A 112,554-nucleotide genomic window follows, 5' to 3' on the forward strand; every position below is an offset into this window, starting at 1 on the left:
ATGCATAATACTCCGCGCTCCTTTCGAAAACTGATCGATAGCATCGTAAAATGACGTCGGGGAGCTATTTTGATGCCTGGAAATTCGAGATTTAGTAAATTCGGATTGCGAAGTAGCCTCGGTTGGGTTGTTTGGCGTCCGAGAAGCCCAAGGAAGGGTTTCCCGCGTAGGGGGCCGGGAGGACGCTGGAGTCTGTAATTTCACATCCAGCTTCTCAATAACAATATCTGGGCTTAAAGGCACAAGCCCAGCCCCTTGAAAGCCTGCACGAATATTACTTTCGGTCAGGCTCTTCTTGAACGCGTCGCAAAATGCCGGAAGAAAGTCCTCCTTTGTGATATGCGAGTCGCGTAGCAGTCAGTTTGCCATATCTTCAACAGCACTTAGCCGGGGAGGAAATTCTTGCGAATCTAGCTCAATTACCCTTTGAATAATCGTATTTTCTTCTAGTTTTGTTAAATTCCGACCGTTGGCTTCGATATTGCGACGTGATTGACGTTTTTGAAGACGCGCCTGGAGAGTAGTATTCGAGACTTTGTAGATTGTTGCAGCACGTCGGATACTAAGTGTTGAGTCATTTCTGATAGCCTGAGTTGCAAGGAGTAATTGAGATTCTTTTTGAGCAGAATCCATCGAGAATTAGTTGCGTGGTAAAGTTAGGAAGTTTAGTTCTATTTTTTGCTATGGGCGTGACCCGTTCGGTTGGGTGACCCGTTCGCTTGTGGACTATGTGATGGCCGGTGTCACGATGCCACGAAACCCACTAGCTGTGGACCCGTAGGAGCACTGGGCCATCTGAAGGCGGGATTGAAGATCCTCAGATGTGAGCCAGCCTGTTTTAGTTTCTCTTTCTTTCCTTGTCGAGAATCGTTAAGTCAATACAGTGCATTAGAGTGTTTTGACTCTTCAATTGTGCTCACCGTGACAACCTTCTCCCCCAATTATACTTCCCTACTTCACCTTCGTGTGTAGCCGGAATGCTGGTACCAATGCGACCCCACAAGAATTAGATAAAGGATTATGTTAAGGATTATATAGATAATTATAACCTTATGAAGAAGCCTTATTTTAGTTAACTAAGGGTGTAGGTGAAAGAAGCCTAGTATACTTTACTAAATAACTATTTATACGAGTTACCAGCCTTAATACTAGAGCGCTATAAGGCAGTGATTAAGGCTAGCGGGATGCGCATAAATTAATAGATGAATAAAGGAAAATCCGGAAAATGATGCAGTCTTATATCAGCTACCAATGCTAAGAAGCCTACATATGGGCCGATACGTCAGGGTGGCGAAAAACTTACCACCACAGTATAAGTCTCTGCGATTGCCATTATACTCTGTAAAATGACGGTATAACCAAGTTTAGCACGGTCACTAGACTACCATCGGTAATGTGGAGATAATTCCGACCGACTTTGATAGCTTCGCGCACAGAGGTACCTCTGCATAGCACTGCGTATTGGAGTATCGCTTGCCTCGTCGGTGCTGATTCACCAAGGGTACTAGGGTGCACTGGAAATAGCGCTACAAGGATATGCTGGTAGTTGTAGAGGTACCGTGAAGGTCTGCGAAGTACTACAATCTTGCAGGTACTGGGGAATACCCCCTATATTCTGACAATAGCATAGTGGCCGTGCTAGTATCAGAGTTGACCGTTCCAAATTTGGTGACTTCATAAATGTGAGCAGGGCCGGTGCCATCAAGATACATTTCCTAAAGGGGGAACTAGTAGAGGATAGCCTGTGGGTCTCCTTAGATCTAGCTAACAATTTGAATTATGTGAACTGTTTGGTGGTCAACTGAAACGAGTAAATATGACCAGCCCCTTTGTGTTGCATTACTAAAGAAGTCTCCATGTAGGCATGCAAGATCTCGGAAGGCTTTGTTTATGACGAAAAGAAATGGGCGAATCCTGGTGGCATGGAAAATCATCCGTGATGCATTTGACTATAGTGCATTCGCGAACCAGATGTAACACTCGCATTAAGCGTCCTTCAACGTTATGTAATATGTTCATCTATGTCGATGTCCTCGTGCCAATGCTACCCCTTCTGGGGTAAGACCATCTATCTATTATCGCTCCCAGCCCAAATTTAGAATACACAGCTTCTGTACCCATCAGCTTGATTAAAATAGTCGTACGGCAGACGGGAGGGTCTCCATGCACCTTGTTAGAGTAGTCCAGGCCGGCTAGTGCTCGGTGTCCCTCGTATTCTCGTCACATTCCACTCATGTGCTTCTTCTGCTGCGAATGCCATCTTCCTAAGATGTTGACTTGCGAGCACGTGGCTCGCTCTTGCGCTTCTTCGCAGCCCGACTAGCTCCGCCCTTTGGACGATACCCGCCATCGTCGTCTCTCTTCCTCTTGCCTCTGACAGTCCCCGTAGCAGACACGTCAAAAGCCGCTTCCTCATCCCACTCCATGGGCTCAGCAGCCGCTGCCACCGCCGCCGCCGCCGCCACTTCCTTACGGGTTGCAGCGGATTGTCGCTTGGTGCCGCGCGTACCGGCCATCTTCCGTCTCCCGCCGCCTTCGCCCTTCTCGCCGTGATCGTTGTCCTTCTCTTTATCCTTCTCCATATCCTGGAGGAACGTCTTAGGTGCATGTTTGCGAAGCCAGTTGTAGACACTAGTAGGGTTGTGCAGAGCAAAGTTGGCGGCCGACGTATTGGGGGTGGTCTGTTCTGGTTTTGCAATCGTGGGTTTGGTCTTGAGACCGATTCGCATGTCAATATCGGCGAGATAATTGTCGACATCTTCGGCAGTAAGGAATGATGTAGGGTACAGCTCGGGGTCCTTCGGTTGGATCTGCTCCAGGATTTCAGGCAAGTGCTCAGCCGTGGCTTCAAAGTCTCTGTGACGGACTTCTTCAATCAGATGTCGCAGCGACTTGGTGGGTTGCTGTGCAGGGTCCTTCGCCTCCACATCCTCATCCTCTTCATCGTCGAGGCTCAAATCGATGCGACGCTCGAGGGGGATCTGGGGCGACTCGTTGATGTCCAAGAGCAAGTCCATCAAGCGACTAAGTCCCCATTAGCATGATGCTGGCCGACAGCGCGACGGGTCAAAGGCATTTGCTCACTCATTTTCGACAGCTAGACGCTTCATGGTACGCATGGCCTTTTGTTCTAGGCGATGAAGTTCCTCGCTCTGTTGCATTCGCATGTCGAAGTGAAGGCGCATCTTTCGATACTTCTTCTTCCATGACTTGTACGAAGGCTTCGTATTGGTCATGGAGACATCCTCGCGGACGCCAGGCTCTGCCTTGATTGTCCGGTCATCCATGGCTGCTTGACAATCGGCGATGGTCGGCGCTTCCCAAAGTCGCGATATTGGAGGACTCTTCAGTTAGAATGGAAAATAAAATCAAAATCAATGATGCATGATGTCAAAGTTTGGAAAAGATGCATCAATTGCTCTGCCGTCTTCGACAAGCGTCTGTGGAGAGTGGGCAAACTTGATTGCGGATGAAAGGTAGGAACAAGGGATGACACGATGGTATTTGGGTGGCCCCCAAATCCAGGAAGCGTATCATTCCATTGTTCACACCACTGGGCTCTGACCTGTGCCAAAGCATCGTCCTTTTTGGCGTCCAGGTTGTCGCGTTTCCGTCTCCAAAAACACGCCCCCTTGCTCGGTGTGGTGATATCTAGATTTGAGCAGCTGCAGGCAAATGTTATCTGCACGCCAGCCTTGCTTCAGATGCCCTTTTCTCACCCCCTTAGCTGGGGGCAGCTTGAACTTCGAAGTTTGGAAAGCCCCAAATCCCCCGCTGCACTGATCCACTAGACTGCCGGGTAACACCACTCAGAGCAAGCAAATTCACAATCACCAGAACAGATTCCAGATCCCCCATACCACAATTGACCAGACAAATCGAATCAATCTAAAACACATTCGCATAAACTACATCCCATTGCATGTCCCTGATCGCAAAAATGGCCGAAAGCGCAGCAAAACGCCTCAAGACAACGGGCGTCACCATTGGCACCCACAACGGCCACTTCCATGCCGATGAGGCCCTAGCCGTCTACATGCTGCGCCTGCTTCCCACGTATGCCGGCTCCTCTCTTGTTCGCACACGCGACCCAGCGCTCTTGCAAACCTGCCACACCGTCGTCGATGTAGGCGGAGAGTACGACGCCTCGGCCAACCGGTACGACCACCATCAACGCACATTCAGCACCACGTTTCCCGGCCGGCCGACCAAGCTGAGCAGCGCGGGGCTCGTTTACATGCACTTCGGCAAGGCCATCATTGCGCAGCAGCTAAGCAAGCCCGAGGACAGCGAGGATGTGGGACTGCTGTGGAACAAGATCTACGAGAGCTTTGTCGAGGCGCTCGACGCGCACGATAATGGCATCTCGGCGTATGACCCGAAGGGCATCGCGGCCGCGTCGCTGGAGAAGCGGTTCAGCGAGGGAGGGTTCAATTTAGGTGCCATGGTTGGCCGGTTGAACCCCAACTGGAACGACCCTGTTCCCAGCGACCCTAAAGAGGCGCAGGCCGCGGAGGACGAGAAGTTTTTGACTGCGAGTCAGCGTATCGGTGAGGAGTTCAGCAGGGATCTGGAGTACTACTCGAGGGCGTGGTTACCGGCGCGGGATATCGTCAAGGCGGCGTATGAGAAGCGGACCGAGTATGACCCCGAGGGCCGCATCATGGTGCTCGAGGGCCAGAGTGTGCCGTGGAAGGACCACATGTACAACCTCGAGGAGGCCGACGGCACGGGAAAGAAGGTGCTGTACGTGCTGTACGCCGAGAAGCCGGTACCGGACGCCAAGTGGAGGATACAGGCTGTGCCTGTGACCATGGACTCCTTTGAGAGCAGGAAGGCGCTGCCGGAAGCGTGGAGAGGAGCTAGAGATGACAAGTTGGACGAGATCACGGGCATTCCTGGAGGCGTATTCGTCCATGCTGCTGGGTTTATTGGTGGGAACAAGACGTTTGAAGGCGCCAAGGCAATGGCAGTTAAGGCGTTGGACATATAAACAACCAGGTCTGGGGGCTAGGATAGGTCATTTATAGAGTTGATAGGTTCAGCTGGGATATGATATCCAGATTCGTGAGCAATGGCACATAGACGAAACAAGGGCATGATGAACGAAAATTACCTCGAGATACCAACCCAAGTGTTATTTGTTCGCACATGCAGTTGAACGTATTTTATTCTTTTCTGGGCTTTCCTCCGAAATTGTGAGAGTACTCTGTTTTACGGCCTAATCTGACTGTGCTGAACCTGTGGTCATCATGGTCTCCTTGCTCTAGCCATGCCTTATCCGGTAGCAACAAATCTGTACGATAAAGATAGTTGACTGGAACGAACCCCATTTGAAAGTCGATAGGAAGGACACCATGATTGACTACCTGTCCTGAATCAAATAAAGTCCCTGTACGGTGCTGGACCTCCCAAAATTTCCTCCTCAACGCCGTGAAAACTATTTCCCTTCGTAAGTCATCGTGAAAAAGGGCACCCACCAATTGACTGCCCCTCGGCATCATCTGCAATCGCCCCCTCCAATGACTTGCGTTACATCAGACATACACAAACAATAAACTCCAGAAGCGACTGGTTCAGGGAGGCCACATGGTGTCTGTAGATAAGACGGCCTGTTCCCGTGTACCGCCATTACGTAGGTGAAGTCCCTCTGTCCATATCCCCGTAGGCCGGCTTTTCTCCATTAAACCGTTCCGTCAATCTGTACTCACGTCATCTTCACTAGTTCCTTCTTCCCTTCCACCCATGCCTCATTTCCGAATAGGGATCCCCTGGGCTGCCCCACCGGCGCCTCCCTCAGCAGCCTGTTTCTTCTCCTCGGCATCATCAGCGCTCGTCTCGCGGTGGAGGAAGCTGCTCTCTTTGACGGGGCTGCCGGCCTGCTGGATCATGCTCGAATGGTGCTGCGGCAGCTGCTGCTGACTGTTGTTGGCGCCGGGCACGTTGCTGCCCGGGACGTGACTGTTGCTGGGCGAGTTGAGGTGGGGTATGTCCTCGGGGACCGGGTGCTGGGAGCCGACGGCGCCGGCATCAACTCCGTCACCCTTGCCCGCCTTGGCCAGAGCGTAGTCGCCGCTGTCGAAGTAGGTGCGCGTCTTGAGCCGCTTGTCGTGGAATTGCTTCAGTGGTGCCTTGTCGCCGTACAGCTTCTTGAGCTGGTCTTCATTCAGAGCCTGCGGGGGTGGAGAGTAAGGGTTAGCTACTACTACTACTACTACTTTTGCTGCTGTTGCTGTTGCTGTTGCCATGGCCGTGGTATGGCCCAAGGTTCAAGATGGAGATCGCAGGTGGATGGGTAGGAGGGGTAGAGAGACAACGACAGCAAGGCCGATCGAGCTGGGTCAAAGGTCTGGATCATAACACGATGTGCTGCCGCTGCTGTTGGATGGCGTTGCTCTGCTTGCGGTATCCCATCCCGTGCCATCCCAAAGTGCAAGTTGGGCAACCAACGAGCGAACCCAGTGCCAATGTGGGGGTGAAGGGAACGGGGTTAACAACTACACACCTTCTCAAACTTGTTCTTCATGAGTTGACTCATTTTGGCTACGCAGATTCGCCGTGGGCGAATTTGTGTGTGTGTGGTCTTTGTGTCTCCAACGAAGTGGACGTTGTGGTGGTCAAGACTTGTTTCGTCGCTCGCTTTTTATTAGGGGGGTGACGTGAAGTATCGTCGGGTTGGAGGAGGGGGGCAGAAAATAAAGAAAGACGTTCAGAGAGCGAAAGTGGGATGACGGCAGGACAGTGCAGGGCAGGTGGTGGAGTGACGACGGAAGACGGGCCACGCTGTACTACGCTGTGACAGGCTGTGTCTCCAGTGTGCAAGGGAATTTCTGGGACAGCTGCTCCAGTGCTACGTAAAGGTGGGGATTGTGGATGGGATGTACCGCTCTATCAAATGACCCCAACGACGCGAGAATCGATTGGTTCTTTGATTGATTGAATGTGTGGAATTTGGAGTCGGGCAAAGAGTTGTCAAAACTAATCCAAGTTAACTTTCAAACATTCCCAACTTGAGCAACCTGGCGCTTTCAGGAAGCTTAAAAAATAGTGGTAGGGAAGGGGCCAAGTGCATGTATGTTAGTAGTTGTCAGGCTTTTCAAACATTCATGCAATTAATTTACAGCTTTAACCATGTGAAATCTCTCTGCAGGAATAAGGGCTTCGTTTATCATGCCGTCGGTGGGGACAACTGGTGATGACTCTTGTTGCTCGTTCGACGATGGCTCAAGCACTCAAGTTTCCGCATGCGCCATGCAGGTTAAAGAGTGGCATTAATGATGTACCATAGCGATGCTAGCTGGGTAAATACGACTCGCATACTTGTTTTGATTGTTCTAACCGACCAAGCATATCAATAATTGCCCTTTGCTCCTTCGAATTAGCTGCCAGGGAATAGGGTATTTCTTGCTGTTTCGGACATCCGTTTCCATCCTCTTATTGCCCTTTGTTAAGCATTGTCACCATGGATACAGAAACTACCTCTATCAAACCGACAACTTGGAGATTTTGGGAGCCCAAACACCATCACCATCCATGCTTTTCGGCTAGCTGATAGCATCCACTTGGCAGGCTTGGGTAGGTACACAATCCCAAGCTTCTGCTCGTCTGCTTGTTCCCGCTGTGGTGCCGCATCAGTCCCCCGCTAGACCGTCTAGTTTGATGCCAGCCGATATCTGTCAAACTCAGTGACACGACACACCTGAGCTTAGGGTATCGTGCGGCCCCCAAATCCCCATAGCTACATGCTCCCACTCCAACCGGGAAACGATTTTCTCAATGCAATCTCGATAGCTCACGCGGCTGGGAACACTGGACCCGCCCTGTCGCCGGCTCACCTCACTGGTGGAAGTCACACCCCGCCCTAGCAATCCTCGTCTTTGGTAACGCACTTATTCGTAGTTGCTTCTGGCAATATTAGAGCTTCACATTGTACGTCAAGGACGGTGACGTAAAAGCTTACCAAGCTACGCAATCCCATTCCAGCGACGCCTTCACAGTCCAGACCCTTCAACTTTCAGGATTTGAATGTCGATTCCCACCCGTGATACAACAGAGTCGCACAGCATCACAGAAGACAAGCTTGAGGCTATCGAATTGGATTCTTACCAGACGTGCCTCCGATTACGCCAGTCCAAACCTGTTGGCTTCCTGCTTCCCCTCAGCGGTTGCTTCATTTCTGAGATGATACTGCATCAAAAGATGGTTGCAAGTTCACACGGCAGATGGCCGCATGCAGTCACTCTGGAGCCAGCAACCTCACTGGCCGGAACCCCAGCTTTGGGGTTGCCATCTCCAAACTCTAGTTGAATAAGCCTATCGGAGTTCGGCCTGCTCTCCCAAGGTCAGTCATCTGGAAACATCCCATCGAGTCTGGCTTTAGCCTAGTCCATCGATCCAGCAGCGTCGATAGCTTCAACTCTATAATGATAGTCAGCTCACTAGCAGGGTACACCATGCAAAGCACGATTCTACACGAGTCAACCTCGGGTCATCCCGCCAAGCTGGGACTCTGACATCGGTCAGGGACCAAGATGCGGTCGCTTACATAACGACCATCCAGACGAAAGATCAGAAGCCTATCTACGAGAATGGAAGGCAGTTTGAATACCCGGGAGTTTCCAAAGCGACCGGCCCTTGCTGTCCTGGAAGTGGTCGATATCTCTGCTTACCAACTCCCAGTCGTATGTGGAAACCATCTTGGCCAGAATTATGCGCATTTCCAGATCTTCAAGGTTGATGCCAAGACAGCCTCTGGGGCCCAGTAGACACACCTGCGAGGCTTCCTTGTTGTCCCCGAACCCTTCCCCTATCCATGGCTCATGCCAGAACTTTAGATTATGGGCCGTCGTCCATACATAGTATATGCGTTCCCACAGTGAGCCCACACGGCACAAAGATGCCGCTTATCTCGGCACCCGTACCGATAGTGGGAAGGAACATTCGAAGTACTTCCACAATGGCTGCGTTCAAATATTCTCGTTGTGCTGTGGCGTCGCCAGCTATCTCGTCAGCCAATGAAAATCTGGAACGCACTTCCTTCACTAGCTTCTCCATGCAGCCCTGGTTTGTCGTCAGAGGGTAATATGTGATGATAAGAGTGTTTCTAATCGTCTTTGAGCTGAAACCATGTGGAAGGTGAGTTCCGATATCGTTTGGTAGACCAGCTCCTTATCGGTGCCCTCGAATAAGTGTTTAAAGCAGTAGTGTCTACGTCCGCCCTGAATGGACGATATACTCCTGCATGATAATCTCCTGCCTGCGTAACGCCTTGGTGCTGAACTCTGGGGCCCACCTCCTACGGGTGCTTTACAACATCTCTCTTGCTCTGGAGGTGGGGCTTGCGGGTGCCGTACTGCGAGGCCGTCTTGATAAAGATGTGGTCTAAATCTTTGAACTGAGTAGGGGAATATCTCGCGGTAGAACTCGACGATGGCAAATTAAAGCTCTTCGGAGGACACCCGGATGATGTGGCCGTAGGTAGTACTCGATTAAAAGTGCGAGGCAGTCTTCTGTGACTTAGGTTGAGGGCCACGCCTGGTTTCTGTAAGCTACATGTGAAGTCGTTGGATGTATGTATCGAATTAGCCTAATCACGTGCGATATGGCTGCTAGCTTTGGGCCGGGAAACCTGGCTAGCGGGTGGAAGTAGAGCCGGTAGATGCTGTGACATATCCAGTACAATACTATTTGTAATTACCCCTAGGGCAGTGCGTGCATGGCTAAATTGTGTCTCCATGACCTCTCACGAGATTCACGACTGTGATCGCAGCATTGTTTGCTGGCATAAGTGGGAGCTCGAGAAGCTCCATTTTGGATAAATTCGAGAATTGCCTTGACAGTTACCAGTATGTAACCTAGTTGATTGACTATTCGCAATGAGACAAACTCACCACATTGACCCGCGGGCCAGAAACTCTTCATCACACACTCAGTCACTCGTATCAATCTACCACCGCTGCACCCTTGCCATAAGAACAAGTGGATAGGACCTAGACGCAACGTTCACTGTCGTCGCATCTTCCCTGCAGGTGATGGTGCAAGCGACGCCCGAGAATGTTACATTCGGGACCATCTCCATTGGACAGCCCCGTGGACTACGGGAGATATACGAAATGACCATCTGGCATATCGAGTTAAATTCCAAATTAAACTGTTGGCGCTCTCTTTCGCTGTCTGATTGTAGGTTGTGAGACTCGGACATTCACAACTTGTCTTATTGTACTGAGCCACAGGGTTATATATAGATCGGCGAATCTAACTTGAATACGACATGGTGTCCACGTAGATGACAGACCTGTTCAGCGGATAGTTTCTAGATAGTAAATAGCACATATAGAGTGGAGTAGTATAATATAATGCGATGCTCTAGTGCAATACCTGGGTCCGTAATCTTAATTTCGAATGTATGCTAAGGCATCTCATTCGTATCAGTATGGTACTTTGTATACAATGTCACTTATACAACAAGAGAGTAGAGATGGGACTATTCGGCTAGACTACCCAAGTACCTATAAAACCTTTTCGATTTGTAGCATAAGTTGAAGCAATATCATGCCTATATTATGGGTGGGTCCTTGATTTATAGATTTCTGCTCCGAGGGTATGGTTTCGAAGTCCTGTTGATTTTGTTATGATATTAGTGAACACAGCATTAGTTTTCGGTTCTGTGCTGAAATATTTGTAGGAAAGATGTCTAATGATTTGGCACTACACGAATGTGATTCGTAAGAGATACTGGCATGGTAGATTATCGTTCATATGACACTATTTAGACATTGAAACGTTTTAATCAAATATAGCGAATGTGACTGCAAAACGGGTCCAAAATATGCATACGCATCTCCTCTTTTTCCCTCTTTTTATTTTCAAGTTTCCGAGAACGGGGGTTGGACAAATATGGACATGGTTCAGTAGGTATCCATGAAACGGCAATGGCTAACTGTCACAATACGATGACTGTGGAGACATCCCCATTCATGTACTCCATGGCTGTCTGTAAGAAGGTTATGCTATGAATAGTGAAATCTGAATAATATAACTGTAACCTCTCTGGCAATATTGACGGAATCTGGTCGTCTATTTAAAGGTAGTGGGTCGTGATGCTGGGTACCATTCCACCAGTCTTTTTCAATTATGGATGGTTGCTAACAGAGCCTATCACCGCAATGGAGATGGCCGCTCCGTTGTGCCTGTCTAATAAGAGGCATCTGTTAAAGTTGCTCAAGTGCAGTCGAAGCGGCTGAGTGGCTCCACTCAACCTCGTCCTCAACCAACATCCAAATAAGTCAAATATTAGCATGACCTCGGAATATCGAGGCAATCTGATCTATATTTTTACGATGTATCCACTATCAGCTCTTGCTTTAACTTATAATGTATTAGACCTGATTGAACGCGCTGTCCAATGTGCCCGCAATCTCAAGGAGTTCTATAAATCGCCCACCGGATAAAGGTGAGGTCAAGCGCGGGAATTATGAGCTCGAAGTCCGCAGTGGGGTTCTTCATACCCTCCTGGCCACGGCTAACCAGTAAGCTCATCCCTGGTCCAATCATGGGATTTGCCACAAGTCTATCTATCCATGTTAGTCGTAAGGTTGTTTTCATGTGTGGTCAGCTTCAGAAGGCCCATATTCATCAGACGGAGATTTTACAGCGCCTGAAAGCTGTAGATCAGAAGCTCCAGACGGCTAGTCGCGCCGGACACAAAGATTATCTCTCAGAGCGTATCCGGAAAGCCGTGGAGCCCACTGAGAAAGTGACGTCTTTAGTGAACTAGCATATGATAACCAGAAACCTCAACTTCCCTGGGGTACGCGAGCACTTCAACGATATTGCACAAGCAGCAGCAGAGACGCTCGACTGGGTCCTTTAATCCTGACGGAGAAACTATATCACAAGTTTTACATCCCAAATCGAAATTGAGAGACTGGCTTCGAGGGGGATCAGGCGCCTTCTATGTGACTGGGAAGTCTGGTTCGAGCAAGTCAACTCTGATGAAATATGTTTGTAATCACTTGCTCAAAAAGGAACTCCTTACCGATTGGGCGGGTCAGCGTAAACATGTCCGTTCCAGGCATTTCTTTTGAAGATTTGGCAATAAAGACGGGACTAGTGAATGAGGATTGAATCAAACTACTTGAAAATTTCACAGCTTAAACACCAAAGGAGCCCGAGGATTCCGACTGATTCTAGACTCAATGGATGACACATACCGCAAATTTGCGTACACCTTTTGGGCCTAGTTATGCGCATGATCGGCATGCTTCTGTCAGAAGCTCAAAGGTCACCGGAGCTGCGTGGTTTTGACACACCTGAAGCACTGGGGAGTCCATCTCAGAAAGATGTGTCCCTTATAGGGTAATTTTTCTTGTTCGACTCCTTCGACAAGAAAGGCCCAGTTTGGGCATGTATAAGGAGAGAATACGTCCTGCAGTAGTCTAGGTAAAGGGTAGATGCAAAGGCTTATTAGAAATAGGAGTCGATCATTGGGTCAAATTCATACATCATTCCCTTCCTGGGTTCCTCTGCAGATACCTTCGCCAAAATACTACCCAGCTCAATTTTGAGGACAAAAACTCGGAGAAGTCCTGACTTGACCGCTTCTTGCTGAGCTGAAATACCAAGGCCTGAATATAGACCTCACCCAACGACCTGTGCAAGAACCAAGACATATCGATCACAGACAGATGTCAGGCAACACTTTATCCCAAGGAGATACATAGGTCTCTATCGGGCCTGACTTCTAAAGGGTTGGGCGATTCTTGGTTAGGGATCAAAGCACGATACTCGCAAAGCATTTGTATCGAAAGGATCACCATGTCATGAAAACGTGCAGCTACATTTTGTGCCGGCTCCATCAAATATATCTAAGCAACCAAGAATGTACACTCGGCCTCCTGTATCACGTCGATTCCGCTGTGTTGGGGTTGTCTTTATGCCAGAATCGACCCAACCTGTCTCGATGGCAGCTCGATAAGCACGACTGAATACTATTTATAGAGCCATGACATCAGGAATGGTGATGCCGTGGAACCAAAGCTCTACCCTTTAGAATATTTTTGATTCTCTGTTACTAGGATGGCTTGCTTCTTAGGCAGTTATGAATTTATTGACTGGCTTTTGGCAGGCTTTGGGGAAGCAGACTACTCGGATCATGGAGACGCTGAAAAGACCACAGCCGCTCACTATATATCACCTAACGCCAATATTAACCTTGGCTTGGGATCATACCTTCTTGTTAATTGTGGTCGATGGCGTCGCTGCAAGAGACTCAAGTTCGTTCCACGCTTGCTCCAAATTTCCATCTTGTCTATGGGAGACCGGACGGACTCTCGGGCCATCTACAGTGTGTGGTCGTATGAGTGGAAAGAAAAACCAACCTGTGGAGCTGATTTATAATGTATCGTAAAAAATGCGCTGCTGGTTTTGAAGTTGAAGTACCCTGGCCATGTCTAGTTGGACTAACATCACTTCACAAAAAGCTTGGAAATTCGCAGGCTATCCCATTTAATGCCCCATTTTGTCCTACGGAAGCCAAGTCAATAAAATCTCGATCACGTGGCCAGATCATTTCAGATTGTGATGAAAAGCGAGTAAGCTCTCGAATTGTTACAGCTATTATGTACGACAGTGTGACCATACGCCTGACCAGCCGGTCAACCGTCCATGTTCCCTCCAATAAACCGGAAAACATTGATTGTGTTGACATGAATCTGATGCTCATTTTGTGACGTTGGTGTAGAGGGTGGGGAAGAGGAACCACAATTCCCCTTTTCTCTTTGAGGCGACGAAGCAGCAAGGAGGTCGAAAATGCCGCGAACATGAATTTCGTGTTGCGTGGCATACCGGCTTCATCTCATTGCAGGCCAGTCAGTCTCTATACGTCGTCCTCGAGGAAACGGTACGCGAACTTGAAATCTGCCTTCCGACGGTTCATCCTGCATTTGTCAGTCAGAAAATGTACCATGAAAAGTGCAATAAGAGCATGACGGGCGGTGGGGAAGGGGGGCGGGTTGAAAGGGATGCGGTATTCGGCACTTGCACATAAGGAGTATTGAAGATGTTGGTGGGAAATGAACTGAAATGAAAAGAAGAAAGGGATACAAACCACGTGGACTCGTAGTCAAAGAATCGATATGTGCCCTGTTCGAATTCCTCCGTAATGTTTTTGGGCTCTTCGTGACGCTGGAACCACGTTTGATACTGCTTATGGAATCGCCAACTTTGGTCCTTCAGCGCCTTCGCTGCCAGGTACTGCTGGTACGTTCCTTGCTTGTAGTAAAATACATAGAACAGAGTATCTGGGTCAATGCGCGAGTAGAGTCGTGGGTCGTCAAAGATGGCCAACGGTTCTTGGGGATACGCTGAAGCAGAAGGATATGGGATCTCCGGTCGATACTTTCGGGGAGCCTCCGCATCGATCAGCTCTGGCATGTTTGCTTGAGAAGCATGCATCATCCTCAGACACGACGGCGTAGTTACCGGAAGCGACCGTTTCTTCGTAACTTCAAAGGACTCGACCAGATCTTGCAAAGAAGCAGGCAGATGATAGATGGACTCTTCTTCCTTCTTCTCTTCGACAGGCTTGACGCCGTTCGTTACACCATTTGTTTGCGGTGCTGCAGGAATGGTCAGCAAATGTTTGGCGCAAGGCGGCAGCATATGGGACTTACCTTTTGATGGCTCGGCGGCCTCGATCACGGCAGGTGCTTTACCGGATGCTTTTGAGACTGCCTTATCCACCTTCGCCGTTGGTGGCGCAGGCGTACAGATAGGGGCAGGCACGCTCGGTTCTGATGGCGCGGGTTGTATGGACGCAGTACTCGGCGAGCTCGTGGAACTCGTTTTGGAAGCTTGGGAAACGGGCAGTGGCGAGATCCCAGTAGACGACGTTATCGGCAGGGCGCCAGGAGGCGGCGGGAGTGGAGATATCCCAAGCCCATTCTTGTCACTTGCTGCGGCCGCAGCGGCGGCTGAAGCATACTTCAAGCCCTCTCCCGCTGGTCTTGTGGGCAACGAGGCCGGCTTCATGCCAGCATTTGCGGCACTACCATTAGCGGTACTCGCCATGGGATGATGCAATGTTGCCAGCGTTGGTAACGGAGACCTGAGCTGGGTAGAGGGGCGCCGACCTGCTGATGCTATCGCGTCGGCGGCACTCCGTGATGATTTGCTCGGCAAACTAGCCGGTCTCGACTCGACTTCCGGGACGTCTTCTTGTATCGATTGTGTGTCCTGCGACGAAACCCGGTCGTTGTCCAGGGCCATGCCGAAAGCATCTTCCTCCTCTTGCAGGTCAAGGTCGTCGTAAAGCTCTTCGTCTTCCATGAAGTCGTCATTCATACCATCCGATACGTAATATCGTATGCTTTCCTCCAGATCCGTCACTTGTTCCGCCTCAACGCCGCCGTTTTCCAGTGACCGCCGGATGAGTTCCATTTTTGCTTGATGCCATTTATGCCGCTCGATTATGTGCTCGATGGCTGCGATGCGGTCTGCCTTGGTGCTTTGGTTCTTGCCCTTCTTCATGGTGGCTTGTATCAGCTCGTTCTCCGCCTCCAGGGTTTCGATTTGCTGCTCCAGTTCGTCGACCATGGTAGCCAAGAAGTCGCTAGCTTCCACCTTCGCCTGTTCTTTCGGATCGAGTTTGGCTTGGGCTGATAAGCCTTCTTTTGAATAGGCTTTCGTCTTCATCGCTTTCTCCACAGCCTTGAACCGCTCCATTTGCTACAACAGGGTAAGCCGCCAAGTTCCATGCTCTGTACTTCATCGCTTGATGCCAGCAGTAAGGAAAACAAACCGTTTCGATCAGCTTACGATGCTCCAGTAACGGAGCTTTGTCCTTGATATCATTGCTCGCGGCCCATGTCTTGATCTGATCACGTAGTCGCTGTAGTTTCTTGATCTCCCGCTTAAGATTGTCCTCGAGCTTCTCCTTCTGTGCGGGGTTATTCGATTGCTCAATCTTTTCGTAAATGGCCTCGAACTCGGCGACCCCTTCGCCGACCTTTTTGAAGCATTTATCTACTTCTTGTTGCAGCTTCCTTGCCGCCATTGTGAATATTGGTGGGATCTGTATTGGTGTCTGACGGTGCGGAACTGATGGTGCGCGGCGCTCAATGTAGACGATTGCCTAGTATGGGCGCTCGTTTTGTAGGGCTCGATCTGTGTGCCTAGCGGGCGAGGTCGAACGAGGTTCGGTTGCAGAGATCTAGATGTGAAGCTGTTCGGGTCGGTCGCGCCTACTCCGTTTGTACCTTTACGGCCTGGGGGCTGCGCGCATTCGTTTGCTCTCCAAACAACCGAAGAGCGAAACCAAATATGCTCCCAGACACAGCTGTTATTTGTTGCGTGGTCGTTGATTTAGAGGTGCATGAGCTGCAGGCAAGAAGACTGAAGTTGTAGAAGGCCAGGCGTTCAGGGAGCTATTTGGAGTGGACACTGCCCTCTGGATTTGATGCGACTGGGGATAGTGGCTGCTTGGCTGGCGTGTTCCACCTTCTACTGTGAAGTACATATCGATAAGGCGTCATCGCAACCCAGAACCGCGGCCCTCCCCAGATGCGAATTTTGAGTCATTTTGAACAAATTGCATTCAGTGGCCTACGACCATTCGTATTGAGACTTTTCTGCAATCAGCTTGATCCTTCTCTGTGGAGTTGTTCGACCGTTCTTCGTCCCTATTTAACTTTGGACGCTCAAGGTACATTGGCATATTTGGACACTTTAACGCCCTCCTCCAAGCGATCTACATCACATGATGCACGTCTCGTCAAGGGACGCGCTTTGTCGTTGCTAGCCAGATTTGATGCCAGGTGCTTCAGGATTGCAGCGGCTAACAGAAAGAAACTACGCAGACTGGAAGAAACCTGCTTGCCAGCTTCAGAAAGGTGCTGAAAGCTCTACTGGAACCCGAAATTTACAGACCAACTTGTCTTGGCACTCGAGACTATATTCAACCCTGCTGCACTGGGTTGCTCTATCAAAAGTCTCAAGAGACATAAACAAATTAGGCACGATGAAAGGTTGGTGCTTGTGTTTCTCCCAAGGCAAAACTTCTGTGTTCATGCGCCTTCTCGCAGCGATTTTGCAGCGTGTACTGTCGGCTTCCGTCACTGTGGAGAAGGAAGTTGTCTCATCCATAGGCAAGGGAGTCTTGGTATTTGCTGCAGTCGCTCCTGGTGACACCGAGAAGGAGGCAGATTCTCTTGCGGCCAAGGTGCTGAAGATGAAACTCTGGGATGACGATGCTGGTGGAAGAGTATGGTTGAACCGTGAGATATGACCAAGTGTAAGAACGATATCTGACAAATAATATCTTCTAGTGGAAGAAGAGTGTACAAGATATTGGTGGAGAGGTGCTCTGCGGTAGGTAACACTTCCGTGACCCGATATCATGGGCACTGGTCTGATACTGGGTCTAGTCTCTCAGTTCACTCTTCTAGCTTCAACGAAAAAGGGCAATAAACCTGACTTTCATGGAGCAATGGGTGGAGAAGAGGCAAAAAGGCTTTACGAATACTTCTTCAACAAGGTACGGGGTATTTATACCCCGGAAAGAGTAAAGAACGGTGTGTTCCAAGCCATGATGGAAGTTGCATTAATCAATGACGGCCCTGTAATAAACCACGAATCTCTCCCTCAAGATGTGGAAGCTGACATCTTCCATTTAGGTCACATTGGAACTATCAACGGGCCAGAACGGCAAACCGGAAGCTGCTTCTAAGGTTGCAACTGAGTAATGTGATGCTCTGCTACGGATAGACTAGATTTGAGGGCGTATTTGTTAGTCTTAGAAAGTTGGTTGGGAAGATAGTCCTAGCCTGGGAATCGTCAGAGCAAACGTTCCACTATAGAGGCCGTGCCTATATCAAGATGGAAACGACAGCGTGAGTTGACCCAGAAGCTATAAAAGACCAATTGACGACCTATGAGGTAGAAGTTGTGATAATATGTTAAACATGGATTAGAGAGGATATCGTTGATATTCTGATGCATGCAAAACGGTAGAGAACCCCCGTGTAGCTCAGTATTACGAGCTGCTCAATAAGCACGCTACTCCCCAAAAGTCTCGTATCCCAACCAAATTCAGCGCAGAGGGTACTAGGCATTAGATTGCCTCATAATTCCAGCGAACCATGATTCCTTACAACCGCCCCAAATGCCAGCACATAACCATCGAGTAGTACGCCTTGAATGCTCCAAATTTACTTCAAGCTGCAGTCTGCTTCGCTCGCGTGTTGACCTTACGGCTACGTCTTTTAGCAGCAAGTTCGGGATCCCATGTCCCGCTGAATACATCTTCGCACTCGTCCTCGTCATCTGAATCAAAGAGGATCGGCTCGTCACCCTCCATGGCAGCCAGATCTCGCGGCTCCATGCTCAGATCATGACTATCGGAGATTTCAACATCTTCCCAGCTTTTGTAGTCCATAACTCGTTGCGTTTCGAGGATGAACTTGCCAACCTTGTATTTCTGCAAATCTGGCTTGGCATCGACATATTTCCAGCCTATCTTGGCATGGCAGATCGCACATGAGATGTCGGCGACTATATGTGATCCTGTCACCAGGGCGCGGGTCTCGGGCTTGCCGACCCTGATATTGATCAGATCCGCTGCCTTCCGGCCTGTGGTGAGCTGCTCCGGCGGCGAAACCAGATAGGCTCGTCCGTGCCGCCCAGTGAATCCCTTGCTCACGATTTGCGATGAAAAGGCTAGATCGGTCGAGCAGGTCGAGCATCTGAGAATGTCGGGCTGGCTTCGCGATATTCTTGGCAAATCAAGTGGCTCGACTGATGCGCGACGGCTGTTCCTCGAGAAGGAGAACCTAGAAGGAATTATTGAAGGCGTCTCCGGGTTTCCCAGCGAACTTGATAGTACGGAGTCAGTCGGCGAACTGCTGAGAGAAGGGATAGAGCTCTCTTTCGGTGGACTCGCACCATTCGTACTTAATGTCGAGCTTTGCCGCCGGCGGAAAGGGATGTTCAGGCTGGGAAGGAGGTAGACGGGGAATCGCAGCGTCGGAGCTGGGGCTGGGGTTGAGCCCTGCGACCCGCTGTCAAGGCCCAACATGGCTGTTATTGTTGTTGTTGTTGCTTGTAATGAGTGAAGAGACGTGGCGTGAATAAGATATTCAGAAGAGTAGAGAAGACATCGGGCAAGAGATCAAGAATGGACTACGTTGCTTGCAGCCGGACTTGTCGGACAAGCTGCTCATGTGAACAAGCTCCGCATTGCCCGATGAGGGGAATGGTTCAACTCGAAGTATCAAGAGGCAGTTGCTGAAACAGATTAACTTGAGATGGACATCATTGGATGGATCACGTTGGGAGGGCAGGCCGGGACCGGGGGATTCTAAATATTAGTGAGCGCCCATCACGGAGCGGCCTCGTGTTCGTCGCATCATCTGCCTGTTGACTGGAGCGTTGAAATGGGTAATGAATGGAGGTGTGGTCCAACTTGTCAAAGTGACCACAACCCGCACCATGCACCCAATTTAGCTTTATCGGTACCCGATCCAAGCGTCGAAAGCATTATAGTGGGTGGAACCCTGCATGATAGGCGGAGGAGGGGTAGGTATCCTCTATCTCACATCCGCCACTCCATGTTGCGGTGACATGCTTCAAGTAAAAAAAAAAAAAAAAAGCCCCGCCGATAGACTGTAACGATTGTTTATAGACTATATGAACATGCATAGAGAGGTCGAGTTTGAGCAATGACATTGTAATAAAATAGCTAAGGTCAGAATAGGGAAGCATGCGATGATGCCCCAACCGAACGCAAAGCCGGTCTATCGCCGGTACTGGATGCTGGATGCAACCCAGACAACGAAAGAAGAGGTTTAGTCGGAGCAGATCGACTTGGTACGATAAAACCACCGTCATCTCTCGACTCCCATGATACTTCTCAATCGACTAGAGGTATCGTAGGACGTGCCTTGTTCCTGCTCTAGATAGTACAAAAGTCAAAGTACAGAATACTTGGGTGGAACTGGCATTACTCGATACGCCGACTAACCCCGAGAATTCCGGAGCCACATCAAGCCAGCCATCCTGGTAGAGCGAGTAACTGAACCGGTGCACTGATTGTATAAATCTTGTATATCCATGCTATCTGTTAGACGTTGCGACCAAAAATGTGGGTTGCATGAACGTTCGAAAACGCCAGAATGCTCCAAGGGATCTCCGCTGTGGCTTCCGCTTCGCGTGTGTAGACCGTCTTTTCGGCAGCTCGGCACCAAGGGAGGCACGCCTATCGCGTGTTTGTTTCTGGTCTCAGTTACATCTAAACCAAAGAAAACCGTCTGAAGGGTGCTAGTGAAATTTCATTGGTCATAGCAAGTATTACAGCGAAAGTTCTGTTCTTGGTAGAAATGTCTGGAGATGGAAATTGTCTGGATAGCCAAGCCGTTAGAAGCGGAGATGCAACGAACTTTAGCGGGCAAGCACGTGATTAGTGGCGCTGAAGAAGTCAAAGTTGCAAGGGAAGTTGGGAAGGACCCATGCCACTCTTGGCACGTGCGAGCCAAAAGGCCGTTTCCAGAAACAATCAATTCCTTAATTTCTCCTCATCTCCTGACCGGTTGTCTCACCTCCTCACTTATCATTGCACGAAAGCACCAATCTGCGAATCTATCAGTTTCGCATCAGCTGTCCACGTTGACCTCCTTGACTTTCAGCCTCGAAAAACTCATCAGATATCCGCGACCAGCTACAAACCAAAGCACAGACTGTGCAGAAGTTTCGGTAGACCACGGACTCCCAAATCATCTTCACTGCCATCGATAACAACAACGCTGAACGCTGGAGTTACTCAAGAGCCATGGCGCCAATGAAAAACAATAATAATAATTTAAGTAGTAACTACGGCGAGGCGGTTTCTCAACAGGCAAATGTCCTCGCCAGCTGCTACATCGTGGACCCTTCAGCGTCGCTGAAGGGCTTGCACTACTGCACTACCGTGGCTACAGGGGCCGAGTGGTATTCCTGAGGTTCCTATCTCAGGACTGCCATCACCTCCGACAAGTCCCCCTCTCGCGGCACTCACTTCTACGAACGAGCTCGCTCTGAAACCGAAAAAGCGCAGCTCCAATAACGCAACTAGCCGCGGCCGCCGAGGGGGGGCAACGCTCCAGATCAGGGAAGAATGTGAGAGATTCTTTTGCGAGACCATGAAAACCGTGTTCCAGGTTGAGGGGAACATGGCCAGTAATGGCTCCGGCCTGGCTGGTGTTTACATACCAATGACACCGCCCGATGATTATCCTACGCCTCCGTCTTCTTTCAAGAGCGACAGTCAACTCAAATCTGCTGTCGATGTGATCGGATGGATGGAATTTTGGGATTACGTTGGAGGTGCAAGTTTCCGAGCATTCATAACCGAAGATGGTGACGATAAAACACTCTTCGCCTTTTTTGACATTGGTCTCGTCGGTCGCGACTTGAAGCAAGCGTACGTACTTGGTTCATCCTCAACATGCTACAACCCTTTATGCTCACAATTACGCAGACTCATCGCGCTGATCGAAGTCGCCGACGTTCCACTTGGATGTTCCCAAACCGTCATCTGTTTGGACAGGCAGATGCCACAAGATGACACCAAAGCACTGATGAAGAGTCTCCAGTGGGTTGGATTCGAACTTGTCACGCTCGATCACTGGGCCAAGGAATTGGACGTCACCAGTGATCGCTGGCTGTTCATGGGGATGGACATTTGATCTAATTATTCTATGTCATGGGGTTCCGGTTCTCGCGGTTGTATCATTCGACGATTTTCTCGGTACTGCCTGGTTTCCATTGCATTGGTATTTCGGTCTTTCGGTTCGTTTCCGGCACCTTTTTAGGGGCACTTTATTTTCGAACGTTCGACATATTGACTGCGGCGAAAATGATTTCAGACCGCAAGGTTGATCAGTGCTGACCCTAGCGCTCTGGATCCATCTTACTAACTGTATGACGACATTCGCACTTTGGGCAATGTCGGGCTGTACAACACGAACAAGTTGCGGGTAATTCTATTATGGTCACGGTCAACTTGGAGTTCCTGGCACACCAGTCTCTTGTACACGGAATTTGCAGAAACCAAATTGCAAAACAATCATGCTGTTTGTTGTTATTCGAGGTTACGCTAATGAGGGAAAATAATGTAAATCGGCGAGATGAGAAATTGGTAATGAACTCTTAGTTTTCGTTCGCAAATACGAGTAGATTCTCTCAAATTACCCGTGTCACCTGATGGTGAGCAATCAACTCTTGTTCTGGGATAATGTGATGTAGAATTACTCCTGTTCATCTCAAGTCGACCACTTTTGAGCCGTTCTGAGGCCTGGATCAATTCTACGGGGGATGACAATGAATGCGTCGAAATCTCGTTCCAGGCTTTCTGGATGATCTAAGCCATCTGGTTTTCGAAGCCGGCAGACCTGTTGGATTAGAAGGCAAATGGTCTTGTGTTGAAAAGGTCATGATCTCTGGAGAGTCCTGCAAGAATTGAACAGCGGCCATGATGACCTTATATACATAGAAATAAACGATGTCTGTCCCACAGGCAGGACTTGTGTGGTACCATGGGTGGTGGACGTATGTCCTTCCAAGGCTGGTAGTTTTGGTGTAGTGGTCTTGCAGGTCCAATAAGACCTCTCTTTATTTCTATAATTCGCCCTCGAACTGCCTTACCTCCAGTCCCTGTTCGGCCAGGTGGTCCTTGACCTGCTTCACAGTATACTCCTCGCGGTGGAATATGCCAGCTCCCACTGCGGCATCCGTCGTGGTCTTCTGGAAGACCGTCTCGAAGTGGGCCGGGTTGCCGGCACCACTCGATGCAATGACCGGTATCCTGACAGCGTTCTTCACCTGGGTGATGAGCTCGAGATCAAAGCCGCTGTTGGTGCCGTCCTTGTCTATGCAGTTGAGCAGAATCTCGCCGGCCCCCATCGCTTCAACGGCTTGCACCAGCTCGACTGCGTCCATGTCCCGCGTCTCGCGCCCGCCCTTGATGGTACACGCGTACCAGCAAAACCCCTCCCCCTTCGGTCCCGGGAACGCCGTCTTAATTGTGGCATGCCGCGTCGCATCAACTTTGGGTACGTATACACGCTTGGGGTCGACGCTGACGACTACGGCCTGGTTTCCGTATGCCTTGGAAATCTGCTCAATGGCAGTGTTTCCGAATAGTCTCTGGCCCACAGCGTAGTATTCCTCGGCAGCCAGCACGGCATCACTACCTATGCTGACCTTGTCTGCCCCGCTCTTGAAGTACATGGTGGCAATCTCAAGCGCAGATACCTTGGTACCGTCCGTATCGACAGTGTCGCGGATCCCACCACCTACTGTCAGTGGTACGAAGACCGTCTCGGATGTGCGTCGCAGAATCTCCAGCATGGGCGCGTCAGCTAGTGGACAGTCGCGGAAACTCGTGATGTTGAGGAAGGTGACCTCATCCGCGCCTTGCTCGTAGTATCTCTTTGCTAGCTCGACTGGCTTTCCCAGGTTCCGAACAGCATTGCCAGATTCCTTCTCTCGTACATCATATTGGTCTCCTTTTGTTACGACGAGATCGCCTTGGTCGTTCGTTCGGACGTCGAGGCAGGCTATAACACGCCGGGTGAGGCCGCCCGTTGGTGCGGGGCCTGTCACTTGTTGTCCCAGCGATTTCGACCCCTCGCCCGTCAGGAAAGCTCGTAATACTCTCAGCCCTGCGACGCCGCTCTTTTCGGGATGAAATTGTGTTGCTATTATGTTGTTACGCGCCACGGCACCAACGAAGGTTTCGCCCCCGTATGTCCCCGTCGCGACCGTCCAGCCTTGGTCCTCTAGCTCGCCCTTGACGTATGGACATTTATAGCTGTGCACGTAATAGTATTTGCTCGTCGGTCGTAGGTCGTATAAACTCTTGCTACTGGTATTGGCGCTGTTCCAGCCAATGTGTGGCACCGATTTATATGTGTCGTCAAATCGGTCTAGCGACCCTTTTATAATTCCCATTCCAGGTACGGACGCGTCCTCAGCCGACCCTTCGAACAGCGCTTGCAAGCCGACGCAGATTCCCATGAATGGCTTGCCGGCATTGATGTGAGCGCGGATGGCGGGCAGGTACCCGGCAGAGTCGAGTTGCGACATGCAGTGGCCGAAATGGCCCACACCCGGGAGGATCAGCTTCTCGGCATTGGGGACTTGTTCTGGTGAGGTGATCCACGCGACGGTATAACCCGTCTTCTCGATGGCATTGACGAGCGACCGTACGTTGCCGGCAACGTAGTCAAGTAGGTGGATTGTCGGCATGGTGAAGCTTGAGGGCAGTTCAGCTGGTTTCTAGAGGTAGAAGACGGGATCGGGAAGAGGCAGGTGGCTTCGTCGAATCAAGATGGCTTGCAATGGCTTGGTTCAAGGTGTCGGCAGTTGCGTAAATCAACAATGAAATTTCACATAGCTTGGGTGAGTCAACGAAGAAGTTTCGCATAGGCCGGGTGAGTCAACATGGAAATTTCGCATAGGCCGGGTGAGCCAATAATGAAATTTCGTATAGCTCCTGGCGGGCCATGATAGAGGAGGGGTGCTTAGATTGCCCCGCCATCAGGGAATTGCGTAGCACATCGATACTGCCGCTATTGACCGCTCAATAATTGCTTCTAGTTACGCTGGCTAGGAGCATCTTCAAGTCGCACACATTTGTCAGTATCTTACTTTTGGTAAGTACCTTGGTGCATCAAACCACTTGTTTGACATGCTGGGAAATTGCAATTCTTCAGGTCGCGGTCGATGAGTGCTGGTTCGCATCAAGCGCCGACGCTCTCATCACGCCTGTCACCTAAATCATCATTTCTGTGAAGACATTACCATAGCTTCATCTCTCGTTGAACGGCGTCATATGTTTCTTTCTTCCACCTCCAACCACCAATATGGCTAGCTTTGTGGCGCCCGCTGAAAATCTTACCAACGGCGATAATCCATCAATTGCCCTGAAAAACCTCCACCTCGACGACGAGGAATCGGAATGGGAGTATGAGTACTCAACCACTGAGACCGAGGTGAGGTTACCATGTTGATACTCGAGCAGCTTTGGCCCTTATAATATCTAACATCACATAGACTTACTACGTGACCTTGGATCTTTCCAAGGCGGATTTTGTATCCCGGGAGCAGAACACCATCTCCAATGGCCGTGGTGGCTACAAGGAGAAGCAGCAAGGAGAAATATTTGCTAGCAGCTTGGATAACGACCAGGTTCTAAGAAATAGAGAAGGTTCTGAGGACGACGGAAGAAGAGCTCACGAAGATGGATCACCTAGGGGTGGGGACGATGATTCAGACAACGGGGCGACGAACGAGCTGCAAATCCTCGACCTTCACACCGCAGACCCTCTCATCTCATACAGGGGACGCATGTACACTGGCGAGTGGTCACGAAACATTGGGACCGAGCTTCTGTTGACACAGCGCGATGAGGAAAACCCTCTTCCGGCTCTGCGGCTGTTTGACAAAGGAGTCGATTTACTCGCCGCCAGCTCGGCACGGATCGTGGTGACCGAGAAGGACCTGAAACCTCTCAACGAGGAGACCAAGCGTCGACGGCGCAGGGTGATGTTCGATGAGGACGACTACGAGGTCAGCGACGATGAGGTGTATAGGGACCCCGTCGTGCCCCGACCGGAAGAAGGAGTCCCACAGAGCAGAGTCGACCAAGGAAACTTCCTCGCCAGCTTAATCGCTCTCAAAAGCCGGAAGGCAGAGGCAGATCGGGTCACCGTCGTGGCCCATTCCGCTGAGCATATTGGAAGACGACCGTCAAGAGCCCAGCGTAGGGGAGAGAATGCACAACCCATCGAACCCCGCGGGCCCCGTAAACCTCGTGGGCCTCGTAAGTCTCGTGAAGCTCGTGAATCTCGTGGAACTCGGGCCAGAGGTAGAGGTAGAGGTAGAGCTACGCGCGGGGAAGCCCGTGGCCGCTCGAAAACTCCTAGCAGTGCAATTAGACAGCCAGATTTACAGCACGATACAACTTCGTCCGAAGCTGTTGCAAACAAGGAAGAAACAGTTTCGAAGCCGACTCCAAGTCACTGGCCGCATCTCCTTCCCAAAAGCGCGATACATAGAGACACTGGCGACGACAATAAGACGAATGACCAGCATGCATCGCAAAATGAGAGCACTGCGGATGAAATGGATGTCGATGGCTAAAGCGACGGGCATCTTCCTTGGTCGTGGTTGCTAAGAATGGCATCATTTGGCCCATGTCAAATCAGCGAAATTTCTCGAAGATGCTCTTTTGGGGCAACTGTACAAATACGTCAGACGCCTGGCTAAGTACGACTTTTGGTGAACATTCCCCAATGCGATCGATATTACAATACTTCAAATAGATGAACGTCAAGCTAATTACAGCCATCAGTGAACTTGGCCAGGTCTTCAACTAGATTGGTTGAAACCTAGATGCCATACCGCCACTTGGAGTTGGTTATGCTGTCACGAGTTTTTGTCGGGTGACACGAACTAAGACATCCGAGGCAGTCGGAACGTCACACATCAACTAAGATATTCTGAAGAACGAAAGCTATGCCTTCTGACGAGGTGATTCGAGTCTTCGAGAACTGCGATGAAAGACCCAAATGCGCCATAAAAGTGTACTTGCAACCCGTTACTTAAGCATCAACTGAGGCTGTCCACGTTGTATCCACGAGGATGGTACCTCGTACGTTGTTGCACAATTTCAAGAGCATCCCGCCATGTACAGCAGTTAGTATAGCAATTTCCGTGGCACAACGTCACCTGGGAACTCGGCAAATTATCACTTTGATGACCCAATTGGGTCCAATCATCCAAATCACAGCCTGTGAGGATGGAGTGGAAACTGGGCACTGGTGTTGTTTAGTAGCTGCCCGGCTGCCCTTGCTTGCATACAAATCCGTGGGCAGAACATGGGATTGGTTGGTCGGTTGGGCAGGATTTGCCCAGAAGGATTTCGACTCTTCAGAACTCGTATTTACGTTATCAGACACCACCAGTCTTCAATTTTGCCGATTACCCTCTGGTTTTCCGCCAATTTCCTGTGCAAAGTTTGTTAAGGAATATCAGATGTTTTCCGCATTTTCTCATCGTGTAAGCCTCGCCAAGTCAATCGCGCCGCAGGGCTGGACCAGGCTGCAATAAGAGGATGGAGAATAATTTAGTCTCCCTGGGGAAAATTCCAAGGCCCAGTCATAAAGGCTTATCTTCTAGCGGCTAGCAACTTTCCGCGCCGTTGATTTTGTTTTCCCCAGCTTCCCCTCTACACAACTCACCCAATTCGCTGCACACCTAAACCCGGCTTGTTACCAGGCAGGAATAGCTCAGCGCAAACCACCCAATCAGATCCCCTCATCGCAAGGGGCACCTACCACATCCGGTAGCGAATAATACGCCATCCCCTGGCTCATCCCAGCAACCTTTGCTCATAATAGTCAGTTGATGCCAGTAATATCAAGGGTGCTCATATGCACAGTCTAGGGTACGGGAGATGATCTCATACTCTTGGGTAACAAAGGGTGGTGGTTGTGTGCACAGCATGTGAAATCTCCTCCCGAGCTTCTGCCTGTGGGGCGGGGGGCCAGTTAATAAACCCCCCTCCTGCATCGAGCCTTGCCCTTCGTGTGGGAGGCACCGACCGTCCTGACACTGCTTTGAGTACCGCCTTGTTGATACCGCCTCTCTCGCGTGCTGCCCGTTATCGATATCGTGGACACTCAACTAAAGCAATCTTTAACCTTAACCTGACTCGCTCCGCTGTTCAACCTTGACTTACATCACCCACTCTCCCGCTCCCAGACTTACATCATACACCTTTTCACTCTCTTCACTCTGAACAAGAAGTGTAAGCTTCACGCGCTTCAGGTGTTATCAGACAAAACAAGCCAAGTCGCTCGTTCCGCAAAAATGAGGTTGTCAATGGTCCTCGGCGCCGCTGCTCTACTCGTCCGAGAGGCTGTGGCGGATAACTGCTTGACGGTCGCCCAGAACACCGTCCCCAGGTGTGCGCAAAACTGTCTGGCTCAGGCTGAGGTATTCGGCTGCGCGGCGTCGGATTTCGCGTGTCTTTGCGAACAGGAGGCGTCTCTGTACGCAGCTATGGAGGGGTGCGTCGCCAATGGGTGTCCGGCGAACAGCTTCCAGGCTGTTATTGATGGAGTTACTTCTGGTGGGTAGTTTTGTTTATGTATTCCTTTGCTTTCATATTGGGAGTGGACCATTGGACGTGTCTTCTTTCGGTTGATACTACCTGATCTGGATGTCGAAGCTGGAATTGTCTGCTTGGTTGTTGACGAACGTATCGACTAACATACCTCATAGTCTGCAACTGCGCAGAGGCCAACTCGTTTAGACTTGAACTGCGCTCAGTGGGGTCATCGTTCAGTTCTGGCTCAGCAACCCCAACGGTTTCTTCATATCCCAGCACAACTACCGTCCCGAAGACAACCGCGGACACAACGCCGCCTATTTCCATTGCGACCGCAGGTGCTGCCGCCAAAGCCCGGGTCGCCGTCGGCTTGGTGGGTGCTGTCGCTGGTGCGGTGTTGATGATGATTTAAAGGGAATCGCTCGGCTGTTGCAGTTGGAAGTTGTTCTGAGGAGCAACAGGGTGCACTAGACATGGGATACCTACCGCACTAACACATGTGCAAACCATTCCATTCGACTTAAAAGGGATACTAGAGTTCATTACTCGGGGAAGAATTCGGGGGCGGTTTAAAGGGGACGAAACTCAATTCATGGACCATTGGCGAGAACTTCCATCGGGATAACCAGCCAAATGCTGCCAAAGTCTCCTGGCTGGCGGCTGGAAGATGCCGGCGAGGACGCTCCGTTATATACCCAAATTCTTTAAGGAGAAAAACATTTTGTTGTGGGCAAATGTAACCTATCTGGGAGGCACTTCGGCATTCTGAACTACGGCCTGCCAGGTTGTCACAACAAGAAGACTATATACCTACTCGTACAGTACGTGGTTGCTTTGCGACGTTATAATGCTAAATTACTACCGAGGGGAGCAGCACCCCACGTTAACGCTGCTCATAACTGAGTTGCCATTATTGCATTAGGTTGCTGTGCATGTTCAGTTGACTTTTGAGTCAGATTTTGACAGGCCGACATAAACACGCGATACGCTTGATTCGCTAGGTCGGGACTACTTCCTGGCTGAAGTCAACTGTCTTCGGTTCCCCGTTCCTCTCCTCTTGAATAAAATATAAGCCCCGGCTGCGAGATTCCAACTACCTGGCTCTTTACTTCTTATATGAGGCCCTTAGCCCAGCAGTACGTAGATTGACGTTAAGGGCCGTGGTAATTTGCACCATTGCCTCGTGATACAAGAGCCATATATATAAACAGCTCCGTTTTCTTGGGTCGTAGAGGCTAGTAACTAATCCGAAACCTGGTGGACAGAGTTATCGCTGTCATCGAGTCGGATAACTGTGATTTGACCAAGTACTTCTATATGTTTTTTCAAATTCAGGTTTCGCTTATTCTCATCCTATTGGTGCACTACAAAGCTCGGAAACAGGCCAATGCAATCACAACGGCTATGGATAGGTAGTTTCCTTCCAACAATAAACTGAAGCGGTCGAATATTTCTTCGGAGACAGTCCATTCTTACAATCTGGCCTATGCCACCTACCTACAAGCAAAGTACTTGCGGGTGTGTGTCCACGATACTCATTTTACTTACCACTTGTAGTTGTTACCGATATGCAACATTAGATACTCGATCTTTATTTTCTCCTTCAGAAATCCAACAAAAGATTGAACTATCGTCATTTTGGCTTCCACCTTGCTGAATCAATCAGTTACATCGCTCAAGACCCGGGCAGCAGAGTTTAAGCACCGAGTCCGATACTGAAGTGCCGCTCTAGTCAAATTACCATGCCAAAAAGGGTATTTTCCCCTCCCGCATTGACTCACACTTTCAAAGCAGCCATCCGCCAACACTCGCGTCATTCATGATGGGTCGAGAAAAAACAATTTACACAAAACCCCACACTGAGCTCGAACGCATGCGAGTTTACACGCTCAAAGCATGACGTATTGGAATCCAAGAAAGAAATGAAGGGCATCAAGACGTACACGGATGCCTGAAATCGTACATCAATTAGGCGAAATTGGCAAAGATCGCATCGCGAACTGGTCGCCCAAACGAACTGCCGTGGAAAAGAAGGGCCTTCTGCAAAGAAGAATACTGCGGTAGACGCTTCGCCGGTCGTTAGCGCAACTAAGGCAGAGCCTTTGTCAGTCATCGGTAGAATTGAGGCACCCCTAGTGGTGGCCTCACAAGCCGGCACTGAGGCGTACCCTTCGACAGTCCTCATCGAACGTTGAGCTCACTGCTGTCACTCACCTCTCACCACGTCCTCCAGAATCTGCCAGCGAGCGAGCGGCAGTCGAGCAACTCGCATCCGTCGATACACTGGATGGAAATGGCTCCCCATCAGATCTGCTCGCTCTGAGAATGTCGTGCACGATCATGTAAATGGAAATTTGTTCTCCATTCTTGACAAATGGTCCTGGGCCAATCTCGCAAACGAGCCTTTGGAGAATCGCTCTCTGATTGTATGACGCCATGCATTCTGCGATTGACGAAAAATTTTCATTTTGACATCATACTCGATATTCCGGGATGTTCCAGGGCAGTGCCTCCCACTTTATCACTCGTCCAAGGCGGCTGGAGAACCCCTACATTTGACTCCATCTCGTTTCCTACAAATGGTGTGTCCGACTCAGAGCTTATCCGCTACGTTTGACTCGCGGACATATTTAAGACACGACTTTCTATAGCCCACCTACGCCGAAGGGTCGACGAGAGATCGCCAAGAAAGCAGCAGCTTGAGCTTGCTTGCTTTGCCCCAGACCTGATGGAGCTGTCGGTTAGCCGCCTGGGTGAGTACCTCTGGGACCACTGAGTTGAAAAGAGATCAGGATTTTTCCAAGGGCCCGGTGTCTAAGTCAAACTGGCCGTGGAAAGAGACAGTGAATATCAAGTTTCGCCCGCCGTCACAGCAGGCACAACCACCCTGTTGAAAATGTCAGTATGGGCGGAGGGGAGGCTTGTGCATCTTAACTTCAGCGAATAAGAGCGACGTGCCACTCGGGTAGCTTCACATCCACACTTGGGCAAGACTATCATGGAATAGCCACTTGCATTCAAAGTGAGGCGACTAGAAACATAATATATTTTCTGTCGTTGTATCAGCCTGTTGCCTACACGGGACCCTATGACTATTTGCTGCCCTGGGGGCACTTTTCCTCAACAGGAGCCAACAGGAACAACAATTTTAACACGATATTCGCGCCCTCCAAGGGAATACGATGCCAAGGCAGAGCGTGCTTCAGCGCTGGCAACGTGGCGAGGTCGTGTATACTGTCTTGGACTCCGAATTTTAACTATTTCGAACCTCGGAACTAAGGCTGAAATATCACGCTCCATCTCGATATTCTATGTGGAGCTTAAGTTCATATGCGTTGGTTGGTCATAACAGCCCACTGTTGCAAGTGAAGACGGTAGCTTAAGCGGCAGCGGTGTTCATCGAGGAAGTCCGATGACAAAATCTTGCCATTATATGGCAATTCTGACAGCTTATAGTCTCTACTATCGCAACAAACCCACCAAGACCATAACTACTCTGTCTCGCCGGATCTGGTGCTGCCCTGGTCCCAGCGTTTGTCAGCACTGTCCGGCCGATGATCAGCTGGCACAGTTGCTTGTGAAATCAGGACAACCATCAGGCAGGAGTCATCATCTCGAGATCAGGCTACAGTGTATGCGGTGCAGTGCCGTCGGCTCGGTGGCGTCGCGGGACGTAATCTGCGCTTGCTGGGGTAATAGAGATGGTTTCTACCGATAATGGCCTTCCTGAGACATGCCCAGACTCTAGGCGACATAAGAGCAACTTCTATCTCGCATGCATGAAAGGTGCCGTGACTTGTACAGACGTAGCACAAATATTGGTTGGCCGTCTCTAAGCCAATTATCACGGTTGCGGAATGCATTGCGGCCCAACCCCTCCAAATTCCCAACGACTTTAGTATAACTGAAAAACATATGTAAACCTACCTTCTTGCTTTCTGACCTGTGCAGAAGCAAATCACAACTTCACCGAACTTTTGCTCCCTAGAAAAGAACCACTTTGCAACTTGCCTGACTGGTTATGCTGTTGCACACTGGCATGGGTCGTCTGGGATGCGACACGACTATGCACTCTTTCATTCGGCAGCAACTAGTTACGGCCCCTTTGTTGAATCGAGGCAGCAACACGTCGACGGCCGATTGGCATTCTGCCGCAGTATGACATGTCATCTATGAGGGGGCTCGTTCATGAGATACGCTGTCGCCATCATTCCACACCTAGGCGCACCTCGGCAATCCGTGAAGGGAAATCGGTGAAAGCTTTATTTAAAATGCGGATCGGGTTAAGATCTGACCTCGACCGAGTGCGGTTGGAGGGGAGCACCTGCAGCCTCACTTTCGTCAACCCACCACCAATATCAAAAGCAGTACCGGTGAACATCTGCGTCAGGGCACCGCCTGCGTCCGCACGGAAGTCAGGCAAACAAACAATGCCCCAAAATTCCCAAAATTGACGCATTGGCAAGGCGATTTAAGAGGCGGACTGGCACGCCTTGCGGGCACAATGGGATATTGAGGCTGAGGCTGCAAAGCGTGGGTGGCTATGCATGGTATGTTCACGCACCAACTGCAGACATTCTGATCATGCATTTCGGCTGCTCGCCGTTTATTGGATAGCACTTGACGACCGCACACGATTGCACGCAACTGCTCTATTTTCGATGGCAAAGACGACACCCTGTCTATCTCGCCAGGTACCTAATTGCCATGGATTCCCGAAACGATGTAGCGAGTTCACGCAAGTATCTTTTGATAACAATCGGGAACCCTTGTGGATGTTTGCCGGGTTTTCTTCCAGCGGCAAACGAATCATAGTAAAGCTCTGTCTTACTCACCAATCCCAGCTTGCTTGCTCCCTCCAACCCGATTTGGCCTTCACCTTTTTCCATATGTGACCACAGTGTCACGTCCTATCGAATTGTCAGCCCTAATTACTGCGAAGCAACAAACCAAGAGCACTAGACCGGTGGATAGCAGGGCTAAGCTTCGTTGCGTTGTGTTTAACCCCCATGTCCGGCCATTGTTGTCCTGCGTCCTCACCACAGCCTCACTTTCTCCATTCCAGTAGACGTAGTGGGTAGTCTCACCGAAACCCCCAAAAGTGCTCCATGCGAGGTGAAACTGGGTCGACTCGAAACATAACCGAAGGGCCTAGAGCGGTGCTTTTGCTTTCTTTTGCAGCTATCCTGTTTTTCTTGCAGACGGAAGCCACAGCATGGTTGATTATCACTTGTAACTCACCGGTATACCTGGACTCGGTGTATGAGTGCCAATTCTCGGGTCTCTTCTCACGCGGAGAACTCGGCGATATACTTAGAATTGCTAGCATTGTTTAGGCCAATGTGCTTGAGCTAGATTTATTGCATCTGATTACCTGCGCTGGATGTACTTGGTGATCACTTCCTAGACTCAGTAATTCCCCCCCTATACAACAAAGCAATAGCTCGCCTCGATGGTCACTCGACAGCCTCATCGCCAACGCAAAAGTGCTTTTTGAGCCTCGATCTATAAGTTAGTGTGCCGCGACTGTCACACTTACTTATACCAGTTACCACGTTGCTTCCGCGCAGCTCGAGAACCCGCAACATCTCCAAGCAAACCGTCGTTAGATTCCGATGACGAACCCACCGCCATCATCGCTAGTTTCCATTGCCACATTTGCAAACATCCCATCGAGGCTCAACAGTACCCCACACTCTCCGATCCTCCACTCAAGTTTACCTCACAATACAGTATTCGGTAGTGGTCCTCGGAGTTGAGTCGGGGACCGTCTGCTCTCAGCGAATAGACAGAGCTCAGGCTTATAACTGTGCGTCGTCACCTCCTTTACCCACGATGAGTACCGGGAAAACAGTACGGTAGACCACGTCACGGCAGCAGCATCATCATCATCAGCCCCCCGTTTCAGTCGGGCCAATGAATACTATGTGTCACTTACACGAGGCGCCTTCTTACAATTTTTCAGGGGGGTGCACTGTCCTTCACGACACGAAGGCGGACCCAGACCGTCGACCGGGCGAGCTCATGATCCGTGTCGGCTCCAACTACTCGCATAGCTCAAGCAACTCGAATTACACAAACTACACGATGTCGCCCCATACGCCGCCCGATAATGTAAACAACTGGCCTGTCTATGACGTGAACGGCGTCTCCTATCAAACACTCCTGTCACCAAGCGTCAGCCACGGCGACGACTACCCAGAGTACCCAGCCGCCGACTATAACACGCAAAACGACAATTACCAATATTATTCAAACTACCCGCAGGATCATGAATATGTACAAAGCGGTTCTAACGAGGCTAGGTATATACTCATCCGCAAATATTTTGTTCCTACCGCCTCGATTATACATGCTAACCACACGATAGCCCCCGCTCCCCGTCCGAATCAGGTTTGCACATTTGTCTCGCCAGCGGTTGCGACAGCAAGCCCTTCAAGCGTAAAGCGGACCTGCAGCGGCACTACCGGCACAGGCACTGCCAAGACTCGCATAAGAAGGCGTACTACTGCGACTATCCCAAGTGCCAACGTCGGTCTGAGCCCTTCCACCGGCTCGATCACTGTCGTGACCATTACCGCGAATTTCATTCTGAGGATCTGGTCCGCAAGAACGGGAAGGAGGGTTCGGACTGGTTCGCGAACCGGTACTTCTCGCGTAGATGGTGGAGGTGCACCAAGTGCCTCCAGAGGAATATGACCAGCGATGGATGGACTTGTGGCACACCGGGGTGTCAGAGTCATTGTGATACGAGGAGGAGGGAGCTTAGGGGGTATAAGTGAGCTATTGGTGGACATAACTATGATACCGAGCGCTTTCTCCCTGTTCCTCCCCCTCTTAATATGAACGAGGAACACCGGATGACGACCTTCCATTCCATCAGAGGGTATCGGTAACCCTCGAACTAAATTGCAAAAAAACAGACACCTACCCACAAGAATACTCGCCGTTCTACCCCTTTCTCAAATTTTCACTGGCGCTCGTTTTGGCTAAACACTGGCCAGCCCTTCCCCGTCGATCTCTCTTCTATCATCAGGCTTCGTTGGCGTCATTCCCTTTTAGATTATTCCTTTCCATCGTACCCTTATCATGGTTTCACGACTTTCGGTTGTGTTTCTTTCGGTGTAAAGCGTTGGCGTTCTTGGATTGACACTGAGGGGGGGGGGGGGGGGGGCAACTGAAGGTTATTGGTCAATCAAAACAAGTGTTGTTATTGGCGATTATCTACCCCCCTCTTCCAGGGTGGCATTGTCTTCGGCGGGCTGTTTTCATGTGTGAGGATCAAGTTCATTGAGTGGCGCAGAGTCTAGAATGGCAACAGGGAGCAACGGTGGGACGGATAACACTGATCGTACGAATGATACGTGAGAAGTGGAAAAACGTCTTTTATTCTGTAAAAAAGAGGGTTGGCGTCATGCGAGGAAAGGAGTGGCTTTTCCTGATCTGATCGGTAGGCAGGCAATGGGGAGGATACGTTCATGCAAGTCAGCGAGGCGGAGCTGCAAGGTTGCCTGGAAGGCTGACCACGGCTGACCCAAGGAGCATGCTCTTTTTCTGGAAGCTTTCTAGCTCTCGCTTCTTGGCGGCCAGCAGTTCATCTGCGAATACAAGAAGATGGTACGGCGCTGGTTGGGATATCTGCTAGAGACAACTTGGGAAGAGAGAAAGAGCCCCAAACCCCGACGTCTATCATAAAACGTTACGAGAACAGAGTTACTTCAGAGAGCATCGCAAGAAATTCATCAGTTCAATTTTTTGCGTCTTCATTGGGCACTCATGGTCCTGATAGAATGGTACTTCGACCGGATGCAAATTATTGATGACATCCTATTTTAACACCAGTATAGCAGTGCTGCGAAAGACGAGCGCTAGAACAGGGATAGCTTGGTTAACTTTTTGACGTTCTGGACCTAGTGGCGAACGTTGAATGTCGCATCCAAATTTTCAAGTAACTTCACGCCGTTGCCTGTCAAAATATCGTGCCGCTTCAAAAACACGCGTTTTCTACAGTAGGCAAAGCTTATCAGCGCGCGATGGTTAGAGTACCAAGTACCAATCTTAAGTCGGACCATTGCACTACTCCGTATTGCTGTCAACACGGCCGCGCATTCACAATGACACACCGCCCTCGATCTTGTTCACCACGGCCAATTCATCCCGGCTGGGTAGAAATAAAATATCCTCCGCAAATCGGCAAAAATATGGGGATGACAAGGCGCTGTCGGTGCGTGCTTAGCCCCTCTTTAGCCTCTACAACTCGAAGATTTTGCCATGACTACCCGCGGAGGGGCCTGTCACAAGGTGTCTCAGCTATTTGATTGACACTGGGCAGCTTGCATCAAACCCCTCAAACACCGTTGATCGGGGGAGCTCTTGTTCCAATTTGCAGTTTTATTTAACCTAAGAGCCGAGAAGCAGAGAAGTCTAGCTACTTTCTATCTGGAATCATCACATCGGTTGTCTTGTGAGATACTTCGTACCTCAAGTCCAAAGGCCCCAATCCCGAGCAACCTCCACATTCCACCGTACTGCATCAACTGCGCTTCCCTCGGCCGCCTTGCGTTGAGCAACACCAAATCCTGGGGCTTATCCGACGAATTGCACGCCGTCCTGCCTTCCCCGGATCCCAGCTAACCGGCTACACCCTCGGCTTCAGTTGTATCTCCGCATTTTGCGCCCAGCGCCATCGTCACTCCCTATCAACAAAGTTATCTAGAACCGGTGTAGAAGCACACTCAAAATGAATACCCTTTGTGCCTCCGCCGTTCGTTCGGCGCGGCCAGCGACTTTTTCTCGAGCTGCGAGGCCCATCCTCAGTGCTGCGAGCTTTCGAGTTGCTAGACCGGCAGTACCTGTGGCGTTCTTCCACCACACTAGAATCAACTTGGCGGCGCAAAAGATCAAGGTCAAGAATCCCGTCGTCGAGCTCGACGGCGACGAGATGACCCGCATCATCTGGCAGAACATCAAGGACAAGTTCATCCACCCATACCTCGACATCGACATCAAATACTACGATCTTGGCCTGCCGTACCGAGACGAGACCAGCGATCAGGTTACACTCGATGCAGCTGAGGCCATCAAGAAGTACTCGGTCGGTATCAAGTGCGCCACTATCACCCCCGATGAGGCGCGTGTCGAGGAATTCAAGCTGAAGCAAAGTAAGCTTCTTTTATTCTCTTACATCTATTGCAGCACAGAAAGAAGTCTTACGTGCATTTGTTCATGCACTCACCCAAACCCCGCACCGCACCGCACCACCATGCGTCTGAGGCGCATCCCAGTTTTCTACCATAAATTGTCAGACTTCATTGACTTACTACTAACGTGCGTTGTGTAGTGTGGCTCTCCCCGAACGGCACCATCCGAAACGCTCTTGGTGGCACTGTCTTCCGCGAACCTATTGTCATTCCGCGCATTCCCCGTCTGGTACAAGGATGGCAGAAGCCTATCATTATTGGGCGACATGCCTTCGGTGACCAGTACCGTGCCAAGGACCTCGTGGTTCCCGGTCCCGGCAAGGTCTCCATGGTGTACACCCCGGAAGGCGGCAAGCCGCAGGAGATCGAGGTTTACCAGTTCAAGAACGGCGGCGGCGTCGCGCAGACGCAGTACAACACCGATGAGAGCATCACCGGATTCGCCCATGCCAGTTTCAAGTTAGCCCTCCAGAAGGAATTGCCCCTGTACATGAGCACCAAGAATACTATTCTTAAGAAGTATGATGGTCGTTTCAAGGACATCTTCCAGCAGCTGTACGAATCTACGTACAAGACGCAGTTCGAGGCCAAGAAGATCTGGTACGAGCACCGCTTGATCGATGATATGGTTGCCCAGATGATTAAGAGCACTGGTGGTTACATCATGGCCCTGAAGAGTAAGTTGTTTGTTCCACCATGAGATGCGAATGGGATGGTTAATTCGTTTGTAAAGACTACGACGGTGACGTTCAATCGGACATCGTCGCACAAGGATTCGGCTCGCTCGGCCTTATGACCTCGGTCCTTATCACCCCCGATGGCAAGACGTTCGAGTCTGAGGCCGCCCACGGCACCGTCACCCGCCACTTCCGTGAGCACCAAAAGGGCCGCGAGACCTCAACTAACCCCATTGCCTCCATCTTCGCCTGGACCCGAGGACTGATTCAGCGCGGCAAGCTTGACGATACCCCTGAATTGATTGCCTTCGCCGAGAGCCTCGAGAAGGCCTGCATCGATACCGTTGACGTTGACGGCATCATGACCAAGGATTTGGCGCTGGCGTGTGGCAACACTGCTCGCGAGGACTACGTCACTACCAACGAGTATCTGAATGCGGTTGAGAGGCGGATGAAGAACATCCTCAAGGAGAAGCTGTAAAGGTCTGATCTTGGAGAGTGCCGGAGAGAGTCAAATACAAGCTAGAGTGACATGAGCTTGAAGAACGTTGGGTTTGTATGTACGAGTGAACGGTTGGATATTTTGACATTTGGTTCATCAGTTCGGTTGCAATGTTGGATATCAAATAGTCGCCCGTTTGCATAGCCTCGGTGCTTGCATTTCCTGTCGATCTCAGGGGCTGTACATAGATTGCCTGCGATTGGTATATACAGAACATTGGCACGCTTGGTGTCAGATGATCATTTGGCCGAGGCGGCATTCTTTCACGGAGTGGATCTCGAGGTTCGTGTGTCGTGCTTCTGCGTTGTGGGTAAATCAAGAGGAGTCTTGTTGGCTATTATCAGCTGCAACAAAGAGAGCCGGATGTCGGGTGTAGGCCCCAGAACATGATTATCCCTGGCAGCTGGTTATCTCTATGTTGACCGTTGTGATAACTGTTGCTCAGGAGACAAGGTCTCAAATCGCAGAATTAGAGGGGATTCATAAACAACTACTCCTTTCTTTTGGTCAAGTGAGCAATACCCCTTTATCCATTTAAATATCTACGCCGATCAGTTTTGAGCCCCTAAATTGCTGGCTTCGTGACCTGGGTGTTTGCATTGCTTATTCACACGGTCCTTGTCCACAGCCGATGAGATGCTAATAGCTACCTGCATTAATTGAGGCCGCAAGTTCTAACGAGCGTTGAGGGTGCTTTAGCGGCTTAAGTGCCTGACTGGCAGTTGCCTAAGAATCAGGTGGACTATAGAGGCAAGTGGATGATGGAATAAACGGCGCAGGCGGGACAATGAGATCATACTTGGTGAACTCTACAAGAGCACAACCGTGATTTGCACCTACTAATGTACACAAGTATGCATCAATTGCGAGACTCAAGCGCAATAACCAGGGAATTGGCGTAATGACATTCGGAAGCTAGTGCTAGCGCAGGGACGCCTATCTATAGGTGAAAACCATTAATAGGACTCGGCAATTGCGAATTGCTACACTGGGAAGTTACAATTACCCCCGCGCTGTAGGCAGTCCAAATGGCATCTAATGATTGACGTACATCGCACTATGGAGCTCATCAAACCCATGGCTGACCTGTGTACTAGACTCGGGCGTCGCCATCCTGCCTCAAGTGCCGTTCAACGTTCTCACACCGACTCAGGACTTCCTGCAGTCCCAAACACAGCCCCTAGATGCTTCAATTGTGCTTCAAAGAAAACCTCCGCTGAAGAATTTCCCGCTCTAAACCTTTTCTCGGTTTCGCCTACCGCTACGCAGCGCGTGCCGCATAATCCGACTTCGTTCTCCAGTTTTCATCGCTCCAAGCGCGCGGTAGGCCGCCAAGCCGATCAAAAGAGAACTGTGTGGATATCCGATCGACGAAGAAAATCCCGGTCGAATCCCTGGCAAATTGACCTCAGGTGAGCATGGGTGTCCCTTTACCGTCGCTGCGCCTGCTGTTCCCATTATTCGTGAGGGACAAGGCCGTTATATCCGTCACAATTTCGATGTGTTGGCCTCTCTGAATTACTGTAACTTCGAGACACAATGTCCCCCAGATCTAGACTCGATGGTCTGAGAGTCGCAAAAACTTATTATAAATGGGACGGAGGTTGGGCACTGGGTTTATTTCGAGGACAGACGACCGCATCCAGTCAATGCCGTTTCCTTCTTTGTCTTACCCAACCCTATCTCGAAATCCAGTTCCGAAACCTCGCAGGATTTATTGTGACAAAGGTCGTCTTACCTGATAGCGCCCACGTGTTTTTCCGTTCTTGTGTCATTTGGCAGCACAAGTTCTCTGGGCGCCGCCACCAACCGCCGCGAAGCTTATTCCGGTTGCCTTGCTTGCAAACTGCATATAATGTTTTCTTCACCCCACTCTGATGACCGGGCCAGAAGATCACGATTCAGCAAGGTGGTAACGCCTGACATTCTAATCGTCGACAGTTCCAAATCCTTCGACGACATCCTCACCATGTCCACTACTTCTAATACCAGCAGCCGACGGCCTTCGAGCCGAGATTACATCACAGGCTTCCCAGACTCATTCGCTGGGCGTACCACCTCGTTAAGACATCCCGACGCCAACACGGCGCCGGGGGCGTCCATTTCAGCTGAGGACATTGACCCAGCGAGGACCCTTCAGCGATCCAGGAGATCGTTCCACAACAAGTACAAGCGAACCATCAGCTACGGCAAAATCACCCCCGAGATGGAGCAGCAATTCAGAAACATGTCGAGTGCGATAGGCTCCAATGACAGCGCCATCGACATGACGGAGGATAGACACTCCAAGGACGGTAATGAAAGTATCGACCGTACCGACGTGTCTACGCACAAGCCTGACTCACCAACAACTGCACAACCAGCTCAATTTGAGCAAAAAGCAGAATCGCCGCGACGAAGAACGTTTTTTGGCAAGTTTCGGAGCCATAAGCATTGATGGAGGAATTTTGTGCGGACAAGATCATTAGACTTTGCGTGGAACTGTACAAGATTGGGCAACCAAGGTTATTTTGATCAACGGTACGGGATTTAGCAAAAAGAGAGGGCGGGGTATGGAATAGGAAAAAGAGTCCCTTCATCAGCGAGGAGTTGTGGGTTTCTGGCTACATCTGCTTACGGCGGCCTGACGAAATTATGAATGGTATCAGCATCCGACAGTTTTGGGCCTTGTTGCTGTGGTACCTGCTGGTTGGGATGCGAAAAAAGGGCAAGGAAAAGAATAACCTACTAACACTGCTATACGCTTCAAGCCGGTCGCTTCACCTACGTTACCTTACACTAGCCGTCACTACCAATAAAACAAGTATGTTCTACTAATGGTACTCTTTTGTCTCCTTGTCTCGACGAGGATTGATTCGCTTGGCCAACATTCCTCCAGATTTCTGCACTTATACCGGGAAGCTGATCCATTACTAGTAAGAAATTCGCACTCAGCATTCCTAGTCCATGGTTGCTGTCATTGTACTCTTGTTTCCAGGCCCAATTTCAACCAAGCCGACCTATGGAGTCCGTCGTTTCGTGGCCGGATTGCCGATCTGTAGCCAATTATGCCAATGGGCGCTGGACAGAGACGTGAGACGTCGGTGATAATTCCGAGTGGTTGAGTCCATTCTAGCATCAATTGAGAAGAGCTTTCTGTTCGAATCATTGGAACTCTAGATGGAAACTATTTCGGTTCCTGACGTACATGAATTCCGTTTGGAGTCTGGAATATCGGCATTTACGCTAATTCGGCTAAGCGGCATGAAACCCATTCTTGGCCTGGGTGACTGGGCATAGCCTGGCGAAAATGCCAAGCTATTGAATAGTCTAATACTCAGACAGCCCTACCCTGGAGACTATACATGCTTGGCGAAACATGATTGAGCTGTCTGTGTGCGGCAGTGCCAATGTCCACTCCAGATGGGCTCTGTGGTTCTATTCTTGGGTTCCAAAGGCTGTTTCTTTCGACCATCCATCAGCGTAGTGGGCCCAAAATGTTTGTGTCAATTGAATGGTTTCTGAATTGCCTTCATCCGAGATTTGTGTAATCGAAAAGAGGAAAAAAAAATTTGGACCATGCGAAGTAACTCTCTTATGATTCAAAACTGACTCGGCGACAATAGATGTCGCAAGGTATCGAAGCACAGATACTCCAGGGCGGCAGATACCCGCTTCTTGGAAATCATCTCAATCTGACTGGACTGAGCTGATCCACGGTCCGCACAGGCTTCAGCTCAAGGTCGTCCACAACCCAGCTGACCTCTAGAATGGCGGCCGTGCCTGAATAACTTTCATTCCGCCATTGCGGCATGTAGGTCCTGCACTCTGGAGAAGGTTAAGCGCGGCTGGAGAGAAAATAGATTGGCTGGGATGGGCTTGGTAAGTTGGCCACCATCCGTTTAAACCTGATCACGATTCATGACGAGTGTTGCTATTACCGGTGCCACAAGCCACCGAGATTGCGAAATCACGACGTCTTGCTGTCAGAAAGCTAAGTATTAGTTTACTTTCAACTTCTCTTTCATCCTCATTCTTATCCTCACTGGGAGAAGGACGAGTAATGTCCGCGCGTTCGTGCTGCGGTGCTTGCGCCATTGTGGCTGGAGTTGGAGTGTTTGTTCTCAGCTTGCCAGCTCCAATCTTCGTCTTCAAGTCATGGAGACCCACAAGGCATCCAATTGGACTGGAATTGTCTCCAAGGCGAAAGCTTGGCCGGCTGGCCGGCAATTGGTATCCCTACTCAACTGTGGCTCATGACAGTTCATGCCACAAAATATGATGTCATGGGATGATTTTCACTAGGGACTGCGTCAAGGTGATTTTCGGTGTCCAGGCTGTGTCCAGGCTCGTGACGTACAAAAGTCGTTAACAGTTGCAGCTCGCTCTTGCATGGCAAACACGATGAGATGATGAGGCCGATGTTGCCACTGCTAGGTAAAACAGGCGAAATAATTTGCAGGTACCAGTACGAAATTGCGGCATGGGACATTCCAGCAATGACGGGAACCAACGGCACACGTGATGTTGAATACCCATGATGGCATTAATCCCGGACCATTGCGCGTGCACGCCGGCTGCAAGGTAGCTAGCTGAATCCGCGCGTGGCTGGGCGTAAACCTTGGAATAGATCAGATTCATACAGAGAGCAGCCGCCTGCAAGTCTGGCAACTTGGGAATGGTGCTGCTGCCAGTGCAAGTGCAGGCCGGTAGACCTTGGCCTCGGGAAAGAGCTAGGATGGCCTCCCAGTTTGAGATGAATGCACAAAAACCTGCAAGGCGCATTGGGGCCAGTGCTTCTCGGGGCCGCCTGATAGACGTTGTATGACGCACTTGGGTTGGCTCGCGGTGCTCCGGGGTCTGCTGTAACTGCATTCGATCGATCAGTCAAATCACATCACTCGCACTGCCTTGTTGGTGAATTTGACCAAGCTGCCCAGGTGCTATTTAAGTGGCACATCCCCTCACTTCCCAATCACTTCGTCGCAACTCGATTCTTTTCTTCGCAACCAAACGTCTCACTACAACAACTTGGACTTCTCATAACCGCTCGACGACTTTTTACCACTAAACTACATCTTCGCTGAACACGACTGTCTCCGCACGTCAACAATATGGCCTTCACCGCTAGCGATATCTGCAAGATCATCCTTGCCATCATCCTCCCGCCTCTGGGTGTCTTCCTGGAGCGAGGGTGCGGCGCTGACCTGTTAATCAACATTCTGTTGACGATTCTGGGTTACATTCCGGGTATCATCCATGCCTTGTATGTTGTCTCTCTTACTCGGGTGAACAAGACATCATCCACATGTGATCGTTGCTAACATTCTCTCCAGGTACATCATTTTGAAGTACTAAGCGTCCGACCTCCACCGCCAGAATGAGGTGTTGTTCTTGTCAACCAACCAAAGCATTATACTTCATGCACGAGTCGTACTCTAGCGGAAATCAACCAATGGTCACGAGGACAGTCAATTTTGGTGGCTTCGTTTGGGCGGAATGACCAACCACCTCTCCACAAAACGTCGTCTCCTTCGGCACCTGCGGGCTGTGCAAAGCAATGCCCCATCGGTTCCGTGTTGACAACACAACTTACAACAACATCGTCGTCTTTAATACGTATTTTTTCTCTTTCCGCGTAATCCCTCTACGACGCATTATTCGATGGTTTGTAATGCAGAATATACAAACTGGAGGAGCCTGGGTACTAATCGTGGCCGGGTTGTGTTTCGTATTTCTGTTTACAAGAGGATGTGTCATTGCGTCACTTGGGGAATTTTTGGCACGGATGACGGCGGTTGGTGACAGTCGGCCTCCCAGCCGTACTGTCCCACACCTACGCCGCTTTTAGACCTAATGATTATGAATTTCGATACCCTTAAAAAATGCATATTTCTAACTGTACATTTTCATGCTGCCTGTTCAACAACAGAAAGTAAATGCCAAACAAACCTAACATTACCACAGCAACATCGGGCTAGACTCAACTAGCGTCTGCCGAAGTTGCGACTTGTAATTTTTGGTACGCGGCATATGACGCGACCAAATTTGCCTCTGGTATATCAATATGCATTGCTGATTCGAACACATTGCCCGTACGGCATGTTTTATTTCAGTAATTGGAAAGGCCAAATACAAGGCTATTTTCGTGTAGCTCAAGTGACAAAAATATAAATTCCCAACGTCACAGTTCTTTCGATCCACAACCATTGAGCTGGAACAATCGTTTGGTGACTTCAGCACCCATATATTCACGCGATGATGGTGTAAGAGACAGGGATATATCTCCCATAGCCTTCGCGTACATGTATATTACATTTGTACATTTTGACAGCCTCCTCAGCCGCCAGCCTATGAGTTCATATCATACATTTCCACCCTGCTTCAAAACTATGGCATCTGTCTCGTTCTCGGGATTTGTCTTGGCTGCCTATTAGGCAGACGCGCGGCCACTAGTTCGGGGATCTTCATCGCTGGGACAGGTTGCGCAAAGAACCGCTCTACCTTCTCCTTCCCGTCCACGAGAGCTCCAGCTTCCACCTTTTCCTGGTCAAGAAGTAACGACTTTTGTCGCGCATCCTCTATTGCTAGGCGTCGCTCCTCGGTTAGGCGCCACTCTTTGGGGAACCTGGGCTTGACCTTGAACTTGTGATGCCGTGTGTCTAAGGGGACGTCCTCGAACATGTCGGTGGGGTCCTGTTCATTGTCAGTATGTTGAGCGCCTATTGCTTCTAACGTAGGAATTTGCATACCCTGGCTTGCGCGATCAAAGTTTCAATCACATCCCCTAGATACCGCTTGTTCTGTGCTTGGTGGCCGAACTGCTCACAGCTCATCTTAGCCACGTCCGTCTCAGGGTTCCATCGCGGACCAAGAAGCTTCCTGAGCTTGAGCTGTTGCGCCTCGTTGAGGCCCACGTCTCGGGGCGAGAACTCAACCACGACTTTGTTTTGGGCCGGGTGATCTTCGCCCATGTACGACGTGTACCGAAATCGGAGGCACTCTTCAGCGGTAGGGGGCACGAACGGTCTCGCCAGTTCTAGAAAACGGAAGGTCAGAAAGACACACTACATGGCAGGTGTAGTATTGCAAGTAATGGTGACTCACTGGACAGCAACGGCATTTGCCACGCAGCAATTCGGGCATACTCTCTGTACTCGCGATGTTCCTCGAGCTTGCCGTGGGCCATGCTCATGATGTCATCCTCACTGAAATCATCATCATCGGTTCCTTCGGCGATAAGATCAGTATCATCCTCTTCCTCTCCCCAGAACGTGTCTCGAGCCTTCTTGGGCAGCCTTTCGGTTTCGCGGATCATCTCCTCCATTTCCGCTACCAATTTTTCCGAGTTCATTAGAGCTTCCTCAGCTTCCTTTGTCTCTTGCTGTGTTATTTTCGACTCGAGCTCGTACATTTTCTCATCATCCTCTTCCCCCGTATCGTCGTCCTCCAAATCATTATCGTCGGTGTTGCTGGCCCGCCATCGAATCGGCGTCGTCGAGATGGGTCGGGCGGCCACCAGGGTGCGCGGTGGGAACCTGCGCGCAACCGGAGCAGTTCTGCAGGCGCGCAAACAGAGCCTCAGTGTCTGTACAGCAGAGGCCATGGCTTTCTGCTCTCAATGGTGAGCTTGTCTATATCGCGATTCTCTGCCGGCATTGAACCTCCAAAAGACAAATTTCTGCGGAAGCGCAGTAAATCCGGGCCCGGCTACTGGTGGTTTCGCTCTTCGAAGTTGCAGGGGCCGAGTTAGAACATCAGACGAATCATCGTTCTTGGGCGTTCCTCCAACTCTTTATTCCAAGCATCCCCAATTATCTCCAATTAACGTACAACCCCACCTTTCCGGCTACCCACCTTTCTGGCCACCTAATCTGCCAACTACAACAACCTTCGGCACAACAGATTATCGTCGGTATTGGCTATTATTATGCAATGCCTCGATATTCAGAAAATTCGATTCAAGGCGCTCTCAACGATATCAATCAAGGGATATCCCAGCGCCAGGCTTCCCTCCAATGGGGCGTTCCACGCTCTACCCTATAACTTCGTTACGCCCCAAACCACGTAAGAAGGTACGATTAGGGCCTAATGAACGATTTGGTAACATTGTACATATTAAGGAAGCGATGGATCGAGCCCTTGAAGTAGAACGGCAACGAGACCAGGTACAACGTCGGAATCAGGTAATACTGGACCCAGCTAAGGCGTCAGAACCTATCAGATCTATACCTCAGGAAGCCCTAGAGCACAGCTTTCTATTAGAGCTGGTTGTACCTGAATAGCTATAATAGTACGTTGAATACACTGTTTCGAATACCTTCAATTGGATTGCAATATGTGGCCGGAAAGGTGGGTTTGTACGTTATCCCCCAATCCACTTTGGCCATTTGCACTGGCCAAGACCGCGACAAGCCAAGACCCCAGTTTTAGATCGCTGTGCTTCAGCCACAGATACCAACGACAGGACCCCGCGGCTGTCAATTGGACTTTGGAGATGGTGAACTCCCCCGTATCCCTTCGACGTACCTTCCGTCACGGCGAATCCATGATACCTTCCAGTAGCTAACCCACATCCTGCCAGGAGTTATCGGACAGCGAGAGCGAACGCCAAGACTACAAGCGCGCCAAATCCTTCTTCATAGACGCTGTTGTCGACCCCCTGCACGAATTCGGCGCCGCCTTCATGGCCTCGCGCGAGAACCCGCTCGATGACCTGCGCCTGATCCAGGACCCGGCCCTCGTGGCGGCCGTCCCGCTCGACCGTCGCCCCCCCGCCACCATGTTCGTCACCATCGGCGCGACGGCCTCGTTCAAGGACCTCATCACCGAGGTGCTGTCTCCCCAATTCCTCGAGGTGCTCGCCGAGCGCAAGATCATGAGCCTCATTGTCCAGTGTGGTCCGGACTTGAAGTATTTTGAGGAGATCCGCCCGCAGAAGGGGTTTGATAGCCATTGGATCGATATCACTGGGTTTGACTACACAAATGATATGAAAGGGGAGATGGTGAAGTGCACGCCGAGTGATGGGAGGGATGGGGGTGAGGAGAGGAGCATGGGTATCATTGTTTCGCATGCTGGTATTTCACCTACTAACGTATTATAATTTCATTTCATGCTTACTGTCTTCGCAGGCGCCGGCACCATTCTGGATGCTATGAAGGTTAATTCGAGGCTGATCGTGGTCCCCAACGCCACCTTGATGGACAACCACCAAGTTCAACTAGCCAAGGCGATGGACAAAGAGGGTTACCTCGTTCATGGTCATCTCGGGTATGCCCCTCGCTGACTTTCCTCCCATGTCTTCTTGCTCCGTAACTAATAATTCATGCGTCGTAGACGCGTCCATGAGGCTGTCAAACGTATCGATAAGCATCTCCCCCCCAATTGGCCCCCTCAGCCGCCTCCGGACTCAATATATTACAGTCTTGAGGACGTTTGCCAGGAGGTCCTACAGAACTCCCATAGCGTCCACCGCACCAAAAAGGAAGAAGAGGAGTACAAGTCGCAACTCTACTAGGGATTGCGCCTCGATTAGGGAGGCGAGTTGTTGCATCAGGAACTTGGCTCGGTTGCACTGGAGCAATTCAGATCGATCATGACTTCTTCAGGCGTTTCTGGACTGTATTTCAGAGAAGGGCTTTTCTCACCCTTGCCGACGGGACCCGGTCACCATAGCAGGTATGCACAGTCGTGGGTACCCCGGAAGGATTTGGCCATCATGACCTGGCAATCAACCACGAATTTGGCGTTTGAGGATTGGTAGATATCCAGATATGCTGGTTTGACGGCTACAGAGCCGATTGCTTTCTTCTGATACGTCTCGCATTTCTACATCGCCTGGTGTTCTCGTCATGACGTTAACTGCGATACCAGTTTGTTCCGTTATCACCGCCAACGAGTGCTGTTTCATGATCTCGGCATCATCTTATCATAACACATTCTAGTGGTTGTTGACACTGTAAATGGAGTTGACTCCTTACAAAGTCGCCATACTCCAAATTTTGACCGCCGCATCTCCACCCGTACTCGCAATCTTCTTCCCTCCGCTAACCCACGCAACCGCATTCACACCATCCTTGTGCGCATTAAGCGCCTTGGTCCGGCCAGAGGGATTCTTCAAGCTCCACACATACACGTGCGTGTCCAACGAACCACTGGCCACACGGTCGCCGTCCTCGTTCCACGCCAGACTGATAATTCTCCCGGTGTGCTCCGACCACCGGTCCGTGACGAGGGAAAGGTCAGTAGTCTTGTACGCGAACAGCTTTCCGGACGTGTTGCCGGCAACGAGATGATTACCGTCGGGGGAGAAGGCCAGCGCGGAGATCTGAGCGGGGCTGTTTTTGGTTTCCGCGGAAAGGGTGAGTTTGTTGCTCGAATCGACCTTGTAGAGCCGTACAGCATTGCTGTTGGTTCCGACGGCCACTAGGGACCCGGAGGCTGCTATGGAGGTAGGCTCAGAATCGTTAATGTCGAGTTTGCCGGCGAGGGAGTCCTTGACGTAGATCTCAACTCCGGAGATGGTTGCGACAAAGACACGGCCATCTGCGACAGCGACGCCCTTCGGTTGCGCGGAAAGCTTCGGTGCCTCGCCTACATATGTGCTGGCTGACTCGTCAATAATACGAAGCGTGTCATCCCAGCCCACGCTGTATGCTCTGCCGGCATCCGCGACGAATTGTGCGATTTGATTTGTGTGCGTCTGACCATCCACTGCCGATGCGGCACCAGCAGCTACATCCCAACGGCAGACACGTCCGTTGAAACTCCCTGTCCAAACCGATTGTCCGCTGCCATCGGATCCGGCACCCATCGCCGTGATGCTTTTGTTGTGCCCCTGAATGACCTTGATCGGTTCCGGGCTGCCCTCTTTAAGGTAGGTGAGATCTCCGCCGAGACTCAGGCTGATAATTAAACCGTCGGTGCGTCCATGCGGCCATACGACACCGACTTGCTGATCGGGAATACTAACACGGGCATCCCCGCCGAACTTCCATGTCTGTGTAGCCTTGCCTGCTTCCACATCCCACACCCTCACGGTTCGATCCGCGCTGGCAGTCACCAGTTTCTTCGAATCCTGTGCCCAGCTTACAGCCAAGATACTACCCGTATGTTCGCTCTCGCCAAAATTCCTCGTGGGCTCGCCTGTCTTACCGTCGTACAACTGAATCCGCTTGTCCGCACCCACAGTAACCAAGCTATTCCCATCAGGCGAGAAAGCCGTGGCGAACACGAACCCTTTATGCAGCCCGCTGGCTTTCGAATTAAACTTGAACGGCGGACCGTGCAAGAAGCACATGGACATGTCGTCACTCGCCGTCGCGGCGCGCATGGGCCTCATTGGCCGAATAGCGACCGAGTTGATGATCTTGCCATGTCCTGAGATCTCGCCAACGCTGTTGCCGCTGTCCGCCGTAATGCAATGGCCGAAGCGCTCGCGGCCGTCGCCCGCGACGATGATGCGCTGTGAGTCGCCGTCCCAGGCTAGGTCATTGATGCGCCCCGAGATGATGTGGTACTCCCCTTTCGTGTTCTCGGCCTCCATAGCGTCCCACACCCGCACTGTACCCGAGACATCGCCGCTGGCGACGTAGAAGCCGGATGGGGAGAAGCGGGCTACCGTCGTGGTTGCGGTGTGGGATTTATACTGCTTGCTGTCTGAGGGGTCGTCGATGGAGCGGAGGAAGATGGATTTGCCTGACTACAGATTCCGTTAGATACACTTGTTTCGAGCTAATTATGCGGGGTGATAGTTGGGGAACATACGGCATAGGCAATTCGCTGGCCCTTCGGGTCGGATGAGAGCTGTGTTGGCTGGCCTCGGGTTGTGGCAGGCGAAGCTGCGAGGATCTTCTCAAGTGTCAGAGACATCGTAAATATCTACTCGAACTGGATCAAGTAAGGTGTTTCCAAGTGAGTTGTAGGTGGTTGAGGTCCAGCCTGTAGTTTACGGGCCATTCAAATATTCAAGTTGGCGTTGAGGTTTGGTTGAAGCAATAGGGCACCCCTGCTGGACTATTTGGAGGGGTAGTTTAACGGTTGCGGGGCAATCGCCAGATAGCTGATGCCTGAATGTGGCTGAAACGATACGCGTTTCATACATCTATGATAAAAGTAGAAATAGCAGTAATATGCAATGACCGAATATTATGCATCAAAGAGTTGTTCGTCCTGGGTATGGAAGAAGTTAAGGCACGATGGCTTTGTAGGCCTGAAGGCATTCGCTCGATAATGCATCTGCCTAAATACCTAAGTAAATAATTTTGCACTCTAGATACTATGGAAACAGCTAAACAGAGCCAGAGTGCCATTCTGAGTGTATCATGATGTCATGTCAGCAACTTTAGACAATCCGAGTAAAGGATTGCGACATTTTCTCGGCAGTTGCCTTATTAAAAACTCAAGCAACCTTATCAACACTTATACCTAATAGTTTCATTCAATAGATGCTTCAATGCTTGCCTTGATCATCAGTTTTGTTGTGTGGTTCCTTCGCAGCTTACTGTATTTTCCTAAGTAGTCGTGCTATTGGCTCATACTAAAGCCCAGCATTTCCCAGTATTCCGTGACGATCTTAACTTATAGTCATAGACTGACCAGGCTCTCATTATTCTATATTTATTTACTACAGCCTACGTGACTGTAGTACGGAGAAAGTAACATATGTTGCGCCACGTTAAGACTTGTAACACAGGGGGAGAGCACCTACTAAGAAACCTACACAAATGAGAGAGAATATATCTGATATCCGATATTATGTATGTTCTTCACTGATTTAATATGTAAATATGTACATGATGATTGACAGTTTTGATTTTGATATGATATTTTGAGTACCTAGAGATAACTTACCGAATTTGCCATTGCATTTCATTATCCAAGAGACACTCTACCTGAATCCATGTTAATGCCGTAACGCCGTCCATCTTAATTAGATATCCGCAATGCCTTCCTTCTCCTCACCAGCAACCCAACTACCCCTGCGGCTCAGCAGCCGAAGCCGGTCTCGTGGACTCTTTCAGCAAGTCATTGATCACGCCCGAAATGATAAGAACTCCGATAAAGAGCCATCCGATGGCTAGGTCGATTAGGAAGCTGCAAATCACCGCAGCGGGAATGATGCAAACGGCCAAGATGGGCCACAGAAGCTCAATGAGCTTGCAGCAGCATATACACCATACCAAGCAGCAGAAGACGCAGGGGAAGATGCAGAGTATCAGGATTGGGAACATCTCGGCGGGTTTCGTAAAATATTCGCTCGTAGAGTCAACGTTTTGGTTTGTTGGTGATCAGTTGGAAATCATATAAGTTGCTGGGGTCAGGGTAGGCCGAGTTCACAGTGAAGTATTCATATCAGAAGCCAGGGGGTGATCTGAACAAGGTTTTGTACACCGTTTCAATTTCAGTAGAGAAAGGATCGTTTTGCCTATGGTAATATTTATGTTAGCGTCTTTGAAAGTGATAACTTACAGTGAGATCAAAGAGCATTATTTAATGACAAAATGCAATGTTGCCCTGATTCCTTTGTGAACATTGGTTTTGCTGTATCGGGTGTACAAAGCCATCATTCTGCGTACCGCTGTCTCTATTGGTGGGCTTGCAGGACCTGGATCGGCGCAGCATCAAATTCGCAGAGATAGCGATTGGGAAAACATGTAATTTAACATCCGAGCAATAAGGGACAGTAAGATGCCCGGGTATTATAAATCTATTCATAGCTATGTCACCAGTCGGATTCGGACGATTGTCAAGGTTTCTCTGCTGTAGATGAGAACCGGCGTTAAGTCTCACGACGGCCAAAGTCAAGACCTCAAAATAATTGCATGTTGAATTGCCCCAAGCATTGTCCTCTTGTAAAGATAGTATTTTTACTCATTTGATCAACCTCATCTAAACAATATTAGGAAACAATTATGATCTGTAAAGTTCTCCCACATTGTTGTCCCCTATTGCCTAAAGGCGTAATCGATTGAGTCTCGGCATAGTACCTGATTGGCTACGACTTTCTAAAGAATGCTTGGCGACAGCTATACAGCGAAATGTTGGGGGTTTAGGTTCGATACCTGCCCACCGAGGATGCTAAAACTCTGTAATATACTCGGGAGGATTCGAAACACGGGAGATGAGCTGCGCCAATATTCGCATTTTTTCTTTCGGCTTATGATCCTGACATGCTTAGGCAGAACGGGTGCAACTTTGTAAATATCAATTGAAAGGCGCTGGAGGTCGGTCTCCCTCGCAAGTAATGGTCTTCTTCTGATACCCATGCGTACTAGTTAAACAAACACCATTTTGCGCATTGATACCCCAATGCATACAATCTACACCTTTTTTGCCAGACATATACCCCAAATCCATTATATCTTACCCCCTCACTTCCGACACAGTCTCCCATTCTGCGTCGGGAAATAATCTATCTGATCCGTAATATACCAATCCTCGGATCCCACCGCCGTGTCGGCATACAACAAACCCCAAGGATCATACCTCTGCTTCAAGCCATACAGTCTATCATAAAAACTGCCATAAAACGACTGCTGCCAATCCGGCTCATTGATATCCGCCTCGTTCATGTACGCGCCCGCCCCCGGACTCACATCCCGCAACGGCTGCACGATTTCCACGAGTCGCTTGTTAGCGGCCGCGATCTCGGTGGGCGTGGAGTCGAGGTTCCATGCGGCGCCGAACATGCCGTGGCAAAGCGTGTTCCGCCAGGCCGGGTTGACGGCGTTTTTCTGGTTCACGGCTGGGTTGGTGCCTGACTTGAAGTTGTACCCGATCATGTACCCCGTCTGCATGATGGCATCGTGAATAGCAGCCGACTGTTTCTTCAATTTCGCGGGGTCCTCCCAGTTGGCTCGTGGGAATAGTCGCGAAGCCGTGTGGAAAGTAAACCCGCCTACAGACTCGGTGTTGGCGGGCAGGGTGTGGTCGAAGGCGTTCTTGAGGCCGTCGTACTCGATGTAGGTCACATTACTAACAGCGATGTCGAGGTCCGCAAGCTGCGCGAAAACGGGCTCGTATTGCGCTTTGAGCTGCGAAGTCGACATGTTGTTTGCCCATTGCGGACCCATGGAGAAGGAGCATTCGGATCCGCCGCTCGCGCAACCAATGGACCAGTAAGCGTAGAGCTCTGTGTCGGCAAGACGTGGGAAGCTAGACCAGATGACGTCCATTCCTTGCCAGAATGTGCTGTTGGTGATGTTGGGCCCGGTGCCGAAGGTGTAGGTGAGGGTGGTGACGGGGGTTTTGGGATAAGCGCGGATCACGAGGGAGGTGACAATGCCGTAGGTGCCGCCGCCACCGCCGCGGAGGGCGAAAAAGAGGTCGGGATAGGACTTTTCGTCAACGGAGACGAAGCGGCCGTTGGGTAGGACGACTTCCATGGAGAGGACTTGGTCGGCGCCCAGGCCGTATGTGGACATCAGGGGCGAGTGTCCGCCGCCGGCGATGTAGCCGCCTCCGAGACCGACAGTCTGTGTCCATGTTAGCCTGAACACACGCTATTGACGTCTTTGGTGATGTGGGAGACGCACCCGACCAATACCTCCGACTACCACCAGGTTCAAAGCATCGGCAGCCTCATACATCTGCATAACCTCAACCCCAGCACCTACTTTGAAGGCCGGGCCCTTATGACCATCCTTGGAGTAGCTGGGCCCCAAGTACTGGATGTCTTGTAGGAAGTTGGTCCACACGGAGAGTGAGCCTGCCCCGGTAGACTTGGCGTTGAAGTCATGGCCCTTGTTCTTAACATTCAGACGGAGGTTAAGATTTCGCGCGAAGTTCACGGCCAGTTGAATCTGGGCCACATTCCTGACCTTGACGACATATGACGGTGTGCCTCCAAGCGTGCAGTTCGAGTTGGGAGGCGCAACGGTGGGAGGCATACATGACACTCCCTCGAAAAGGGGAAAGTCTATTCCGACGGGCTGGGACAGCCTGTGCTTGTCATGAGCGGTGTTCTGATCATATTTCATCTCACACGACGTGAGATGTGCAGTCGCTGCTGGCGAAGTTTGCTTTTAGGGGGCAGACTTACTGGAACTTGGGCGACGTCCACTTAGCAGTGATGTCATCACATGTTACGGCATTGTATTGCGGCCACGACTTGTAGCATGGAGCTGCCGTAGGCACTGTTCAACGATGACGAGTGAGTCAATGTCTCTTCTAATGATGGATATGGGGTGACTTGGTGCCGTTCACATATACACGACTTTCACCAAGAGCAACATGCCGCTCGAAGCGCGATAAGTCAACTGGACACGTCCCCGTAGACAAGAAGCGAAGACTCCGGCGTACTGACCTGCCTTAATGAGAGCACCACCCGTCAAAATATTGAGCAACTTCCAATGAATAGTCGAAGGCCAACTCAGATCACCCGGGAACGTCTTGCAGTCCGGTTGCCCATAATTGGTGGCTCGTTTCCGCGAAGCAACAGCGGCAGCGTCCTCATCACCAAAGTCGAACAATTCGACGTCAGTGAGGTCGTGACTCGTCAAGTTGGCAACGACGTCTGGCGTAAGCTGGGCCGTCTCGTAGTCCAGGTATTCAACACCCGACGCTGCCGAGTCAGGGGCCACCTCTTCAACGGCGGGCGCCACCGTACCGCTAGTAGCGTCTGTGTAAGTGTGTCAGCAGGTCATCATTGCTATGTTTGGTGGCAGAACCTCTTACCGACAGTGATACCTCCATCATCTATAGTCTGCCCAAACGCCAACTGGATCAGACATAATGCCCAAACAGCTAGGGCTCCCGTATGCTGCATTCTGAAATGATGACCGGGGTGTATGTGGGGGCTAATACCGTTGCCAGGACCTTGTGAAACCATCTTGCCTTTCCTTTGGGAGGCTTGTGGTGGTACCGCCTCTAATCTACTTATACGGGCCTCCCATACCGACCGGGTGGTTCGAGTGATGTGGCCCGGGGGCGAAGTTCGCTCCCTGTAATGTCGCCCTGATGAAGTTGGATTTCTCCGTAATCCCGACTATAATACCCGGAAGTAATTCACTCGTCTGGGCCCCAAATTCGGCCGGCCGGTCTATCCGCTTTGCGGCGTGCGTTGAAAGCCAAGGCTCCGGCCGGGGTTTGCTTAGCTTTGGGTTTGGCCCCGTCTGACACGCGCATTGATTCCGCCAATTATTCATCACACGTGTAGAGAAGAGCCACGGAAGGGCTATGGAAGCCACAAACCAGCAATTTTCCGATTTGGCAGAACAGCTCTGGATGTGGATTCATTGTCTACCATGGTGGCGACGCACACGACTTGCTCTCATGGCCAGGGGCTTGCAGGTACCCAATAGCGAGGGAATTATGGTTCCACACTTTGGCCACTGCAGATATTGTTCACCATTCGGGAATTGGTCTGGGGTTGTTGCCGCTACTACGTTAAGGTAGCATCCTTATTATAACCGAGACGGGGAGAAAGATGAGTAGCCGTTGTTCACTTTAGCCGTGCCGTCTTCTCCACCTGTGCCGTACCGGACCGGTCTCTCCATTGGGTCCAGCCATGGCCGATGCTATACCCCGCGCACGCGAGAGGAGGTAAGGTTGATTAGACTCGTGTGCTTGCACGGGAGATGATACTGTTCTTCAGCACAGAGAATCGAGCTTCGTAGAAGTCTTCTTTATACTGTCGTCTGGTAGGACTGACGTTATCAAATAATATGGTCAACAACCTCGCCTCCCGACGCGGTTGTGTCATAATTGTGAGGTGCCCTCGCAAAATAAATCGTCAGTCTCATGTCGACACGTCTGGGAGATAAAAAAGAAGTGAGAGTGATACTGTGGTCTGGTTAGTATACCATCATCGCAGAAACTCGCAGACAAGCTATGCATGCATGATAGCGTTAGGTAGCCATCAAGTCGCGTTGCTGCCGAGAGACCCTTTAAGTCCAATCTACAACCAACTACTTTTCTTGTTTCGATGCCAAGTATTTTCTTTACTACAATTGCACCGGCTGAAACTACCCTGGGTCGCACCCTAGTGTCGCTCCCGCCTGTCACCCATGGTCGCGGTAGCATTGACACGACTTCGCCCCTAGGACAATTACTATCTACTGCTAGCGTCTAATGACGGATGCAAACTGGTAGCGAGCCTCACACCACAGCTCTGGTGTGGTTGAGCAAGTTTCGACAGCAGTCCTGTCAAATGCCGTTGTGGCATCCAATATCGCATAGCATTTCCCCAGACCATTCATCCAAACCCATTGCAGTGTTTCTCGGCTACAACACACCTGCAACATGGATCATTGGATTGAGAACAGCCGCCGACTTATTGAGAGTTCCAGGCTGAAAGATGAACTAGCAGCTTAATTAATCTGGGGATCCAATCCAGGCACTTGCTCAGTTTCTTCAATAGACCATATATGTATCCAAGTTTCTTTCTCTCATCTTCACTGATGGAGACCACAGGAAAGGGCCCATCGAGCTGAGATGCTATCTCGTTGTCACGTGCGTATATGTACGTGTGCCTATGTGACAGATCGACAAGCACCGCATCATGACGGCACAGCCTAGAAGTTGGCTCCAGGATCTGGGGATCGCCATCGAGGTTTTCTTTCCGGCCTTGGCCCTCCTTGTAGTCGCGCTCAGAGTGTATAGCAGGCTGAACACCAAAACCTTCGGTTGGGGTATGTCGAAAGAATTCATCCCATTTAGGGAAATCCGCCCATATGCTGACTGACACGAACACAGATGATGCCTGTATCGTTATTGCCATGGCCTTGAGCATTGCTCTCGCTGTCGGCTCTATCATCTGTAAGTATTTCCCACCAAATTACTAGCCGGTGTCATTTTCGGAAAACAAAAAGGAAAAAAGACTGATGGGATCTAGGCATGAAACTCCTCTATGTCGGGATTCACGTCTGGGACATACCCCTAGACGCCGACTTCGAGACGGGCATGCTCTGGTCCTACATCACGGGCGCCGTGTACAACCCCATATTAGCCATCGTGAAGCAGTCCGTGCTCATATTCATCCTGCGTTTCGGTGGCATCAAGCGCGTCGTCCGCATCGTGGTCTGGGTCACGGCCATCTTCAACGCCGCCCTCATGATTGCCGTCTTCTTTGCCGTGCTGTTCCAGTGTAACCCCATCGAAGGGTACTGGAAGCCGTACTTGGGGGCCCGCTGCATCAATTCGACCGTGTTTGCCGTCTCGACGGCTATCTTTACTATCCTGACAGATCTTGTCGCCATCGCTTTGCCTTTTTACATTGTTCTTGGGTTAAATCTGAGCCGCAAGAAGAAAATTGGCTTGATGGCAGTTTTCATGCTGGGTATCATGTAAGTTGAAATTTCTTCGACCCCTTTTTCTTCTTTGTTGACACTAGTATGAATGGATGAGATTAACCAATTGCTCCTGAACAACAGCGTCACCGTCACCGGCATAGTCCGTCTCTACTTCCTGTACAAGTCTCTCTGGGCCAACACAGACCCAGACTTCTCCTTCTCCCTCGGCTTCGTCGTCGCCTCCATCGAGTGCAACCTCGCCATCATTACCGCCTCGGCCCCTGCCCTCTGGCCTCTCGTCCGCCATTGGGCCCCCGAGTTCAGCTCCACGCGCGACCACTACCCTCGCAACAACAATATCAGCAGCAGCAGCAGCGGCCAGCAAGGTTGGAAACGCATCGTGCCAGCGGTAGTATATGGTACCAAGTCCGTCGGCGGCAGCTCCTACGGTCTCAAAGACATGAATATCCGGGGAGATCGTGTCCAGGGGAGGACGGAGATCAAGAGTAATGGGTTCACGCCTAGGGATTCGGACGAGGAGATGTTGACTGGAATCGGCATTGTGAGGACGGTGGCGGTTACGCGCGATGATGAATCGAGGAGGGGGCCAAGTCATAAGCACTTGCATGAGCCGGGGAGGGTGGCGCATAGGCCGCGCTTGACGAGTTCTGTTTCGTAATTTTAATAAGCTGAGGAAAGGGGATACTCGTACAGCCTAAAAGCAAAGAGGAAAAACGTAACACTTGTGACATGAATGGGATATTCCAATCTGATTCTATCATACTCCACAGACCTGCCGTGGTTTTTCGCATGGCACGTGGGACTCTTGTTCATCGATTGGTAGTCCTTCCTTTTTTGTGGTTGACTCTTCCCTATTCGGCTGCTTACACGCGCATGGTAACGCGCATGGTAATAAAAGCTTCCTTTGGTTGTCCTGAAGTGTGATAGTCAAGGCCCGGCGATGACAATGTTGGCGTTACCTCGGATTATTGATGGCGGTCTCGTATCGGGTCTAAATAGTTCCTCACATTTTTTACTTGAAGCTAGTAGCCAACTCAGATTACAAGTACGGTCATTAGTGCATCCTCTTCTCAAGAGAGGACAGCCTGCGTGCTTAGAAGTATTGTTGCTTCGAACCAATATAACTCGAGCTGGGTGTGATTATGGCATAAAACACAGGGTAATACTTCATTACACTCACTGGAAGATACTTATTGATGGTAAACTAGGCTACAAGGTGAGTAACAGGGGCTGTGTCCTTTATGGAGTTGCGACAAGGATAAACATCTGGTTACAAGCAGACAAAGGAAAGAAGGCCATTCAAGTGACATAAAAGGAAGCAGAAAAGAACAAATGGAAGTCTGCAGGCCCACCACTGACCCCAAAGCTCTTGCTTCCCCTCCGATTAAATTCTCTAGAGGCTTTGGACCAGTGAGAAAATAAAATACTACACCCCGATTTGCATAACTGCTCGGAATTTTGCCAACAGAAGACTCCAGTGTATCTCCGGCAGATGCTTTTCGAAAGAGAATTGGGTCCATATGTATCTGTCACATAGCTCATCAATAGTGAACGTTCCTAACGAAAGAGTACAGTGTTCTCAAACTAAATGTGTCCCAAGTGAATAAAAAACCTTCAATGCCGAATTACAAGCTGAAGCCCTTGGCTCCCCGGCCTACTTGATGTAGAAAAAAACCACGACACATGGCACATCATCATGCTCCGTCTGATATAACTATAGCGTCGGGCCATCCGGCTGCTTCTTGGTCGGATCATACATGTCGTACCGCAGAAAGACGCCAGTGGTGAGTAGTTGCAACTCCTGGTATGCCAGATTGATGCCGATGCAATGTCTCGCCCCCTTCGAAAACTACATGAGGTACTTGGTCAAGCCAGGCTTCTCAATGTAGCGATCAGGCCGGAACTCGTCAGGTTGATCGTACACATCCGGGTGACGGGTAATGAGGGGAGCTGACATGCCCATGGCAGTCCCAGCCGGAATGCCAATTTTCTTCCCGTCAGGGGCGTTGAGAAACGGCAGTCCGTCTAGATTGGCCGCGACTGGGAGCTTGTTCGGATCGGGTACTGCCGTCTCCAGCTCAGCTTTCAATCGGGCCAAGTGTGCGTGACTAGTGAGCAAGGGGTAGAAGAGGGCGGCGAGAGCTGGTTAATCCCATTTAGCGCCGTTCATGCTTAAAGGTGAGATGATCAACATATCTTACCCGCTATCTTTGGGCCTGGGGATTTGGCTAGAGGACTGAAGTATAGGCGATAGATTGCGATACCCACAGTATAGGGCAACGTGGGCAACACCAAGAGACGAACGTCGTAAAGATCTGACCACGCAAGAGTACCGTCATCAATAGCCATGTTTTAATGGAAGGGTTAAAGTCTGATGAGAGAGTTACTTTTACTTCGATTGAGCGACATGTGTCTGGGCCTTAGCAAATGCGTCGGTCGGTCATTGGACACGGACCCTTGACATCCCCAGGAACAGCATTATTCTGGTCAGTTAAAAGGATGCAGTTGTGGTAAGGCAGTCAGGTAAGCGATTGGATGCCAGCCAACGACCCCTTCATGCTGGCTGCATCTCCAGGCTCAGTCGTGTTAGATGCGGACGGTGGCTTTTTGCCAAAATTGTGTTATCTTGGAAGTATCGTAGAGAATCTGACGGTGATGATCGCCAGCCTTCTTCAATGTGTGGTCTTGGAAACTTGTTGCTGCTCACTTAATCCGCCCTTGTGCTTGAAGGTTAAGTCGCAATAGTACCATGCTGCTCGTCGGAAGCACCGTATGTACAGCACATACATCACCTCTTTGAAGGAAGACATTGTGGAATTACACGTGTTAGATCAAATAGATATAAAATACGTGATGTATGTTGCCGTGTAAGCATAGGTCGGTTGAGGTAACTTGATAACTGGACCAATGGCTTGCAACCCCTGGTCAGAACCAAGCCCGAGAGCTATGATCACAGTTCTAGTTAGCCGTTCTGAAGCGCACGACCGACCCAAGAAGACAAAGAAAAAGAAATAATACACAAGTTCCCACCAACACACCATGATCTGTGATCAAGCCAGCCGTTCAGCTGCGAAAGAGTGCTGTGGCCAACCAAGAGAAAATTGAACCTCGAACGCAATGCTCAAACGTCCCACTATTATCTACATAGAAGTGTCGGCCCACCCAGTACCCCGCTCTATCAACTCGGGAAATTGCAACTCAACATGTAACTTGTAACTTGCAACTTGCAACTTGCAGCATACAACTTACAAACAGCGAAATGGCAAAAGTTGACAATGAGATTAAAGGACGCCTGGCCCTCATAACAGGAGCCTCTGGCGGGTGAGAGCCCCACCTTCAAGCCCGACTTGCGACCAATCGTTGACGGTACCTTAGTATTGGCGCCGCATGCGCTCGCGACCTCTGGACCCAAGGCGCATCACTGGCCCTGACATGCTTCAAGAACCGCGCGTCGGTAGACTCGCTCGTGTCAGAACTGACCTCCAGTGGAAAGGGTGCAAGTGACGACGATAGCCGCGAAATCTCAGTGCATATCGTGGACACGGGTTCAGCGCAGGACATCGAACGGCTGTTTGAAGAGCTCAAACACTCGCATAAACAAAGCGGCCCGGACATCCTAGTCTCTAACGCAGGCTACGGGAAGCGGATCCCCAACATCCTCGACATCGAGCTGGATGAGTTCGATTACACGCTCAACATCAACCTGCGCGCTTCGTTCCTGCTCACGAAACTGAGCATCCCGCATATGGAGGCTCAGCATTGGGGGAGGGTGATTTTCATCAGTTCCATTGCGGCCATTGGAGGGGGTATCAATGGGTGTCATTATGCGGCGAGCAAGGCTGGGCTTACGGGCATGATGCGGAATTTGGCTGCGAAGCAGGCCGGGTCGGGAATCACCGTGAATGATATCGCGCCGGCTATGATTGGGGAGACGGGCATGATTCCTGACGAGAGAGCGGTCCGGGGCACGCCGGGCGATGTGAACAACATCCCGGTGGGCAGGCTAGGGACGCCGCAAGAGTGCGCCAATGTGGTGACGATGCTGTGTAAGACGGGATACATGACTGGACAGAGTATCTTGCTGAGTGGCGGCTTGAAATAAATCCACTCGGGTCGGTGATCCTGGCTATGTGTAGATGCAAAGAGTATACATGTCTGCAGTATCAGTGCAACCAATGGCGCCAAGGCGGCAGGGAGCACATCATCCTTGGGTGGGGTCAAATGGATGGAGGGGCATTGTCCGAAACTGTCGTCTACGCGGCTTCCAGAGTGCGACAAGTCAAAACTGCAGACTATGGATCCATTGAGGTGGGACTAGTGACGGCGATGTTCTTATATTTGCGCCATGTCCTCGAAGTGAGTTTGTAAAATTCTGCCTTGAATTGATTGTCGCTGCAGCTTTTCCATCACTCGTAATCCATCCCTCGAACCCCACCTTCCACTTCGGAATAGCTTCCCTTGTTCAACAACCCCGATCCAAGACCTCAACCCTTCTGATCATCTCTACATCTTTCTGAACAACCGTACCAGAAAACCAAACCGCAAACATGGCAGACGGCAAGAAAGCCGCCGGCGTCGAGTCCGATAAAGGTGAGTCACACCACTGCTGGTCATCACTTCCGTAGAACCACCCACCAACTAACCGCTCTCTCTCTCTTCAGTCTGGACGACCCTCATCACAAACAACGACTACCTCTCCGGCCTCCTAACCCTCGACTTCTCTCTTAAAAAGCACCAAACCGCCTACCCCCTCGTAGCCCTCTACACCGACACCTTCCCCGCTTCTGGTCTCGCCGCCCTCTCCGCGCGCGGCATCCCCTCCCAACGCATCGAATACCTGCTCCCGACCTCGGGCAGCAAAGACTACAGCAACGACCCGCGCTTCTACGACTGCTGGTCGAAGCTAACCCCCTTCAACCTCTCGCAATACAAGCGCGTCGTGCAGCTCGACTCAGACATGCTCGTCCTGCGCAACATGGACGAGCTCATGGACCTGGAACTCGACGACCCCGCCGTCGTGGAAAAGGGCGAGGGGAAACGCGTTTTCGCGGCCGGACACGCCTGTGTCTGCAACCCGCTCAAGAAACCCCATTACCCCAAGGACTGGATCCCGCAGAATTGCGCCTTCACGTTCCAGCACTCCACCCCCGAAGAAGCGCAGACTAAGGCTGCGGACCCGAGCGTGGGACCCTTGGGTTTCATGAACGGCGGTTTGCAGGTCGTGAACCCGAGCAAGGCCGTCTTTAAGCAGATTGTAGAGTACATGGACCAGAATGCCGTGGACATGGATTTCGCCGACCAGAGCCTGCTGTCGGACTTGTATCGGGGCCGCTGGGTCGCGCTGCCGTATATTTATAATGCGCTCAAGACTCTGCGGTGGCCGGGCGTTCACGAGCCGATTTGGCGTGATGATAGTGTCAAGAATGTGCATTACATTTTGGCGCCGAAGCCATGGGATGAGGTGGATGCCGAGGGGAGTTATAACGGGACGGATGAGACGCATAAGTGGTGGGTGAAGGTGAACAAGGAGAGGTTGGCGTCAGAGAAAGAGAAGGGAATTCCTGCTGATGGGTTCTAAGCGGAGGAGCTGCGAGTGATGCGGTTGACGGGTGTGCATGTTTCAAGGATTGATAGAAAAAAAAAGAGGCCTCGAGGGTTTAGAGGAGCGCATGGCCAGGGGGCTGGTTCATTGCGCCGGAGTTGGGCAGAGTTTATGGTTTTTGTAGATTACTTTGAAAACACTAAGTAAAGCTGAGCTTGGTTGTTTATGTTATACATTCTGGTTCTGGACCGGATGCACACAGTCAATGCACACATTCGTTGTCGATGATTGCTCATGTCGTGTGCTACTTACGCCATTCCCTTAACTAACCAACCCAGCAAAAAGTCCAATCTTGTGTGTGAGTGAGAGCTCTATCCGGATGCCATCCTAATTCGCCGTCTATCATGCATTTCATCAATCAGGGAATCATAGGCTGTGGCAACAAAAGAAACCCCCCAATGCTTGTCCATACTCCGGGTCAAACTGCAAATGGTTTCTGCCGAGAAGCTCATCAGTGCCTTCAGTGCCTTCAGTGCCTCTTATATTTCTGCGAGATTGTTAGCAAAGCCGCGCTAGGTGAAGGAAGCGTTGTCTGGAAACTCACCTCTTCAATACGTCTCCTGTTGTGAGGATCCAACGCATTGGTGGCACCCATTAGTGTCTTGCCAAGTGCCTTGCTCGACCCGATCAACGGCCTGAAGATGATCGTCGGAGCTCGCTTCAGAACTGCCTTGGCAGCTCCTTGCGCAGTCTGGCTCTCCATGACCTCACCAGGAACGGCGATGATGGCATCTCTGGCGACATTCAAATCGCGAGCCAGACTCGAGTACGCACCCCGGATCCCATGAAAGACACCGGTCGGTTGATCGGCATACAAGCTGATCTGCTTCGTCTCTTCCGCGTCAAAATCTTCATCCTCCCAACCGCCCTCCCTGGCATCCGTTTGCTTTACCAACATGCCTTCGGCACCTTGAAGGATGTACTGCGTGCCGACCGCCATTTTCGCGCTAAGTTTGACGATCTCGGTGCCCGTAGTCTTGGCGAATGCAGCAGCACCCTTTCCAATGCTGCGTACAATTCGGCCGTCCTTCTTATACTCTCTGATGGGAATTTCAACCAGGTCCTTGAAGCCGCTCCCCACATTAACGAGGGATCGAACAGGTGCAAGGCCGGCGAGGACACCAGGCAATTGGTTGCGCTGGACATCGGGCATCCATATGTCATTGAGCATTTTTCCAAGGCGATCAAAGCCCTTGACGCCATAGACGATAGTATGACGTAGCACCAAGCGGGATTCGTCGAGAATGAGGAAATTCATGAATTCAGTTGTATGACCAGACCTGAGACCTGCATAATCAACACGTTTGGGCTTGAAGTCTAGTTTGACCGGAATCGAGTTCACCTCGGCCCTTTGGATGAATGGCACGTCGGCCTCCGACGTTGGCGGCTTTGCGGATGCATCCTTGAATTCGAAGAAGCGCGTGATGAAGTCCAGGGCATCTTGATCAACATGCAGGCGTAGCGGAAGCGTAGTGACCTTCAGCACCAACTCGGAAGCGGCAAGTTCTGCAACGGGCTTGACTTGAAGTAACTCGAGGAGGATCATACTGGTGCCCATCTCACGCTCTCCGGCGTCCTGGTCGTAGGTAGCAAACTTTTTCCAAGTCGATGTTGGCACATGATCAAAGACATCAAGATCTTTGATGCGGACATCTATCGAGCTCTGTGTTTCTCCCGACCCAGCAGGGAAAGTCACGAGATCCATATTGATGCCTTTCAGCTCAAAGGTGATCTTGTGTCGCTTACTGCGATTCAATCTCAGCCTCGGCTTGGGCCGTTTACCACCGACACGGCCTGGCGTCGCTGTCATTGCTGTGGTAGCTATTGACTCGGTCTCAGTCGCGTTGTCGTTGAGCTCCTGGTTGATTCGTTGAGCAAGCTCCCGGGGATCCCGGTTTGCAGGAATACCAATGTAGATCGAGTTGAAGAGGAAATCGCCAATAACAGTCTCTTCTTCTTCAATCATGGCGTCCATTTCAGCCGTAATGCGCGGGTGCTCGGTACGAATACGCCTCTCATATGCCTTGGTTTCAACGTCCTCGACGGCCTTCGTGATGGTGTCACGCGTACGGTTCCAATCATATCCGTCAAAGAGGTTCCAAATTACATGAACGTCGCGCACGCGTACAGTCACCGGGCTCTTCTGTACCTTGAGGTCATTTGACTGATCATACGTCATCTTCGTCGAGTTCCACCTGTGGGCAGTACCTTGAATAGCCGATCCAGTACCGAAGTAATTGTCATGAATGATCAACTCCTCATCGTCATCGATCATCGACGGTTGGCTGCTGAAGCTGGTCAGCAAAACGCCGTCATTGGTATCCTGCGTCGCTGTACGCTCAGACATCATGGAATCTGTCGCGTCGGCTAGTTGGTCCTCCAGTGTAGCATCATCATAATATCTCGAATCAATGTCCAAGGGGCCAGAATCACTGGATTCCTCAAAATCGAAGTCGTCCCCTCCCAGCTCTTGCGCTAAGCCAAAATCATCGTCAAAGTCGAAATTGCCTTCAGCCTTGCCAAAAGCATCCGCCGATATGGACGCTAGGAGATCCTGAACAGGCATAACTTGCGTTCTGTACTTGACTTCCTTCGATGGCGGAGTTGGAGGCGCCAGAGCACCCGCAATCGCGAATAGCGTCTGCGTCGAATCGGCACAGGTTTCCAAGACCAGGAGATCATCACGAATCTCCACGTCGAAAAACTTGGAACCGTCATCCCCGTTCGGACCTACTTGAACAGCCGCGTTGGCAGAGGATATGTAACAGATGTCTACATAACCTTTTGAGCAGAGTTCCTCAATTTGCGGTGTTGCGACATTCGAAGTTCGACGACTCCTCGAATCGGTGGGTGGAGAGTCCAGCATTGAGACATCATCGATCAGAAGTACCGAAGCTTTGCGCAGATGACCTAAAGCTTTTACATCGTCTCCGTTCGACAATGCAACCTCCAACTGAGCATCTGTGAGGACAATGACCAGCTTCGAGACTAACCCGAGTGGATTTAGTCCGAGGAGACAATCCTTCAAAACAAGGTCTACCTTTGTTGGCTTGCCCGGACTGTCCTTACCTTTGCCCTTATCGGATTCGGACAGTGGGTGTTTGCCAGTGATGGCTATATGTGCCTGTTCGCCGAGATTTGCCACCGAAGCCGCCAGTTGAGCTTCGAAATCTTGCGGCGTCGCATCTTCAGCGAGACCCAAGGCATCCATGATGGTGGGGACACGGTACTCGATGTTAATATGCCGCATTCTGAGCTTGATAACCGGTTCCAAGGCGTCGGGAATCATTCTCAAAGTGAGCACGGGTCCTGGCTTCGCGTTGGTGGAAGCTGGAAAGGTTGAGCCAATGAGTTCCTCGGTGTTGTTGCGTCGTACGGCGATTGAACCAAGCCCAAGGGCAAGCAAAGAAGGGAAGTTTATATGCCCGATCTCCAAATCCTTGAGGGATGTCTGTACAGTGCCGATTCGCCGGTCCACATCAACATTGATGTCAAGACTGCGGACCAGGGCCAACGTTAGAATACCCGGCCGGTCATCCTCAGGCAGATATTTAGCGACCGTACCGAGACGGGCAATCTCCTCTCCAAGTGCTGGGAGGCACTGTAGCTGTTGGAGCTTTCCGGCTTTGACCTCGATGTTGTCACAGTTGAGCCGTAAAACAGCCCCTTTCCGTCTCTGTCGCAACAATGTATCCACCATGATCTCATCGTCGTTATCGTCAAACTTGTGTTTCGACGGAAGAATGAGTTCTAGTAATCGCTCGAGATCGTTATCCCTGGGCGACACCAGGTACTCAATACGAATGTTTTTGATATCGGCATTGATGGGCGGATCTCCCATTGATCTCTTAAACGTCGGACCCGAAAGTTGGATTTTCGTAATCCCAATGCCGACGCCTTCATCTCGAGTGACCAACTTGACGGCACTTGTATCAAGAGAAACGCTACAATCCTTTCCGACAAGGTCGAGATGGAAACCGCCCAGTCGCATGTTGATTTTGTTTTCGGACGCTGCTGATTTGTCATCGGCCCGTATAGGTGCGTCGAACCTCACCCCTCGAGATTTCTTTGCTATCCTTGTCGGACTTCTGGAGCTAGGTGAAACGCTTGAGGTCATTGACGAGCCCATATTAAGGAAACTGCTCAATCCCCCAAACCAGCTGAAAGTCTCATCTAATCTTTGAAGATCTATCATCAAGTGCAGAGGCAGTGTCTTCACTTCGCATTTAGTCGATTCAGGAGATTGTGTGACCTTGATGGAGACATCAGCCCCCGCAGAAGGAAATGCATCTCTAACAGAGGCTCGCATTTGCAGGCGTGGATCAAACGAGACGATGTCATCGTTGGCATAACCAAATTTGAACTTCTCCAGTTCAATAGACGACACAGTCGTAGACTCGGATCTCGAAAGATTGAATGCGAGGTTCTGCAGGGTGGTGGTGAGTAATGCGTCAGTGCCGAAGGTTGCAGGGTTGGGGTTCAAAATCCGTTCAGGGGCATCAGCAACCCCTGCCAGTGTCTCGAGAAAATGAATAGACACCTTTTGTGCTAATATTTTTAAGTCTTGGGACGGCGACACTTTTTTCTTCTCCGCTTCGGCCTTTTGCGCTGTCTTGTCATTTGGCTCTTTGAGCACAGAAAGGATGCGCGATACAACCATGGCCAAGAGGAAACTGATTGATGCATCAAATCGCACATCTAGCGGCGAGAGGATAACTTCTACGGAGTTGTCCTGAGGCACTTCGGTTGGCAAAATTGGCATTGGGGTGAGCATTGAAGCAGAGATAGGGGAAAATGTAGAATGGGCACCACCATGCACTGAAAATGCACCTGGTACATTGGGGGCGATGGATCGTTCCAGCGGGTGGTGCGAGGTCGTGGACGGAGACCTCAAGGTCTCTTCGGCCGAAGGCACTGGTACGTTTTTGTGCGTTGAGGGAACATACACAGAGATTTCAGAGAGAGATAAGATCTCCTTGACCAGTCTGGTAGGACCCCGAGGTGTCGCAACGACATCATTCGGCTTCGTCTCTGGAGTGGTCACAGAATAGCCCTCGTTGTCTTCATTATCGAGGGCAGGACTCAGGGGTCGCGTCAAAACTGGCGGTGATCTTGGGCTCTCAACGGTTTCATTTCCCACTTCAGACTCAGCAGGCACGTCTTCACGCGACGGTAATGCTTCTTCGGTTTTCCGCTGTGCTTTCGTCGAATTGTCAGAGCTAGATGGGGTTGAATCCCAGGATCCCGGCATAGCTGGGTTAATTTCCGAGCCGCCCGCGTGGGAGAAAGCGCTCATATACATGCTCTCGGCTTCCTCGTGGCTAAACATTTGAGATCGCGCGAGGTCCTCATCTGGTGTAGGGGTCGATGCATAACTGGCTACTTCAGGGGCTAGACCCCTGGCAGTTGCCGCTTCCGACTCAATAGAAGTCTGTCCCCAGTCTCCCAGTTGCTCAAGTGCTGGTGCAGATTGAACATCTCTCCCAGAGTACGCCCAAGCATCACCAGCCGGAGATACGAATGACTGTGAGGGTCGAAAGAGAGGGTCTGTAGGTGGACTATCTTGAGTAGCGGGAGCTCGCGGGGTAGATGGTGTTGACTGCAGATCATATTCCTCCGGTTCTTGGCTTGGAGGAAAATCATATGGGATATTAAACGCGTCTTCGCTGTCCATCATGGCGTGATGATGGTTCTGGCTCAAGTCGGACGAGCCAGCTAGAGGCTCGTAGACAGATCTAGGCATGGACATTTTTCTAGATAATGGCTGCCGTTCTGGCATAGTAGGAGGCGGGCTGGTAGTGACAGACGACGGCATAGAGGGACTCCGCGCAAGAGTCGAAAACACGTTGGCCTCCGAGATGAGCGAGGCTCGAATCTTATTCAAAGATACGTGGCGTTTCCCATCTTTGTAAACCACGGCTGGGCGATCGCATGTTTCGACTTGCTCGGCTTGAGTAGTAACACCCTCCACATTGATATTATCAATGGCCAGCTGAAAGGTAACCGGTTCGGGGACTTTTGATTGCACTTCGAGAGGGACCTCGACGTCCAGCTCGAAAGTGACGCCTTTTATAGATATCTGGGTCCGATCCACGATGCCTTGCAGGAAGTCTGCCAAGAACACAGGCAAGGACAGTGCCTGACCTGACCCCAAAGCAGTATCCTCTTCGCTGCCATCTTCACTGCTGCTCGCCATCGATGCCGTCAGGTCTTGTTTCTCGGCTTCAAGAGCGGCTTGCAACTCGGCCTTTTCGGACGAAGGTTGGGTTTCGAGAAACGACTGGGCCAGATCGATCGGATGAGGCACGACCTCTTCGTCATGATGGGCCTTGGCGGATTTCTTGCTTCGCTGGCGCTTTTGCTCGTCTTTGAGAGTCTCCTCAGAAGCTACCTGGAGCTTCACTTGGACACCGTCCACTTCCACCACGATGGGGCTCGAGTATATAGCGGCGGGGATGGTGATGCGCAACAGTAGAACCTTCGCTTTCCGGAGCTTAAATGATGACGGGAGCTGCAGTAATCGTTCGAGTTTCTGGTTTTTTCAAGGCCCGTATCAGCATGCCCTGAGCCATGCCTTCCAAACCATACGACATACCTGTAGCTTGATCCCGACGTCATGAAACGTAAAGACGTTGTTCTTTCCCCATGTCAAGTCCAACTTATCGAGATCCAGCTCATCGGTTTCCAGGATGTCAAGACGGGAGAGCGCGTATCGCAACAGCCGCTTGGGCAGGTTGGATTTGTCGAAGACGCCAAATAGGGAAGCCATGGCGGCGATGGCACTTCCGATAGGCGCTCGGAATGGTGGCGAGGGCTTCACCGGGGCGCAGGGCGCGGAAAGGAAGTTCGGGCCTGCTGATTATCACGGTGTCCCGCCGGCGATGCGGGGTGTTGGTTCATCGTTGACGTTGCCTGTCATGCATTCAAGATCGAAAGCAGTCGGAGAGTCAAGAACACGGACGGAGGTGGGCTGTCTGTGGGGAGCGATGCAAAATGGGGCTTGAGCAAAGCTGTGCTTTGTTCGTAGGTAGGGTAGAGTGGAGAAAGAGACAGGATGAGCTCTGAGACGTTTGTTATCCAAGTATGACGAAGTAGATGACTTGCGTCAGTCCAGTCAGGTCGATGTGTTGCCGTGATGGATGAACTAGCAACCGGACCACCAGACCTTATAATGACCAGGGTAGGGTCTCCAGAACGCATCACTTGAGCACTTCACGCCGCAGCAACTTGGGGGGCCTTATCAAGCGTTATCGGTGGCGGGGCAAGCCTATCAGCAATCAACAGCAAGGCCCCATCAAGTGGGGGCTATGCCGTAATGGGACGAATTTTGAAGTAAGGTCCACAGGTTACTTGGGACTTAGTGCCAGTCTGCAAGTCCCCTCTTTGCCGTCTGAGTAGCGGCCAGCCCCCTTACTGTTAGAATATTGTCAAATGATGCTAAAAATGGAGCAATGAACAAGGAGACTGAAACTGGGGTAATGCGAGATGTTATCATTGGTGCTTGACGAACCTTTAGAAAAGTCCATGTGTTGCGAACTGCATTTTGACTGACGACTGACTCAATAAATCCAAATGGTCTCCAATATTGATAATTCTTCTAGAATCATCAAAGAACAAACGTTAACGTCTGGCGCTTATTGTGGAGGGGTGTCTTCTGGTCAAATTTATGCTCTGTCTACTGTTCCGTGGCCTAGTGTGACCCCGATACGCAAGACTCTAATCGCATTGACCACCCACCTTTTTGCATGCACCCCCATTTTGCAAGGTCTATTCTTTCGAGCCCTCTTTTTAGGAGGGACCCTTCCTTCGAGAAAAGTATCAATTTCTAACTGCTTATCCGGTAAAATAGGCCGTATTCGCTTATTTCGCTTGTCCTGGGCTGTTCGGATCGCTGATAAGTTAACGAATACTTTATTCGGGTCTGGCTCGACGGGCTGGCGTATATCTGGAGCGTATTTATCGAGTTCCTTATATAGTTGCTCGTTTTCGATACGTAATTTGGCATTCTCGGCGGCCTGGAGTGTAAGGGCCTTGCCCGCCTTGCCTACTAGGGTACGAATCTTACGAGATACCCCGCCCTCGGCTTTCTCTATCGACTGTAGTTGGCTAGATAGTTGCTGCGCTTTCTGAGGAGTAAAAGCAACTAAAGGTGGTGATATATGAGGCGGAGGATCACAAGATACGTCGACTAGTCCTTCGGAGCCTAGGAGCCATGTACCAGTCTTCCGCCAGCCAGATTTAATATTTTCCGTAGTAAAGGCTCTCTCCGAGGCACGTAGATATGCTTCTAGCATACGTTGCTTGTAAATTGGGGCTTTAGCCTTGTAGGAAGCGTAAGCCCTGAGCTCTTGGCGGTAGTAGGTCTTCAAAGGTGAGAACGGCCCGACATCGCACGGCTGGAGATCGTCACTGCAGTGTGAGGGTAAATACAGCACGGCGACTCTATTCGAGTAGGCTTTCCACATAAATTCGGCATGAATATATGTCTGGTGGCCGTCGAGGATAAAGAGTCGCCATTCGGTACCCCTAGGCTTCGTCTCGGGGAGAAAAACCTGATCTAACTTCGTACGTAAGCGTTCGAGGAGGGTGTAGAAGTCTCGGATCTTGTTCGAATCGGACGCTCTAACTCGGCTAGCATCTACGACGCGCCCAATTTTGGTACGTATCTGTGGATGGCGGCTAACGAAGTGATCCACCCAGTGTTGGCCGAGTGTATTGTTATCCCCTTGAACAAGGAGGATTTCGGCAGCGAAGTCGGCCACATAACGCTTGCTAGGAGCCCGTCCACACACTTCTTCGTGTAGGATCCAGTTCACGATAACCTCCTCTTGCTCTGGAGTCAACTTTTGTTGCCTTGAGGCGGCGTCGCGATGCGAATTACCGTGACGAATACGGTAGGACAGTGTAGTCCCCTTGATACCGTACCGATGAGCTGCTACGGTCTGGGAAGAGCCCTGACGGACAAGCTCTTTAGCGCGTTCGATTCGCTGCTCAAAATCGTCCAGACTATTCTCCACTGAATTAGCCATTTTGTACGTAGATAGGGAGCAATTGCGAGGTAAATTGAGAGACGTCGTGTTGTTGAGGCGTAGAAATTCCCTGCAAAATGGGGGTGCATGCAAAAAGGCGGTCAATGCGGTTAGTAACTTCATACCAACCAGCGTCTTTTCTGTCTCTTGTGTATGTTCAACAGAGAATCAAAATCTCTTCATCGAGAAAGTCATGAAACTGTGACGTGGGTCGGTTACAGGCCACGGCGAATGTGGTTGGTGGGCTATCTGACTCCAAACCAACGCTCTTAGCAAGAGTTAAAGATAGCCTCAAATCACGTGGGGACGCCTAAGAAACCCTTCCCATTTCCAACCACTAGTTCTGTATTTATACTGTAAATCGAGATGTTTCGATTATAGTGCTCCATCTCCTTAGAGTTGTATGCCTTGAGCCTCTTCTGGTAGTAGCCAAAGTATAGTGCCTATCTAAATAAGCTCGGACCCCTTTTATTGCCTGATGGGGTGACCCTGTGACTTGTACTAATACTTCAAGGAGATAGTTCTGTGTACTTACTGCACGCGATGTTGCCTTTACCCAACTCCAGGTCTTCTACAATGTGTTGGTTGACTGTGACTATGTACTATGTGTATTATAATGTTGTTCTGGTCATGCTTTTATCATGCTAATCCTTTTAGGTGAATACTGTAGCTATCAATGACACAGTTTATTTACATAATGTAAGTGACTTATGGTGAATAATAACCGCGATCACTCTGGTAACTCAATACTGTTCTCTATGAAGAAATTATAGATGATGTAGCGTCATCTTATGATCCCGTATTATTTGCGCTGTTGGCTTGACAGACTGTTATCATTCTAAACAAGTTGTAAAATTTTTGTAGTCATCAAATGCATATGTCGTAATTACTTATCTATGCTCTGTCTCAGGGCCAAAAAAAGAAGAAAGAAAAAAAACCGTTGGTAAGCCAGCTATAAAGAATTTCTCAAGGTACCGAGGCCAATGATGGCATTGCCTAACAACAGACACCATGAAATATTCCTGAACGTATGATACTAAGTCCCAAGTTCTACAAGAACGCGGCAGGTTGTGAAATATTAGTCAAGATGGATCTATATCGCAGGTGATAGGCTCTGCAGATACCACACTTTATAAACACTTCAGGACCAGACTCGAGGCCATCTTCACATTCTTGGCAAGTCTAAGGTAGCCAAAAGTATATTTGAAATATTGAAACGAAAACCACGTAGAGATACAAAACTTATGGATATCATTAACGGCACCTTTCCCTTGCTAATGCCGTTCCTCGCGTATCTCATTATTTCGTTCTCTACGGTTCCACGTACTTGCTTCAACAGCCTCGTCAAATTGACACATGCCGTCCATGCTTCGAGATCTACTAACACGTGCGTTAGCTTCGCAACATTCCATCAAGTCAGAGGCGCGACTATCGTGCACGCAGTTTGGCCTGGAAAGGCCTCGAAGGAGACCGGTATCTCGAGTGTTTGGTCCCTTGTGAGCTGGAACCGGGGCATACACATTCCAGAAGAACAATGCCGTGACAACAAAGCTTCGCTGGCTTGTCACGGCTTCGTCTTCTTCGGTCCGTCATTATCAGATAGACGTGACCGAACCGACAAGAAGGTCGGCACTGCAATGGGCGCACTAGTTGTCCTGTCAACTTCAGGCTAGCTCTGCCTCGCTTCAAGCATAGTCCATGACCAAGCCTCGTCGGGCAACTCGTCGGGATTACGTTGAGGTTGAGCCAATCAAAGATATCCTCGACATATCCAGAGGTCATTCATGAAGTAGGACTCTCAACGTTTCGTTTCGCAAAAAGCTTCCGAATGCCCGTGCCGACCCTCGGAGTCTTCGGCTTCCTCCCTCCATCCATCGACAGCTTCGGTTGCTCTGGCATATTCGGCCGCGGACCTGCAGTCAGATAGTCCCTGATAGGGAGAGTTTTGCGAGGCAACGTGGTCGTGTAGTTTTTCTCGGGAAGAACTTGCTGCTGCGGAGGTGTTGGCGGGTTCTTCAGGGTTTCCGACAACTTTCGTTGGGGTGGCGTCGGCGGGAAGTCCTTTTCGGGGACAGGAGGAGGTTTCTGCTCTTCGGACAACACCTTCAAAGGGCGCATAGCGACGTCCGCAAATTCGGGCAACCGGAACTCGAGTTTCTTTTTAACGATGGGTTGGGCTCGAGCTTGCTCCCGCTGATCCTCCATTTCACCATCTCCTATTGTCGTCACCACGTCCTCCTCGTCCGAGTCGGTATACTCGTCGTCCGAATCCACACCAGGTATCGCTCTCTCCTCATCGCCACAAACCACAATGTACCACCGTATTTCCTCACCCCTTTGCAGTTTATCCCGGAGCTTTTCGAACCATCCGGCGTTTGGGTTTGCCATAGTGTTTATCGTGCGGCCTGTCTCATCTCCCGGTCCGCTCATGGCTTTGTTTTTGTCCAGCTTCATGCGCTCCTCGTAGCGCTGCATTTCCTCCATCACTCCCTTCGAAGTGTCTACGCGGACCACATAGTCAGCGACGTACGCCCACGGCGCGCACGCCACGGTCTCGTTAGAAGGATCGAATTCCTCTAGGAACTTGACGGTCGACCAGTCGTTGAACGCGATATTGTTGTCGTCCTCCGGAGGAGATGGTGGCGGCAGTGAAGGAAGCGGATGCGTCTCGTCTGGTTTGGGGAGCTGCGATGACCGAGTCGTCGATTGATTGCGCACGCCGGCAGAAGACGAAGAAGCACTTGGATCCCGCCTCCTCCGCTCGTTGTCGAAATCGCCATCCATTTTGCTTCCGCGGGGAGAATCGGTGGGCGACTGGTTGAATGACGAATTGGACTTGGATTGGTACAGGCTGTCCATCTGACCTCGACCTCGAGATGGGGTGGATGGTGGAATAAAATCGTACAGGCCGTAGAAGGTCTCGAGGATGGCCACGGCGCTGTGCGGCGCCACGATCCAGGCGGGCGCCGCATCGTCGATGTCCCTCAGCACGACGAAGTACTGGATACTCCGTCGGTGCCAGCGGAAGCCGTGGCAGAGGTAGACTGGCATTATGTATGGCAAATCGATAAAGCCGGCGAGCGGCCGCACGCCCGGATCGGAGCTGGTTCCCGGGAGTCGCGGTGGCTTGACAGGTGGATCCTCTCCGTTCGAACGCGAAATTCGTGGAATCAAGGATTTACCAATTCCAAATCAGGCTTGAAGCCCTGTTGCAAAAGAGACAAATAGGTAGGTCTGTTTGAAATGGGGTTTCAATCCGCAGCGGAGAACTAGGCGTCGATCATTTGAGGGCACGTTGCAGCGAGGAGGCATGCAGACATGGGCTATGTGCACTTGGGCAGCGCAAAACGCGAGCTGTCGCAGCTGGCAATAGCCTGTCTAGACGTCGATCAAGGTTTGGATGGTTTTCGCTCGATGCACTAACGGGAAGCAAGGAACGGCCGTGGAGTTCTTAATTATGGAACTTTCCACTTGCAGGGCTGACGGCTTTCGAAGTACCTTCAATGTCATTATTTGGTGTGACTGGCTCTGCCGAGTAACAGAACTCGCATGAGATAAGAGGGCAGAAAGCGGCAGGTTGGACGGGATGCATGTCAGCGCCGTGCTTGGCCGAGGTTTACGCCAGAAGCGAAGGGGTGGAGTGGGAGGGCTCGCACTTGCATGAAGCGTACTTGCAAGTCCCTTATCGTCCCGTTTGAGTACTGATAGAAATAGCACAGAAGCATCAAGTATAGATTGCGTGCAGACTTGTCCGTCAATGGTGCTGGTATTTGGTAGGCAGCTGCTTGTCAGTTTGAACCTTCCTTTCGGAGTTCTGCCGGGATTCAATGCGACCTGCTTTAGAGCTGCGCTAGAAGCAACGAGGAAGCAATGCTTGCCAATGACAATTGGTAATTAAGGATCGACCTTTGAAAACTCTGAAGGTTTGGATACTGGGAGTGTTGGATTATTCGGACGTATATTATATGTACAACCAATATTACCCGGCTGTAAAGGACGACGGGATACAATTGAATTAGCGGCGAAACGTGGGAGCTGGTAACACAACAGGAGGCGGACGTTACAGGGTAACTTTGGCGTAAGCACGGGGCTGCCGAACCCTGCCCAACTACAAGAGTACCAACTTCATGGCTGAGTCTTGTCACTCTTCTGGCGAGTCTTACGTCTCAGCGAGGCAATTACCTTTGATTCGGTGTCAAGATATTAGGCATGAAGAGTCAACGACTGGGGCATACCCGGCCATCTGTTCGCTTGGCTATTTCGCACCCTGCCACATCATAGCAAACCACCATCCTTACTCGGCACCTTCTATCTCGGGAGAGCATGAGGTACCGCGGAACCAACAACCAGCACGTTGCGAGGGCTTGAGGTCACATCGGTCACATTTGTCGTACCATGGTATTTACTTACAACTTCGGCAGTGCAGATCCCTGCAACCCAAACAACCAACGGCCAACCCGCCTCATCTGAATCTCGTCGCTCCCCTCTGTAATGCGATACCGTCTGAAATGCCTCCAAATATGCTCAAATGGCAAGTGCCGACTGTAACCATTCCCCCCATGGACCTGAATCGCCGTATCGGCCGCCGTCGTCGCCAACCTATTCGCAGTGAAATTACACGCGGCAATCTGATGGCCCAACCTCTTCTCGATCAGCACCCACGACGGAACTCCATCCGGGTTTTCGTTCGGATCCCGCGCCAGCACAACCAGCTTATCCATTTCCCATGCCGTCTTCAGAATCAGCAGACGCAACATTTCGCACTGCGCATATTGCTCTACCAGCGGGAACTGGATTCCCTGGTTACTCGCCAGCGGCCTGCCAAACGTCTTCCGCTCCTTTGCGTACGCCACACTGCGGTCGACACAGTACCGCGCCGCACCACACGACGAAGCAGCTTGTCGAATGCGGTTTTCGTGCGTGAACGTTTGTGCGATGGCCAGCCCCCCGTCAAAAGGCCCTAATGTCGCCGAAGCGGGCACACGCACGTCTGTGAGCGAGACGGTTGCGTGATCTGTCGGCATGTTCATCGTCCACTCGAAACTTTCGATCTTAAGTCCGGGCGTCGAGATGGGGACGATGAAGGCTGTGATGCCCTTGGCCGATCCGGCCTTGCCGCTCGTGCGGGCGAAGACGAGCATGTGCGTTGCTGTGTGCATGCCCGTCTGCCATTTCTTGTTCCCATTGATCTCGAACCCCTTTGCTCCCCCTTCGAGGATGATAGGTTTTGCCGTCGTGTCCATGTGCGTTGCGTCGCTTCCGTGATGAATCTCAGTTAACCCAAATGTCATGCGAAAGTCGCCTCTTAACCTGGCCGGGATGAAGATTTCACGCTGCTCAGGTGTACCGTAGTGGTGCAGCATTATCAGGTCCGGCGCGTTCGCAACGACCGAGTGCTCGTTTTGTAGATCGTTGGCGAGACTCAACCCTCCTCCATATTCTGGGTGGCTGGCAAGGTGTAATCGAATCGCGCACATTGTGAGATTCAAATCTGCCGACTCCGAGCCACCGTAGGCTCGAGGTAAGGCAAAGCGATAGAAGCCGGCTTCATCACTTAGTTGTCGAGCTTTGTGGAGTAGATCTTCCCACTCAGGCGCGGGAAGACCATGGTTGTCCCATTGTGTCCGCGATGTCTCTCGCCGGTGATCGAAGAATCTGTTATTGTCATCCCTGTGCTGTAGAGGTAAGATTTTGGCACGGATGAAGGTGTCGAGTTCTGAAAGGTAGGATGTAATACAAGGGGGAAGATTGAATTCCATGTTTCAGAAGCCCGGTTCTCAATACTCAATCTTAGCCGCCTCATATACTTATAGGATATACCGCTTCTTTTTCAACTTTTCGTTTACCTCCTGGATGTAGCTGATCATGCTTAGTAAACACGCTTCTTCTATGACAATTGTGTGTCTGTGAGCAGGCACTCATTGGATGACGACAAGGATCGGGTGTCCATGCAAGTGCGGAGAACATACGAATTACAGATGAGTGGCTGGAGAACACCTCGGCAGCCGAGGCGACTGCGAATCTGGGGAAATCTGGGGATGACAGGGATCTTGGATCCAGCTTCACCCCTTGGTCAACAAAAGTCGAAGTCTATCATATCTTCGCCAATTCCTAAGAATTTATGTATTCTCATGACTTGTAAACTTATGTAATTAAAATTTCGTCACCTTAAAATATCAATGGTCTGTCTTTAACGTCCTGAAACGATGTATCCAGGCGAAAAAACATTACTTATGAGGTAGTCATTACAGATGGTGTTCATGTAAGTCAATTTCAGGTGGGATTTGTACAATGACTGTTAAATAAGTGACGATGGGCTTTTAGTTCCTGTTCATCCACGGCGAGGGTGGTAATTTGCTCCGGTTCGATAAAGCAGTGCCCCTTATATATGTGCACCTCACATTGTTTGAGCTGGTAAACTTTATATCCTAGGTCGCGAACGGTGTCGTACGGCCTTCCGTCACACTACGCAAGTACAGTAGTATCAATATAAGCCAAGGCGGAAGAAACAGGCCAAATCTTCAAAACGTTGAGTCTTTGCTCTAAAATCGACACACACACCGTCATTGGTCTGTGATCTGTGGACGGCGGAGGAGGTCCAAAGTGGGAGATTTACGAGATCGACACCTGGAAGTTCAAGCCAGTGCAATTTCATTTAGTGATATGAAGGTATAAATTTGAAACCCTTGCGGAGGTGGTGTTGCTTCTGGCGCTCTAATGGGAGGGTGGTTCCATCTCACCCGTAAGCTAATGCTGAGACGGGGCAGGTGACACACATCGAGAAAAAGCTCGATGGGAAGGTACGTAGCTCTCATTACCTCCACCGGCTAAAGCTATCACGGATAAACTAACCTCTACAAACCCTTTCAATTTACTTACTCTACCAAGCTCATCTGTAAACATGCTCCCGACCCCTGACACCTGTTTCATTCCACACCCGAAAACTACATTTATCGACGACAACGTCGGCTACCTCATTTGCCAGATATGCCAGTCTTCGATCCTGGGCCTACACGACGCATCAGCCAAGTACAGTGATAGTAGCCCAGCCATCCTCTGCTGTGGCCACATCTTTAGCGCCGAGTGCCTCCAACTATGGCTTAGCTACCAACAGTGCTGTCCAGTATGTCGCAAAACGAAATACGACGGCTGCAGTCATCCAATCAACTACCGAGTCCTCTTCAACGACAACATACATCGCATACCAAAGACATTCCCCGAAGCTGACATTTGCCTGTCGTGCCAACTCAAGGCGTGGGAGGGTCAAAAGTATCTGCAGTGGCGGAGGGAGCTCAGGCACGCCAAGAAACGACGCGAGAAACACACGACCGATGCCGAGGCTCTCGAGACGATGAAGACTGCCCAACAGAAACTTAATCAACTGTCCCGCATGAAGCACCGAATCAGAGTTAAAGTGATCCTTGAGGATTAGTGGTAAGACGGGACTACCCGTTATTCACAGAAGAACCTATGGTCGAGGAATCTGACTCAAATTGACAGGGAAAGAGGAACTAAGCCTGCGGCGCGAAGAACCATTCAAAGCGAGCCAGAGAATGTGGATGAGCTGCAGAGTCTGGTGCCATGCCAATATCATCCGACCTGTTGGGTCGTAGCTAAGACAAATGAGGCATAGGGATCGAGCAAAGGTGGCTTTGGAATGACCTACAAGCCTATTTAATTAACCCTGAATCAAGGTTTCTGTATCTCTTACACAACCGCCGCCCGTCTTTCCAGCTTCACCCACATATCCTCAAAGTAACTTACACCACCCTTTACTAAATACTTCGCGGGCGCCTCCCTGTTCAATATATCGGGTTTGAACGTCTGGAAGAACTGCAGCGGCGCCTTGTAAAGCTCCATCCTGGCAATATCCTGCCCCAGGCAGACGCGAGCCCCGTATCCGAATCCCATGTTGTACTTTGCGTAGTCGCGGCTTTTCTCGGCGTCCAACCACCTCTCCGGGCGGAACTCTTCTGCGTCTTCGCCGTAGATGGCCTGGTCGCGGTGCACCAACCAGGGGTTACACGTAACCTCGCTACCCTCAGGGACGAATTTGCCGAACAGTTCCAACCCGCCCTTCGGCGCGAGACGAGGGAAGATGTTCGGTGCCGATGGGTTCAACCGCATGGACTCGCGTACACAGGCGACATAGTAAGGACAGTGGGTCATGACTTCGTCATACTGTGGCATGGGTGACGAGAGCTTGCCGGACCGGTTACCTTCGTCGATCTCGGCCATCATGCGATCGTAGACGGACGGGTTGGACATGATATGCAGCATTAGAGCTTGGAAGGCCGTCCCTGTGGTATCGGCACCTGCGAGAAGCACCAGCAGAATCTCGGCCTTGATGTAGTCGAGATCGAGGGGTTCGCCCTTTTCGTCGCGGGCTTCGATGAACCTGCATGATGGTGAGCTTTGCCTCAGGTTTTGACAAAAGTGGAGATGGAGATACTGATAGCATCATCCCCTAGAAATTCAAGAATACTCACGTTTGTAAAAGGTCGATCCTGCCACCAGTAGTGCCAGCCTCAATATCCTTGAACCTCTGCGCAATCAGCTTGTCACGGAACCGCATCAACGTGCCAATACCCGAGTCTTGTTCCGGGCTCGCGACAAGATAGCGGCCCATCCAAGTGCTCTTCACCCAATTGGTGAACGGGTACAGCCTAGCCATGATCCCAAACGGCACCAGCCCGTCATGGAACCCCTGAATGAGACCCTCAACATCCTTGCCCTGCTCAATGAACCCAAACGGCGCGCCAAATCCGACCTCGGAGATAATGTCGTACGCCATATAGACGGCCCAGGGCGCAAAATCGAACTTGGCGCCCGTTTTGGCGAAATTGGTGTCGAGTTTCATGATCCATTCCCCAATGCGCATGTCGATCAGCGGCTCCATCTTCTTGATGTTGGAGAAGCTGTAAGGGGCCGCGGCGATCTTGCGGAAGTGTGCATGCGTTTTTGTGTCCTGCATGTTGAAGAGCGATTCCGTCTTGCCGAAGCTGCCTGTGATGTAGTGCTGCGATTTGTTGGCCTGGCGGTTGTAGATCTCGGGGAGCTTGGTGGCGTCGCTCACGAGGAGCATGGTGGGCGTGACGCGGATGACGGGGCCTGTTGGACAGGTTGTTAATTTTCTCTGATGGTACAGCTGTACGGGATATGTCTCTCACCATGCTTCTTGTGAAGCTCCTGGAATGTGTGGCATTCATCTTCCTTGACGTTGTGGTAGGTAATCCAAAGCCTCGTGACACTGGCCAGGAAAGGTCCTGGGAATTTGGCCAGAGGGTGGAAGAAACGGTAGTATACGACTTGGTAAACAACTTTGAAGACAATATAGCCCGCGATCAAGAGGGCAAAGTTGCCCAGACTGAACAAAGCCATTGTTGCAGCTAGCGACTGATCCAATCAATTGGAGGCAAGAGTTCCTCTATATCTACAGGTTTAGAAGAGAAACGTATCCAAGAGTTGTGGAAAAACTCGACTACAGAGGGCGACGGCTAAGCTATCGAGGGCATATTACCCGAACCGCCGGCCGGGGACGAATGAAAATATGGCAATTACCTATAGCAAGGCGTCAATGTTGCACACCCAGGCATCAACAGGGGCCGAGGATTCATGACCGAAACAAAGCACCGTCGCCATCAGCACATGCGTTTATTTGTGGTTCTATGTGGAGTCACGCCTCTCTCCAGGCATGCAGAATGTTAGCGTATTACAACCCCCATAATACTTGGGTCTTCCAATCGTATCGTTTTCAGGGTTGCGAAGGTTGATGATGATGCCGTTACTCAAGTAAACGGGTATTTGACCGCCCACACAGTTTGTATACGTTGATTAGTTGCTTAAAATTGGGCGTCTCATCTCGCTAAAAATCTGCATGCCTGGAACGGTGTAAGTCGTATGTTTCTTTCGCAGGGTTCACTGCCGATCTCGAGTTGCGATAAACCTATAAATCCTGGCTCTTCGTGGTATGATAAACAATGGAAAGTTTCAAGCAAAACCCCGTCTCATTACCGTCATCTTATCTTGCCATCAAGTTGAGCCGAAACGCCACGCGAAAACGCCAAGATGGAGGCTGGGACCAAAGTCACGACGAAGTCGGTTGTAGGAGCCGTGATTGCAGCTACGATGGGGTCCGCTCGCGGGAATGATCGGCCACATAGATTATCGGGGTCCACGTGCCCCATTCGGAATGGATTTCAGTATAGTCTCCAACCGCACAAATCCCCGCATAGGCCATGGAGGTTTTCGGGCCGAGGACTCTTATACACAATGACTTGCGCCACCTCAGCCCTTTGGGTGCAATTGTCCAATCGCGGCACTGCCAGCCGTGGGGGAATGCAGCCAGGAAGAAAAAGGACAAGATCAGAGCAAGTTTGCAGAAAAGATGGTCGATAATCGCTGGGGTGTCAATAAGATGTCCCGTCTGTTCCTGCTTGTGCCGTTTTAAGCGTTGTTGACGTTTCTCGACACGCGCATGTATTGGTCAAGATCTGCGGTCTGCTTTCCTATTCTGGGAAGGAAGAAAAGGATATGTCGTAAGGAGGGCAAATTGATGACCCTGCCAACCTCTAAGTATCGTAGTGTCGTGACAGGATTCGGCAAGTCCACCATTTACTCGACTTACTTCGGTGGATCAGCCCAAAGCTGGCCCGCCTTCGATGTCAAGCCCATTTTCCTCCGTCTCTCCCGGGCGCTAGACAAGGGATAATACAGAATACGGGGCTAGTCTCCACGTAAGGGTTATCCGTACCCCGACACGACAAGGATAATACTTCTGCTCACGAGTCTGCGTGTCTGCCTCAATCGATACGCACGCTCTGTTTTTCTTCTTGTTTTTTTTAACGCGATATGGGTTAAGTAATTAGGGTTCATGCTAAGGCGTAAGGTAAAGGGAATGGGAATAGAAGGGCTCTGTAGTATATCCGCATGTAGAGGTGTAAGTGTGCGCATTGCCGGAGGGCCTGTCTGGCGCCCTCGAGGGACGACGGAGGAAAATGGGCTAGGCAACGGAGGTTGGCCCCCCAAAGCAACTTCATGGAAATCGCATGGCGAACACTGCAATTGGGGGGATTACGGCGATTACGAATGGCCTGTTGGGACTTGATGAATGCAACTTGGACCAGGTAGAACGTTAATTGCTAGTCCCCGCTCCATTCGCCGCGATACCCCAACGTAAAAGACGTTAACACCGCACCAGGAGTATAAGGTGATATGACTGCGACCATACTCATTTGCCTTTTGATTTACGTCCCCGTCTACCGTCCGCAAGGGTTGGCCCATAACCGGGGAAATGACATCCTAATCCTACCAAAGACTGCAGCGGCCTTCAAAAACGGCCGTGTTTCGATGTTTGAACATTTGGTACATTACGACGTCACCTGCAGCGATCTTCGATTCACCACCACTTCTTTTCTTAATGAGGCACAAGAGAAACAATGTAAGTTGCGGTAAGTTGCGGAAATGCATGCTACCCTGATTATATTACGCCGCAATTATTCGAGATCGTGCAAGCTAATTTCAATCTAGCTGTCATCAGATATTCGTTTTTTGTTTCCTTCACATGCGCAACTGCTTCCTCATAGTCTATTCTCACATTTCCACAGCCACCTACTCCGCATCAAATATTGTGATAGCCAAATTCTAAGAGAATTCAGCATTGGGCCAAAAGTGACAGGTTCTTTGTTGCTCACGTGGGGGTTCATCCTTCCCTATGGATAATGCCATTGGTCTCCCGTCGACTGCAGTGCCTCTTTTAATCCTGGCGCGTTTCTCGTCTTCTCGTCTACCAGGCGCCGGACACATTTCATACTAACCAGAGAAGTGGAGCAGGAGACAAATCCAAAATATGACATGTCTGTAATTCTCGCACTACTTTGCCGCATGAATTTGCTCATCGACCGGCATTTCCCCCTCGCCATAGTCCCCCATTTAGAGTCTGAGGACGTGATGAGCAAATGAGCTGCGACGTGTTGTTGCTTTTCTTATACGATTCGGGACGTGTGATGTGGATCCTGCCAGTTGCCCAAAATGCACTGAATCCGTCTTACTGATCCAATTTGGACGTTCATCAACTTCCTACAGAGAGAATCCGAACACGTAAACATAACCAGGGGGTTCCTGAGTCAGAGTTGCATTCCTCATGTCCAGCTGGCCGGGATATCTGTAACAAGGCTCGGCATGTGCTGATCTTGACTTTGCTTGGTTGTGACAACTCGTAAACCCCTATTGCGTCTATCACAAACGTAACGACCAATATACTTGCCCAGACTGGCGTATCCTATATCGTGTATTACACCATGGGCAAGGCTAGACAAACCGAGCCAAGTGGTTTGACTCGAACGAAAGTCATGTATGCTTCTTTAGTTCCCAAGTTTCCCTTTATCTACCTTCTCCGGATGGGCAGTTTTCAACCTCGTCGGTCTTTCCCATCATTCCTTTCACATTTTTTCGTTTACGCAACTATTTGGCTGCCATTTATTTTCGTCGCCACAAATTAAAGCCTCAGTGTGGTGTCGCCATGTCTGAGACTCAGGGTCCAACGGTGATTACCGTGGCTGTTGTGTTTGGGGTGCTGACCTTCTTTGTCATCAGCTTGCGTCTATGGGCTCGCATCTTCTTGGTGAAATCGTTGGGCCCCGATGACGGTATGTGCAGTTGCTATGATGTCTGAACCCACTTGAAGTTCTGTTTGTTGACATTTATTAGCATTGATTTGCGTCGCCGTTGTATGCAACCCCCCTTTCCCCCTCCCAAAACAAAATCGATGTCAGCCCGTTGGATACTAACCGGTATAGCTCCTTTCGTGGGCATTCATGATCGTAACTATCATTGGTAAGACTAATTCCCGTCTATTTCCAGCCCTCCTGGGTATAACGACTAATGAACTCACCAGCTGTTCAACATGGCCTGGGACGCCACTACCTGGAGGACGTGGAGCCTCTCGGCATCGACAACATGATCGCCTATATGGAAGCCGTCTGGTACTCTTCAATATTCTATAATGCCTGTATTGGGTTTATCAAGCTGTCCGTGCTTGCTCTTTATTCGCGTCTGGGCGATCCCACATTACGCCGCCTCGCATTCGTCATGATTGGCGTTGTATCATGTCAGGCCGGAGGAAACGTCTTGGCCTGCATATTCCAGTGCTCGCCAGTCAAAGCGGCCTACGTCGTGACGATTACCTCGGATCAAAAGAAGTGTATCAATATCAATGCCTTCTACCTGGCCAATGCTGCTGGTAAGTCAGTTCAGATCAGACGCATCAACCCTCATTCAAACTTGAACTGTGTACCCACAAACTGGATTCGTGATGACGCTGACAAGAAACTCCTGTAGTTAACATTATAACCGACTTAATGACATATACTTTGCCTATCAAGCTCGTCGTGCGACTGCAAGTCCCGCAGCGAACGAAGATTAGTCTGGGTATTATTCTAAGCCTCGGTCTCTTGTATGTTCCCCCACCACTCCTTTCAAACAAGACGTGTCGAGTTTTACAGCGGCTAATCAATGAACCAAATACAGCGCCTGCGTATCCTCTATCGTCCGCATAACCTACATCCCCCAAATGCTGGTTTCACAGGACGCAACATGGGCCATCACGGGCGCAATGTACTGGTCAGTCATCGAGATCAACATCGGCATTCTTGCTGGATCGATACCCTCTTTCAAGCCCATCGCCAAGCGCTACTCTCCTCGTCTCCTCGGCAGCAGCAGCATGGAAAACTCATCTGGAGGGAAACAAAGCGGCAGCAAGATCAGGAGTATCTTCAAGAGTGGGAGCCAGGACACTTCGGTCAAGCTCCAAAGCATCGATGGGACTAGAAAGGGCAACGGATACAGCTTCGGCACACACATCGAACGCGGCCTGGAGGACAACAGTAGCGAGGAAATACTGTACAGTCCTGGCCGTATTGGAGTCAAGACGGAGATAGACACGCGGTTTGACCAGGGACAAGAGCTCAGGGGGATCAACCCTGCAAGGACTTAGTCCATGGCTCGGATTAAGGGATCCAGTTGACGACACACGAAGGAGACGAGGCGTGCGGTATTATGTAATCAATCAATACGAAGACTAATGAGAAGACAGATGATGGAAGACACACACTCTTGGTTGGCGAACTACACGTAATAGAAGTAGCAGGCGCATAATCAAACCCAAGAATATCCCCACAGCCGGTATCCTATTTCTCAAGTATCTAAACATGGCGCGCATCGGTCCCAGAAAAATAGGATCTCCGGCATGGGGTTTATCAGTCGGTCATTACGTAGTCTTGTACCTTCATGTTACTATAATCCCGAGCCTCGCTCGAGGTCCGTTATATCTTGGCCGGACGGCTACGTTGCTTTGGCAGTTCAATTATCCACTACCCCTTACCTGTAGTAAGTTAGTAACCACTCTGGACATTAGGTGTGTACCGCAAGTGAAGAATTGTAGCATTGAAGTCCAGTTGAGTGACGTCTCCTAAGATAGAGTTCAACTAGCAAACTGCTGTCCATCTGGCAGTGCCCGTCTCCGCACTTATACTCGATTCTACCCTGTAAAACTTCCACTAAACTCTAAAGGATCGCGTAGACGACGACGTCATTATGGCCTGAGGGGTGACCGTCGTAGTGGTAAGGTGTAGGAGGTGGTCATGAAGGCTTTTCCTCCGTTCCACCTATGTCAAGCCCAACCAAGTGAAAAAGCAATAGGACAAAGAATTGAAAAACACCAAAATGTCGACTGGCGGACCACCATCTACGACTGTTCGTCATGTACCCGTTTCACCTGTGAATCCCAAGTAAACTGATAGTTTTTTAACAGCATATCTCTGCGGAAAAGGACAAATCCGTCCTTTCCAAGCTCAAAGACATCTTGAAACCGGGCTCTTCGTCTTCCGGCGCCTCCGGCACGTGCACCTCAACTGGAGAAGGGGGAGCGTACCGCAGCGCCGAGGGCAACCAGCCCATGGTCGAGTCCAGCATGCCTGGAAGCATGGCGCGAGGCGGAGGAATCCTGGATGCTTTAAAGCCTGGAGGAAGGGGATTGGACGACCCGGATAATAAAAGAAACCACCGACTCAGTATCACCGAGTTGGTGAATGAGAGTGTGCCAGATAATATGCCGAATACCCATAGCGCCTTTACACCGGGCTCTGGGGGAGATCCCGGGAGTGTTGGGCAGAGACGACAGCGATGAGTTATGGTGATATAGTGGATAGGCACGAAAGATTGACAGAGGTCTGGGAAAGTGGGAAGAATCTTCGACATATGAATATAGTCCATCCAAGGTAGCATCATGCTAATTACTCCATGAATATTCAAACTGCCTCTGCATGAACTTGACGGTGTAGAAGGGCCAGCGAGCGGCCTTGATCCTGGATAAATCAAACCACATCGCTCCCACTCTCATTAGTCTCCTAGCAGGCCAACTAACTCTTCATCAATATCTACCCTCATCATGGAAAAATCTCAAGATGGCGGCCGCAACCATGTTCCCATCTGCTCCCAATGCGCCGTCTCCTTAGCCTTATCTGCATGCTCCAAGTCCCTGATCCCTCCACTCTCAATCCTTGCCTCGATCTGCCTATGCACCAAATATTCATCAAACGCCAGGTGAGCCTGCGTAGTGAACACCCGGTTCGCAATGAACACCCCCTGAACCTTCGTATGCTTGCTAGACCCCCAGACGTGTACCTTGGCGCCCGGCTCCAGGAGTCCATCAGACGAATCAAACGTAGGCGGCGCCACAACGTGATTTCGGTGCATTTGGTACAGGAACACCACGTCCTCGCAAATTCGGAAAAGCTTTCGTCCCACGACTCAGATCGATTTGGCTATATCCCAACTCCCAGTCCCCGGTGGGCGCGGGGCCGACTTTGGCGCCGAAGAGGCGGCAGATGAGTTGGTGGCCAAAGCAGACGCCGCTTAGTGTACAGTCGGGGCGGCGGAGGTAAAGTTCTGTTTTCAATGAATTAGCTATCTGCTCGCTTCACATTAAAGACATGGAATCGAAGTCCAACCTCTTAGCAAATCCAGAAGCTCCAAAATCCAGGGGTTGTCCCCGTGGGCATCGTGCATGCTTCCCGTGATTAAAACACAGTGGATGTCTTCGAACTCCTCGGATTTCGGAACCTTTCCTCCTTTCTCTGTAATGACGAATATCTCGTCCGTCTCGATACCAAGAGGAGGGTCATGCTGTTCTCCTGCCTTGGTGAAATGATGATGCAGAATATCGCTCAACCTGCCCTTCTCCTTCAAGGTATCCGGGACCGGCTCGTCAGTCTCGAGAACCATCATTCGGATCCTGGGTATATCATCTTTCAAGAATTGGCCCATTATATAACGGACTGCAACTGAATACCAATAATTTTTGTTTGACTTTGTTCCTCTTTTGGGGAGAGGACGCAGTTGCATAATTAGGGAACCGACCGGCTCGCTGAGTATTGACAACGACTTAAGTAGTAGACTTGAAATGTCAACTCAAGAAGCATAAAGTTTAAAGTGTGACGAACCACAAAGAAAATTGGTCATCACGGCTTACGAGCAGCCTCATTGTCGCCAAGCTGAGGCGCTTCTAACAGCGACGACAGGTCAGAACACAAGCGCTGCCGCCTCAGCCGGGGCCCGATGACCCTACATCCTCCGTGTACAAGTCGCCGGAGCCGGCATGGAGGGGCCGAAAGCCGTTGCACTACCGGAATGACAGCGGGACATCTGTAGATGATCGTAGTTTGATGCTTTGAAATATCCACGACAATTTCATTGAGAAGCGCAACACAACTCTGTTATCATGGACGATATTCTCTCCGAGGGAAGATCTATGACCCCAAACTCTGTTTGTTCCGCTTTACCGTATGAAGATTAATATTCGCTCTCCTGATTTTGTTGCGGAATGCCGAGTGTTTCGGTTCATGGCTCGACCAACACGGATCACAGCCAGCACATCGAGGTTGAATAACTACGTTATACCAGTTTACTACACTGGCATATCGAGCTATTCCGTGCTGTTCCGTTTTTGGTGTGCCGGTTATTCCGTCATATGCTTGATAGCCCATTAGCCTCGTACAGGCGACAGCAGCGGTTTGCGAAGTACACCATCTATCGTGTCAAAAGCGTGATTTCTCACTCGAACAAGACCATCGTTGTCAGTTTTGATCATATTCTATTCTGTTTGCACCTCGGTGATTGGTTTTCCGAAATGAATCCATATATTAATTTGGAACACTCTAAAGCGACTTGACTAAGTCGCACAAAGTTTTCTGAACCGCAGGAATGGATTTTACATATCCATGAAAATGGAGCCATATCAGTTTCGGGTTTATACTGGCTGAGCTAAGCCCATGCAGCTTGTCGTAGACCACTTGTACAACTCGAGAACTTAGAACAGACCGCACTTAGTTCACGCTTACATGTGGTACGGTTGTCGGCGTGTTTTTCTTGTGGTATAAAGAAGTAGCTACTTACCTGGCTTGAACAATACCCTATGTTCAAAATTTCTCAACTGCTGGAAGTATTTGGTCTTTCGGATGTTCTGTTTGCTCCCATTGTGATGGTCAGCAGCGTGTCGACATCCTCGTTGAGCTCGGAAATGTCCGGGGCGCTGTATTCAAGGGCGGCAAGAGCTGTACTCGAGTCTCATTCTGGGCGACTACTGGGTATTAACGTTCTCGATCTTCTCTTCAGGTCAATCAACTCGCTGTACATTTGGACCAAGTCGCCAATCGCTCCGTTCGGAAGGCACGCGAGTATCTTCTAACGACTCGAACACATCTTGACTTTCTGGCGCAACGCTCAACTAATCTCCCCAGCGTTTTTGCTGCCTCGCTAGCAAAAATATATTCTTCGTCTGTTGATGAAGTAGTCTTTCCCGTGGAAGGAAGAGACTGTGACATCGAGGCTTCGAAGAAGAATCCAGCCTACTTGGGAAGTTTGCACAAAGTTTCGGGGCAGCAGTTGCTTGTCGGTGCTGTCTCTCTTTGGTCTATGTCGTTGGTGTCAAAAGCCACGAATGCCGGTGCATCGAGTCAAACAAGTTCTCTCAGCTGTTCCAACGTTGTAATCTTGTTTAGCCACCAGGATGCCAAGATTTTTGGGGTCTGCGTCAATGTGTCTTTTCGGGGGTTTTCTTTGCTCCATGGCGAGGTTCAGATTATGTATGCTGTTAGAGGACAGATCAGTGGTCGAGAATGTTTTGATCATGAGGTCGGCTACTTCTCGTGGTCAAAATTGAGCTATGTATTTCCGATGCGCCACGGGAGACTACTCGACGACCTTGAACAATACTTCAATTGACTGCGGAAAATGTACCACTGACTTTAAAAGCGTTCTGGATGGCGCCTGTGCTTAAACCCCGGTAGGCGCGTGTTGTTCCGGCGAAGGGCAAAATCACAAACTCTTGACTGGTACTGGTTCTTTACGTATACAGCTCGACAGGACCACTGACAGCTGCTGTGCCAGAAGAAAACGGTACAAACAGTACTCAGCTCTTCCGCACTAATTAATGCCTTATTTTTTGTTCTAGATCTCTGTATCTTTTTGATTGCGTGCAAAAATACACCGCAAAATATTCGAACACAAGGGAAATTAGGGGGTTATCACGACGGCTGCATGGCCACGAATTGATCTATATTTCAAGATCAGAAAACATCAGGCGATGAATCGCCGACTCATTCCGGGGCATGAGACACAATAATCTGGAGACAATGTAGAATGTTGCTCTATCGTGTCGGTTTCATCTAAATCAAACGGCCTACGCGAATCCTGTCTTGCCTTTCACGACCGAATACGCACCCCCATTCTTCCCAAACATCTCCCTCAAATCCCCAGCCAACACATCCGGCTTCTCGTGGGCAGCAAAATGGCCACCACTATCACTCTCCTTATTGAGCACGAGATCCCCCAAAGTCTTGTTCCACAACGACGGCTTGACAAACAGCTCCTTGGGGAACTTAGTAGCCCCAATCTTCACGTGCTCCAAGTACATCGTCCCAATAGTCTTCCTCATGGGATCCGTCGTGTGCTTGCTATCATAGTATATGCCCAGGGACGCCATCGGTCCTGGCGTGCTGAACCAGTAAATGCTGATCCACTTGCAGACCTCGTAGTCCGTCCAGGGGTAGTCGTCAGTCCAGTCGTGCAGCTTCTCATAGATCCACGCGAGCAAGCCAACCGGCGAATCCGTCAAGCTGTACCCGATAGTTTGCGGTTTGGTGGCGTGCTCATGCCAATAGCCCCTACCCTCCTCCTCGAACCACTTCGTGCGCTCGAAGCCTTTGATTTCAGCCTCGGTGCATGGTGTCTCTTGGTCGATCTTGTAGAGTTCCGGAAAGTGAGACTCGCTTGGGGCCTCGGTTATCTGGCAGTTGTAATGGCTTGCCTTGCAATTCTCGGGGAACAGATAACCGATAAACCGCGTTACGGAGTAGCCGATGTCGCCACCCTGTGTCACGAATTCCGAGTATCCGAGTACATCGACCATGAGTTTATGGTAGACTTGCGCAACCTGACGAGCGCCAAAGCCCTGCTGTTTGACCCGGGAGGAGAAGGCATAGTTGGGCATGGACGGGGCCACGACGTCGAAAGACGGGTTGTCCTTGCCGCCGTCAAGGAGGAGCGGGAGAAGTTTCTGCACTTCATAGAAACTCCCTGGCCATCCGTGGGCGAAGAGCAAGGGGATGGCACCTGGATTTGGACTTTTGACGTGCACGAAGTGAAGGTCGATGGCGTCGAAACCGTCGATTTTGATGTTGGTGGTAAATTGGGGCATCTCGTTCAATTCTACTTCGGCCTTGCGCCACTCGAACTCATCATGCCAGTACTTGGTAAGCCGCTTGATATCTACGAGCGGCACGCCGTAGTCCCAGCCAGCGTCTTCAAGCTCGTCCGGGAAATCGACAACTGCGAGTTTGGCCTTGAGCCGGTCAAGCTTGGCTTGTGGGATGTCGATTTTGAAGGGCTGGATAGGCATTTTTATGATGGAGTAGCGTATTTAAGACACCTGATACGAAATATTCGGGATAGTTGTGGAGGATGTTAAAACAGAGTTTAACTGTCAGGCCAGAGGGAGGAGTTTGGCCATTACTTATATATTCATATATATATACTGTATACTTGTAATGGTACAACGATTGAGGGTGGGGTAATGGCTACCTGCAAAACCAGAAAACCAGACATATGGATGTTGGACGTTAGTGTAACGTGTAAGTCTCGAAATGACGTGGTTGCTATTTGTCAATGGGTGGACTTGTACATCGAAGGGCTTACTACGGACGTGGGATGCAACGGGCGGTAGTAGTGTCAACATGCCGCTGACAAAATCAGGCTGGCCAAAGTCAATTTGAACACCACTGATAGTCTAAACTGGTAATCATACCATATTATATTGCTGACAATAAGTACCCAGCATGGCAGATGGGTTACTCTTCGTTTCCATAGCTGGTTCTGGATAGATTGGGGGGGATTGAGTGGTTAACAAGCCAGCATGTCTATAGCAAGACAACATGTGATGATAGCTGCTTAAGGTACCGACAAGACGGGTTGCAGCGATTGCAACTGAACTGAGACATATATGCCCTAATAGGTATGATTGGCTCCAAGTGGAAGAATTGAAGACATAAATGCTTAGAACTGTAGGTACCTTTTTCGTTCATAAGGTTGGTAAAGTGATGCAAGATGCGGGTTTGTCGGATCGATGCATATAGCAATAAAATGCACCAAACCGTGGTTCTTCAGTACCACCACCAGGCCCACCTCTTAAAGGACCCATCAAGTTTTTAACAAGCAGTGAAGGTCGGCTCAGCCTTGTGAGTCGCCCACGTCCGTCACCAACCTCCATGCGACGTTCGTAGCCGCTCCACCTCGCCTCTCATACAGCCGCCTTCGTTTCCTAACCGTCGATCAATCCGAGCCCCAGTCGAGGTAAAAGCAAGCCCGTAAACCCCAGCCAGATCGCCAGCCCACCCATCATGAGGCTCACGGTCGAGCTCCTCCAGAACTCCCCCTCATGGCTCAACGCGCTGAAAGAGCGCGAGCTCGAGCTACGAGGTACGTGCGAAAAGGACAGATGCTACACTTCATTTGATCTAGAGCAGAGTTGATAGCGAGCCTTTGCCGGGCGTGAACAGGACATCGGATACCCGCCATTGAGAACCTGGGAGTGGCAGGAGTACGTAGCTTCCTCCTTCCCCCTCCATGTGCCGCGTGACAATATATTGACTCTGCATTTGTAGCCGCAAGATGCGATAGACCTTGTCGACAACGACATCCAGCTTCTGGGCAACTTCGCGCTTTCGCCGAGAATACGCACGCTGCTACTGGCGCGGAATCGCGTCGCCTCGATTCAGCCTACGCTCGCCAAGTCGATCCCCAACCTCACCAACTTGCAGCTCGAGTCCAACAACCTGACGGAGCTGGCTGATCTGGACACTCTGGGCTCGTTCCCGCGGCTGACGCACTTGGTGTTGAGGGACAATCCGGTGACGAAGAAGGAGGTGAGTTAAACAACCCTTTTCCGGCTACCTACTATGTGGTTGAGGAGGAGGAGAGGCTGACGAGCCTTTTGGATAGCACTACCGGTACTGGACTCTTTGGAGATGCCCATCCGTGCGGTTCCTTGACTACGAAAAGGTGAAGGACGCCGAGCGGAAACAGGCGGCCGAATTGTTTGGCACGGCTGAGAAGCCCACGGAGTTGGCGTCGAAGATCATGGGCGTGAAGTCAAAGACCTTTGACACCTCGGCGTCCAACGGTTCGACTGGTCTCTCGACTAGGATGTCGAGGATCAAACTGACGGACATGGAGAAGAAAAGGTTGCAGGACATGATCAAGAAGGCCACGAGCTTGGATGAGATTACCAGATTAGAGACCATGCTGAGGGAAGGACGGGTACCTGCCGGCATCCACGTGGTGGACGAGATGGAGTAGTAAGCCATGTATGACGAAGAACAGACACAAAAATTGGCGTCCGGCATTCTTGCACGTAGCGCAGAAAAGCTGTATGGGATATACCCCTGAGTAGTGGCAATTTACAATGCTCAGTGGTGAAGAAAAATCGTATTCTTCAATGCAAACGCGGCCATTTCCTGGAAACTTCCGTCATGTGTATACACCAGAATCAGCGCACCTATCCTGTCATGTCAACATCATCCTGCCCCCGCGCCTGCCGCATTTCCATCTCGATTTGGTCATTCGGATCCTCCATCCCATCTTCCTCACTCTGGCGTCTAGCCCCGTTGCCCCCCAGCAGCGACCCAATGTTCGCACTCCCATTCAAGCTGGAGCGGCTGATGCTCGCCTTGTGCTTCTTGCCGCCGTTCGACACAGGCTGGGCCTCTTCATTGGCTTCGGGCACGGGACCGGTGCGCAGCTGTGCGCGCTTTGCAGCTGCCGTCGCCTTGATGTCCTTGTACTTAACCGTTTTGGGGACCAGGTCGCCCAGGAACTCAAGGTTCTCCACCGACTGCACTGCACTCGCTGACAGTATGTCAGGGATACGTGGACGGTTTTGGTATGGTGGGGTTGGAACTTACCGACGTCCTTGTATTGGATGTTTCTACGGGGTTTACGTTCCAGCTTTGCTTGGGTTAGGCACTCTTTGGCTAGGTGTTGGACAAATAATTCCTGTGGGATGATGAATTAGTAGTGATAGAGCGGCTGGCTGTTTGTAGGACGCAGGGTCTCACCGTCGCAATGGTGATAACAAATGCAGCATTGTTTGAGCAGATGCTGATGTCCGGATCTTGCGCAATGATCTTCTTCACTCTTGATACTAAAGGCATGTTACAGGGTCAGTATTGGCTTTACATATTGTTGTCATCGATTTGACTTACACGGCAGCTGCGTCTGACCAGTCACTTCCTTGCGAGGAGGAATCGCTGTCGTATTATAAGGCATGGCGATTCTGGTGGATGAAAGACTGAATGGCTGAGAGGCTGGGGTGATGCTGAAATGTGATGTTTCTGGGAACGCTCAAGTGGGTTGCTCGTTTGGAGGCGAAGATGGGGTCGGTGAGAAGTGACCTCGAGAGTTTGCCCGAATTTGCTGTTGAGGTTTTAGTCGGGGCTTCGATGAACACGGTCACGCATCTATCCACAGGCAATAGACTCTTCCCAATTAAGACTCTATTCTATTGGGGTCATTAGATTATGCAAGGGCAAGCCTTGGTGCCGGGTTGATTTCATACATACTCGTTCGCCCAAAGGAGAGCAACGAATAGGCCAAGAATAGATTGATTGCCCTAACTAAGTAAGAACATGTAAGACAAGATAAAAAACTCACCTCTGCGGCTAAGACTTCCCTCAATCAGTATGTCGTTCAATTGCATATGAAGTTGCGCTTCAGGGAATGCTAACGCGTGCAAAACGTTAGAAAGACGCGACTTCCATTAAACTCACCCAGCAAGTTGCGGGCCGTGCATGATTTTAGACGATCCCGATCCACTCTAGTACATGGAGATTCTAGTAGTACCGGCCAATGAGATCACGTACGGTAGGTCGCGGCTGTCCTCAAGGGAGATCTCGACACCTGCAGCCCCCAGCATCAGATGAACTCTTGTGACAGGGCATCGCTTCGAAGTCGTCCATGTTCATGATCGATAGTAAGCCCAGCGCAAACAAAGCGTACCGGACGTACCGAATTCCGAGCTAACATGGTCGACGACTCTGTGCCATGAATTCACGAACTACCTCCTTTTCCGTGTCGCGCCCGCAACTATCCCAGCGACCTTCTCTGAGCTCGAGATTATCGTTCGCCGTATCTACAGCCGAACGAGGCGAGGGCCGCGATGCGCCCGCGGTAGAACGCATTGAGGAGGAAATAGCAGAGATCAAGAGATATGAGGTTAGTTGCAAACCCATCTGATCCTAGCCCGTGTTAAGCTTCCGGGTACGATGCTGACGCCAACTCTAGGACTTCAACACGATAGGTTTGCGCCGATGTGTACGCCCATTCCTTGACCTCGAAGTACTGATGTAGGCTTTGCAGACTGGGTACAAGATGCCGCGCAAGAACGTTTACGTCGAAAAGTACGACATCGCAAGACGGCGGGCCTCTTTAAAGAAGGCCAAGTGACGTGGAGGTACAAGTTATGGGAATCCTACGACGCGGCACAAGGATGGATCGTGGTGACGCTGATCGGCGCCGTTATCGGATTGAATGCCGCATTCCTCAATATAATCACCGAGTGGCTATCCGACATCAAGCTGGGCCACTGCACCACGGCCTTCTACCTGAACGAGAACTTCTGCTGCTGGGGGGAAGATAATGGCTGCGATGATTGGGTTCACTGGTCGGGCTTCGAGCCTTTCAACTATATCCTTTACATCTTGTTTGCCACTGTCTTCGCATTGACCTCGGCGACTCTAGTCAAGTCTTTTGCCCCGTATGCGGCTGGATCGGGCATCTCCGAAATCAAGTGCATTATTGCAGGTTTCGTTATGAAGGGGTTCCTGGGCCTTTGGACTCTGATCATCAAGTCGATCGCACTACCACTCGCCATCGCCTCGGGCTTGTCGGTTGGTAAAGAAGGGCCCAGCGTTCACTATGCTGTGTGTACTGGGAATGTCATCTCTCGGCTCTTCGACAAATACAAGTACAATGCTTCGAAAACCCGAGAGATTCTCAGTGCGTGCGCGGCTGCGGGAGTTGGGGTCGCATTTGGCAGCCCAATAGGTGGGGTGTTATTCTCGTTGGAGGAGATGTCGAGCTATTTCCCCCTCAAGACCATGTGGCGCAGCTACTTTTGTGCTCTGGTGGCCACTGCCGTTCTGGCCGCAATGAACCCCTTCCGTTCAGGTCAGCTTGTCATGTTCCAAGTCAAGTACGACCGGTCGTGGCACTTCTTTGAGGTCGTGTTCTACATTGTGCTTGGCATTTTCGGAGGCTTGTACGGCGCTTTTGTCATGAAATGGAACCTTCGGGTCCAGGCGTTTCGGAAAAAGTACTTGACCAAGTATGCCGTCCTGGAAGCGACTTTGTTGGCGGCCGGAACGGCCATCATCTGCTACCCGAATGCGTTCTTGCGAATTGACATGACCGAGAGCATGGAGATTCTTTTTCTGGAATGCGAAGGGGCTGAGGATTACCAGGGTCTTTGCGACGTCGACAAACGATGGACCAATATAATGTCACTAGTCGTTGCAACGGTGATTAGGGTATTGTTGGTCATCATATCGTACGGCTGCAAAGTGCCAGCTGGAATTTTCGTCCCGTCGATGGCTATTGGCGCATCTTTCGGACGAACCGTTGGCATCATTGTGCAGGCCATCCATGACGCCAACCCGACGAGCGTCTTCTTCTCTGCATGCGTACCTGACGAGCCGTGTATCACTCCGGGCACATACGCCTTCTTAGGCGCTGCGGCTGCTCTCAGTGGAATCATGCACATCACGATATCGGTGGTGGTCATCATGTTTGAGCTGACTGGCGCTCTTACATACATTCTTCCCACCATGATTGTCGTTGGAGTCACAAAGGCTGTTTCCGAACTTTTCGGAAAAGGGGGTATCGCAGATCGTATGATCTGGTTCAGCGGCTTCCCCTACCTCGACAACAAAGAAGAGCACAACTTTGGTGTTCCGGTGCAAGTCGTCATGACCAACGATGTGGTCGCTATCCCCGTCCACGGCATGGCCTTGCAGTCTGTTGAGGACCTCCTCAGCCAACCAAAATACCAAGGCTTTCCCATCGTGGAAGACCAGCACAAGAAAGTCCTTGTTGGCTACATTGGACGCACCGAACTACGCTACGCCATCGACCGTCTCCGCCGCGAGCGCCGGATCACCATCTCCCCCGAAGCCAAATGCGCCTTCTCCCCTCCCGTCCTGGGTGCCGTAACCCCCATGACCCCCACCGTCACTTTCAGCAACGCCGACTTCGGTATGTCATCGGCGTCGGTCGACTTCAGCCGCTACGTCGACGCCACCCCCGTAACCGTGCACCCCCGCCTGCCACTCGAGACCGTCATGGAGCTGTTCCGCAAGGTTGGCCCCCGCGTCATCTTGATTGAGCAACATGGGCGGCTGGCGGGTCTGGTCACGGTCAAGGATTGCTTGAAGTACCAGTTCAAGGTCGAGGCGGCGGAGAACCCGCGCGAGGACAGTGATATCCATGAGAGACACGAACGGGTCTGGGGCTGGATACTAATAGCCGCTGGCTGGGTTTCGGACAAGGTCTTGAGTGCAAGTGGTGGGAGGATTCGGTTGGGCAGTGTCTCGGAAGAGGGGCCTCTGGGACGGGCGCCGGGACAGATTATGGATGGGGATGAGGATGTCTTGGATGATGAGGGCGGTGTGGAGTTAGAGAATAGATAGCTTATTTCATGTCATGTCTTGTTTTATCTCTTCAGGCTATGGAATAAGATGAATGCATCGCGTACTTTATACATCTTGGCGATTCTTGCCAGAATCCAGTGATGGCGGGAGCCACGTTCTTAGAGCGATGTGAGCCAACGACTTGGGCACCATTTCTCCAAATGCATATCGAAACGTTGCTTCTCTGAAGAAGAGCATGCCATTTTCCACGCGTATTTGACCGCTGCGGTTCCACGATCCATAACAGAATTCCATGGAACGAGGGTTCCACTGACGAAATATTGCTGCAGAGTAGCTAGTATCATATGTAAGCTATGGCCTAGGCTTTTACTGATCGTTTCACGAATTTCAAAAAAAAGATATAATTCAAATAAGAAGTCTATCATCCAACTAACTCAATGGGTATCCAAGTCTAGAGTTGTTTAAACCAGAACATACTCTATCCTGCATCACCTCACCTATCCTCGGGCTCCATGACCACATCTCCAATGAATGCCACATCCTCATCCGCGTCGTCGTCTTTCTCCACAGGCAGCATACCATCAACTTGCGGAATAGGAACCGCACTGTACGAGCGCACACTAGCACCCGACTCCGCTACGGATATGGCATCCTCTTCGTCATCCGCCGCCGAGCGGCTGCCCTCGTCCTTGCGACCGATAACCACATTGCCGGCGACGAGCATGGCGGCGCCCAGCCACCACAGGGGCGGAAGCGACTCGGAGAAAATCATAAACCCCAAGAGGGCGGTGACCATGAAGTTAGTCGACGTATTCATGATGGACACTTGAGTCGTGGAGTAACCACGAGCCAGGGCTTTGGTAAAAAGCGTCCACATCTGCACGAGATTGTCAGTACGAGCGGAACCATAGCCATGTGGTGGTTCTGTGAGATGAAACCGTTGCCTAGAGAAGTGCCCGGAAAGCTCGGCCAGTTCGGGAAGGGTAAGAGGGTTCGTCCCGAAGGAAGGACGCAGGCATCAAAAACTCAATTCAACCAATGAGGGACAAAAACTTACCACGCCATTGAAAGCCAAGTTCAGCCCGAAGAATATCTGGCATTATGTGCAAGTTAGCTCTGATTAAGGATAATGTGCGACGGAGATTCCCATTTCCTAAAATAGTGTTGAGACTGGTAGCAAAAGCATCCGCACGTGCGTAACGGTAAAGATACCACGCCGCCGGCGTTTGGAATGGCCTCATGTTGTCCGGTAAGGGTAGAGGGGTCTCAACCCGACCGTTAAAACAAGGTTCGTCCGGGGGTTGGGCGTGTCGGGAAAACTTACGCAACGGACAATAAACTCGATGGCGCTCTCGAAAGCCACTAGTCCAAAAGTGCTCGCGAGTCCTTGCGAAAGGTGCGATGTGAGATCATTCGTTGTTCTGGAAGGCATGTGAGTTGCTGATTGTAGATGTGCATGGTGGTCGGATATCAAGCATTTCGCGGAATGCGCAAGATGATTTATCCAAAGTCCGATGGTGTGAAATATGTAACTTACAACTTGGCAAATACACCATTAAAAGCAGCGCAGGCACCGCTGGCGATAGCAAACACCACCCACTGATTTCGGCTCATCCATGATGCCGGACCCCGAGCTGCTTCGTCTTCTTCGTCCGCTACGAGTCGCTCTTGGGAGTCGTCGAGACTGGGGCGGTATTCGTCCATTTTCTCTCTCAGTTGCACGGCTGACTTGGTGACCAGACGCTTTCTCAGCTCAGTCGGGTGAGCAGTGGCGGAAGGGTTGGGGCCGGTTGACGATGAGTGTTCCGGAAGGAATCCATCCCGCGGGGTTTGTTGTATCGTCTTTGAACGGGCCATGGTGGGCACGTAGATGGGGTTTTGTATCCTACTCAGCTTAGGAGTGCGTTTAACTGCACGGAATGCAACCCACAGCCCACACGGCTGTCCGGGAGCAAGCGAGTGAATCTACGGGCGCCAGAAAGATAATGCGACTGTCTCCCTCTAGCTTGGCGAAGGATGTGTGAGAAGATGCAGGGGCTTCGGGGCTAGGCGAAGTCGATCACCTGTGTCAGTGTTGGCGACGGATGACTCGTCAAGTTTGTGTACAAGTAGGCAGGTAAGCACGGGACGACAATGTAGTGTTGTTTCGTGTTTAGTGCCCAGCAGGTTAGGTTACAAGCACAGGGCAGTGTGAATGATCTGGCAGCCAAATCAAATTCTCATCATATGCCACGAGTTGGAGCTTGTTGACGTCGTTCGTTGTTCCTGCAGAATCCAAACTTCCATGTGGCTGCATGGCGACTGTTAATTGCCAGGACCCACATCCCGCTCCCCGCCTTCCCGCCTAAAACACACCCCGATACAGCAGAGTCCCTATACTTACATACGTGCAATGCTGCCTGGACTTCCCTCCAAGTGAAACAAACCATTGGTATTTGACCAATGCCAATCTCTTGTTTATCTGTAGGTAATTCATGCTGTGATTAAGCAGCGACCAGTTGAAATTGTCACATCTCAATCTGTTCATCCATAGGCACCAATTCAAGAACCGCTCTACCGAGATGTGTGGATTCCGCTCAAGCCGGCATCAGGGCCAACTCGTTCAGGGTTTGGTAATCAAAAACTTACTATTCGTCCGATTACCGTTGTAGCCAAATCAGAAGTATAACCAAGAGAACCCCCGTGGACCTTGAGAGGTACAACACAGCGAAGGAGTGTGTCCATACCCAACCTGTGCTAGTCCTCACACACGTCATGTACGTAATGAAGTATCCAAGTACCAGAATATAATTGAGTGTAAGCAGTTGTTTTCATCTCTGGTAATGGTTAAGCGGTATCGCAATGCTGTCATCATCGACTTATCGCATAAACTAAAAATGAAGTGAAAGAAAGGGGATTCAGTATCTGTGGCTCGATGCTATGTCTTTGTAGCTAGCTCTTCTCTCCTTGTCTCACTCTCATTTTCACATCGACAGATCCTCTTTCGGCTGTTGTTCATTCTGTTGGTACTGGTTTGAGTCATCGATTAACCGTTGAAAGCATCCTTTCTCGGATGCCTGTTCCTCTTTAGAGCGAGTTAGCCTAGGCCCACTACTACTTGGATAGGCCAAAGCAGGACTTGACTTACCTGGTGTGGCCCTCTTGTACGTTTTTAATAATCACGAGATGCTCTGGCGGCACCGGCATCCTCTTTATCTGGTTGAAGGCATCGGTTTTTGGATCCACCTATCTCCGAGGATAACCATGGCTCAAGGTATTGTATCCAATTGTGGGAACGGTCCTCGTGTAGTCTGGTGCCATATTACCAACGGAGCACGGAGCATGATGCTGCTGCGGATGCAGATCGAGTGGCTCCCGTGATTGATGCTTGACATAATGTTTGAGGTCGATTCCCCCAAGCGGCGTGGTTTCCGGACTGAAATCGAGGTAGATCAGGTTCCCGACTGGACACGCACTATCCAACAACGCGGTGGCATCGCGGCAGCGTTGGTCTGATCCTACAATAACCATGTCGAGAGACCATCATCCCTGATAAACAGCATCAGTTATGTTAATGATTTGGTCTTTCTCCGCGTAAACTTCTCCCACGTCATGACCACAGGTTGGTTTGGTAAAGGCATTGTTGGGAGCCGCTAAGGGTTGCAGGGCTGTTGGATTTCCTGCCAAAGCAGCATGAACAGGGTGTCCATCCTCGGCTGGCAAATATGCCATCATAAACATGATTTCTAGTCTTGATAAGCTCTGGAAGTACGCAGTCGAGAACTCATGATGACTCCTTGAATACGTCAACTAACCCGCCGGCGGTACACTGAGAACCAGGTTTTGGTAGCCTCCAAAGCTACCCAGACATTACAATGACTGGCTCTTGCATGGGCAGGACCGGACCACGCGATCTGGTCGGATCCAGACAGTGTCAACTTACGGTCCATGAATGAATCCTCGAGGGCGAACCGGGATTATTAACAACTGATGAGGCTATTGCATAGGCTTTGATGAAGACGAATCCAGGTGAGGCGAAAACAAATCAACTAGTTAGAATTGGTGCAAACTTGCTAGCTGTAAGGCCAAAGGGGAGAAGGCGAAGAAAAACCTACGCAACACCGCCTCGTATAGCAGAGAATGGATCAACGTTGTCACTCGAGCTGAAAAGATCCTCATAGCAGGATTGCTCCCGATTGGATCACTTGCCATCATTCACAGCTCCAAGGATTTCTCAGCCAAACCGAGTTTGACAGCTCTTTTTACAATCATGCTTTCCTTGTGTATCTCAATGACAACCATGGCCAAGGCACACTACATGTTCACAGCAAGAGCGGCGTAGATTCATCCTTCGCGTATCCTTTCCACTAATAAAGCGACTTGGGGGATGTCAATTTTGTAGTTTTGCGGCGTTGCTGGTCGTCTTCATCGGAACCAACCATGATCTAAGCCTCCGGTATGATTAATCTATCGGGACTGAGGCACAGTTGCGGCACAACGCTTTTTCGGTGGGCGGCGGCCTTCCCAAGGAGGTGGGATGCCCGAAATGTGATGATCCTGATGGAACAAGCGGTTGTCAAAGAATGTGTGACCCCCTGGAAGAGCTGACGGAGTAGCACACGCATATATGTTCTAGACCATGTACTAGGAAGAGGATTCGATGCATCCTAGGTGTGACTTGTCGATTTATGTGAATGAGGTTCCTCCTATCGGCCGTGTCGGGCTTTGAAAGACGAAGGAGTCGCCGTTGGGGGGTTGTGTCTGAGCAGGGAAGCGGTTAGCCCTATTAACCAGTCGACCCACTCTCCCCGGTATGAGGGCTAGCATAGAATAGGCTAGCCAAGCGCACCTAACGTCTCTCAGATTCTTCAATGCAAACCTATCGCAGCCACCATATCAGCTCGGACACGTGGGATTCCGGCATAAATGGAGAAGGCAGACTACTCATTGCCGAACTCGGGATGCCGATAGCCCAGTGCTACTGTCCGTGACCACTGCCATGCCGCCGATTTCATGGAAGCGGATTCGGATCCAGATGCACAGCACGATTGCACAGCGTTGGATCCGGTGTACTGCAGACATCGCGTTTTATTGCCTTCGACTCGATCCGATCTTGTGAGAGACCTTGTAAAAGACCTCGTGAAGGGATCGACGAATGTCTATGTTACCTTGGAATGTGTTGCAGGCCGAGTCTGGCATTCGTTCAGCCAATTCAGCCCTTGCCGCAACCGCATGAGTCGATTATCGAACAAATGTTGTCTTGTTGGTTAGCTCAGCGCTTTCCCTTACTGGTAGGGAACTAGATCCTGCAGTGGCCAGCGGCAGCATCCGAACTCGTCCATAGGTCACTTATTGCGTATGTCCATGCGATGGCTCCACGTAAACCCACCCATAGCCAGTGAGTCAGCACTCTTGCCGGTTCGGGGTGCTTGCCAATTCAGTATACAAATCTGCAGCGACCCTCTCTAGGGTCCCGAGCCGAAGCTCCTAGCCACCAAACCGGGCAGTGCGAGCAATGCGGGCAATGCGCACAGCCTGTTGAGGTACCTATGAGGTTTCACTGCGCAAATAGTCGGCCAAATGAATGCGAGGCGAATTAGGAATGAAGAGTGGGAATCCCTGGAAATAGAGTTCGGACCAGATGGGCTAGGGGGGTGTTGCATATACCCTTCCTTATATAAGCCCGGAAAGAGGCGCCCTCTTCTCTTCCCACTGGTTTCCGCTGATAAGAAAGGAACTCCCGATCCCTCGCAATACCTACTCTTGAACCCCTCGACGCCATGGCAGACTTCGAAACATCGGCCGTACTGTATCGTAACCTGCACAACAAGTTCCTCCGGCTGTATAGAGGAAAAGGTAGCACCTTGTATCTGGAAGATGGCCGTCAGATCCTCGACGCCTCCGGAGGTGCTGCAGTTGCTGTAAGTCGAGTTCGGAGTTGTTTACGTCCGTTGCCGAGTCATCGTCTGTTGAATGTATCAGCTCGCCACAAGGCTTTGGGAATTCAACGCATCCCAAAGACTACGATCGTTGACATTGGTGTTTCATAGTGTATTGGCCATGGCGACCCCCGAGTCAAGGATGCCATCGTAGCACAATTAAACAAGGTATCTTATTGCGCAAGTACCTTCTATACCACCGACGTGTGTGAGGAGCTATGCCAGGAGCTTACCAACTCGACAAACGGACACATGACACGCGCGTATATTGTGAATTCCGGTAAGCGCGTGTCGTTGTGCAGCATACGAACTCACAGGCTGAGCGTTGTTTAGGTTCCGAGGCGATGGAAGCTGCGATGAAACTCGCGAGGCAATTCTTCCTTGAGAAGAGCCCGGACCCAGAACCGGCAAGATCCAAGTTCATCGCCCGACACCACTCGTACCATGGCACAACCTTAGGCTCGCTGTCGATGGGGGGCCACGTGGTTCGTCGAGCCAAGTTCGAGCCCATGCTGCTGGATAACATATCGAGGGTTTCGCCTTGTTTCGCCTACCGGAACAAGGATCCCAGCGAGAGCGACGAGGCATATGTGGCCCGGTTGGTCGACGAGCTGGATAAGGAGTTCCAGAGGCTTGGACCAGAGACTGTCTGTGCCTTTGTAGCCGAGCCCGTAGTGGGCGCTGTAGGTCATATTCGGTGTTCCCTTGCTGATTCCATCTGACGCATCTCACAGGCACTTGGCTGCGTACCATCAGTTCCCGGTTACTTCAAGGCAATGCGAGCAGTGTGTGACAAGTATGGCGCCTTGCTAATCCTTGACGAAGTCATGTAAGCTATTCTCGGGCCCCTGCTACGTTTGCTTTCCTAAAGTCGACATGCCTAATTGAAAGAAAAGAAAGCTTCTGGTCTACTCGAAGCACGGCAGTAACTGACCTTGGGCAATGCAGGTCGGGAATGGGTCGTACAGGCACTATGCATGCGTGGGAACAAGAAGACGTGGTACCAGACATACAGACCATAGGAAAGTGCCTCGGTGGCGGGTATCAGCCCATCGCGGGGGTATTGGTGAATCGCCGTGTCGTTGACGCCCTTTCTCAGGGTACCGCGTAAGTCCCTACCTCGCCATGATATGGCCTTCATTTGCAAATGGCCACTAACAATTAGACGCAAAACAGGGCCTTCGTCCATGGGCATACTTACCAAGGACATCCTATTACCTGCGCGGCTGCTCTGGAAGTTCAGAAGATCGTCCGAGAAGAAGGACTGCTGCAAAATGTGCGTGACATGGGCAGCCTGCTTTCAGCTCGGTTGCAAGAGCTCCTGGGCAGCCACCCCAATGTTGGCAATATCCGCGGGCGTGGTCTTTTCTGGGGAATCGAGTTTGTCAAGGATAAATCATCCAAGTCACCATTCCCGGCCACCGATAATGTCGCCATGGAGATTGCAGAACTCGGTCTAACTGAGCCCTACGGCATTGCAGTCTACCCCGGGTCTGGAACGATCGATGGTATCAATGGCGATCACATTATCGTATCTCCTCCGTATAATACCACGGTGGAAGAGGTGGAGAAGATTGGACAGTTGGTCAACCGACTTGTCATCGAGTATTTTGAGAAGAAGACTCTGTGCTGAATGGCGTCGGTGCTGGAGCCTGAGCCGGGGCAGAGGTGGTGGGGGACTTTTCTTTCTTCGCGGTGGTTTTAATGAAAACACGTGAATTGACGTTGCCATTTTGGGGGTTCTAAAATGTGCTAGGCTGTAGTTTACAACGGTGGGGATTGAGAAGCTTAGACAGTAGTACATTTCAACTTGGCCCCAACTCGAAGCTTGAACTTGATTACCCGTGGACTGTTATTTACAAAGTAAGTGAATATTCTCAAGAAATGAGTCCCCCTATCCCCCTAAAACCGGAGATACTGTATTAGATCAGATTCTGATCTGTTATTGCACATGAAAATCGACCCCTCGCCCCTCTTGGATCGCCCTGGACATTTGCAACTGTCTATTCCCCTGGTTCCACCATTAAGACGAATTCCCCATCCTTCCATCATCCCAAATAGACAATTGCCCAAGGGATCATCCTAGGGAAATTCTTTGAATTGTGCAAAAATGGGCTTAGGATGTTGGAGGCTCCCCAGTTTCTCGACGTCACTGGCCGTCTGATCCATTGTAAGCCAGCCTTTTAGTGGCTGCAGCAGACTTCAATTTATGCGTCCCTAGTGCAGTGGACATGCCACATCAGCGCAGGCCCAGGTCCATCCCCCTGTCAAAACTGCCGTCATAACGCCGCTCCTTGCCCGACCGACCGGATTGACCAGCTGACCATACCCTCTCCCTCAAACCACCTAACCTCAACATCTGCAATGGCTGTCGGACTGGCTAGTGGCCGCCATGCCGCGGACGAGGAAGCGCGTGCAGAAGTTGATGTACTCAATTCGAGATTGGAGAAGACTACCCAATTGACCAAGAAGATCCAAGCCTGTCTTGGTCGCCTCGAGGCAACGGGCAAGAGCGTGCGCGACGTGTCGGGACCTCTGAATGGCGAAACAAAGAAGCTTCAAATACTAGGAAACAGTGAGTGTTTCTCAGAATACCGTCGGTATGTTGCGATGCAGCGGCTGACAAACGCCTCTCCATAGACATAGATGCCGTAATCACTGCCATCGAGCGGTTGCGACAACCTGCCGATTCCAAGAATGACGAAGAGCAGATCATCCGCCAAGGCCCAGACAAGGCCGGCTTGTCCAACTACCTCAACTCGATCCAGCGTTTAAACAAAGCTCTCGGGGACATGCAAACATCGAATCTGCGGGCGAACCAACAGACCATGGCCGATCTCCAGCGCCTGATCAAGTCGGGCAACACCCAACTTGAGAATCATTTCGACAAGTTGTTGAGAGGAGAGACACCGCGATCGGTTGAGCCGCTGAATTTCATTACCAAGGACAAACCATTCCCCCTCATATCTCAGGACAAGATCGCCCGGTTGAGCTTGATGAACTCGTACGTGGCGGGGAATTCCATGTCAGAGAACCCTCTAGTCAAGATCTACGCCGAAGTGCGTGGCCCATACTTGTCTCAAACGCTGGTCAACCTTGCCTATGCTAGTGTCAACACGGCCAAGAAGAAGAGCCCGGATGCCATTTACCGATCAGGCACAAATGGAATTGGCATGTACGCCCAAGCCATAGAGGGCTCGTGTGTTGCTGAGTATGAGAACATCTGCAGCATATTCATGAGACAGGACTGGGGGGCCGTATTGCAGTTGACCTGTCAAGCTCCGCTGGCGGAACTCGCCCGCACCATACGGGAGCTCAACAATCACATCAAATCACATTTGAACACAGACTGCTACCTCGCATATGAGGTGACGGAAATCATGTCTAACCTAGCCAACAGGGTCGAAGAGCGGACAGGTGAGCTCAAGGGTACGCTGGCGGCTGCCTTGAAACCTGTTCGCGAGACGGCCAAGATATCACTGGCCGAGTTGCTCGACGACACCAAGCGCAAGGTGGGATTACTGCAGACCCTTCCGCCGGACGGAGCCCCAATACCTGTTGTTTCCGAGACGATGCAACGCTTGCAGACAATGGTAGAGTTTCTGCGGCCAATCTCGATGATCATGATATCGCTCGGCGACGGAGGATGGAAATCGGTAGCGGCCGCAAACCGTAGTTTGGACACCATTCCGAGCCTTGCATCGTTCGATCCCGGCGCAGACGGTAAGGAGATCTTCGCGCACTATTGTACAGATACAATCGACGCCCTGCTCTTGGCCCTTGACCAGAAAGCAAGGATGCTGCTGAAGGGGAAATCTGTCGTTGGGGTCTTCATCGCCAACAGTGTTACCATCATCGAACGCATGGTCCGAGATTCCGATCTGGCGCCACTTTTGGAGGGCAGACTCGGCGTCCTGGACACTTGGCGTAAGAAGGCCACGGCCCTTTACACTGATGCCTGCAAGGAGCTGTCAATACACCTGTTTGATGTTATCCACACCAGCCGGACACAAAGGCCGCCCTCCGGATCCAACGAGTCGGCCTCGATCGTCAAGAGCCTTAGCAGCAAGGACAAGGAGAGCATCAAGGGGAAGTTCCAGGCATTCAACAGCGGGTTCGATGACCTCGTTGCAAAACACAAGTCATACAGTATGGAGCGAGAGGTCCGACAGTTGTTTGGAAAGGACTGCCAGCAGATGCTCGAGCCCCTGTACAACCGTTTCTGGGACCGCTACCACGAAATCGACAAGGGGAAAGGCAAGTATGTCAAGTATGACAAGTCGTCCATTTCGGCAGTTTTTCTCAGTCTATTTTGATGAGAATTTCGGCTCCGTCGGTACTCGCTAAACCAGAAGCGATTCCCCTTCTCCCCTTGGCATACGGCACAGCAGTTCGTCGCATGCACGCACAGACGTAACGCGACGTTATTGCTGCAGGCTGACGACGATCATCAGATCATTTTTTTAAATCGAGCATTAGGAACTTGAGTCTTTCGATGCAGGGTTGATGTATGCTGCAGAAAGCTGCAGGTGATGTTCATGGAGAGGCGTGCGGCAGGCAAGCAAACAATGAATCAAGCCACAACGAAGGATTAGTCATTATAGGCTTACAAGTCTCTGTACCGGAGATCATGACAAATGACTCGGCGAATAGCGCGAGTGCGTGTGCATTCTGCTGTCGAGTTTGATGGATTGTCGTGGTCAGAACCAGGACAGGCCACTGGATTTCGCACTTGCACCCTGCCTTACATACTTTTGGGGGCTATTGTCTCAGCATATGTATTAATGGATGACACGGGAGGCTACCCTGTTTTGCATTCGAACGATACCAACTTTCGGGCCGACCGGCCATTGGAGACGACAACCGGGAGTCATGGTCATAGGCCAAAGGTCGAGGGGCTTACTGTGGTGTAACCAGCGAAAGATAGATCATTGCGCAGAAAGATGCGCGGGGGGGAATCAACTTGGTGAGCTAGTACTTGTGGACTAAGCTCTACCTACTTACATACGCGACGCTGTGCGATATGATAGAAGATGATACAAGGCTATAATATAATATGTACTGTATGCATACTGCGACCTTTGCGGTCAGACTTACAACTCTCATTTCCACCTGCAATGCTGCTGTGATGGTTGGAAACTGGCCTGATTTCGAGGTTTGGTTATTATTTGGCCTTTGCCCCCAGACCGGTTTCAACTGAACTAGAGTTGCATCTAGCTAGGAAGCCTCCAATTGCCGTGTTTGGCGTCTGCTCTTGTCGACGACTTGGTCGACTTGCATGAGCTGTCTCCAGTCAGGTCCCACCCCCAAGTTGCCGTTGCCCCTCACTTGACCTTGGGCCCGGTCTGGCTACCTAGGTGAACGAACGCCACCCACTCAATCCTCGAACAGCCTTGTAATCGTAGAGTCGCATTCTAGCGTAGGAGCCTCAACCACGAGAGACGTCGCGGCATAATGCAGGAGCGCGCATATGTGGTTCAGTCCCCAACAGGGTTTGAATCTACAGGTCGTCTCTTCCTTTGTTATTATCAGTCGCAGTGGGGTCTGTATAGCCCCATGTCTCCTAGCCTCGCTATACCTCTCCATTGCTGATTGGGTCCCCTCGCATCTTACACTCAACTATACTAGGTAGCCACATCGTTGATCTTCGCAGCTTCTAAGTCAGCCGCTTACACGGCTGGAGAAGGGGGGGGGGCCAGACGCCAAGGCTGATATTGGTTTAGTGATCAACCACGTACGCCTTGCGAGTTGCATTAGTCAAGGTGCAGATAAGAATCCCCCGACCCAGCTTTTGGTTAACGTCTGCCCAAGACATGCAAATGCAGGATTGCTGCAGCTTGGCTTTCTGCGGTCGATCTTATAATTACCAAAGTACCTGCTGGTTTTAGTCCGTCCTGCAAACAACAAAAATGCCTGCCAACATATCCTGCATGCGTTCGAAGTGCAGGGCTCGCTGGCCGCGGGCAAACTCTGGGTCCTCTTATCTCACCGAGATGCTGGTCCCTTTGCACACCTTAAAGAACTAACTTAATCATGTATCTGGCGTTGCAGGGGGTGTTGATTCACGCTACCACGCTAATCTGACGAACAACTGGGGGGCCTCGCGCAGGATCATAGCAGCAACAGAGCGAAAAGGGGAATGAGGAGTGCATACTTATTCTTATGAGTGACATGCGGAGGGACACTATTGATGTGGTAGGTCTCTTGTGACGCGTGTGTTTGCCAGGGTGCTACAGAACGTCTTCTATAATCTTTGGACGTGGGGTCCGCAAGGGTAAATATCTCCGTGCTGACGTTGGTATGTTGATCTGCCTGCACACGTCATACGTTGTTGTCCGATGGACGATTTCCAACTCCCACTCGTGCATCTCTTCGGTGCTCTTGTCCCACTGCCACAGGTGTGCACCACGCCTGCATGAGCGACGGATTGTGCTGACATAATGCTGCGTTTCCGTCCGTTGATTGTATTCTGCCTACAGCTGAGACTGGTAGGAGAGCAGCCCAGTGAGGCCGAGCATGGATTCGGGCATTTTCTTTGATAGGCACCACGCGGACGGACCAAATGGCGGTGTTCAATGGTATCATTTTGACAAGACAACTTCCTCATCCGTAGCCCCCGTTCCGCCGGGCAAGGAAAGATAAGAATTCTAGGCTACCCTCGAAGGGTAATCCCACTGTACATGACGCCCCAATGCCCACATACATTGCCCAAGCCCTTCACAAATGCAAGAGCGGCCGATGATGAGATCCCCAAGTCTCAAAAAGAAAACAAGAGAGCTGGCGTCATTCTCGCCATTGCCATCCTAATCGTAATCGTCACTAGCCAAAGCATTCCAATCACACGGACACCGCCGATCCCGAGCCCGCTGTAAACCCCAAACTAATAACCGTAGCCCCGCTACAGACCGGCAAAGTACGAGGTGCGCAGCGGCGAGCTGAAATGATCCGGAGAAGCGGTGCAAGTGTGGGGGTTGAGGAAGGAAAGCCCGACAAGACCAAAAGGAGATCCCTCGCGCCAAAAAAATGACTCCGTTCCTGCAGCCAATGTGAATGCCGTCCCCACGCTGATGGCAGTCCCAAGCGTCCAACTTGATTCAATATCCCAGTAATCCCAGCACTGCTGAACTATGCAAAGAATGATATACGAGGTATGGATACATGAGGCTGGGGTGCAAAGTATGAGGAAAGAAAGGGCGGCGGTGGAGAGACGATGGTAGCGATAAGTGCTACGCGTCGAGTCGCTGCAGTCCAGTCTCCGCGCTGTGTATAGCTTTTGCGGTGCATGATGCAGCTCCTGCAGAATGTAACACCAGGCGTCGGCTGGTACTTCTTTGGTGCGCCTCTGTCAGCCTTGCAGGCGGTGCAGTGCAGAGGGTCAATGAGGTAGATGCAAGGGGACCATGTAAGAGAGAAACACAGGCTGATGGAAGAGGCACTGCGTCTGCGGCTTTGTTTTCCCCTGCGCTTCTCTGCCTGCGATTGTTGAAGAAAAAGGCTGGCTCATGACGTCCGGGTATCTCCTCGAGTGTGTGGGTATTGTGAAGGACGAATTAACTGTCCGCCCACAACGTGTGTGAAACCGGTCAGCTTAGACGGTGTTCTAGAGCTGCCGTGTGGTTTGCAGCTGACACCGAACGCATCTTAGTTTGGACATCTCGGGCAGGCGTAATTACTACCGCAGTAGTCATGAGTCCCGAAGTCAACGGCTTTGCAGCAGAAAGTGCAACAGTGGTTGACAAGTTCTTGGTGCTCTTTGACGCACATTGTGAGAGAAAGTGTTGTTGTGGTTGATAGTTGAGCTGTACTTGAAGAGTGGGAGGGTAATATGCGTTGTTGCTGCGCAGTGCTAGTGGTTCGATAACAGGACTTGAAAAACAAGTTGGATCACTCGAGTCTATCAATGGAAAGTCCGGACGGGGGAATGAAAGGTTTAAGTATTCTGAGTGTTGAGCGCAAGGTTGGAATTGGCGATCTTTTCCCAAACTTTGG

The 112,554-nt window shown here is 50.7% G+C and overlaps 37 protein-coding genes across 37 annotated transcripts; 19 read left to right on the plus strand and 18 right to left on the minus strand.

Moving 5' to 3' along the window:
* Positions 1 to 2,264: 2,264 nt before the first annotated feature.
* BCR38DRAFT_342307 (IEC3 subunit of the Ino80 complex, chromatin re-modelling-domain-containing protein) lies at positions 2,265 to 3,287 on the minus strand (the record flags this gene model as incomplete). The annotated part of the gene is made up of 2 exons (XM_040855932.1): positions 2,265 to 3,024; positions 3,085 to 3,287. The coding sequence occupies 2 exons, from the start codon at positions 3,285 to 3,287 to the stop codon at positions 2,265 to 2,267; spliced, it is 963 nt and encodes a 320-aa protein (XP_040716078.1).
* Positions 3,288 to 3,940: 653 nt separating this feature from the next.
* On the plus strand, positions 3,941 to 4,993 carry BCR38DRAFT_408683 (putative UPF0160 protein C27H6.8; the record flags this gene model as incomplete). Its single annotated transcript, XM_040858292.1, has 1 exon — positions 3,941 to 4,993. The coding sequence occupies one exon, from the start codon at positions 3,941 to 3,943 to the stop codon at positions 4,991 to 4,993; it is 1,053 nt and encodes a 350-aa protein (XP_040716079.1).
* Positions 4,994 to 5,813: 820 nt separating this feature from the next.
* Positions 5,814 to 6,164, minus strand: BCR38DRAFT_322004 (uncharacterized protein; the record flags this gene model as incomplete). The annotated part of the gene is made up of 1 exon (XM_040854776.1): positions 5,814 to 6,164. A coding segment is annotated over one exon (351 nt), but the record flags the coding sequence as incomplete, so codon positions are not given.
* Positions 6,165 to 13,546: 7,382 nt separating this feature from the next.
* On the minus strand, positions 13,547 to 16,443 carry BCR38DRAFT_431361 (Not1 N-terminal domain, CCR4-Not complex component-domain-containing protein). The gene is made up of 4 exons (XM_040860097.1): positions 15,800 to 16,443; positions 14,673 to 15,726; positions 14,108 to 14,618; positions 13,547 to 13,937 (listed from the first exon to the last, which is right to left on the minus strand). The coding sequence occupies exons 1-4, from the start codon at positions 16,052 to 16,054 to the stop codon at positions 13,877 to 13,879; spliced, it is 1,881 nt and encodes a 626-aa protein (XP_040716081.1). The 5' UTR covers positions 16,055 to 16,443; the 3' UTR covers positions 13,547 to 13,876.
* Positions 16,444 to 17,017: 574 nt separating this feature from the next.
* BCR38DRAFT_457222 (D-Tyr tRNAtyr deacylase-like domain-containing protein) lies at positions 17,018 to 17,741 on the plus strand (the record flags this gene model as incomplete). Its single annotated transcript, XM_040862012.1, has 5 exons — positions 17,018 to 17,024; positions 17,082 to 17,260; positions 17,325 to 17,367; positions 17,424 to 17,617; positions 17,673 to 17,741. 5 exons carry the CDS (start codon positions 17,018 to 17,020, stop codon positions 17,739 to 17,741), a joined length of 492 nt encoding a protein of 163 aa, XP_040716082.1.
* Positions 17,742 to 18,211: 470 nt separating this feature from the next.
* On the minus strand, positions 18,212 to 19,072 carry BCR38DRAFT_457223 (yippee zinc-binding/DNA-binding /Mis18, centromere assembly-domain-containing protein; the record flags this gene model as incomplete). The annotated part of the gene is made up of 1 exon (XM_040862013.1): positions 18,212 to 19,072. The coding sequence occupies one exon, from the start codon at positions 19,070 to 19,072 to the stop codon at positions 18,212 to 18,214; it is 861 nt and encodes a 286-aa protein (XP_040716083.1).
* A 1,749-nt stretch (positions 19,073 to 20,821) lies between these two features.
* BCR38DRAFT_457224 (ornithine decarboxylase antizyme) lies at positions 20,822 to 21,716 on the plus strand (the record flags this gene model as incomplete). The annotated part of the gene is made up of 3 exons (XM_040862014.1): positions 20,822 to 20,959; positions 20,991 to 21,451; positions 21,509 to 21,716. 3 exons carry the CDS (start codon positions 20,822 to 20,824, stop codon positions 21,714 to 21,716), a joined length of 807 nt encoding a protein of 268 aa, XP_040716084.1.
* Positions 21,717 to 22,537: 821 nt separating this feature from the next.
* BCR38DRAFT_431372 (imidazole glycerol phosphate synthase hisHF) lies at positions 22,538 to 24,540 on the minus strand. The gene has a single exon (XM_040860098.1). It carries the CDS (start codon positions 24,277 to 24,279, stop codon positions 22,648 to 22,650), a length of 1,632 nt encoding a protein of 543 aa, XP_040716085.1. The 5' UTR covers positions 24,280 to 24,540; the 3' UTR covers positions 22,538 to 22,647.
* Positions 24,541 to 24,670: 130 nt separating this feature from the next.
* BCR38DRAFT_187539 (uncharacterized protein) lies at positions 24,671 to 26,426 on the plus strand. Its single transcript, XM_040853978.1, has 2 exons — positions 24,671 to 25,025; positions 25,087 to 26,426. The coding sequence occupies exons 1-2, from the start codon at positions 24,897 to 24,899 to the stop codon at positions 26,173 to 26,175; spliced, it is 1,218 nt and encodes a 405-aa protein (XP_040716086.1). The 5' UTR covers positions 24,671 to 24,896; the 3' UTR covers positions 26,176 to 26,426.
* Positions 26,427 to 27,547: 1,121 nt separating this feature from the next.
* Positions 27,548 to 29,013, plus strand: BCR38DRAFT_390839 (uncharacterized protein). Its single transcript, XM_040857563.1, has 2 exons — positions 27,548 to 28,168; positions 28,321 to 29,013. The coding sequence occupies exons 1-2, from the start codon at positions 27,907 to 27,909 to the stop codon at positions 28,557 to 28,559; spliced, it is 501 nt and encodes a 166-aa protein (XP_040716087.1). The 5' UTR covers positions 27,548 to 27,906; the 3' UTR covers positions 28,560 to 29,013.
* A 5,517-nt stretch (positions 29,014 to 34,530) lies between these two features.
* On the plus strand, positions 34,531 to 34,929 carry BCR38DRAFT_341961 (uncharacterized protein; the record flags this gene model as incomplete). Its single annotated transcript, XM_040855912.1, has 1 exon — positions 34,531 to 34,929. A coding segment is annotated over one exon (399 nt), but the record flags the coding sequence as incomplete, so codon positions are not given.
* A 1,747-nt stretch (positions 34,930 to 36,676) lies between these two features.
* On the plus strand, positions 36,677 to 38,722 carry BCR38DRAFT_187587 (uncharacterized protein). Its single transcript, XM_040853979.1, has 3 exons — positions 36,677 to 37,308; positions 37,488 to 38,024; positions 38,081 to 38,722. Exons 1-3 carry the CDS (start codon positions 36,888 to 36,890, stop codon positions 38,503 to 38,505), a joined length of 1,383 nt encoding a protein of 460 aa, XP_040716089.1. The 5' UTR covers positions 36,677 to 36,887; the 3' UTR covers positions 38,506 to 38,722.
* A 1,159-nt stretch (positions 38,723 to 39,881) lies between these two features.
* BCR38DRAFT_431383 (uncharacterized protein) lies at positions 39,882 to 41,344 on the plus strand. The gene has a single exon (XM_040860099.1). The coding sequence runs from the start codon at positions 40,382 to 40,384 to the stop codon at positions 40,961 to 40,963; it is 582 nt and encodes a 193-aa protein (XP_040716090.1). The 5' UTR covers positions 39,882 to 40,381; the 3' UTR covers positions 40,964 to 41,344.
* Positions 41,345 to 43,143: 1,799 nt separating this feature from the next.
* BCR38DRAFT_431386 (uncharacterized protein) lies at positions 43,144 to 43,864 on the plus strand. Its single transcript, XM_040860100.1, has one exon. The coding sequence runs from the start codon at positions 43,620 to 43,622 to the stop codon at positions 43,827 to 43,829; it is 210 nt and encodes a 69-aa protein (XP_040716091.1). The 5' UTR covers positions 43,144 to 43,619; the 3' UTR covers positions 43,830 to 43,864.
* An 83-nt stretch (positions 43,865 to 43,947) lies between these two features.
* BCR38DRAFT_187665 (uncharacterized protein) lies at positions 43,948 to 44,410 on the plus strand. The gene has a single exon (XM_040853980.1). It carries the CDS (start codon positions 44,066 to 44,068, stop codon positions 44,354 to 44,356), a length of 291 nt encoding a protein of 96 aa, XP_040716092.1. The 5' UTR covers positions 43,948 to 44,065; the 3' UTR covers positions 44,357 to 44,410.
* Positions 44,411 to 44,717: 307 nt separating this feature from the next.
* Positions 44,718 to 46,283, minus strand: BCR38DRAFT_523498 (mitochondrial ribosomal subunit protein-domain-containing protein). The gene is made up of 3 exons (XM_040865263.1): positions 45,613 to 46,283; positions 45,258 to 45,544; positions 44,718 to 45,201 (listed from the first exon to the last, which is right to left on the minus strand). Exons 1-3 carry the CDS (start codon positions 46,109 to 46,111, stop codon positions 44,896 to 44,898), a joined length of 1,092 nt encoding a protein of 363 aa, XP_040716093.1. The 5' UTR covers positions 46,112 to 46,283; the 3' UTR covers positions 44,718 to 44,895.
* A 719-nt stretch (positions 46,284 to 47,002) lies between these two features.
* BCR38DRAFT_484415 (uncharacterized protein) lies at positions 47,003 to 48,025 on the plus strand (the record flags this gene model as incomplete). The annotated part of the gene is made up of 4 exons (XM_040863745.1): positions 47,003 to 47,017; positions 47,090 to 47,585; positions 47,640 to 47,778; positions 47,845 to 48,025. The coding sequence occupies 4 exons, from the start codon at positions 47,003 to 47,005 to the stop codon at positions 48,023 to 48,025; spliced, it is 831 nt and encodes a 276-aa protein (XP_040716094.1).
* Positions 48,026 to 48,484: 459 nt separating this feature from the next.
* BCR38DRAFT_342391 (WD domain-containing protein) lies at positions 48,485 to 50,379 on the minus strand (the record flags this gene model as incomplete). Its single annotated transcript, XM_040855943.1, has 2 exons — positions 48,485 to 50,209; positions 50,275 to 50,379. The coding sequence occupies 2 exons, from the start codon at positions 50,377 to 50,379 to the stop codon at positions 48,485 to 48,487; spliced, it is 1,830 nt and encodes a 609-aa protein (XP_040716095.1).
* Positions 50,380 to 52,880: 2,501 nt separating this feature from the next.
* BCR38DRAFT_484417 (uncharacterized protein) lies at positions 52,881 to 55,276 on the minus strand (the record flags this gene model as incomplete). Its single annotated transcript, XM_040863746.1, has 5 exons — positions 52,881 to 53,984; positions 54,045 to 54,450; positions 54,551 to 54,644; positions 54,815 to 55,129; positions 55,186 to 55,276. 5 exons carry the CDS (start codon positions 55,274 to 55,276, stop codon positions 52,881 to 52,883), a joined length of 2,010 nt encoding a protein of 669 aa, XP_040716096.1.
* Positions 55,277 to 57,010: 1,734 nt separating this feature from the next.
* Positions 57,011 to 58,487, plus strand: BCR38DRAFT_473941 (uncharacterized protein; the record flags this gene model as incomplete). The annotated part of the gene is made up of 4 exons (XM_040862951.1): positions 57,011 to 57,140; positions 57,205 to 57,267; positions 57,344 to 57,794; positions 57,882 to 58,487. The coding sequence occupies 4 exons, from the start codon at positions 57,011 to 57,013 to the stop codon at positions 58,417 to 58,419; spliced, it is 1,182 nt and encodes a 393-aa protein (XP_040716097.1). The 3' UTR covers positions 58,420 to 58,487.
* Positions 58,488 to 59,610: 1,123 nt separating this feature from the next.
* Positions 59,611 to 60,110, minus strand: BCR38DRAFT_484419 (uncharacterized protein; the record flags this gene model as incomplete). The annotated part of the gene is made up of 2 exons (XM_040863747.1): positions 59,611 to 59,903; positions 59,963 to 60,110. The coding sequence occupies 2 exons, from the start codon at positions 60,108 to 60,110 to the stop codon at positions 59,611 to 59,613; spliced, it is 441 nt and encodes a 146-aa protein (XP_040716098.1).
* A 910-nt stretch (positions 60,111 to 61,020) lies between these two features.
* Positions 61,021 to 61,863, plus strand: BCR38DRAFT_340847 (3-oxoacyl-reductase; the record flags this gene model as incomplete). The annotated part of the gene is made up of 2 exons (XM_040855817.1): positions 61,021 to 61,082; positions 61,137 to 61,863. The coding sequence occupies 2 exons, from the start codon at positions 61,021 to 61,023 to the stop codon at positions 61,861 to 61,863; spliced, it is 789 nt and encodes a 262-aa protein (XP_040716099.1).
* A 445-nt stretch (positions 61,864 to 62,308) lies between these two features.
* Positions 62,309 to 63,339, plus strand: BCR38DRAFT_484421 (nucleotide-diphospho-sugar transferase; the record flags this gene model as incomplete). The annotated part of the gene is made up of 2 exons (XM_040863748.1): positions 62,309 to 62,351; positions 62,423 to 63,339. The coding sequence occupies 2 exons, from the start codon at positions 62,309 to 62,311 to the stop codon at positions 63,337 to 63,339; spliced, it is 960 nt and encodes a 319-aa protein (XP_040716100.1).
* A 493-nt stretch (positions 63,340 to 63,832) lies between these two features.
* BCR38DRAFT_484422 (uncharacterized protein) lies at positions 63,833 to 70,132 on the minus strand (the record flags this gene model as incomplete). Its single annotated transcript, XM_040863749.1, has 3 exons — positions 63,833 to 63,850; positions 63,908 to 69,895; positions 69,959 to 70,132. 3 exons carry the CDS (start codon positions 70,130 to 70,132, stop codon positions 63,833 to 63,835), a joined length of 6,180 nt encoding a protein of 2,059 aa, XP_040716101.1.
* Positions 70,133 to 74,669: 4,537 nt separating this feature from the next.
* BCR38DRAFT_317168 (uncharacterized protein) lies at positions 74,670 to 75,443 on the minus strand (the record flags this gene model as incomplete). The annotated part of the gene is made up of 2 exons (XM_040854719.1): positions 74,670 to 75,147; positions 75,241 to 75,443. Coding segments are annotated over 2 exons (681 nt in total), but the record flags the coding sequence as incomplete, so codon positions are not given.
* A 1,266-nt stretch (positions 75,444 to 76,709) lies between these two features.
* BCR38DRAFT_431424 (butyryl-CoA dehydrogenase) lies at positions 76,710 to 78,326 on the minus strand. Its single transcript, XM_040860101.1, has one exon. The coding sequence runs from the start codon at positions 78,149 to 78,151 to the stop codon at positions 76,799 to 76,801; it is 1,353 nt and encodes a 450-aa protein (XP_040716103.1). The 5' UTR covers positions 78,152 to 78,326; the 3' UTR covers positions 76,710 to 76,798.
* A 927-nt stretch (positions 78,327 to 79,253) lies between these two features.
* BCR38DRAFT_187798 (uncharacterized protein) lies at positions 79,254 to 80,056 on the plus strand. The gene has a single exon (XM_040853981.1). It carries the CDS (start codon positions 79,294 to 79,296, stop codon positions 79,822 to 79,824), a length of 531 nt encoding a protein of 176 aa, XP_040716104.1. The 5' UTR covers positions 79,254 to 79,293; the 3' UTR covers positions 79,825 to 80,056.
* A 43-nt stretch (positions 80,057 to 80,099) lies between these two features.
* On the minus strand, positions 80,100 to 81,773 carry BCR38DRAFT_457236 (flavonoid 3',5'-hydroxylase; the record flags this gene model as incomplete). Its single annotated transcript, XM_040862015.1, has 3 exons — positions 80,100 to 80,790; positions 80,882 to 81,503; positions 81,563 to 81,773. 3 exons carry the CDS (start codon positions 81,771 to 81,773, stop codon positions 80,100 to 80,102), a joined length of 1,524 nt encoding a protein of 507 aa, XP_040716105.1.
* A 3,139-nt stretch (positions 81,774 to 84,912) lies between these two features.
* Positions 84,913 to 86,385, plus strand: BCR38DRAFT_408706 (uncharacterized protein; the record flags this gene model as incomplete). The annotated part of the gene is made up of 6 exons (XM_040858293.1): positions 84,913 to 85,039; positions 85,101 to 85,120; positions 85,190 to 85,226; positions 85,288 to 85,632; positions 85,731 to 85,845; positions 85,920 to 86,385. 6 exons carry the CDS (start codon positions 84,913 to 84,915, stop codon positions 86,383 to 86,385), a joined length of 1,110 nt encoding a protein of 369 aa, XP_040716106.1.
* A 670-nt stretch (positions 86,386 to 87,055) lies between these two features.
* Positions 87,056 to 87,702, minus strand: BCR38DRAFT_431431 (uncharacterized protein; the record flags this gene model as incomplete). The annotated part of the gene is made up of 2 exons (XM_040860102.1): positions 87,200 to 87,702; positions 87,056 to 87,141 (listed from the first exon to the last, which is right to left on the minus strand). A coding segment is annotated over exon 1 (474 nt), but the record flags the coding sequence as incomplete, so codon positions are not given.
* A 146-nt stretch (positions 87,703 to 87,848) lies between these two features.
* On the minus strand, positions 87,849 to 88,715 carry BCR38DRAFT_457238 (GMP synthase; the record flags this gene model as incomplete). The annotated part of the gene is made up of 3 exons (XM_040862016.1): positions 87,849 to 88,184; positions 88,255 to 88,337; positions 88,400 to 88,715. 3 exons carry the CDS (start codon positions 88,713 to 88,715, stop codon positions 87,849 to 87,851), a joined length of 735 nt encoding a protein of 244 aa, XP_040716108.1.
* A 2,413-nt stretch (positions 88,716 to 91,128) lies between these two features.
* On the minus strand, positions 91,129 to 92,413 carry BCR38DRAFT_465550 (Alpha/Beta hydrolase protein; the record flags this gene model as incomplete). The annotated part of the gene is made up of 1 exon (XM_040862705.1): positions 91,129 to 92,413. Exon 1 carries the CDS (start codon positions 92,344 to 92,346, stop codon positions 91,129 to 91,131), a length of 1,218 nt encoding a protein of 405 aa, XP_040716109.1. The 5' UTR covers positions 92,347 to 92,413.
* A 930-nt stretch (positions 92,414 to 93,343) lies between these two features.
* On the plus strand, positions 93,344 to 94,301 carry BCR38DRAFT_484432 (leucine-rich repeat-domain-containing protein; the record flags this gene model as incomplete). Its single annotated transcript, XM_040863750.1, has 4 exons — positions 93,344 to 93,422; positions 93,503 to 93,543; positions 93,608 to 93,868; positions 93,945 to 94,301. 4 exons carry the CDS (start codon positions 93,344 to 93,346, stop codon positions 94,299 to 94,301), a joined length of 738 nt encoding a protein of 245 aa, XP_040716110.1.
* Positions 94,302 to 94,500: 199 nt separating this feature from the next.
* On the minus strand, positions 94,501 to 95,270 carry BCR38DRAFT_484433 (histone-fold-containing protein; the record flags this gene model as incomplete). The annotated part of the gene is made up of 4 exons (XM_040863751.1): positions 94,501 to 94,850; positions 94,907 to 94,997; positions 95,060 to 95,145; positions 95,207 to 95,270. The coding sequence occupies 4 exons, from the start codon at positions 95,268 to 95,270 to the stop codon at positions 94,501 to 94,503; spliced, it is 591 nt and encodes a 196-aa protein (XP_040716111.1).
* Positions 95,271 to 95,798: 528 nt separating this feature from the next.
* On the plus strand, positions 95,799 to 98,751 carry BCR38DRAFT_431437 (voltage gated chloride channel). Its single transcript, XM_040860103.1, has 3 exons — positions 95,799 to 96,215; positions 96,285 to 96,300; positions 96,360 to 98,751. The coding sequence occupies exons 1-3, from the start codon at positions 96,045 to 96,047 to the stop codon at positions 98,684 to 98,686; spliced, it is 2,514 nt and encodes an 837-aa protein (XP_040716112.1). The 5' UTR covers positions 95,799 to 96,044; the 3' UTR covers positions 98,687 to 98,751.
* Positions 98,752 to 99,032: 281 nt separating this feature from the next.
* On the minus strand, positions 99,033 to 100,900 carry BCR38DRAFT_473953 (uncharacterized protein). The gene is made up of 4 exons (XM_040862952.1): positions 100,185 to 100,900; positions 99,972 to 100,068; positions 99,705 to 99,740; positions 99,033 to 99,524 (listed from the first exon to the last, which is right to left on the minus strand). The coding sequence occupies exons 1-4, from the start codon at positions 100,502 to 100,504 to the stop codon at positions 99,141 to 99,143; spliced, it is 837 nt and encodes a 278-aa protein (XP_040716113.1). The 5' UTR covers positions 100,505 to 100,900; the 3' UTR covers positions 99,033 to 99,140.
* A 3,506-nt stretch (positions 100,901 to 104,406) lies between these two features.
* BCR38DRAFT_457244 (exocyst complex protein exo70) lies at positions 104,407 to 108,881 on the plus strand (the record flags this gene model as incomplete). Its single annotated transcript, XM_040862017.1, has 8 exons — positions 104,407 to 104,547; positions 104,677 to 104,845; positions 104,899 to 105,248; positions 105,300 to 105,394; positions 105,514 to 105,672; positions 105,742 to 106,150; positions 106,885 to 107,140; positions 107,206 to 108,881. 8 exons carry the CDS (start codon positions 104,407 to 104,409, stop codon positions 108,879 to 108,881), a joined length of 3,255 nt encoding a protein of 1,084 aa, XP_040716114.1.
* Positions 108,882 to 112,554: the final 3,673 nt, after the last annotated feature.

This window comes from Pseudomassariella vexata (genome assembly GCF_002105095.1).
Source record: "Pseudomassariella vexata strain CBS 129021 chromosome Unknown BCR38scaffold_6, whole genome shotgun sequence".
NCBI classification, from domain to species: domain Eukaryota; kingdom Fungi; phylum Ascomycota; class Sordariomycetes; order Amphisphaeriales; family Pseudomassariaceae; genus Pseudomassariella; species Pseudomassariella vexata.

What these genes read in the sequence shown, in the direction of transcription:
- BCR38DRAFT_431361 (XM_040860097.1), bottom strand. Translation starts at nt 16,054, where the DNA reads ATGGCGGCAAGGAAGCTGCAACAAGAAGTAGATAAATGCTTCAAAAAG. An exon ending in GGCCGCCGAGCCATCAAAAG is followed by an intron (nt 14,619 to 14,672) that starts GTAAGTCCCATA and finishes CCATTCCTGCAG; the next exon opens with CACCGCAAACAAATGGTGTA. An exon ending in TTTGACTACGAGTCCACGTG is followed by an intron (nt 13,938 to 14,107) that starts GTTTGTATCCCT and finishes TGACAAATGCAG; the next exon opens with GATGAACCGTCGGAAGGCAG.
- BCR38DRAFT_431372 (XM_040860098.1), bottom strand. Translation starts at nt 24,279, where the DNA reads ATGCCGACAATCCACCTACTTGACTACGTTGCCGGCAACGTACGGTCG.
- BCR38DRAFT_187539 (XM_040853978.1), top strand. Translation starts at nt 24,897, where the DNA reads ATGGCTAGCTTTGTGGCGCCCGCTGAAAATCTTACCAACGGCGATAAT. An exon ending in ACTCAACCACTGAGACCGAG is followed by an intron (nt 25,026 to 25,086) that starts GTGAGGTTACCA and finishes AACATCACATAG; the next exon opens with ACTTACTACGTGACCTTGGA.
- BCR38DRAFT_390839 (XM_040857563.1), top strand. Translation starts at nt 27,907, where the DNA reads ATGAGGTTGTCAATGGTCCTCGGCGCCGCTGCTCTACTCGTCCGAGAG. An exon ending in TATTGATGGAGTTACTTCTG is followed by an intron (nt 28,169 to 28,320) that starts GTGGGTAGTTTT and finishes CATACCTCATAG; the next exon opens with TCTGCAACTGCGCAGAGGCC.
- BCR38DRAFT_187587 (XM_040853979.1), top strand. Translation starts at nt 36,888, where the DNA reads ATGAATACCCTTTGTGCCTCCGCCGTTCGTTCGGCGCGGCCAGCGACT. An exon ending in GGAATTCAAGCTGAAGCAAA is followed by an intron (nt 37,309 to 37,487) that starts GTAAGCTTCTTT and finishes TGCGTTGTGTAG; the next exon opens with TGTGGCTCTCCCCGAACGGC. An exon ending in TTACATCATGGCCCTGAAGA is followed by an intron (nt 38,025 to 38,080) that starts GTAAGTTGTTTG and finishes TCGTTTGTAAAG; the next exon opens with ACTACGACGGTGACGTTCAA.
- BCR38DRAFT_431383 (XM_040860099.1), top strand. Translation starts at nt 40,382, where the DNA reads ATGTTTTCTTCACCCCACTCTGATGACCGGGCCAGAAGATCACGATTC.
- BCR38DRAFT_431386 (XM_040860100.1), top strand. Translation starts at nt 43,620, where the DNA reads ATGGCCTTCACCGCTAGCGATATCTGCAAGATCATCCTTGCCATCATC.
- BCR38DRAFT_187665 (XM_040853980.1), top strand. Translation starts at nt 44,066, where the DNA reads ATGCCCCATCGGTTCCGTGTTGACAACACAACTTACAACAACATCGTC.
- BCR38DRAFT_523498 (XM_040865263.1), bottom strand. Translation starts at nt 46,111, where the DNA reads ATGGCCTCTGCTGTACAGACACTGAGGCTCTGTTTGCGCGCCTGCAGA. An exon ending in GCAAATGCCGTTGCTGTCCA is followed by an intron (nt 45,545 to 45,612) that starts GTGAGTCACCAT and finishes TCCGTTTTCTAG; the next exon opens with AACTGGCGAGACCGTTCGTG. An exon ending in CTTTGATCGCGCAAGCCAGG is followed by an intron (nt 45,202 to 45,257) that starts GTATGCAAATTC and finishes GACAATGAACAG; the next exon opens with GACCCCACCGACATGTTCGA.
- BCR38DRAFT_431424 (XM_040860101.1), bottom strand. Translation starts at nt 78,151, where the DNA reads ATGGAATTCAATCTTCCCCCTTGTATTACATCCTACCTTTCAGAACTC.
- BCR38DRAFT_187798 (XM_040853981.1), top strand. Translation starts at nt 79,294, where the DNA reads ATGCTCCCGACCCCTGACACCTGTTTCATTCCACACCCGAAAACTACA.
- BCR38DRAFT_431437 (XM_040860103.1), top strand. Translation starts at nt 96,045, where the DNA reads ATGAATTCACGAACTACCTCCTTTTCCGTGTCGCGCCCGCAACTATCC.
- BCR38DRAFT_473953 (XM_040862952.1), bottom strand. Translation starts at nt 100,504, where the DNA reads ATGGCCCGTTCAAAGACGATACAACAAACCCCGCGGGATGGATTCCTT. An exon ending in AATGGTGTATTTGCCAAGTT is followed by an intron (nt 100,069 to 100,184) that starts GTAAGTTACATA and finishes CATGCCTTCCAG; the next exon opens with AACAACGAATGATCTCACAT. An exon ending in TCGAGTTTATTGTCCGTTGC is followed by an intron (nt 99,741 to 99,971) that starts GTAAGTTTTCCC and finishes ACATAATGCCAG; the next exon opens with ATATTCTTCGGGCTGAACTT.